At 24.6% G+C, this 144,179-nt stretch overlaps 2 protein-coding genes across 2 annotated transcripts; one reads left to right on the top strand and one right to left on the bottom strand.

The window, feature by feature from the left end:
* Nucleotides 1–30,016: 30,016 nt before the first annotated feature.
* On the bottom strand, nt 30,017–33,392 carry LOC145841679 (soma ferritin-like). Its single transcript, XM_082949031.1, has 7 exons — nt 33,312–33,392; nt 32,777–32,869; nt 32,110–32,201; nt 31,737–31,812; nt 31,145–31,251; nt 30,742–30,940; nt 30,017–30,172 (listed from the first exon to the last, which is right to left on the bottom strand). The coding sequence occupies exons 1-7, from the start codon at nt 33,381–33,383 to the stop codon at nt 30,017–30,019; spliced, it is 795 nt and encodes a 264-aa protein (XP_082805157.1). The 5' UTR covers nt 33,384–33,392.
* Nucleotides 33,393–44,996: 11,604 nt separating this feature from the next.
* On the top strand, nt 44,997–115,381 carry LOC145841759 (ectopic P granules protein 5 homolog). The gene is made up of 53 exons (XM_082949114.1): nt 44,997–45,251; nt 46,470–46,612; nt 48,035–48,130; nt 51,151–51,221; nt 51,500–51,587; nt 52,062–52,172; nt 52,665–52,767; nt 53,140–53,274; nt 54,537–54,682; nt 55,069–55,188; nt 56,835–57,017; nt 58,150–58,282; nt 58,827–58,950; nt 59,307–59,432; nt 61,653–61,894; nt 62,697–62,848; nt 63,243–63,369; nt 65,019–65,170; nt 66,485–66,634; nt 67,769–67,883; nt 68,165–68,309; nt 68,802–68,942; nt 69,462–69,607; nt 69,918–70,074; nt 70,771–70,977; nt 71,275–71,421; nt 73,349–73,465; nt 97,645–97,752; nt 98,254–98,415; nt 101,956–102,046; nt 102,605–102,757; nt 103,183–103,293; nt 103,931–104,067; nt 104,528–104,671; nt 104,915–105,062; nt 105,426–105,611; nt 106,135–106,238; nt 106,596–106,815; nt 107,230–107,327; nt 107,768–108,052; nt 108,314–108,406; nt 108,649–108,808; nt 109,322–109,448; nt 109,788–110,020; nt 110,641–110,830; nt 111,092–111,246; nt 112,288–112,408; nt 112,661–112,755; nt 113,059–113,201; nt 113,476–113,561; nt 113,935–114,042; nt 114,345–114,430; nt 114,773–115,381. The coding sequence occupies exons 1-53, from the start codon at nt 45,116–45,118 to the stop codon at nt 114,956–114,958; spliced, it is 7,443 nt and encodes a 2,480-aa protein (XP_082805240.1). The 5' UTR covers nt 44,997–45,115; the 3' UTR covers nt 114,959–115,381.
* The last annotated feature ends 28,798 nt before the right edge of the window (nt 115,382–144,179 follow it).

The raw sequence follows: 144,179 nt of genomic DNA, 5'->3' as shown, positions 1-144,179 counted from the left end.
CAACGTGGGCACAAGTTAGCTGTTGCTTATATTTTACAGGTTTTATGGTTTTCTATACAGCTTGTACTGTGCAACTGTCTATTTGAAAAATACTGACACTAGCATGTGCAGGTTGAAATAGCTCATTTTTACACAAACGTCTGCATTTTTTTATTAGTACCTAAAAAGTTATAGGACTATGTTGGCTTAACATTTTATTATTTATTTTCCTTGTTATTTATTTGTTTTCTAGTTGATATATCTTACTGGTTAGTTAACTTTTTTTTAGTAAACCGTACAACATTAAACTGTAAAATAAAGCTTAAAATCGTAGGTTTTTTTATTGGTTTGTATTTAACATAAAATTTAAAAGCAATAGTTCGGCTCAGACGATTTTAAAAAATGATATATTTAAATAATATTAACAATACAAACAGATCCGTTAGCTCCGGTAGTGATAGCTCTAGCATGTATTGTTATCATGCTGCTAGTTGCTTTGGGTACCGTCCTGTACTTGTTTATTCGCAATAAAAAAAGGTTAATTTATTGAACTTTAATGAAATTTTTTAGTTTTATTACCTTATGTTGTTTAATATTTGCCTTGTTAATAAAGCTGCTAAAATATGTAAATTAAACGTAAATAAAAAAAAATCTTTCAAGTAGCTCAGCAAAAGTTAAATTTTACATTTTTTTTTTAAATTAAGAGCCGATAATCCTGATATTTCCAACGTTAATTCGTCCACTGAGCAGGAAATCTTTGACGATCTTCAAACCAAAATTCCTGAAGTGAACTCGTCCACTGAGCAGGAAAATTTTGACGATCTTCAAACCAGAATTCATGAAGTGAACTCGTCCACTGAGCAGGAAAACTATAACAATCTTCAAACCAGAATTCATGAAGTGAACTCGTCCACTGAGCAGGAAAACTTTGACGATCTTCAAACCAAAATTCATGAAGTGAACTCGTCCACTGAGCAGGAAAACTTTGACGATCTTCAAACCAGAATTCATGAAGTGAACTCGTCCACTGAGCAGGAAAACTATAACAATCTTCAAACCAGAATTCATGAAGTGAACTCGTCCACTGAGCAGGAAAACTTTGACGATCTTCAAACCAAAATTCCTGAAGTGAACTCGTCCACTGAGCAGGAAAACTTTGACGATCTTCAAACCAAAATTCGTGAAGTGAACTCGTCCACTGAGCAGGAAAACTTTGACGATCTTCAAACCAGAATTCATGAAGTGAACTCGTCCACTGAGCAGGAAAACTTTGACGATCTTCAAACCAGAATTCATGAAGTGAACTCGTCCACTGAGCAGGAAAACTATAACAATCTTCAAACCAGAATTCATGAAGTGAACTCGTCTACCAAGCAAGAAAACTTTGACAATCTCCCACCAGAGTAATCTACTACTAAAAGTTTTGTTTAACAACTGATAGAATATAAACATAACGTTTTCATTTCAAAAGTTTATTTTTTACTTTTGATTTAAAAGTGTTTTGTTTATTTTTTATCTGTTGTTGTACAAAACTTTTACTAATTTATTGTTTTTTAACTTTGTTTAACCTTTCTCAATAAGTTTATCGTTTTTTTTTTGTGAAATAAAAGTATTATGTTTATATTCTTTGGTTATTGTACAAAACTTATACTTTTATTAACATTTATATATTTTAGTTCGAATATTTTATTATGTTCGAAAGTTGATTTGTTAAGTCACAGTAACATTGTTTAGTTGAGATTTTAGCATTTTCTATCTAGTTATTTTTAAGATTGTAGTTTAAGATTACTATTTAATAATTCCTTTAATATCCAAGTATTTTTTTAAATATTTGTTAAAAAGTAGAAATTTTTAGTTACGTTAACATTGTTTAGTTGAAAATTTAGCATTTTCTGTCTAGTTAATTTTAAGATTATTCTTTTTTGAATTAAGTTCAGAATACTTACAAACTTTTGTTTTTTTTTTTTCTGCTTACAAACTTTTTTTTATATACTTTATTGTTATAAATTATAGATTTTAATTCTAATAGTCAACATAGAAAGGGATTAATTGATTAAACTTTATACAAACGATTGGTTAGTATTTTAATAAAGTTAAAAGTTGAGAAAGCAAACTGTTAAGTGCTTAAATGTCAACAAAATATTGTTAATATTGAAAAACTTTTTATTCATCGGCTTTTATAATTAATAAAAACAAACGTTCTCGACTCTACAAAGAACAAGTAATCGTTTAAGATGTTTTTTGTTTAAATTAAGAATTGCGAACGTGATTGATTTTTCAAGTCTCTAGACTCAAAGTTCTAAAATCATGCTTTAAGGTATTTTTATCATTTTTGAGACTAAAAAGTCTGCAGTATTGTAAGTCAATTGTGAATAAAACCAAAGTTTCTACATTAACAGCTTTTTATCTATTTTTATGTTCTTAACTTATTACCAAATTTTTTTACTTCAAGTAGTAACATATTTTCTAATTCATATAAAAATATTAAGTGTCACAACTTTTGTCATTGGATTGTTGTGGAGAAAGACCAATTAGTCATTGAGCTTTACATTGGTGCTTTGTAAACATCCTTTTGAGCTATTTTATTATTATAAGTAGTAAAAGATGTTTGAGAGTAATTATAAGGCAATGTTTTAGTAAATAAAACGTCAAAAATAAATCTGATAAGTTTGTTAATGTACAAATACTTTTAGAAATATAACTAAGTTAAATCCAAAATATTTCTAAATTTTAACTGCCCACATAACCAAGAAATTAGAATATTTAAAAACAAGTACTTCACGGTTCAAAGTATTGATTGTTTGAAATTTTGTAATTTTAGCCATTATAAATACTACAGTTTCTAAACTTATATTATCAAGCGTATAGTCGTTACAAATTAAGAAGCAGTCAAACTTTAATTGACGACTTTAAATTGGTGACTTAAAAACTTATAGTTATATATTGTTGAATAACTGTGTTTATTACTTTTAATATCAGTTGTCTTTCTTATTTTGCTTGAAGTGTTTTAGCAAGTATGTTATGATAAGTAATCTTTTTTTTAATTTTTTTATAAAAGTTTTGGTATATTGTCTTTGTTAAATAAAAAACTAGTTTTTCCTTAACAACTATATCAAGCAATACAAAAGTGTTACAATTGATGAAAAAATTATCAAAAAACGTCTGAATAACTTAAAATGTGTAATAACAAAGTAGTTCAAATTAAGTGGTTTTAAACACAGTTTACTAAAACAAAATCATATCAATAAAAATATATTTTATAGTGATTTAAGTCATTGTCTTGTCGAAGAAATGTAGTTAAACAACAAGTTTTCTAGTACACTAAGTCAAATTAATAATATAATGATATTTTTAAAAACAACACAATAAAGTTTATTCTAAACTCAGTTTAGAATTTAGTTAACAATGTTTTAATCTAAATCTTGTAAAAAGCGTGCTTTTTATACGAAATCAATATGTTCAACAATTTTAACTTGTCAAGTCCTGGAAATGACGTTGAAAGGTATTTAAGTTGTGTGCGACTCAATAGCTGAAAGAACTTTTCGTCCTAGAATTAAATATTTTATGCGCTCTTTTTTTGTCGTTAAACAAACAATACTTGTAATTAGAGAAGGCATTAACAAACTTGCAAAAGACGAGTTAAATAAAAGTATATTGATTTTTTTTATAAATTTAATGTTTTACTGTTACAAAAAAGTAAAAAAGGAGTTTTACTAAGTGTAATAATTTTTTTGTTGACTTATTTTAAATTAAAAGCGTAAAAGTTTGTGCTAAAACGTTAAACTATTGATTAATTTATTTTTGGATGAAAAATTAGAAAATAATGTTTATAGAAATAAATTAGTTTAATTTACTAATTAACAAGTACTTACTTTCTTATAAACTTGCAAGCGTAAAAAAAATTAATAAAGAAAGGATAAAAGTAAAAAAAAAACAACTACAAATATTATTCACAAATAAAATGAATAACTTAAAATAATTTCTTCGACCTTTAAAAAATGATTCTAAAATAATTTTTAACTTGTTTAAAGATTAAAAATGTTTTAAATCAAAATACAGTTTAAACAAAATAATTGTAAACACAACACACATATAGATTTCACTTTAAAACCATTAAACAACCGTAGCTTATTGCTGATATTGACAGTTTTTTATAACTCTATATTTTGTATATACAAGTACTGCTTTAAACTAACACATGCATCGTCATTTACTTTTAAATACATTAAAAAAAGTTTTGATGTTTACAACTTTTTCATAATCGTTTGTTTTAGGAAAAAGATCTTTAACTTGAAATTATAGCTATAGAATTTTAACTTGTTAATGGTTTTTGATTATTGGTAGCATAGCAATTACATTTGTATAACTTAAAAAAGTACAAGTTTTTGTTTTTGCTAACCAGAAAGTTTTACTCTCATAAGAACTTTACAAAAACGCCAGTTTGTTCAGTTGATTAAAATTCCGTGCACCAATCAATTTTAAGTGGCAGCATTAAAGTTCAAAGGTTAATATTGTAGCATCTAACATTTAATTATCAATACAAACTTCTACACTTGCATAGATGTGTCACATGGAGCACTACCTTATGAATGATTGTGATTGTAAGTTTAAAAAGATTTATTCATTTAAAAATTAAACATTTTAACATCTCCATTATTCCAAAATTGGAAAATTAAAACAATGAAACAGTTAGCTCTAATTGATTTTTAAACTTGTTGTAGAATAGAAACTTGGGTATGTCATGTGTTAATGTATGAACCTTCCTTAAGTTTTCACAATTCTTAAAAAACATGATATTTTCATGTGTATGGCCTTTGTTCATAAAAAGGAAAAACCGTTGTTAATAAGTTAACATTAAAATAAATTGACTAAACTTTGTTAAATTATGACTATCATACACTTGAGTTTTGAAAATTATAGAGTTTTACCTCCTGTTTTAATTGTATGCAAAAGCAAATGATAAGCATCGCTAGTATAACACTTAAATATTGATTAATTTAAAATACTCATTCAATTTGTTGTTTTAATGAGACAACCCATTGTTTTTTCTTTAAAGTTTTCCCGTCTTTTAATTTAACTTTTTTTTGTATGACTAAGTTAAAGTGTAAGACATATTTGGTAGCTTTGTTATAGCTAGTAAAGTTGTTAAAACTCAATTCATCTTAATACATTCTGAATAAAAAACTGCAGCTTTTCTTCTTTATTTATCAAAAATAACTTATTGCACTAAATATATATTTCATTTGCTTAATTGCTTTTGAGAAACTTATCTAAAAAAATCAGACCATAGGTTCAAAGTTGTCTGAAATGTTTAACAAAAACAATACATAACTAAATTTTAAAATAAACAAAATGAAAGCTTAATATTGAAAAAATTTACTAAAAAGTTATGCATTTTAACACTAAACCTAGTGCTAGTAATTGACTGATAAAAAATCTCAACATCAGTCTCACGGTACTTGAATAAAAGAAAGAAAAATATTGTTTGAGTTCACTTGAGTCATAAGGTATATTTTTCTGTTATCACTTTTCAAGTTTGCAACAACACCTCTTGGTCATTCTTTTTCTCTTTTGTTAAAAATCATAAAAATCTATATTTTAGAAAGTCTCTAATGAACTGTTTGATTCTGTACTTGATTGGAAACATTTTTATGTTTTTTTAGTTATTGGTTTCTATTATAAATTTTAAAGTAAAAATCTTCATTTTGCAAAAAGACAGAACTAAACACTCTTACTGCTGCAGTATTTAAAGAAAATTTATTTTCAAATGATAGCTTTGCATAGCTTTATATTATCTGTGATAAAGACCACATTTTTCCTGTTAAAAATTAATGAATCTGATTTTTTGTACCATGATACTTAATTTTTAAGTATAATTGCATTTTACATTTATAAACTTCTTAAGGTTTTATATCTTCATGTAAAATCTATGTTGCAGATATATCTAGTGTTATGGAGTCTATACTACAAAACTTGTGGAGATTTTATTAGAATAAATAACTTTGTAACTTGAGACAAATAAATCATTACAACTATCTTCTGTTGTACAACTTCCACTGTTTAACAAATGTTCCACTTGTTTATAATTTCTTTTGCATGTTTCTCATCTAATAAGTTAATTTAATGTACTTGTTTCTCAGTACGTTGCTCAGCTGTAATTTAAATTTCTATCTCTGTGAACTCTTCTGATAAAATATTTTATTATTTAAATACATTATATTTTTTCCAACCTAATTTTTAAGACTATCTTGAAGCTTAAAATTCTGAAAGCACAGCTTTGCTGATCTACATGTTGATTTAGCAGAAGGTTATGCTTTATATATCATATTGTAAATTTAAAATTATTATAAAAATTTACTTTCCTGACTCAAGAATGTCAAATCCCTCTTTTATTTCTGATCTTGGCAACTAATATTTCTTTTCTTTTTAATTTTTTTCAAAACTTTTTTGTTATAATTTAATAAGTTTTAGCCTCTTCATTTATGTCACCACCATTATTACCCACATTTATTTTCTTCTACAAAGTCGCCTACAAAAAATTGATTAAGTAAAACCTTATCAATTTACATAAGATATTTCGAAAAAAAAATATCATACATATATAGGACTATTGAAAAAATATTGACTTAAATGTTAAAATACTAATAGAAAACTTTTTGAGCACAAGCAGTCAGTCATTCTGTTTTATTTTTCTTGATTAAAAATTTTTGTTGAAGTTGTCTAACTTGTTGGCCAGATTTTGAGTCTATATTATGAATTAAGTCTTTTTTGTGACAATATACTAGGTATTTTGTTTTCCAAAGTTAAGTGATCTGAAAACTTAAACAACTATTATAAATCAAAGTAGAATCTATAAAAGTATTATCATTATTTTTTTGTCTTTCTTTGAAAACTTGCATGTTAAAGACTTAAAAGTTTTAGTCCACAAGTGTGTTTTTAGAATCTTTCATTAATTTGTTAAAATTAAGTGACCATGTTGTAGCTTAATCATATAAACCTAGTAAGCTGATTTGTATTATTTTTTAAAATTTTACTTTTGCTAGTTTGTTTTAATGAAAATAGATTAATTTTTAATATATTATGTTATTCCACTTGCGTTTCAAATCCACATAAGTTTTTCAAATCAAAGTAATCACCATACAAACAATACCATCATTCTTATTTATTATCCATAAGTGTTGAGAGATGATTTATATATTTTCCTTGGCTTGCTTAACTCTTCTGATCATATTTAGAAAAAGTTTGCCTATTTATCAAAAAAAAAATCCAGGTTTTTATTGCTCAGATACCTTACTGCAATAAAAAAAATATATCTTTCTCTGTAAACATTTTTGATATACAATATTATCTATAGTTTATTTTCCAACTTTGTTTAATAGGCTATCAGAAAGAGAAAAGTTGTAGTAGCAGATCTTGACTGTTGGAAATATTGCCCTAGCAGAAAGATAAATTGCATCAAACATTCTTATAAATATAAAAAACTTATAAAAATCAAAAACTTTTTTAACACAATAGTTTCAAATGCCTTTTTTTTGTTTTCACAATCTTTTTAATCCATACTCCTTTCAATTTAATTTTTTTCCTAAAAAAATTTTTGATACAACTTTTTCACTTATGTCAGTTCTATTAATTATATTATATAATTTTTTTGCTAGCTGGTTTTAATTTTAGTGGGTATCATGTAACTATTGTGGTTTAACAAATTTGTGAATAAGTCAATCTGAGAACTTTTTGGCAATTAGTTTAATTTTAATAACATTTTTATTTTTAAAAGATATTTTCACATTTTATACATATCCCATAATTTAAATAACAAGCTTTTTTTTATATAATTTTGAGCTATTTAAACGTTTTCATTGATTCTTTAATACTTTGATTGGTTTTCTTTATATTTTTCAAATTCTATCTTGCTTGTCTATCTATCATTGTTTTATCTATTGTTGTTGATATTTATACAAATATATTGTATAAAAGTTCAAGTTTAAGAACTCAAATAAGTAGTTAAAAGTCATCTGTCTTTATGTAGCTGCCATAAACTGTTACTGCTTGGTTCTGGCACTCTTAAAAACAAATTAGTTAAAAGTTTGGTATTGTCATCAATAAGAGCTTTGGATTCATTTTGTTATATCACTTTGAATCACAATTGTGCATTCCTATTGATGTTCTTTTCATTTAAATACTTTTAAGCTAGCTTATCTGAAATTATTTCTAACAGACTGGTTCTTAACAAATATATGGTGTTCTATTTTAGTTAACATCATCTCTTGACTAATTATGGGAGAAGTTGTTTTCTTGCAATAGTTTTGTAGCAAAAGTTCATGTCAACTAAACATAATTTTGTAAACTTAATTAATTATCACTATCACATGTTCAAAAATCAAGCACAGCTAAGTCCTGATTCATAAATATAACAACTGATTTATTTTTATTAAATGCAATCTCACCTGTTAGTTTACAATAAATTTAACACTACAAGACATTAAAAGTTTTCTTCATCATTTGTTCATTTGTTATTTGATTCAGTGTGAACTTATAATCTGACTCATCAGGCTGTAAAAGCTCTGTCTTTGATATCCTGATCTTGTTTTGTTTTAAAAAAAGGCAGGTGAACACAAAGCGGTTCAATGTCATTGATGATTTTCTTATAACAGGTGTCTATTTTCTATGTTATTTAAGTGGTGTTCTTTTCTTTGCCCAAAACTAACAACATTTGCTTAAAACACAATTATAAAGTTTCATATTTTCAGGTATATTTGTTAAAATGGACCACCGTTGTTTTTTTTTGAATGAAAGTTTCTGCATTACTCAATGTTGTTATTTCCATTTATTGTTAATATACTTGTCTATTAACTTTAAATTGTTTTACTGTTATTACATTTCATAATTATTTATTCTTCATGCAATTATTTTACTTATTAAGAATTTTTTCATAGCTCTTATTAAGTAAACTCTAAAAAAGACAATTTTACATATAATTAGTTAAGGGCATGGGGGGGATAAACCACTTTTTTCACAATATGATTCTATTTCATGTGAGCTGATACAAATTTAGTTGTTGTGGTGGTGGGATGCTTGTAATAGAAACTCCAGAATTCATCATAGCTGATACTTCAGAGCAACCTAATATTTCCTTTGATTTACACAATTTATTGTGATAAGTTTGAGTTACTTTTTGCACTTATGCATGAAACTTTTCTTTGCAGAACATATTGTTCTTGCAAGACTCAAAAGTCATTCTCATGCTTTAAACAGCTTTTTAGCTTGATCAAGACATTTGTTAGAAGAAATTTTGCCATGTATGGCCGTTTATGCTTTTTTGATTAAACTAAGGCCTTATGTATCTAATCCTTAAAATGAGATATCCCTAGTTATTTCTTATTCTGTACAATACATTATTACCTATTACTATGTACAATCATTGTCTCTAACCCAGATAGAGATACACATAACAACATTGTCTTTCTCTTAATCGTTTTTGGGCAGATTACAAAATGCTGTGTTTTTTTAATGTTTTTTTAAGTTTGTTATACAAAACAAATATAGTGTTAAACAACCACGCACAAATGTTCAACTAAAGCTTGCTTATGGAAGTCAGCTTGTTTGTTGTCAGGTGTTGTCCCTTGTTCAGTGGTTGCTTTTAATTTCATTCAACACCCCAATTTACTCACTATTTTCCCTAATCATTTATTTTCCTCTTTATTTTGTGCTTTCCATTTTCCTGCTTGGTTACACGAGTTGAAACGTTATCCATTGCTAATTCATCTTTATTCTTCTGAAAAGATTTGTTACATGTGCTCACCACATGGTTGCTTCTTTCCTTTTTCTGCTGCAGAACTTGCATTTTTTGCCCCCGTCCCCGCTCCTGCATTCCTCTAATACAGTTGAAATGTCATCAAGTCTAATTCGGCTTGATTTTTTTCTTCTTCTTGTAAACAAAGAAACTGCCCTTGCGCTCCACGTGAGAATAAAAACTTCATTAAGCTGAAGAAAAATTGAGATTGTTTAAATTATGATTAAAAATTAGAACTAGTGAAATCTCCCTCAGTCCCTGCTCCTTCTGTTTCAACATCCTCAACTACAGTTGAAATGTCATCAAGTTTAATTCGGCTTGATTTTCTTCTTCTTTTGAACAAAGAAGCTGCCCTTGCCCTCCACGTGTTATCTTTACTGGGGCAGCTCTCGCGATTCTTTTTGGCTCTGCAAAAAACAAGATAAATTTTTATTATTATTTTTTGAATTTACTTACTTGGCATGCAAAATATATTATAACCTCATATTCAAAATCTTAATATACTAACTTTTTTTAAATTTTACATTCGAACGAACCTTTTCCTGTACTTTGTAATATAACCAAGACAACCATCGAAATTACAAGGAAGGAACATAATATAAGTAAGATTAGTGCTGTAATCAACATTTAAGCTGTTAATTTATTGTGGTTTAATTTTATTCCAAGTACTCACTATTTTCCTTGAGGAACTTTTTTCAAGTTGTATAAACTAGATCTATTATATTTAATATTAGGTTGTTCTTACTTCCTTAGGGTTCCTCAGTTGAAATAAAATATATTAAGTTTTAACAAAAGTGAACACCTATTCTAAATCAACTTAAGAAAAGTGTGCCAAATTTTTAGAAGGTCTTTCCTATTTTAGGTATTCTTTACTGTATTCTTAATTACATCTTTTATCTACTTACCAAAGCTTTTTCAAATTTTCAAACCTTCATGTTAGGGTTGTCAGTCATATGGGAGATTTATCTACAAAAATAGTTTCTTCAATTTTTATTACTTTTGTAAGTACAACTTAAGATAAAACAGTATTTATTTTTCATTTTCTTATAGAAACTCTGGTATGTCAGATAATTTATTTTTAAGCTTATAATGAGTTAATATTTTCTACTTAAATATGTTTTTTTTAACTTTCAATAAATCATAACGTGGTAGGTTCTCACCAACACAATTTATTAGATATGTATATATATTTTCTCATTAATTTGAACTGAATTTCAGGATGTATGTTAAATTTTGCTTTAGATTAGGGGTGGGTTTTTCTTAAATATAGTAAAATGGGAATCATAAAAAACATTTTTACGCAAAAAGTTTGTCCTTGAGGAGTTTTCTTATAAAATGGCATTTCTGAATACTTGTTTTAAGTACTCCTCAATAAAATTGCAAAGATCTTTGAACAGATAAGTAGGTCAACTTTGCCTTTTTATTTTATTCATATTTTACAAGGTATGAAAACTAAAAAATAACTTGAGAGCAACTAAGTATTTCCTTCGGTTTACACAATAAATTGTAAATAATTAAAGAGTCTTCTAAAAGTTTTGTTTTGCTCATAAGCAAGAAATTGTTCTTGCAAAACATAAAAGTCTTCTTTATGCCTTCAACTAGTTTTTTCATAAACAAAATAACTTGAAAACTTAATAAACAGTAACTGCACTCAAGTCTAAAGATATTAAAATGTAAAATAACTAAGTAACTTATACTAATTTCTTAATTTTTTGTTAATTCTTTCCATTAATATGACTGGATTTTTAAAATTTACTTATAGCAAACCAGTTCCATGTAAAATTATCATCAATCAACTATTGTTTTTTTATTTCTGTTTTGATATTAAATCGTTTTTCACAAGTGACTTAAAAATTAAATTGAAAAATATTACAGCTACTAACTACTAATGCTGATGTCAACCTAACAGAAAAGTATTTACAAACATTGTCTCTAACCCAGATAGAGATACACATTACATCATTGTCTTTCTCTTAATCGTTTTGGGCAGATTACAAAATGCTGTGTTTTTTTAATGTTTGTATAAGTTTGTTATACAAAACAAATATAGTCTTAAACAACCACGCACAAATGTTCAACTAAAGCTTGCTTATGGAAGTCAGCTTGTTTTTTGTCCCTTGTTCAGTGGTTGCCTTTAATTTCATTCAACACCCCAATTTACTCACTATTTTCCCTAATCATTTATTTTCCTCTTTATTTTGTGCTTTCCATTTTCCTGCTTGGTTACACGAGTTTAAACGTTATCCATTGCTAATTCATTATTCTTTTGAAAAGATTTGTTACATTTGCTTACCACATGGTTGCTTCTTTCCTTTTTCTGCTGCAGAACTTACATTTTTTCAATTCCCCCCGTCCCCGCTCCTGCATTCCTCGACCACAGTTAAAATTTCATCAAGTCTAATTCGGATTGATTTTCTTCTTCTTGTAAACAAAGAAACTGCCCTCGCGCTCCACGTGTTATCTTTACTGGGGCAGCTCTCGTGATTCTTTTTGGCTCTGCAAAAAACGAGATAGATTTTTATTATTATTTTTTGAAGTTACTTGCTTGGCATGCAGAATATATTATAACATCATATTCAAAATCTTAATATACTAACTTATTTTTAATTTTACATTCGAACGAACCTTTTCCTGTACTTGTAATAGTACCAAGACAACCATCAAAATTACAAGCAACATTATATAAGTAAGATGAGTGCTGTAATCGACATTAGAGCTGTAAACTTATTGTGGTTAATTTTTTTTCAACACCGCAAGTGCTTACTATTTTCCCTGAGGAACTTTTTTCCTGAGGAAATAATATATAAATTTTCAACAAAAGTGAACACCTTTTCTAAATCAACTTAAGAAAAGTATGACAAATTTTTAGAAGGTCTTTATTTCGGGTATTCTTTACTCTATGCCTATCAAGTTGATCTTGAATTAGGATCTATTTGAATTTTGGTTCCTATAAGAATTTTTAATCTTAACTTGTAAAATTTCCATGAATTGAGTGGGAAGCATTTTATGTTTTACATAATTAAAATATTTATAATTTATATAAGGTACTTATGCTTATTATTAGCAAAAGCTTGATTGTGTAATCTTATAAAATGCTTAGCAAACACACATATTGTGGTTGAGACATACTTTTTATATTATTAATATTTATAATCCTACTTTTTAATTTTCTACTGAACATTTCATGCTTTATATTCATGTTCAACAAGATCTCTTTTCTTATAAACATTTTCTCATTTTTATTAAACAACATAGTTAACTTTTTCTATCCAAATTTTCTACAAAAAAGTCTATGCACAAAAAGCTACTGATTTTATAAATTTTTTATTAAAATTTCACTGAATTGGGACAGAAAACTGCTTGATTGTTAGCCGAAATCTATCCACGTGAGGTCGTAAACGAGCACAGACACAAGTTGTCTCCCAGCGGCAATTACCAAGTTCCACCTCCAGTTAAATTATTAATATGGTCACTGATGATAGCAATGCGTTTCAGCAGATAAACAAGCACAAACACAAGTTATTGATAATTTTCAAGTTCCACCACCAATTAAGTACGATTACGTCGATTTTATTAAGGTAACCGGTTATTTCCAGTTGATTTTATTTATACATTTTGCATTCATTGAAAACTTTGTTATTTGCAGAAGTTTTCAGTCACACAGCTGGAATGTGGACATAATGGAAGAACATCAGGAAGTAAAACAATCGTTCGACTCAATACTACTTGCGCAAGTATCCACTGTTAGTACAAATTAAAATTTGAGTTTTTATTCAATCTAACAAACTATTTTCATCAGATCAGTGGAAGTATGACTAAGGTGAAGAAACCCTCAGCAAATTTCCCTGAAAGTATTAGGGTTTGAAAGCGGGATAAATACACAGTGATGAGTACAAAGTGAGTACACAAGTACATGAACACCATTCTCATTTTAGGAATATCAACCAGTTAGTTTTGTGTATATTTACATGATTTAACAAGTTGATGTGCTAAGAATTGTAAAAATGTCGTTTTTCCATTTTAAGTAAACAACGCAATAAATATCTTCTAAGCGTTTTCTTCAAGCTTTACTTTTAAAAACGTTATAATAATATATTATTAATACAAGTAACAATCATTAATATTTGAACATATAATATATATTTTTTTACTATACTTACTTTTATCAGTGATTTTACTACTCAAGTAAAGAAAATTTTATCAAAATAATATTACATTTAATAATAATGTTAACAATAATAACAGTAACAATTGTAATAATTTTAAAAACAATAACATTAATAATAATAATAATAACTATACAAGTAAAAAAAAAAATAATAATAATGAAATTAATAATAATAATGACAATAATAATAATATTAATAATGACAATAATATTAATAATAATAATTATTATTATTCTTATTATTATAATATATTAATATTATCTATATATAATAATTACTTACAATACTTTAAAAGCTTTACTTTTAAAAACGTTTAGTTAAGCAAACAATAGTGCGTTTATAAATATAACCTCTAATTTTTTATGAGTTCTTATCAAGTTTGTCGCTTATTTTAATTACTGTTTGATTGTTTAGTTATGTTTCTTAGGTATGCTTATCTTAGTTAAATTAGTAATTAATTTTTAAAGTAGTATGATGTAATTATAAATTGTGAATCAATTTCTAATCAGTTTTATTATTTTGTTAATTGTTTTTTCTGATTGTCTACTTAAATTTTTAACTTGCTCGAAATTTAATTTATAATGAGCTGCTAACAATAGTAATTGAAAAGCCAAAATATATCTTTCAGTGTTTGTGAATTGAAATAAATAGAATGAAAAAGCTGTTGAATATTTTGTTTCTCAATTTTCTTTATAAAATACTATGGTGCAATTTTCAGTACAAATTAAATATTTTTTGTAATTTATTACATGTTTGTTGTTTAATACATTAAATGTTTGTAAAACATTGTTTTAAATTGAATAGCCATAATTTTTAATTAATCTGCACAAAATTATTTTTTTTTTTATTTAAACAGTATTTTTCTTACACAACAATCTCTTGTTTAGTAATTTATTTACTACTAGTTTGCTACGAGTAACTATGACGATCAACCTGTGATTCAGAAGTTTTTCATCAAAGCCCTGGTTAAAGCAGTCTCATAGTAGGGAAAGTACCTGTTTTGCGGATTAAGTGCTCTTATTCCAACGTGAAGCCGCTTGGAAGTTACATCACCAATTTCATTGCCATGCTCAAATTTATGCAGGTAGTTGATTTAATTTAAAGAAATTGCTTATTTAATATAAACACTTTATTATAATTATCAAGTGTAATTTATAACACAAAACATAACGACCCGCTTTTTAATGTGGGGGAGTTTTTAAGAAATAAAGCGAAAAGGTATTCTATTTGAAATATAATGCTATTGAAATGCTCGATATTAACTGCTAACTTGAACAAAGTATTAAATTAAGTAGTAATTAAAACATAACATGTTATTCAAATTCTTTAAATCTTATTATGTGCTTTAATAACTTAAGAATTTTTATCATAATAAATATTAACAGTTCAGCCCAAACACACAAGTGTACAAGACTTAAGAACTCAAATGAAGTCTTTCAACGACGGGGCATTCGACCAATTACGTGCTAGCAATCAGACTGCCGACAGATATGGACCAGTCACATTGGGTCAAGCGAGGTTGTGCCCTGCTGTGCGCTCTTGACGACTGAACAAACCACTGTGAACGTTTTTACACTTAAAATGTATTTTTTTAATATCGAGTCAATAAAGCTTTGAGCTCACTTAGTTGTTGTTAGATATCAAAAATAAATATATTGAATATAGGGATTTGGAATCCAAAATAAATAAACACTTTGTCCAAAAAATTCTAAAAACTACGCAAGTGTATTTACTACAAATGTGTCAAATTAATCTTTCGTTTAGTTATTTCACATAAGGTCTGTGTTAGTTTAAAAAATTAGCATCAATCGCAATCCTGGCTTGATTTGGCTAATATTAGTTTTGTCAAACAAAAATGTTTTCATTTTTAACGACCTTGGTACTTAACCAAAAATTGAAAACCATACTATTTATAATACTAATAATAATGTCGTCAGCTGCTTTCGTATAGGTTTTTTGAGTAGTATTTATGAATTTGATGCTGATTTTCAGTAACATTTTGTGCACAAAATCCTAAGTCCCACACCCAATTGACGAATAAATTAATCGTGATGATGCTTAAATTGTCTTATCAACCATTTGAACATTTCAAACCAAGTGTCATGAATGAACTCAGTACTGTTAAGACGAAGTTAATAAACTAAACCAATTGCGGAATTGTCTTATAAAAAAAACTTATTTTTAAATTTTGCTTAAACTTTGAAAGATTGTGTTTTTAAAAAAGCCCTGCTAATAATAAACAGAGTTTTTAGTTAATGTTTATTGATGAATTCTAACATTTGTTATTTGACATTTAATTTATTTCAACAGGGTTGACCTAAATCTAGAAATAGACAAAGAAAACTTGAATTTCAGAAAAATTGATAAAAACCTGGAATTTTAAATGGAAATTACTAAAAAACATCAATTTTTAAAATTTTGATTTAAAGCGAAGAGTGTATCAAATAATTAAATACTTGTGTCATAAAAGAGTTCCTTTATGATAAAGTAGTTTTACAACATTTTCTTTACTACTTAATTTTTAGTTCATTTTTGCCAATAAAAAGTTTTTAAAAAACAACTTTTGCAATATTTATACTTTATTTTTTAGTAAAAGGAATACACCATGGTTGTGGGTTTAAAACTTAAATTTGACAAATTCTTAGCCAGTTTATCAGACAACAGTCTTATAAGGACCAAACACAACTATTTGTACAGGCTTAGTTGTTTCAAAATTATGGTTACTGCGTACTGAAATCAAACTAAAAGCATAATATTAAATATGTCTTCTAAACAAATCTTAAATAACTTTCAAAGCTGGGAATATGTCACGAAGTAAAAGTTTTTGTAGTTATACATTTCCCAGACCTACTAACAACGGGACACGTTTAAAATCACCCGCTCAAAATCCACCCAGTCAAATTCGAGAAACGCTTACCGATCGATGGTTAGGGGTAACAGTGATAGTGAAAAATAAATAAAAGATATATGAAACAAATTAAGAAATATAGAAAAAAATCGGGTGGATTTTGATAGTATACCACTTATAATATAATTACAAGTCCAAAATATTATTTATATACTTTTTTTCATTTCTAAAAGTTCTAAGCATTATTACATTTAGAATTAAAAAAAACTTATTGCTACTTTCTTGAATTAAGAAACCTAATTTTTAATACTAATCTAAGAAATATTTCAACTAAAATGACTTTTATTTTTTTAGTAATGGATGATAGGCTTACTGCATAAAAAAGCGAGTAATAAAATTTATAATAAGAATTAAGGTAAAAAGTATATTTGCATAAATATAATTTACTAAACGTAGGTTTATGAACTAAACCAATAAAGTTGTGACATTTTGTTTTGATAACAATAAAATTGACAATTTTAATTGTTTACAAAATTTGTAGTATAATTTAAAGCTTGTTTAATCATTTGTAAAGACTAATTGTTTACAGAACGTAGTTTTGAACTGTAGAAAGAACCTAATGTGTTTTGCCTATCAATATGTTTTCATAAAGTGGAAATTAAAATTTGTGAGTTCTATCTATTTAACCAGTTAAGTTTTAATAATACCTATATTTACTGTTAAGTTTAAGTAAATATAATCTAAAATTTAACTGGCGATTTTAGAATTTAAAGCACTTTTAATTTTGATTATATTGATGGTAAATTTTTTACTCAAAACTTGTGCTGAACATTTTATTGCTATAGAAAATCATTGAAAAATACTTAAATTTTTGGTTAACACATGTTCATTTGAGACTTGGTTAAAAAATTTAATTAAAGTTTAAAAAAACTAAGAATAGAGAACAAACAAAAACAATTTTGTCACAAAAATGCATAAAATTAAAAAATATTTGGTTTAACTACCGTTTTTGAATGCAGTTAAAAAAAGATAACCTAAATAAACTAAATTTTATTGACTGAAATTAGTAAAGTACTTTAATAAAAACTTCAAGTTAAACTTGTGTACAAGTAGCACTTAAAACTTAACAAATATAATTGTTAAAAAGTAATAGAAAATATAGTTTAATCAGAAAATTAAAATAGTTTACTATATTATCAATTAAGTTACTACGCATCAAAACGTAAATTATTTCATTTAGGATGATTAAGACTGTAAAATAATGTTTTATGTTTTATCAGATCTGTATTTGTATCAATTTCTTTTAAAGCTTATCAATAAAATTATGAATATTTAACTGAATGTAGACTAACTAAGGTAAAGGTTTAGTGACAAAAATAACAATGTAAACGGTAAGTAAAAACATAACAACTTTTATATTGATTTAGTATAGCAGCCTATTACGGGTAAGGTTTGCTGTAAAAAAACCTTAACAGGACTTAAAAGTTTTTTTTTTATAAAAAGCTAAAATTTATGTGATTTGTATGATTTTTTTCAAAATAAAAGTGAGTAAATAGCCCACCCTAACTTAAGATGCAGTTATAATACACCTAAAAATTTAACGTAATAAAAAGAGTTTGATATTTAGAACTAATTTAAAGCTATTTACACTTAAAAAGTATGTTATTTAAATCAACTGCCCAATGTTGAAAGTGATTATTTGAAATAGTTTCTTAAGTTATCTCAAAACAAATGATACATAAAATAACTTTTTTTTTGTAACTAGAAGTTTTAGATTACACTTAGATAATAAAAAGCTTGAAATAAATACGAACAAATTTATTTTTTATGATCACCATCCAAATTTTTTCTTAGTTTTTGTAACTTTAACTTCATATTTTTTGTTCAAACTTATCATAAAATCAGTATATATCAAACCTGTTGTTACAAAATCAACTTAAAACTTCAAATAAACCTACGAGCTAGAAGTATCAAAACATTAAACCATAAAAGTTTATAAAACAAAAAGTTAAGTAGTTGGTTTTAAAATTGTAAACAAAACCACTTGAAATCAATTAAGTAACAATAAATTTACATTATATTTTATTTTAGATTGTATATTATGATTCTGAATTTCATTACTCAATGTAATAAGAAAACTTAAAAAAAAATTGTTCTACAGAACCTTAATTGTTTAAGAATTTAACATTCTGATATTGTATGAGAAAGACATTTGGATTTTACTTTGTACTAAGTGTTTAAAATTAATTAAATTTTAAAAGCAGAAAATGTACATTTGTTTATAAAAATTTAGTTACTAACTAAAAAATTAAATTACTATTTTAAAAACAAAAAAATTTAATAGATTTATAATGGACAGCCAGGAACAAAAAAAGTATATTTATAGACTAACGACTAGCTAAAAATTAAAACTAATTAAATAATAATTTTCGTACCAAAGACTAAGTTTTTTAAGCTTTAAGAAATTGATATTTCATCTCTAGGTCAATGTGTAGTTCTTTAATTAAAAAGCATAAACTTTAAGGCACAACTTTTTATTCTAATAAATTAATAAAAAACATTGAAAAAGAATTAAGAACAGGTCTATGGTTGTCCTATGAAAACTTATATACATCACATATTTAATTCAAAACCATTAGAAAGCTAAAAAGGGAACCAAATATCAACAGACAAAATGTAAATAAAGTTGCTTTCTTCATAACTTTTCTTTTTTTGTTTCAGTATTCTTTGGAATTTGATTACCTAGTAAAGTGTACTTTTTAAAATACTTTGTTTAGATAAAACTGTTATTTTTTTTTCAACAACTTTTAAGTTTAATGATACACGATTATGATATTCGGTTTAAATTATTTACTGTTTATTCTATTAAAATTAAAGCTAAAAGAAAACTTTAACAACACATCTAAAATCAATTAACAAATAAATATTTTTAAGACTAACGATTTAAATAGAATGTCTAAATTTATTCAAAAACTTATTTAAGTAACAACTTACGTCTATATACTTTGATAACAATTATTTAAAAAATATAATTAAAAACTAATAGTTTCATTTAAAATCCTACGTTTTCATCGTCTGTCATGTTTACTTAATGAAGTATTTATTACATAGTAGTTTTAAAATTACATTTAAAAACCAAAAATCAAACATAGAATATCCCAATTATTATCAAATACAAACAAAATAAAAGTATAACAGATAAAATCAAGTAGAAAACAGCATAAGTACTACTAAATAAGTACGTCATAACACGTATCTATCCTAAAAATGCAATTCTAACTGCATTAAATTGACAATATAAATATGAGTTACCTTTGAAAGTAGGTGGTTCAGTTTACAGCTTAGGTTCGTAAACTTCTACCGGGCTGATGTCCGGGTTTTCAGGGGTTTTTGTACATGGTTTGAAGCAGGAGAAGAAGTTTGCAACAACGTCACTATTTCTCATCTCAGCCTGGTATTTGTAACTGTCTCTCTTGCAAAGTATCCCTTCACCACATCCATTACCGTTGTTTAGATGGTTGCACTCCGAATCTGTACAATTAGATTTAATTAACTAAATCAATTTTCACTGAGCCCGCTTGATAGGTGTTTAAAATAATTTATGTCATATTACAAAACTCAAAAAAAAAAAGAATGAGTTAATTGTAAAGTGTTTTTATTTAAATTTTTACATTTTGAAATAAATTATATATACATATATATTATTCAGTTTTATAACTTTAGAGACGTTTATAAAATCATGAGGTACAGTAGTAACTTTAAGTTTAAAACTTATTGTTAAGTTAGTTGCGATTACATAAACTAGCTCAAAGTTTTACACATAAAACATACTTAAACTAAAGTATACTTTCTAGAAACCATTAACTTAGAGTTAACTACTAAACTAGATATTATCTTTTAATTTTTTTTAGTCAAATATTTACAAGTTTATCTCTTTATTTCAAGATAAAAAGTAAAACTAAAAAGCGACATACGACTTACAAGACACAAATTTTTACATGCTAAGTCTTTTTAGATCGAAAAAACTTTGTGGAAGTGAATAACATTGGCTTTTTATTATTAATAAACACTTTAAAACGCACTCTATGTAAGACTAACCGAAAAAATTTCATTTATTAATTTGAAAGAGTTTAGATAGAAAAGTTTCAATTAAAAACCAGAACTAAAGGTCAACAACTGTTTATGTGCCAACAGTTTCATAGAACCTAATTGTTTACAGCACATTTAATTTCATAACAAACTTGTGCGGTTGATCACGGAAATAGTAGGTTTGAAATTGGTTTAAAGCAAGGTTTTTATTAAACTTTAAAAAATATTCATGGTTTTATATACGTTTTTTTTATTTTAGCGGTTGAAGATAGACTTTTAAACATATTAAAAGTTCAATAATTTCATTTGAATAATAGATTATTAATACTTTTTTCACTTTTATTGTTCATAAAGTAGTTGTTGTTAAAATAAATAAAAAAAATCTATAGGGCAACACAAAAGTTTTAAAAAATATGGTTTGTAAATAAATAGAACAAATCGAACTAACTAGTCAAAAAAAATCTTCTAATAACACACAACTTATATTTGTTTGATTAGGAAAAATAGTAAAAAAATGTATAGTTTATTTTTTAAACTAGTTTGTTCTAAAGACTTTTGTGATTTAACTGCCACAGTATGTTTGGAACATAACCACTTAAATATCAAAAAAAAAATAGGTCTAACAAACTTTAAATCGAATTTCATATGACATACACTAACCCCCAATAAAAAATACTATTGTTATTAACATAAAAAATGGGAGTTTTTTGCAAAATTTTGACCAAATTTTTATTTAGCTATTCTAAAGCTCTGCGCTATTCATACCTATTTAATATGATATTATATTAGTTCAATACAAACTGCAAAACAAGCGTTTTATAACAGTAGAAAAATATTTTAACCAAAGTTAAAAACTTTTCACGTTCAATATATAACAAGGTGTAAAACATTTTTGGTAAAATATTTATAAAATTCCAAATAAAATTTGTCAGCGAACCAACCTTCGACTTGTACACTGTATACAGGGCGTGCGGCGAAACACACCTCTTCAATACCCACGTGTTTTTGTTTCAGACATTCCTGTCCTTTTTCCATTCCAACACATTTACCTGAAATTTATAATACCGTATTTTGAGTGTTTCACATTTTGATTAAACTTTGGTTTTTGTTTCGGTCGAAAATTAAATAAAATTTTAAAACTTTTAAAGTGTACTCTCAGTTTAGGTTGTTGTTAGTGCTTACAGGATTTAAAAAACAAAATTATTTTTTGTTACCAAAAATGAAATTTACAGTTCGCGCATTTCTGGTGGTTTTTTCATATTTTATGTTAAGCTGAAAACAAATAAAAGAAGTTAAAAATAATATTATGTAAATGTTTTAAGTAATAGACTTAACACGTTTAGTAAAGTTACTGCAAATTATTAGCATATATTTTAATGAAAGTGTATGTAATATTCATATTATTATGTAGTGTATGTTGTAAAACCTTCAGCTTTTTTGCAAAATTATAATTAGCTGAAGATTGCAAAACACGGTAATTAGTTTATTGTTACTTTTTAATGTTGTTTCTTAAGTCAAGTTTATACAAGCCTCTTCAGTGTACAAAGCAGAATTTAGTTTAGTTGCCTAAACTCATTCTATATTATTATGTAAGTAAATAAACATTTTACTAAATTATTTTCATCAAGTTTCTGTTAAGATTTTCATTTAGATTTTTAGAAAGATTTTATCAAGTTGATTTTAAACTTTCAACAATTCTAACTAATTAATTCTTTAAACAACTAGTCTTTAAAAAAGTATTTATCAAAAAAAAAGAGTTTAAAGTACATCATCAATTTTTGCTAATAGATTACTAATAAAAGTACAGTTTTTTTTTGTATATATATTCAAACAATAAAAACATGTAGGGTTAAGCCCAAAAAGCGTATAAACTAAAGTATTTATTTAGTAAATGCATAAATACTTTTACAAAATTCTTTATTTGACTCTCTTCATTTTAGTAAACGACTCATTAGTTATGAAACAGTGATAAGATAAAAACTCACGTTAAATAATTATAAAATATTTCGTAGTTCGCTTACATAGCAAAACTAAAACAAACAAACTTCTAGGAGCTAATTCAATTTGCAAGCATGCGAGCCTTCTAGAACCTTCGTTGATCAGATACCCACAGTTCATGTTGACTTCAATGCAACTTAAATTGATTTCACAGGAGTCGATGTCAACTGAAAATATCGATTTCTTGATAACTCACTTGTAAAGTTTATACTGTAATACAGTGCTTTTCTTTTAAGGCTTTACAAAAGTTTATACTACTTTAGCAAAAAAAAAAACACTTTTGAATCAAGCTTCAGAGAACTAACGTTTGTAAATTTCGTTAAATTTTATTTTTTATTACAAATTATTTATTATATTTATTTTATTATTTTATCTATTTCACTAAAGCGCATCTTACTTAAGCGTGTTTAGCAGTTGCGTGTGTGTGATAATTGTTTTAAAGTTTAATGTTTTTTTTATAGCAGAATGCATTTAAATTAGACACTTATTTATATTATTTTTATTTTCTTTTTTGCAACAATCAATAATTTTGTTATTTAATTAAGATATCTCAATTCATTTTTAACTGAACTGGTCAATATTTCACGGTACTTTAAAAAAAAGTTAATTTCTTAATACTACACATATTTTTTCAGTATGCTAAAAACATGACTGTTTCTGTTTAAATTCAATTTTTTAAATTATTTTTATTTAATGTTTTTTTGAAGTTTACCTGGGTCTTCAATTATTATTATTGCGGAAATTCTATTCATCAATAGAATTAATATTAGCATAGCTAGGATACACTTCATTTTTAGATGATGTTTTCTAATATTTTTACAAAAATATCTAAAACAAGTATTGATGACTTTGTTGAGAACTTAATTTATTTAAAAGTTAGTTAATAAGTATTTGTGTTTCATAATGTATTTAACTAAATGTCTTGGCAAAAAAAACAGTTTACTAGTACAAAATAAGTTAAAAACTCTAGTTTAATGGACTACATTATTTGCTTATTTAAAGCTGTAAAATATTTATTACTTTGTTCTATTCTGTTTTGTAATACACTTTTAGAAACATGTACATGCTAGATAAAAAATTTAAAAAAACTTTATAGTGTGAGCAAAGTTTTTAATAAAACTTAATTAAATTTATCAACAAAAAAAACTCTAATTCTTGTATTATTCAAAATTTAATAAAACTTATAAACAAAAAACTAGCTAAACACAAAATCGTAATATAAACAAAAAAACTGTTTAATTTTAAGTTTATAAAGTTACATAGTTTAAAACAAAGCGTTTTAAGCTTTAGCTCCTAAAAGAACAGAGAAGAAAAAGTTTTTTTTTGTCATAAGACAATTAGGTTGTAAAAACTTTTACTTTTGTATAATTACAAATTATAAAAACTTGAACTGCATAAAACATTTATTTTTGTTTTTTTGGACAACTTAAATTTTGTTTTATTATATAAGAGAATGAACTTTGAACATAATTTTTTAAATACTTTAGAACAACTATATAATAGTCTTTTTTACCTTATCCAACAAAAAATAACCGTTAATTTTTATGTTTTGTCCTAACTCTTCAAGTTTATTTTCCATATATTGATTATATAAACCTAAATGTAAACTATTGTATATTAAAAGCAAGCTTATGTGTAAAGCATACTCTTTATAAATAGCTTATCACAACAAGATGTTTATAATATTTACTTCAATTGTCAAATATATTTTCGATTCTTTTTAAAATAATTAAGCTAATTATGTTTAACGACTTTCAAAAGTTTTACATTACCCTCGTACTCTGTGAGAACATTAAAAAAATTTTTTAATTTGAAACTAGATAAAAAATTCTCATGGTTTTTAAACCGTTAAAAAACCATTTTAGCTGCAATTAAATATACTTATTATTTTTGTAAATAAAACTAAAACTAAACAAAATGCTTCTTGTTTATCAGCATTATTAGGTATTATAAGGGATAACGCTTAAAAGTTGGTGTATGTTAAACACATGAAACAAAAAAATGCAAGTTGTTTTTATTAGTTTAATTTTAAACTGCTCTGTGAAGATATAATCTAATCATATGATAACAATTTTATTTAAACTTATCTTTATTTTCTTAAAAGCTAACAAACCGTTTAAACAAAACTTGAGTAAAAGTTAGAGTTTACTTTAATAGTTTAAAGTAGAATACCTGAAAGGTTATAAAATACATACTGAGAGTTTTTGATTGTTTCAATAGTCACTGCATTTAAAAAATCCAAATAAGTTGTTACAACATTTACATAATATTCATTTTCAAATTATAGATGTGTATATTTACAAAAAAATCCATGTTTGTCATAAAAAACCTCTACTATTTCGAGTTTGTACTAGTTTGTTTAAACGCTAACACAATATTAAGTAACCCTTATTAATTAAATATAAATAGTAGCTAAACTGATCTCATTATTAAATAAATGGTTTTCAATACATTAACAAGTAGTAAGTACAATGTTTGTTTGTCATAAAAACAAAAAACATCTAAAATCCGCATATATTAATTTACTTTTGTCGGTAAACTACAAATCAAAGAGTTTCGATATTTAGTAGATGCTTACTATGTTACACAAAAAATTAAGATAGAAAGTTTAATTTAATAAGAATAATTTATTACTTTGTTTCTTAACTGAGCCACAATTCGCTTTCACTTGTTGTACTTAAACTTTTATAACCTTTAAATTTTATCACGAGTTGTTTTAAACAGGTATACATTGAACTTATAAAACAAATATTTTTAATCACTGATTTGCTTTTTAACAAAATTAAAACTCTGTAGTTTTTGAATTTAAAATCGAAATTCCTTATGCTATAACCTTTGTCGTAAGCATTAGTAAAACTTTTGAAACATAAAACTAGTAAGTTTTTTCAAGTTGTCATAATAATACAAAAATTTTTCTTTTTCAATTTAAAAAAAAAAAAAAAATTAAATTTTTGAAGCTACAAAGATTTTAAACTTATAAAGCTTTTTTTTTTGAAAAAGAAGTTAAAAAAATTAAAAACAAGCTTAAAAATTTGTTAAAGTTGTATAAAGAACACAAAAAAAAACTACTGTTTTAATCTAAGAAAAAAAAAGTTTAAACGATCTTTTACTTTTTGTAACTGTGCATACCTAAAAACCGGTAAAACAATATCTTCATAAAATTAAAAAAAAACTATAGATTGTAATTTAGTGCTACTATTTTTGAATTTTTTTTTGTAGAATCTGATTTTCGCTTTATTTCTATTTAGTTTAAAGATTGGATAAATTATATTATTTTGCAGTTTTTATTTCTTAATTTTGTTTTTAAAATTAAAAGAAAAAATACTTTTTTAATAGTTTTCATACAAATAAAAAGTTTTTATTATACAAAGGACTGTTTTGTCCGTCAAATCTAGTTAGTTTGTTTATAATTTATGTCATTATAAGAAACTATAGTTTAAAACTAAGTAAAAAACGTTTTGATTATAGTTTTTTTTTTTGATAAAATTATTATTATACCTTCAACGAAATACAACTTAGGAGTGATTTTGCTTTCAGAAGTCGTTAATTGGTGAGGCAGCGAAAATTTAAATGGGTAATCAACTCTTAAAGGGGCGATAGCTTATAGATGAGAGCGATATTTTGTTTTCATAATTTTTGCTAAGGTGGGGTTTATAAAAATAAAAACGATCTTAATAAACACAAACTTCAAACTATGTTGGTGTTAAAATGTTTTGGTTACTTCGGTAAAAAATTCTTCAATATGTTTAAAGTTGTAGTTTTATTATAATCTTTAATATATTTTCCAAAATTACTGATTCCAATAGTTCTGAGCAGTATTATTATTTTTTTTGTTACACTACTTAAATAGATTACAGTATCTTTTAGTACAACTCTATTAAGACAACTTTTTCCAAATTTTATTGTTTAAACTTATAAAGTAATTGTGAATGTTTAAAAAAAAATCATCTCAAAAAGTAGACAAAAATTACTTGTTTACTATTCTTATAATTATTCAACGCTTGAAAACTTTATATTTAACATATGAATTTATAGAAAATATATAATGTTTTTTTAGATTAAAGTTCAAACAGTTCTTCAAGGACCTTATCACATGCTTGTTAATTTAAAAATCTATTTATTTGAAAGCCATTTATATGTTTGAATAACATTCAAGTAAAGTTTAAAGTTTATTGAAGTGCATTTAAACTTATAGTTGGATATTTGAAAGCATGGAAATAATTACCTTATGTTTTGATTGCTTAAATAAACTGCATTTTTTTGAATAAATGAAGTATTATGAATTTGAACAAAAATTAATTTTATTTATCAAAGACAAGTAATACAAGTTATTGAAAATATTTTTTTGTCATAAAAAACTAATTTTATATCTTCTATACATATTTTTTTAATTCATATAATGATGAGTACTTCGTTTAAAGATAAATAGTAGATTATTTAAAAAAATGTCACCATGTTATATAAGTTCAATATAATATCAACTATTAGCTGTATTGTTTATTATAATTACCGAAATTATTTAAAACATATATGTATCACTTATTTATATTATAAAAAGTATTTTATATTATGTATAAATACACTGCTGGTTTGAATTTTTCCTTTAGATTTAGCGACAAACAGTATCCTTGTACGACATAATGAAAACATTTTAAGGATTGCACTAAAGCAAATATACTTTAGTTCATGCTTAGATTTTCAAATTTTGATTATTTATAATCATACTAGGTGGTAGTTTGAAGCCTGAAGTTAAAAAAAAAACATTACTAGAAAAATTATTGAATTAGCTTGATCTTTTTCAAAAAGTACTTTTTTTTCAAATTTTGAGTTCTTTTCTGTTTTGCTGTATAATCGATAAAACAGTAAATTTTTAAATCTTTTTTTTTATTCTTAGTATACTTATTTAAATTTAGTTTAAATTCAAAGTTTATGTTAGTTCCTTTTAGAAGACTACATCCATTAGTTGTTTAGAATAAAAAAACCGTGTTATGAGATTTTATTTAACTAAACTGCATATAATAAATAAAACTTCAGAACGTTAATACAATAAACTTTTTTTTCTTTTAAAAAGTCAAAACAGTCAATATACTTTAAAATAATATTTTGTAAACAATTAAGTTTCACAGATCATTAGACTAGTTTTCTCATTATAGGCTAACATCAAATACTTTTATATTGTGTGCTTATGTTTTTTGTGTTACTTTTTTTTTGTTTTTTGTGTTAATGAAACACTGTGAATTTAATTTATCATACTGTTGTATTGCTTTGTTTGGCTTGTAACATAATTAAAAAAATATTTTACTTTTTTTATTCACATGGTTGGTTTGCATTGTCGAAATTACGAAAATACTTTTGATATTTCTAAACAATTAATTTTTGTATCTTTTAGGCAGGCACAACCGATAATGATTTATTTCAGTTATTTAAAACAAACACAGATGACAATAAAGAGTCAACAGTTTTCATAATAGTACAATGATCATGGTAAGGTAATACTTGGAATGACACGACATATAACTGGTTGCAGTTTACTTAATAAGTATACTTCCGGCGTTTGTTTTCATAAGTTACAATTTTAATTTTTTTTATTGACTTATATATACATATTTGTAAATATAAAGTAAAAAGAACTGAATATTTAAGAATTTTTTTTCAGAGTCTATTGTAGAAGTATTTTGAAAATACTAATAACTTAATTTCTCTAAATATTTAACTTACTTGAAGTAAATTTTAGTTTCCTTTTTTATTAAACTTTTTAGAGCTTTTTTTAAAACTTTTTATTTATTTAATAAAATTACACTGTTTTTTAAAAAGCATAATAAATTTAAATAGTACTATAAACAAAATTGATAGAGCTAACGTTTTTATTAGAGCTTATTAAAGATTTATAATTAAAAAAGACTTATTTAAAGCTCAAGCTAAGGTTTTTTATTATTATTTAAATAGATTCAATAAATTTAATTTTTTTGAGAACTTGAATGCTTTTGTTTTGTTAGATTCAAAAAGACTGTTTTATTTTAAAGAGGTATCAAAAGTCATCGATTCCTACTAGTTTACGATAAATTGTCATAAAAATAGCTTGTCGAAACATTTTGAAAGCTGTGTAAAAATTAGTAAGTTTAGGTTCAAATAATTTACGTGATATTACTTATCTAATTTATTATATTTGTTTATATTACGATCCTAAACATCACTTCGATGTTATCGAAACAGGCTTTCACGATTATTCAGTTATATTAATTCTCCATTATTTATTAAAGCTTTATATTGTAGCTTAGTTTATAATGGTACCTAATAAGTCTGTGGTAATTAATGTAAATACAGCATAAACACAAAAAAGATAAGTGTGTATACTAAACTTAAGTATTTAATACAGCGGAAAACTTACTCCGATCTAAAACATATATTTTTTCAAACTGTTAGAATAAATAATCAGTCAAACGCTTTTTTAGATACTTAGAAAATGTTATTTAAAATTTGATAAACTTAAGTATACAAATAAATTATTAAGAACGTTTAGCAGAATTTTTATTATTGCACAACATATTCGCTGTATTTAAGCAGTGGTTAAGGCGATCTAAGTATGTGATAAATTTCGAAGAGTAAATGATACATAAATATATTTACATCATAGTAAGAAAAGCCAGAATAAATTTTACTGTATGAAATAGGGTTCTTAAAAAAATATACCAAGTTATTAAGCTCAGTTTTTTGATGAACTTACATAAACGATAACTTACTTTATTAAAACAAACTTACTTTATTAAAATAAAGTAATTAATCATATTAAAATAAAGATATAAATTTTGATAACTTTAAACGTTATGCAAGCAGATTTAAAACAAAAACAATACGAAACTGGCGATAACTTTTATAAAATGATAACAAGAAAGCGTAAAAATTTGAAATAAAATTATTAAGTCTCTCTGAACACAAGCAATTGAGAAATGATCCTACAGTTCAAATTATTAATCAAATGGGAATAAATGGATATAAACTTTATATATATATGTAATTAAGTAGAAGGTTCAGAAATCAAATCATTTATGCCATCAAAAAGTTGTTAATGATAACAAATAATTTCCATAGATAAGTATGTTAAGTAATGATTAAATGATTTAAAAATTAAGTAATTAATATTTTTTAAAACTCCAGTTTCTTGTCGAACAAATAGTTTCCGAGGTTTTCCACGGCCTGGTCTTCGCCCTGGAACTTGGTGAGGGTCTGCAGGTAGTTGGCCAGTTCCTTGGTGTCCTCCATCTGGTGTCCCAGGAACTCGTGGGTGATCATCTCTGCCAGCTGTGACGATAAATAAAATTTGGATACTTGCACTACAATATGGTAAACTACTTCAATACAAATAAAAAAAATATATACATACAAATATCACTTAGTTTTAGTTATCATCTCAATGAACTTCTTTTGAGAAATAATTAAACAATCATATTAGTGGTAAATAAATAGTAAAAACCCGAAAAAATAAAACCAAATTACCATTAAACTTTTACACTCGGTCGCAGTTTTCTGACCCCAGTTTTGAGAAACAGACTTTCAACAAACTGATCAAGTTTATCAGAACCGACTTTAAGGTTGTACAAGATAACAATATAAAGTATTTCTAAGCATCAGAACATATCCTGCTTAATCCACTGCCTAACTTACAAAAATTTTATACAACTTTATATGTTTTAACGTTAACACCTTGTTGCGAAGCGTCTCTGAACCGAAAATATTTCAAAGAAAAAAGGGCATCATGAAATTGCATTACCACTAAATTTAAACAAAACTTTATTCAAAACAAACTTATCATATTTAACACAAACAACACCATAGCGAAAAATTATAGCTGATCTTAAGAAAGTAAAAACCTGAACGTATTCAACGGTAACAACTCTGAAGCCGCGCTGGAAAGATCTGTTGTTCAGGGCGACCATGGTCTGGGCCAGGCTCTTTTTGGCCTTGGTGTCGGACTTCGAGTATTCCACCACGATCGCCTGTGACGTCAGCAGGTCGTTGACGTCATCAGCTGCGAGAGTGTTGTCCATCGGCTTGACGTCAGATGCTTCTCTAAAATAATATTTTAAATTTTTTGTTTTTATTAACAGTTATCTTACCTATTTAGTTTAGTTAAAATATTACTTAAAGAGTTTCAACGTTATTACAAATGCACAAATAACGCTCAAAATTAACAGAAATTTTAAGATTAATTATAAAAAATCTTAATAATAAACCAACCAAACTAATTAAACTACGACAAACAATTTATGCTACCTGGCGAGTTCAGTAAGCGAATCGGTGACAAATGCTTCCAAAGCAACGGCACATGCGAAAGCTTCTTTCAATTTTTGAACGTTCTTGCATTCCTTCAGATTCTTACTCTATTTTGACATTTCAAATTTAAATATTAGTTTTGTGAAATATTTTTTAAGGACTTAATTGGTTGCTTGTTAACACAAAATAACTTTTGTGTTATTCATACGGTTTTTATATACTAAATAAAAATACGTACTAGTTTACAAACAATTGAATATTAGTTAGGTTTTTAAAGCTCGTTAAGTCATTATATATGCACAAAGTGCCATAAAAAACAACCACAAGAAATACCATAAGAAATGTATTAACATTTACCGAAAATTTGAGCTATAAAAACTCAATATCAAATTTTAACTTTTATAAAATATAAATGAAAAATTTTACAATGTAGTTTTACCAAAATGTAATCCTAATTTTTCACTGTTTTATTTCATTATCTGGTGTTTGCGAAACCTTTTCAAACAGTTATAAGTCAGTAAATGGCACTTAAATAATGACGCTTATATCATTGTTAAGTAATTTAAATAAAATAATATTTAATAAAACAAACATCTCCGAACTGCCCCTGAATGTTGACTTTTGACATTTCGATCCTGGCTCCCCTCTGGTTCTGATATTCCATGAATCTGTATCAATAATAAAATTTACAATATACACCGTAAATCAATAGTTTTTATATAAAACATAAATAAGTACTATAAAATGTATACACTACATAACTCGACAGTATATATGAAAAATTGCATAAGTATTTAAAACAAATAAAAATCTATGAACCTTGATAAACTTTTAATTTTTATATAAGTATAAAAAAAGATTAAGTGAAAAGTTTTATAAAAAATAAAGCAATAAACTGCACGTATAAAACTCCGATATGTAAAACACTGTGTCCAAGTATTAAAAAATAAATATTTTCCGTAAACCTCTCTGCATGGCTCATTTCCTCATCTGATTTCGCTTTGAAGTATTTGGCCACTTGAGGGTAGTAGCGAGACTTATCGTTGAAAAGGTGAGACTGTTTAAATATTTTTAAATAAAAAGTGTATTATATAAAATGGGACTGTTTAAAGTTTTTAGTTAAGTACCTAATAAATGTGTTTATAATACTTATTATCTCAAATGATAAAAGAAATAATATAAAAACTGGATAAGAAAATAAATCTAAAGATTAAAAAAAACTATTAAATTGTTTCTGTATTTCAATTTGTTTTCATTTAACAAGAATATTAAAATCCTTTTTTTTTTTCAAAATTATTTTGCTCAGTTTAAACACGTACCATAGGATAGCGTGTATGAATAATATAGATCTTACAAGGCATAATCTATATTGAATAATTTTTTACACGACTATTTTATCTCCATTAAAAACTAATAAACTGTTTTTTCACGAAAGTTTATGCATTTAAAAGTCAGAGTAGCATTTGTAATTATCTTACATATTTAAATGTTTTTATAAAAACAAATTATACCGAAAACAAGATAAAATGCAACAGATTTTGAAAATACAAGCTATAAACCATTTTTTAAATACTAATTATATTAATTTATTTTAACAAATAAGCTTTTTATGTTATATATGAATAAACAAACCAAATGGAGGTAAGTGTAATGTCCAACTAGTTCAGTGTTGATTTGTTGATTTATCATCTTGTTAATCTTAGATTCATATCCACCGAAATAATCCTGAATTTATTTGTTATAAATGAAACATTTGGTAAGTTATCATGTAGTACTATACTCATTGAAGTCATAATAAATTATATGAAATTTAATTTTATTAGAGTAAAGTTTTGTATTGTAGCTTAGAATAATTTTAATCTTTAAATCATGCCCACCGAAACTACTCTAAAAGAAAAAAAAAACTATAAAATACTTTACAAATTATTATTAAGTTTCGGTTAAACTCTAATTTAAATTAATTCAAAAACTAATATCCTCAATTTTGAAGACTGTTGACAAACAAAATAAAGTACATACTAATAAGTCTAAAAGTTCTAAAGTTGAATTTAGAAAATAAAATACATCTTTTATTAGATCAATAAAGAAACAATACTGTGAAGTTATTTATTAAAGGTTTTCATTAGAACAATTTAAACAAAAAACAAAAAAAAAAAACAATACTTACTATAAAGTTAGCGGATGCATTTGCTGACAGAGCAATGCTTCCCAATATGAAGCAAATAAGAGATATTTTCATATTTTTTATAAGGTTGTATTCTAAAAACATAATAAAATGACAAAGACAGTAATATGCTTACAAACAGTACAAAAATACAAAATCATTTTTTTTAGCTCGCATATGCGATCAAACAAGTTTTAAACAAAAACTCATTAAAATGCAACAGTGATTTTAATTATTTTAAATATCTACTTGTTGAGTGTTTTTAGTTTTATAAACTCATTTGTTGAAAATAAACTCAAATCAACTTTATTAAGTAAAGTATACAAGTTTTTTTACTTTAAAACACAAAAACATAAAAATATGAATAAAAACTCGTACAGTTCTTTAAAAAAATGTATAAATTTATATACTCCTTACAAACTTCAAAGTAATCTATGTTGTGTTTTTTACTATTCAATTATATATACTTTTAACTTTCGAAGCAGTCATAAGGCTATTAAATTAAGTCATGTTTTTCTTTCTTGTTTTACGCAATAAAAAAGAGCATTTGAAAGTCAACATTGAACGTAAATTGTACATCAAAACAAAACTAGTTGTAATAATTAAAGTATAAATTATCATAAAAAATGTTACGTTTTCAAAATTAAGACTATGTATACGTAATTTTCTTTAAAACATTTTTTAAGTTGTGTATGTTTTGTATTGTTTTATATACTTTGAAGTTTTTTTTTTGATTTAGTGGCAAATATTTAAACTTAAATTAAGATATTTAAAACACTTAACAGTTGGATCATTTGTTTTTATTGTCATGCTGTTAATACTTGAAGCTTTGATTTAAATAAAAAATCTTAAATTCAAGATAACTATGAACAATGGTTTAAAAAATACAATTTATAATTACGAACTTTTTATTTTATTACAGTTTAAAATACTTCAAACTTAGTACTTTTATATTGCAAGCTATTATTGTTACTAAAAATAAGTTTTATGTACTATCTATCATAAACTTTTAATTTTACTTTCTGTTAGTAATTTTTAAATGATACTAAGCTTTGTAAAGTTAATGACTTACTTGATAAAAGCTTACTATTGAGTACTAGTTTTTACAAACATGTTTACAGACTTCATAAAGAAATGCAAAAAACAATATTAATTTTAGTAAATACTTTTTTTTAGAAAAACTTCAGTTATATAATATACTTTTAAAGTTTTAAAAAGCTCTTCATTAACTTAATAACACTTGTGACCTGATGTAAGCTTTCTCAAATTACACTATTTAATATTAGGTTGTACTATTTGTAGTAATCAAAATTCTTTTAATAAATGCTGTGAAACTGTACGAATGTAACAAAAACTATTTAAATTTCTATAAGCACAGTTATAGGTGAAATATTGTTAGCTTAGTAACAATTTATTGAATAAACATATGATACAAAAATACTGAAAACTATCATTTGTTTGTTTTTCTAAATTTTTTAAGTATAAATTCCAAATATAATTTATAACAATAAAAACTAATTTACAAACTTTCCATTCTAAAGTTCTTGAAAAATGAATTAAAAGTTTTGCAATTGAAACATTTCAACACATAATGACAATTAAACTTTGAGTTGTTTACACAACCTGAACTTTGTATTTTACTATTTGCACAATTGAACGTTTCAAATTGCATGTATTTTATTTGTTTTTACACAAATCATGTGTTTTTTAGTCACATCTAAAACCACTAAATTATAAAAAACTTGAAAAAATTATCATAAAAAACTCAAATAACTGTGTTAAAAGCTAAAAGAAAAAACTTATAATGATAAAAACTATAGTACAAATAAAGTTTAACTCATTTTATTCAAATGAAAAAGACTTAATTATAAACTCAAAGAACATTTTAACTTTAGCTATTAGATTTGTATTGAGTTTTTAAGGAAACTATTGGTACAACAGATAATATAAATTATATAATAAACAAATAAAGTTAAAAATATTAACAAATTATAATCAATAAGTTTCATTTAAAAGAAGCTAACATAGAATTCTTTCGCTGTTTTTTCAATCCAAGTGAAAATAGAATGTAATTACTTCCTTAGTAAGAATTTTAACTTTCTCCCTTGTATTGAGTGTTTAAACTAAAAAAAAGGTTTAAAAATCATAAAACAACAATAAATTGTAAAAAAGGTAAACTAAAATACACATATATCGTAAAAATGCTGACTTTCATAAAGTACTCAAAAAATACTTTCTTAAAACAAAAAATAATTTTAATGTACAGAAAATGAAAGGTTACGGTATTTAAATATATTTAATTGATGGTTTACAGTATTAAAGTAGTTTTGAAAACTGTATTTATAGTCTTTTACGAATGGCTTCGTTTTAGATAAAATTGTTAAGCTTTAGAAATTAAGTAGTTTAACAATATTTAAGAACTTTGATGTTTTTTGTTTACAGTTTCACATTGAGGAAATAAACTTGTATATGTATATATTTAAACAAAGTTTTTTTTCTGTTGTGTAGAACTCTAGTTTAAAGTTTATCCAAGTTTCAATATTTTTAAACAATTATTATTAAGGTATTAAACAAACTTCAATTTAGCTAACTTATTGGCTATGCACCAAATTAAGTAAGTAAACAATTAAATTTGTTTTCCAATTATGTTTGATAGCATAGGTCAGTTTTGCTTGCACAACTACAAATATTTACTTTTTGTTGGTTTATGTTGTTTTTAGAATTATGTTGAAATATTTCTAAACAGTTTTTAGAAAAAAAAGGTCATTAAAAATAGAATTTCAGATGTTTAAACTACTTTTGTAATTACAATACAAAATCATCTAGTTTTTTAATTGATTATTTTCAAAACTTCAGCAAACTGAAAATAACATATTGAAAATGATTTTATAGCTTTCAATTAAATTGTACTAATTTTAAACAATGTGTAATGAACTATGCTATAAGAAAGTAAAAATATTTGATAACTTTAAAATTAAGAACTTAACTTTAATTTTTTACAATTTATTTTTGTTTATAAATAAAAGCACATTGTGAGAGCTGCAGATTTTGCATTGTCGGCTACGTTTTACCGTTCCTTTTAAGTTTTTTAAGTAGTTTAAGACTACAACTTAAAATCTTTATTGTTTTTAAAGACTATATTTTTTTAACAATATTTACTTATATTTTAGGATTTAGTTTAAAAAACACAACTAATTTTAAACAGTTATTTCGTAATTAACAACAGAAAACATCATGACTCCGTATTAGTACAAAATAAAAACATATCATTCCATTTCAAACTAAAATGTTTACGAAAGTTTGAAAAAGTAAATAAGAATTAATTACATTTTAAGACTTCTCGGTTTAAAAGACTTTTTAAAATTTAAACAATTTGGATAAACTTAAAAGTCACTTTTTGGTTCTAATATAGTATTAATTTAAAATAATAATATGACTATAATAATATCACAAAATAGTATTATATCTTAAGAAGTTTCTATAAGTAGCAAAATAAAAAAGAATCTTATAAAATATAAATTCCATTTAACAACCTAATGAAAAATTTCAATATTTTTTTACAGTTTTCTTTAAGTTTTTGTTAACTTCAGCTTTTATTTAAGTACTTCAAGATAAGTTGTTCTAGTTTCAGTTTTTTAAGTTGTTCTAGTTTTAGTTGTTTGCCATCAAGTATTCTCTAGTCCTAGTGCTTAAAAATGAACAAATTAAAGTTGAATTTATTAACAAATAAATGTAGCTCATATACTTTTTGTTAAAATTCAATCATTACAGTATACTATATTTTAAGCATTTTAACATTTAAAATATTAAATAAAAAAATATTTTAAGACAGTTAGTACAATTTATTTATAATGTATTCATTTTAACGTTAGTCATTTATAGTTTTCAAAGTTTGAAAAATGTTGACAATCTTAGATAAATTCAAATCTATGTAGTATTAATGATATACAATAGTACAAATAAATAATAAGTCTACTAAACATTTTTGTCATTGTATTATACTAAAAGATTTATATAACGTGCTAAAAAGCCTATAGAATAACAAAGCAGTTACTATTTTTATTAAATTTATATGGTTTATTACTTATAAAATCTCCAAATAACTTGTTAAATATTAAAAATTAACAACATTAAAAACATAAAACTTTTTTACAATGTATCTTAACTGTTTGAAAAGCTTAAATTCTCATAGAAAATCTTTATAAATTATAACTTTTTTATAAAGCATTGAATAATGCAAGCTTACTCAGATTTTCTTTTAGATGTGATTTGGCAAAGTTTAGTTTTTTCTTCAACAACAAAACAATTATTAATTACCTCTTTAGTTTCGTAAACTTTTCATTTTCCGCTAGTTTCAAAAAACAAATCTTTTTGAACTTCGCTTTTACGTAAAGCCTTTTTAAATTAAAATATATTAAAGTATAATAAGTAACTGATTCATGTTAAACTATTTTAAGTGTTAAGGATTTTTAAAAATGTATCACTAAAGCTTCAAAATTTAAAAATATGTTTTATAACCAAGCTGTTTAAGTAAATTTAATAAAAGACGAAAATTATAGAAGTAAAGATATTAAATAATTATATAGTTAAGGTAAAAAATAATTAGTTTAAAGAAAGGTGTTAACATATTATTTATTGTACATGGTAAAAGGTTTATGTAGATTGTTACTACATTAAGCTTAGTTTTATACAATAGCTTAAGTTAAAATGATTTAGTTCTAAATCTTGGTTTAACTAAAAATCACAATTTAACTAGGCTGAATAAAAAAAGCCTTTATAAACTAGCTTTTTATGTTAAGTAGTACTATGGGTTGTAGTAGGTATTCTGTTTATGCTTTTAAGTTAGTAGTGACCACTGACCATACAAAATAAAAATACAGTTTTCAAAACTATTTACGTAGAATAGGTTTGTTAATGATATAAAGAGTCAGTAGTTGACCTATTAATACTTTAGAAAAAATAAAACTAAGAAAATAATAATTATTAAAATAAAGTTTTATACATTTTTGGTAAATTACCAAATTTACTCGATAACAACTGTATAATTTTATTTATAACCGTAAAATAAATAGATTATTTTAACTTAATCTATCAGCTTTAAATATTTTAAATGTTATTTGAGCTTCTAAATTTTTTACAATACTATGAGTTTAAAAAAAACAGTTGTTATAGTTTAAATTATTATAAGTATATGATGAAGAAAATACTTATAATTAATAATGAGTATAAGGATTATAAGTATAAACACTTTAAGTCTAAATTTTAATATTTTCAAATTACACAGCCCGCTTTAACTTTTAGAATTTCAGCCGAAAAATATTTTTTGTTTTTAATCTTGCACACCAACTAAAATCGTTTAACTTTTAATACAGCCACAGTTTAAGTGCTGTGAAAATTGAAGACACTCAATCTGAATTGAAAATATTTGTTTTTTGAATATGTTTTCAATTTGAATTTTATTAAAACTACAATGTCGCCTAAAGGTAAAAACAAAATACTTCTGAAAATCAGCAACAAAGGGGCAATGCTAAAACATTAAGTCTGACACTGACAGTGTTTATATTACAGAATACTATCTTATAATTGAGTACTACAATGAAAATATTTTTTTTAAATAAAAATTCTGTGTTAATAGATAAAGTTGTGCTCTTAGATATTTAAAATGTGAGAATTGAAAATTATCTATCAACAGAAGATTTAAAAGTTTTTTATTTTTAAAACTAAAATACTCAAAAATAAAATTTAAAAATTCAGAGCCTATACTGAAAAACTATTTAACAGTGATCTACCCGTAAAATTGAAAAATTGTTATCTGAAATTTAAGCAAAAATATGAAATTTACGATAAAAAAGCGAAAGTGATATTTTTCTTCCATTGTAAATAGAAGAAAATAGCGTTTTGAGTTTTAAACAAATTTTTAAAAAACTTACAAATCTTTCAAATATGATATTTAAAGACTAAAAAAGTCGTCAATCGTTTATAAGTGGTAGTTACAATTAAAAATTATTGTGTATTAATTTGATCCTTTTTTGTAAACTTTAAATATTTTAAAATTTTAGTTAAGTTACTGATTATGATTGTAATGCAATAAGTTCTTCATGATTCTATAAGTTTTCTTAGTATGACAGAAAAAGTTTTAATTTATTTCTGAACTTGAGTTGAAGTAAGCTATAATAACTCTTACCGAAAACAGATATCTAAGTCAGTCTAAATAGTTAATGTAAAATAATAAAAAACATAAAAAAGAACATTACTTACTTTTTAACAAGTAGTACGTATGAATATCCTTTCTATGAAAGCAAAAACTTGATTTTAGCTTAGAGAACTTAAGATTAAGGTCTTAAATGTAGCTTTAAAAACTTATAGCTCACTTTTTAGTTGGTGTTTCTTAATTTTTTGAACAAATAAAACTGGAAGTTTGAGAAAACTTACAAAAGTAATAAAAGATTACATAAATTTAGAACAGCCTCCACAGAAATTCCTTACATCGTTTTTAATTGTGCACAATGTGTATATGTGACAGTTACCACATGTGAAAAATTTACAGATAAAGCCTCGATAGTAGCTTTTTTTGGGTCCCATACAGTTTGCATTTGGGTTATGTTTAGAAAATTAAATTCTTCCAAGGTGAAAGTTTTTTTTAATCATTTAAAATTTTGCACAGTGTGTATTTGCGGTACTTACCAAACAAAAAAAAAAACTGAAAATTAAAAGGTTGCCGTATATATAAGCATCCTTTTGTACATAATAAAATACATTTTAATTTTCTTACTGTCAATTTCATTTAAATGTTAAGTATTAAAGTTATATGTTTTTAAAGTTATTATGTAATTAAACACATTAATTTATAGTTCTTAAAAAAAAATTTAATATTATTTACTCGCAAAACTAGTTTTACTGTTTATAAATGTAAGTTTTTGTACATAAACAAAAATTCACTTAAAGAAAAAACGTTCAATTAAACCCTGTTAAGCTACTGTAATGAAATCACAAAAGACATTTTTTATCAAAACAAGCTAAGTTTTTGTGAATCATGTGAATAAAATAAAAACAAAAACTGTAGTAATAGTAAATTAAAGATGTAATTTAAACTTAATTACACTTTTCAGGATTAAAGCAGTTTTAAGAAAACTAAATCATAAAATTTTCTAGTATTACGTTAAAGTAAAGTTGTTTTACCTTCTTAAAGGGATTAAATAAAAAGCTTGTCTAGAAAAGCAGTTTTTTACTAAGTACTGTTTAATACAAATACAGGCTTAAAAAACATTATTAACTTGTATTTAATTTGAAATTATCATAACCTATATTTTCAGATTTAATCTACCACATTATTGGGCTGTTAAAATTTGTTTTATAACTAATTTTAGTATCTAAACTATTCTTTTTAAAAGTAGAAACTATTTAATATATTGAGTTCACAGGGTTCATTTGCGTTTAAGTTTACAAAATTTCAAGAGCAGCTAATTTACATATAATTAAATTGAAGTAAATTAAATTCCTAAATAATTAGTTGGTGTGTAGACTTTGTCATTTACTTGATCAAATTTAAAAAGATTTTTGTTTTTATTTTTTATCTTTATCATGTTGACATATTTAAAGAAGATAGAAAGATTAAAGTAATTTAAACATATTTCTTCCTTTTCTTAAAAGTTAATAAAAAACTTTATTTACAAATTCAATAATAACAATAATTTTAATTAAGTTCTAAAATTTTGAAAAAATGATTTTAATATTGTATAAAAAGTTATTTTAAGGCCATGCAGGGGGGTCACTCTAGCTTTTTGCAAAATAAATTTTTTGAAGAAATTAATCTTAGCTTTATTTTGTTATATCTAGTTCACTTTTTCTTAAAATGTACTGTAATATGTACTAGCTTACTTTTTATTTTATGAGCAAGTTACTCCACGATAAAAAAGTTCATTCATAATTATATAAAGTAAATATTGTTAAATATAGATACAAGCTCTTGATAAAATTTTTATTGTTTTTTTAATAAACATCAGTACTAACTCTCTTCCTTTAACAAATCAATAAACATTTTTTTCTTGTCATTTATGGTAAAAAAACATCAGTCTTAAACTCTACTCCTTCAACAATAAATGTTATTTAAAAAAATTGTAGTTTTAAGTATTTAAAGTTTATAACAAAAAAAATGTTATATTTTCAAGTTTTTCTTACAGTAAAGTTTTTCATTAGCTTTGAATATAAAATACAGCTAAAGGGGGTCAAATTTGTTTATTATACTTTGATTAAATTAATAGAGTTATTTATTATATCAGAATATTCTTATCACTTAACAGAACTTCAAGTAGTTTTTTAAAAGAAAGTTATTAAGTTTTATAGATTCCTTGCAAAAGACCATAAATCTGAATAAAATAAAATACTTTTTCATTTAAATATATCTTTTTATTCAATTTTTAACAAATAAATCTGTGTTTTACAGCTCAAACTGATAAATTTTATATAAGTGTCAATGTAAGTTTTTGTAAAAAATGTCCTAAAAACCCCTTTGGCCTTGATATAAAAGTTAAACATAGTTAATAACTGAAGTTTAAAAATGATTTTATGTAAATTAAACAGTTAGTTATTGTTTATAAAATACTAACATTAGCTATTTAAAATTCTACTTAGTTTTAGCACTTTATACTAATATTTATTTTTAATACAACTTCATTGTAAATAAAAGCTAAACTTTGTTTTATTAGTGTAATAAAGATAAATATATGAAATTTTAAAGGTAAAATTATTTTGCCATATCCTTATTTTAAACTTATTATTACTGGTTCATACAAAGTTTTATTTACCCAATAAACTTTATTCAATAAACACTAAACAGCATAGGAAAATAAATGTGACAAAAAGTTTTGATAGTATTTGGAAACCAACCAGTTTTTATTTTTTAATGTTTTTTACAGTAGCTTTAATTTTATATTCAGTATAGTAAGAGTGCTGCTTGGTTTACAAATTACAATGATTAAGTGGTAAATTAAAACTTGAACTTTTCAATGTACTTCAAACATATATTTATTTAAGGTTTTATTCTATATTATGAAAAGTTAAATTATTTCATCTGTATTAAGGGCATAGGAGGGTCCACTTTTTTATTTTATTTTGCTAAAAATAACAATGGCTCTTATATGAAAGTTTCAAGTACAAAGTACAAACTAGTTTTTTAAAATTGAAAGAAATTATTTAACTTTTGAGATATTGTAATTTTTGTTAAAAGTTACCTATACAAACGTATGGACCGCAAATTTGTAGTCAATTTTATTAAACATTTAGAAAATTACTAAAAATCTATCTTTTCCTTCATGTTTTGAGCTAGATACCTCAAACTTTCAGGAAACGTTCATTTTATAGTTTAAAGACTTTACGTGTTGCAATTTTAAAAATTATTAAAAATTAAAAAAAAAAAAGTGGTTTTTTCTAACAAAATTTCTATTTTTAAACTTTAAATAATTTCTGCATTCAATCTTTATAAAATTTTATAATAGAATTCTGTAAAAATGTGAAGAAGATTACTTTTATATGTATGAAGAAGATAATGATAGATTTTAAATGAAATATTCTTTTTTTGCGCCTTCCATAAGGAACCTATTGAGGTCACCAACACTTAGATTGCTTATATCTCAAAAATTTATTTGAATTTTTTCCAATGGTTAAAAAAGTCTGATAATTCAGATAAAACTCTATAATATAAAATCAACTTTTTAAACTCAAGGTGGACCCCTACCCTACATAAAATTTTCAAGTTAATTGTTTTCTTTGTCATACTATGTGTTTTGAGAAATACACAAACCATGTCAAAAAAAGTTCAGCTACTAAATTTAAAGCTTTGTAACATATACACTTACGTATTGTAATTTAACAAAAGTTTACAGATTTTTTATGTAATTTATTTTTTTATAAGTTAAGCAAAATGGAGGTTATTGTCAAGCAGAAGAAACAAAGAAAAAAGTCTGTGCAAACCAATTTGTATGAAAGAAAGCTAGCTGAAGTTAGTTGAAAAAAAAAGAGTTATTTAATCAAAACAAAAATTGTTAATTTGTATAAATGTCAACAACATGAGACAAGTTCATAGAATAGTTCATGAAATTATTTGTCAACAGTAGATTTTTCAAAAAAAAAGGATATGCTTTTTAAGATAATTTTTTAAAGTAAAGTTGAAACCAAAAGTTCTTATTTATTTTATAATATTTTATAATATTAAGTTTTGGTTACTTGTCAATGGTAGAGTTCAAACGAAACTTCTAAGTTTTTTAAAATTTACTATTAAGTTTTTATTAAATTAAAAACTTCATGTTAAATCGCAATAAGTGTGAGACGTAGGAAGTTTTTAGAAGTGATTAGGAAATTTATATTTAACATGTACTATTGAAAAATTTATTAAAATTTTAAACTTGTATAGCTTAAAGAAAGCAGGCAAAAATCAATAGTGTCCACTGGCCCGTCAATCGGTAAGAAAAAGCAGTTTGAGTTTGCATGGTTTTTGAGAATTTGTTTTCAGTTAATTTGTTGAGTTAAATTATATGAGTTATGTTAAATTTAATTCAAGTTTTGTTATTTTGCTGTTGTTATTTAATTTTTTGATAAAGAATTATTTAAATTTTACAACTTAGTTTTTACAGTTATTTAATTCTACGTTTTGAATAAATTTTTTTTTTATAATCAAAATTTTAATTTAATACTTGTTTTATGCAGAATGTAAACTTTAATAAGTTCTTTTGAATTATTTTGAATTATTTTATTAACTAATGAGTTTGTGTTGAGTTTTATTATAACCACAAAAAATTACTCTTTTAATCCTAATTATTTTTTAAGCAATTTGAACTAAAGAAAAACTTTACCAAGTTTTGAGTGTTTAATTTTTTTTTAATGATTGCTACTTTTTATTAAATTTGGCAAATGAAAACATAAGTATAACAACTAAATTATGTAATATTGTCAAAAATACTAAAATTACAATATAAACTCCTTGAACCTTCTTATAATTCTTAAAGCTGTTTTATAATAAGTTATACTTTCTAATAATAAAATAAAATATTTGAGAAAATTTTATTTAAGTCTAAAAAATTATAACAAAGTATAACAAAAAACTTGATATACTAAAAAGCTAAAAATAAAAACTAAAAGTTTCTCTTAACTAGTTGATTTTGTTAATGGGTTATTTTAAGAATAAAATAAATGTCAAAAGTTTTTGTATTGATTTACTTAAGTACTTCATTTTATTTAAAATCAAAATAAAATTATTTTCTAAATTTTTTTTTAAAAAGAAAAATTTTATTTTTTATTAAAATAAGTTATGATTACAATTATTTTAACTTATTTACAACAAAAAATTAGAAAATGACTTTTAAACAATAGATCAAAACTTCTGAATTTATTTATTTTTTTACACCTGTGTAAATTACATTTCTGTTAAAAAAACTGTTTTTTCAAACAATACTTATTAAGCTTTTTTTTGTTTTTATTATTTTCAAAACTTAAAGGGTTTTAAATAATGCATTAGATCTTTTTTTCATTATAAAGTAATAACTTAAATTTAAAAAAGAAACTAATTTGTTGAGAACGACAACAGAGGGTGTTTAAATAAAACATTCAAATGTTATATAAACTTACATATATAAACTTTAATACTTGTAATAAAATTTTTCTAAAATCATAACAAATAATATTTAGGACAAAAATTTAGTACAATTAAAAGATTTTAAATAGGAAAATACTCCCGGTTTGGCAAAGAAAGAGTTGAAGAATCAGAAATCAAAAAACAGTACCCAAGGATAACAGTGAGAACAAAACCCAGTAGGATGAAACCTCAACAACAACAAGTTGCTCACAACCAGCCAAATAATGTACAGATGCCTGTCAATCAAGTTGCAGATCATCATAACTTTCCTAATGAGGATTTCAATCCTGAACCGCTACACTACCCCTCAGCCCCAGGTACATTGTTATCAGTTTTGTTTTTATTATGTAAAAATTTCCACTGCATTTATTTTGTTTTGTAATTTTTTTGCCATCTCAAATGATTATTAGAACTATTATAATGGAAACTTTATTTTGTAATAAAAAAGATTAATAAACTTTTGTACAAGGTTCATGATAAGATAAAAAAAATTGAGTCATCAAAGAGTTTTTTCTTAAAAATTTTAATCATTGGTAATGATTGGTAATTGTTGCAACTGATGATAGTTAAATTCTCTATTTATTTTTATTCACAACAATTGTGTAATGTGTTTATCTGCAAAATGACTTTCAGAGCTCCTTTAATACAAACTGTATCTCATTATGCAATCATTTCGAATTTATAAGCTCATTGAATTTTTATATAAGGTTGAAAATAAGGTAACTTAAAAGCCTAATATATCAAATCTTTTCCTCTTACAGTTTTTGACTTTAAATTTAAAAGTAATTATATTTTATTTTATTTTGTCTTTCCACTAACAAAATGACAAAAAAGTTTATTTTAATATGTTATGATTGAAAAACCGCTTTTGTAATGTTTTATTTCCAACAAAATTGTACAGTACAGTTAAATTTGAGTACTTTTGTTATTATTGAGTTATGATATTTATACTTTATAATAAGTATCAAGTAATCATTTTGAAAATGTAAACAACACTTTGATGTCAAAAACATATAAATATAGGTTAAGCACAAAAATACTTAAAAGATTTAGTCTTTAGCATTACTATAAGTAACTAATCTGATTTCTTCACCCCACATTTATTACAAACTAGACTTCACTATTTTTAATTTTACAAATACTAACTTTTTAACATCAGAAGTAGAAAACATTGATTGTTCATATGACCAACTCATAAATACAAACATTAGTATAGAATATTGTCACAAACTTCTTGTCATTATTCAAAAAATGTTATAAATATGTTTTATTTATATCAGATGTAGAACACATTGACTGTTCATATGATCAACTCATAAATACAAACTTTAGTATACAATTCTTACAAACTACTTGTTGTTATTCAAAAAGAGTTTAATTGCTTAAAATTGTTTAAATTCTATTTTCCATGACTGTCACATATCTTTTTCTAGATTTATTTAAGCACTGACAAGGTCTTTGACCGAAACTTAGTTTGTAAAATAAATTTTTGAAAGAATAAAGCTATTCAAAAGGTGTTTTTTTTTTTTTATCAGATGTAGAATCCCTGGAAGATTCGGACGAGATCCGGGCTTCAGCTCCGTTCTTCGAGGAGGATGAGGCGTTTGATTCTTTTCAGTTCGAAAACACCGATTTTCTGAAACATCTTGTGTTGAACGATAACACCTACAATGACAACGTGCGTTTAAATTTGATTTAAAATTCAACACATTTTGTATGATGTATGATAGATGACTGTTTGTTATAATCTTTAAAACTTATAGTGATTGAGTGGGTTTATTTTGGTATAAATGTTTGTAATTGAATATTCTTTTAGATTTGGTTAAATATATCATTAGCAAAAGTTTTTAAACAGTGAACATATCTCAATGACAAAACGTAGAATGACAATGTGGGTTTAGGTTTGATATAAATGCGTTGTTAACACAAATAACGACTGTTTATCATAATGATCATCAACACTTACAGTTATAATGTTGAAGTAAATTTAGTTAGAACATATCTAAAGTTTTTAATTTTTTGAAGGCACCACTTAAATTTTGAAATAAGTTTTTATAAAGATTTCTTGCCAAATGTCAAAACCTACAAGAATAATGTTTTTATTGAACCAGGGTATTTCCCCAAAATGGGCCAAAAGCTGAAACTTAGGGGACCACAAGCTGCAAAGGAGTCAATGGGGAGCAGTGAGTGGTAAAATGGGCTCAAGGTCAAAATATTTAATAAGATAAAAAAAAATGATTCATCAAATATTTTTTTCATACAATTTTTAATCACTGGTAATGATTGGTAATTGTTGCAACTGATGATAGTTAAATTTCTCTATTTATTTTTATTCACAATAATTGTGTAATGTGTTTATCTGCAAAATGACTTTCAGAGCTCCTTTAATTTTATTGGTTATTTACCCTAGATAGTTAATGATGGTGGATAAAAATGTCTTAGGCGTAATTTAAATAATTTTTTAAAAATCATATCGGAGGGGGCCATAACTTTTTAAGAATCTTCAAATAGAGCCTTATGAAAAAAATTTTGGGAAACCCTGGTACAAACTACAACATTTAAAATAGATTTTGATTTGTTTTGTAAAGAAATTTAGAAAATTTTGGATTTTTTTGAAAATCGTTTTATTATGTATTAAGTTTTAAATGTTATTTTAAGAAAATCTATTAGAGTTTTGTTAAGACTTTTTTATGCACTAATTAAAATTAAATATTTGATTATAATAGAGCTAAACGACACTACCAATAATGACAATACTAATTTGAATTTTATTATGAATATTGTTCAGTAGAAATTTCAAGTTATTGTAATAGCTTAATAACTAATATAGATGTCTATATCAATTATTTAGCTATTACAACAACTTGAAAATTTTACTAAAAATATTTATTATAAAATTCAAATTAGTATTGTCATTATTGGTATTGCCATTTAGCTCTATTAAAAAGAGCATGTTGTTTAAAGTTTTTTTTAAGCTTCAAATTATTTTCTAAATATTTATCCGAGGATCAAGTAAAAAATATTTTATTTAAAAAAAGTTAAAATTTTTATTAAAGTAAAGTAAAAACAAACATGAGTAAAATTTATTCTTGTTTTTTAGGTTGAATTCGTGTTGGACCCAGTAGACGAGGATTGGGTTCTTCAAAATGAGGAGTCAAGTATCTACCCCGAGTTGAACTTCCAACATGAGAATAATGTAAGTTTTGTAATTAAGTTCTCTATAAACATATAATAATGTTGTTATTATAAGAAGGTTTCAAACGTATTTATATACCATTTGCAACTTTATATCTATAGATTATTCATTTTGTTTTTTACATTTTTTATCACACAAAGCTTTTCAAAACCATACGAGTTTCTTTGTCAAGTGATAAATTTTAAATGAAATACTTTGTACTTAGATTCTACATAAACACGTTATAATGTTATTATTGATTTTATATAAATAAAAATTAATAAAAAAGTGGTAAATTCCACCTAAATGTTTAACATACATCTTTGAAGTTTTGGTTAAGTAAACCGTTAACACTTTATGCTAACATTTATGTTGACATCTTATGTTAAACTTTATGTTTTTTTTGATAATATGCATAGGGAAATTTTTTTTTTGATAGTTTTGAGTTTTTGTTAAAGCCTCAACATAAGCCTATAGAAGCTCTTAACTTACGCATTTACCTAATTTGTAAAAAATTAACAAGAAGCCTGTAAGTTTATGAAAATTAAATTTTTACTTGTCAAAGGTACCTTTTTTAAAACTTAAGCCTTTATATTTTATGTATTACCAGTTTAGTTTTATAAATACATATCTAAGTGCTTAATAATAGGTTAAATTATAAATAGAAATAATTTTATCCTGAATTTTAGCTAAAAACCTTAGTTATGAAGATCCTCTTATGTTAATTAAGCTAAGGTTTTTTTTTCTCAAATAAATAACTTTTAATTAAGAAATCTATGTTTTTCCATTTAAAAGTAGTTCTCTCAAAGTAAAAAAAAACTACTGTTGCATTAAAATACTGTTTAAATTATTAATATGAAAATACACTTTTAAATTTGATTGCATATTTAATTTTTGACTAACAGTTTGTTTCTTAGTTAGGAATGCAATACTTTTCACTTTTATTTTAAGTAACTAAATCAATAAATTAACTTTGTTTAAAATACTTTATACTTTCAATTATCAATAAACTGGAAGTTTTAATTTATTAAAAGTGTTTAATATAAATACAGGTTATCTAAAGTAACTAAATCAATAAATTAAGGCCATAGGGGGGGTCCACTTTGTTTTTTACAACTTGATCTTATTTTGTAGAATTTAATCTGAGCTATCAGACACTTTTAACCGCTTAAAAAAACTCAAAGTAACTTTTGAGATACAAGCGATCAAAGAAAGAGCGTTCAATAAGTTCCTTATGGAAGGCGAAAACTAAAAATGCGAAAAAAGACTATTTCACTAAAAATCTATCTCCTCCTTCATTTTTTGAGTAATCTTTCTCAAATTTTTACAGAATGTATATAATTAAACTTTAAAGAGATCGATTGTAGGAATTTTTTTAATTTTGAGTAAAAAAAAAAATATTGTCAAAAAACTACCCTTTTTTTTAGTTTTTTGTGGATAAAATTTTTATTTTTAAAAATTTCAATAATTCCAACATTCAGATTCTTCAAAATATTAAAAGGAACATTTCCTGAAAATTTGAAGTCTCTAGGTCAAAAAATGAAGGAGGAGATAGGTTTTTAGTGAATTTTTAAATTTCCGAGAAAATTGACCCTGAAAAATTTGCAGTCCATACGTTTGTATCGGAAACTTTTTACAAAAAATAAAATATCTCAAAAGTTAAATTATATTTTTGAATTCTATAAAAACAGGCTTGTAGTTTGTATTTAAAGCTTTCATATAAAAGCCAAAATTATTTTTTGTAAAAATAAAAGTCGGACCCCCCCTATGGCCTTAATTTAGTTTGAAATCTTTTTTACTTTGAATTATAAATAGCTTGGAAGTTTTAATTTTTAGGTGTGTTTAATATAGATATAGATTGTCTTAAAATCTTTTTCGAATTATAAAAAAAAAGTGTGATAAATTAGGAATACAGTATGCTTTGAAACTCAGATAGTGACTTCTGTAAAAAAGACGAGCTTCATAATAATGTTTCGATCAATAAAAATATATTGAAATTTTTATGTATAAATCTAATTTTAACTGGAAATATTTCTTATTGATTTTGTCTGAGCTGTTTGACAAAAAGCTAATTGTGCCAAATTTATAAAAAATATTCTGCTTCCAATCTTATAATTGTATTGAACTGCAATAGACAGATTTAGCTAAATTGAGTTGCCTCATTTTATTCGTTTATTTAAAAACTTTGTAGTTTTATCCGATTAAGGTTTAAAAATATTCTGCAGCATTAAGTAGTTTTTTAAACTGTGCCAAAAATGAACTAGTACTTAAGTTAAATTGTTTTAAAAAGTGCATTGATGTGAGGTCAATGTTTAGATAATCCGAATTTAACTCCAAAAACTTTTTAAATGTTTCTGTTCCTTAAAAAAACAATTGAATTAAATTTACAAGGCTTATCTTAACCCTTTGTTTTTAAATGATATCTTTATAATTTCAAATATGTTATCAAAATTGTTTTACCAAAAGTTGTAACTGCTAAGGTCAATTTGAAGTTTTCCTAATGTTTTAACAACCGAAATTCAACAGTTAAATAACAATTTAAATTAAGAGCTAAAAGTTTATTGATTTGTAATGGGGAAGTAGTTCTGTTACTTCAATGTTAATTTATATACAGAATGAACTTACACATTTATTGAATTTCTGTGTTAATGTCAATTTGTACGTCTGTATATGTTTGAATAATTAATGAGTACTAAATGCAGATTATGTTTTATTTTGTTCCTTTTAAAGTTTTAAATCATTTTTACTTGATATTGAAGCAACTTAACTTAAAGTACCAGGTGCTTTTAGCTATTAAACTAAAAAAATATTATAAGTTGTTTAAGTAATTTACTGCTATGATTATTTTTTTATTACCACTAGTATCATGATGAAGGTAGTAACTTGTAAATAATTTATGAATTTAAATTACATTCAAATTGTATATAAAGGTTTAGTATTTTAGTATCAAATGAAATAAGATATGTTTTAATAAAGCAGACTGTAAATAATTTTTCCAACAACTTTAACTAATTTTAAAAGTATAATTACTAAATTGACAGAACGAAATATTAGATGAACCGTTCTCAGCTCAAGAACTCGGCAGGTTTTATCACAACTCTTTATTATACAGGTAAACTAAGTGTTTATTATTTCTTAGATGTTACCGGTGAAAGTTTCAAGTAAATTTTGTTAACTTTTTTTAGTTCAAAATTGATTTTTATTTAACCACTTGAAATTTAATAAGTTATTTGTTCTATTGAGACATAATTTGTTATTGATTTAATAAATTTAATAAGTGAATACCAATAAAGGTATTTTTAAAATATTTTGTTACACTTGAATTGTAAACTTTAAAATTATTTTAGCAATAAATATTCAATAATGTGATTTATAATGCTTTTTATACAGAAATCATGACTCAAACTTAGAAGACTTCTTAGTACAAGCAGTACATTATGACAGTCAACTGAAAACACTCATTCAAAATTATTATCAAGTAAATTGCTTTAATTTTATATTGCTAAAATATAGAATAGTTCATGCATAGCTTTAAAGTTTTTGTAACTACTTTTATGTTGTGTTAGTATACCAAAAACTATATTAATTTATAATCAAACTAAAGCTGAAAACGCTCATTCAAAATTATTATCAGGTAAATTGTTATTATTTACTTATAGGTCTAAAATAAGAAAGTTCATACATAGTTTTAAAATGTTTAATACTTTGTAACAACTTTAATGTTTTAGTACTTTGCAAAAATCATACTAGTATTTTTAAAATATAATCAAAGCAACAAGTATTAAGTGCAAAAAGATACCCAAAAGTTTATTTTCTTTCATTATAGTTGAAGATAGTTTTATATCTTAAACTGTAAACATATCATAGTTTACAATCATCAATAAAATACAAAATGCACATTTCAAATACTTATCTTAAACTTAAACAAAAAAAAGTATTTTTCAATATTTAGGCCTCAATAAGATCTAACAAGATCGACAAAACGTATGAGCTCCACAAAGACTCAGTTGAGAAGTCAATAGAAGGAGTTTTCACTACTTACGAAGATTCACTGACTGTTGAGGTTATTTAATTGTATTATTTGTATTTTATATAAAGAAATCATATAAATTGATAGTGTTTCATTATGATAGATCAACTATTTTTAAACATTATGTTTTATTACGAAATAAGAAGTTTATTAACTTTTTTCAACTATGAAACAAGTTGTTTTTATATGTCAATAACTTTGTTAAAAATGAAGATGAAATAAGATAATTTAGAGATGTTAAATTCGACTATCAAAGTTTACACCTAAATTCAACAATTTTTGATTTAATAGTTGCAATAAAAACAGTTGTTGTTTAACACTTTCTGTATTGATTTATTAGTTAAGAAGGCTGTAAAGACTTTACCTTTTATACAAGCTAGTTGTATTTTTGGAGTTTTGTAAAAAAAATAAAAAAATTTTCACTACTTTGTGGGTTATATTAAACTATTTTATGAGAAGATGTTTTTAGATTTAATTTTGCAATCATTCTGTATATGGAAAATTATACTTACTAACTCCTCACAGGCCTTCTGCGCTTGCAGGAGAAAAGTGACAAAGCAACACACGTTTGACTGCTGCAAGTTCAATGTGGAAAAACAAAACGAAATCACCGATGTGCTTTCTGAAGGTAAGTGTATATATAAAAAGATGTTTTATCTGAAGGTTGGATATTTTAAAAATAGTTTATATTGTGTTGTTGTAACACTGTGTTGTTTTTTGATAAAAATATTTATTAGATAGCAATAGTTTACTTTATTTGGTAAACTGATTAAGATAACGTTATTACATATACATTTCTATATATGTTAGTTACTGTAAATTTTGATTTTACGTTGGGAAATTCTTAAATGTTAATTGTTTAACTTATTTATATTTAATCCTGACTTTTTTGAAAAAGTATTTAAGTTTTTTTACTACAAAGTGAAGGTACAAAATTTTCTAACACTTGTTAAGTTGTTTACAATTTATCATTTGATTTAAAACTAGTTTATTCTTGCAGGCAGGAGATTGTGTGGCCAGGAGATGCACACTCAATGTTATATCTGCAAGTTGTCAAAACTGCGTTGCGATATGTATCTTTGCAATGCGTTCGCACAATTTGAAAGTTCCCTGAAGTATTACAACGAAAACGGGGGTGAGTTGTTGAAAAAATATTTTGCCGATTCAGTACGTATAAGAAAATTTTAAAGTTGGAAAAAAACTGAAAGTTTATTAAGACTCTTTATTGAGTATGGGGGTAATTTAGATAATTGCTATAAAACATGTTAGATAGTGCTGCATTAAGTTATTGTTAAAACTTTTGTAGATACAACATGATTTTAAGTTTTATATAATCAGTATAATGTAAATTAATAAAATAAATATGAGTACTATAAATAATAGAAAGGTTTTAACAAGATAAAATAAATGTATACATTTTATTTAAAATACTTTCAGTATGTATTAAATACAGGCTAATAATTGTTTATATTTAGAAAAGGGCTTTAAAATGTACTCTTATATTTTACTTGTTGGATATTTTTTCTATTAAAATTAAAAAAAAAGTGCCTTGTTTAATTTAAAAAATCTTAAAAAACTTGGTAAATTACTTTTTATATAAAACAAAAAATGAATTATCATTGTAGGAAACTTTTTTTTAGGTACAAACTGTTCTCAAACAAAAAGTTTGTTAAACAAATGGGTTTTTATTTTAAAACTTATGTTTGTTTTATGTTTTGTTGAGAACAATTATAAGAAACATTGCCTGTGTAAATTTGTTTTAATTTTTCTTACTTCTGTATATTATTCACAACCAAAAGAAATTATACACATAAATAAAAGGGTTTTATCTTATTTTTTTTATGTTGGTTAAGTGTTATTTTTGAAACAAAATTTTTTTAAGAATCTTAATAATTTTTTAATGTAATGTGTTTTGCTTGTTTTGTTTTTATGATTTTTTTTACAAATGGTTACATAATTTCTAATTAGTATCAAGTCTTTCCAACAGCTTTTATAAAATGCAAAATAATTAAAAGGATTCAAATTTTCTAACTTTTTGTCAAACTAGCATTGAAAACTATATTTGTTGATTTTAAAAATAAGTTTTAACACATAATTTTTTTTAAATTATTTGCATCATGTTTTGTATTAGTCATTTTTCTTGTTATCATTTGATAAGTTTGTAAAAATTTCAGTTTATAGCTTTGTAATTTTAAGAATTTATTTCTACTAAAACTAATCTTTACTTCGGAATTATAATTACTATTTTACAGAAATAATTTTCAATTAAACTTTATGTGTTACAAATATTATTATACTTTATGTTGGTATTGATTACATTAATTAATCACCATTATTTAATCTAATAAATATGCGTTTTGAAGACAATTAACCATTAACCAAACTAATATTTTTTAGGTAATATTGCACTTGAGCTACACAGAGAAAATGAAACCAAACTGAAAAACGTCATCAATTATTTGTTTTTCATGGTCCGGAAAAACCGGTCACTCGAAGAAGTTAGCAAGGAGTTTTGGAAAAACATCGAAAACTGGACTTGCGTAGTGAGTTGTGGTTTATGAAATAAATTGATATTTAAAAAAGAAGTTTAAATACACTTTGTAGTTGTATATTCTTTTGACTTTTTTAGCTTATTTGTACATTTATCGTGTAAATACTTTTTTTTTGATAATTAATTATCTTCTTTTTTTTAATGATAATAATAACCAAGTGATAAATAGCACAATGCTAAATAATAGAATCAGAAATAATCAGCTAAACTAACTATTTTAATAAAATATTTCTATTGTAGCCTTTTAAAGTAAAAAATTTTAGTATATATTGTAGCTAATTTTCTCAAACTCTCTTAATTGACTATAAACATAAATTTTTTTATGGGGTAGAGAAACCAGTATGGTGAACTTTTACTTTATAAATATTCATTCAACAGGCGATAAGCAACTTGAAAGGGGTGGACGAAAGAGATCAGCTGGTAAAAGAAAGATTTGTTCTGAACCATCTGTTGAGATGCCCGCCTGGTTTCTATGAGTGGTCCAAAGGTGTTATACAGGTTGTTAAAATTTTATTATACTTTTTAGCTGAGAATTACTTGATTTTTTAAGTTTTATATGTGTTGTTTTTATGATGATGCAAACAAATATTTTTATTTTTTGTTTAATTTCCACATACCTTTCATTCATAAGTGACAAAGTTTTGAAATTTGTAGAAAACTTTTTAATATTTATTAAAGTTCTAAGTTCATAAAATACTGGTGTTTGTTTTTTTCTTTAAAAAAAGCTTTTGATAACATACAGTTTATGATTATTTTATAAACTTGTACATAAAGTTGAATGTTGTTTTATAGTTCATAAGCAAACTTGAATTATGTTACATAAAATATTTTAAGTAGTAATAAATCTGAAAATTACAAATAATTTATGTAATGGTTTATTTGTACTTTATTTTCAATGTACGTGTTTTATTTGTCAATTGTTAATCTTAAAGTTTTATTGACGTCTTTTTATGTTTTTGTTTGTTTGCCAAGAAAGTTTATAAAAACTTTTATTTACTTTAACAAAATGTTTTAATTGTAATAAAAACTTTAATTGAAATGTTGAAACTTGTTCATTATAAAAATGACAAATAAAACAAGAAGTATTAATTTGACTTGCTTTAAAAACGTTTCTGAATGATTTTTTCTAAAATAATTGACACAATATTTTTCAAAATTATTCGCACTTATATTCTATTACTAAAAAGTATTTTTGCAAAAACTGTGCATCACAACAAGACTATTCTTAATCATAATAATGTTAAAATATTTTAAAATGTGTAATAATTGTATAACAAGTTATGTGTATAACCACAGCTTTTGGCCACATTATACTTATGTGTAAAAATGTGGTTTTTATAAGTATATGAATTTATTTAATCTTAAACTGTCTTATTTTGAAACGATTTTATGTTAAATAATTTATTTATTTAAGTATTAAAAACAGTGTTTATATTTTTATGATTTTTTATTCTTATATCTACTGTTTAATGGAGTAATTTTATTGAGACTTTTACAGTTAATATAAAAATATTTAATATTTTGAATTTGTAATTTAACATTTGCATATTTAACATGTTCAACATTGCAACTCTAAATAGTGTCTTTTAACAAAACTTCAGCCTTGTTTTAGAGAATTCCACTTCAATATAAATAATTTTCTAGTTATTGCAATGATCATCCTTTTACTGAAAAACTTCAACTACAATAAGTTATAAAACTCTTGATCTCTAATTTTATCTCATTTAAACTTTAAGCTAAAAACTTTAATTGCTTGATTTCAAACAATAGTTATAGCCATATTTTTAGTAAGTGATTATTAAAACGTCAAGCTATATCAAGTTAGTTTTTTATTAAATACAAATGTCTACAAAATGATGCAGAGTAAATGACATTCAATTGAAAAGTTTTATCATTCTATCTTTGTATTTTGTTCTTATATTCTATAAGTTTACTATAATCTTTTTCCTTTAATAAACAACACTGTACTAATTTAGATATCAACACCCCGAAATGCAGCTTGTAAAAACAAAAACTAGTTGTTGTCAGTCGATTTAATTGAAATAATACATTTTGTCCAGGTATCAACACCCCAAAGCGCAGCTACAAGTCATAAGAAATTGGTAGTAGATAATTGTATTTATAAAATAATATATTTTGTTCAGATATCCACACCCCAAAACGCAGCTACAAATCACAAGAAACTGGTAGTAGATAATTGCATGTATCTGCTGCATCTAATACTCCAGCCTGCTCTCAAGAGAGATGATTTTCTCGAAGATTTCAAAGATAACCTGAAACTCGACAACCAGAAGATAATAAAAACAATCAACTCTGACTGGGCTATGGTAAGATTATATTTCTATAAAACTTATGAACTAGTGTGTTACAGTAAATAAATTGAGACATTTGACTAGATAAAATTTTTTGATAACTAAAAAAGGTGTTTGTGCTACATTTTGAAATCGAGATCAACCGTTTAATGTAATTTATCTAAATCTCACAAGATTGTTTACTTGACTAAACTGTTTTCGATTGTACACACCGAACGATTGGTGCAAAAATGGTTTTAATACGTTTGAAAGTTCCGAAGTAAATCATTATTGTAGTGCTGTTCTAAACATTCCTGTGTTAAGTACTTTATAATTTCAACTAAAGTTTTTGATAAACGCTAGTGAGGAAATGAGTTTTTGTTTGTACAATTGCTGCAAAAATGCTGCAATCGTTTTGCAGACTAACACATTTTCAGCATAGTGAACTTGGTTTGATTGAATGTGTGCAAGTGTAATAATTTGTTTTGTTTTGTGACGTATTTGTTTGCCCATTAGTGATGACTGTGTTTATTTCTAACAAAATTAATTAATTAAAAAGTTTGTGTATTGGTGTTTTGTTTGTCAAGTAAAAAGTTTTTCATTTTTATGCCAATTCACCATTTATTTTCTTAAAAAAAGATTAATCAACAAAGTCTTTAGATGATAAAACAACTTTGTAAAAATGAATTGTTCTTTATAATATTTCATTAGTGTGTGGAACAATAAAAACTTTTAAATCTGGTATCAAAACTTGCTGCATAAAAGGTTGAGTTTTTTACATAAAAGATCAAATAGCTAGGTGAATTCGATAAAATTTTGAAGACTATCAAAAAAGACAATATAAAAAGTTTAAATTTCTATAATAAAGTAATTACTTATTACAGTTAGACGAATTTGGTGAGAATTTGAAGACCACTCAGAACATGTTTAATATAAATAATATGATGTATTTAAGATATAATAATGTATTGATTGTTATAATTAAAAATAGTCTATCTAGTTTTATATGAAAATAAAATACTACAGTTAGATGAATTCGGTGAGAATTTGAAGACCACTCAGAACGTGTTTAATATAAACAATATGATGTATTTAAAATATAATAATGTATTGATTGTTATAACTAAAAATAGTTTATCTAGTTTTATATGAAAATAAAATACTACAGTTGGATGAATTTGGTGAAAATTTGAAGACAACACAGAACGTGCTAGCTGAGGAGAGTGATTTTATTTCTCTCTTCCAGCAAATTCCAATCGAACAAATTATCTGCCACGTATTCGGATTCACTCTTGGTCAAGGTAAAATATTAGTTTTTTACAATCATAAAATTTGTTAAGTGCTACAAATAAAAACTTGTAAAACTTGAAAAATGTGACATTGTAGTATTTGAATATACTTCAATAAAAAGTACCTACACTTTGAGCTACTAATTCTTTTAAAAGTCTCTAACTTGTTTTTTTAAAACATTAGTTTTTATAAATGTATTTTTTTATTGTGGATTATGCAACAAATAAAAACTTGTAAGTTTTGAAAGGTGTTAAAATTTTATTTTCAAATATACTTCTATTAAGCTACTAATGTTTTTAAAAGTCTAAATTTTTTTTCTGATTTTTCTGTTGTTCATAATTTTATTCTACAAGTCGTGGTTTCATAAAAGTTTGACCCAAGTACAAAGTATAAATTGTTTTGTCAAAATGAATGTAATTTACAAAAAAATATGGACTATAAATGTAATTAAACTATTTACTATCAAACAAAAGTGAAAACAATTTTTTTTAATCATTACACACTTGTATTTATGTACAATTCATTAGTGGTGTATTTAAGAAGTTTTACTTATAGGTGGGTTGTACGATTTTGATGACAATGCTGACAATACTGACGACAACTTTCTAACAACAATTGCTACTTGCGACGTATTGTGTCAAATATTAGGCGATGGACTTGAGTTCCTGTGCAGACCCAAGTTAATTGTATTATTTACTGTTGTTTTTAAAGTCTAATCAATTCAAAACATTCTGCTGTTTGATTCATTTTTCAAACAGAAACTAGTTACTTCGGCTTCTTTCTTAACTAAGTATTTAGACATATATTTAGAGTAATTTTTGAATGAAAGAAATTTTTAAGTAGTAAGAATTCTGCCATTTAACTTATCTAAGTTTTTGTAGATATTATCTTAAGTAATTTATTAGTTTTAGTAAAAAATTACTCAAATAACTTTTGTTTATTATAAACAAATAATTCACACGCAATTATTTGATAGAATAAATAGTATGACGTATAAGAAATATATACCTTCTATAATTGAAATACATATTTCAGATACAAACATTTAATAAGGAGAATAGCGCAGTGCATAAGGAACATTTATCTGATAGTTACTGAATTTTGGAGACATTATCAATTTCAAGCATCATCTGAAACTCATAATATCCATATGCACAAACAGTAAGTATGAATATAAATTATTGATAAAAAATTTATATGCACAAACAGTGAGTATAAATAAGAGTTATAAATAAAAAATTCATTGAATAAACAGTAAGTTAAATGAAATATAAATAAAACTTACAATATTCATATGCACAAACAGTATATTTTAAATAAAATATTGATGAAATTTAAAGTATTAACATTCATAAAGCGTACGTGTAATTGAATTTATTGACAAAATTAAATAAAGTTTGTATGCATAAACATCAAGTTAGAAAATATGAATACAACAAATTTAAAAACATTCATATGCATAAACTAGTTGTAAAAATATTTATTTTAAATGACCAATAACTGTTTGTTTCATGAAAAAACTAGTTTTTTTTATTAGTTTAAAGTTTTTTTTCTTTTTATTAAAAAGTTCTTTTGTGTTTTAAATAATTAATTAGTTATTTTTTGAAAAGTGTTTTTTGTCTATAAAGTTAAGCTTCCGTGCATATTTAGTTTTCGCAGTTTATATATTTTTAAAGTGAACTTTTTTAATGCCATTCAAACTACAATAAATTGATTTATAGCTTATTTTTACACTAACATTGATTATTTTGCTGTAGACGTCACTTATATTTCACGTAACTTCATTGTTACGTCACTTATTTTCTACGTAATCACATTATTGCGTCACAAATGCTTGTTAATAGCTACTTGTTTTTGGCATAAATAGTGAGTTTGCTTATACATGAATTATTAATGATTTATGTTTATGAATATACATGTTGCATAAAGTACCTATCAAATTCAGGTAAAATATAAAACATGCCGTTTACTTCTAGTTTCAACATTTTCTAATACTTTTAATCAAAATAATTTGCTGTAACAAAAGTTTCAATGCGACAGTTTGTTTTCCAAGTGTTACTCAATTTCTTTAAATTTGCATTGTTGATGAATCATGTTTAAGTTACAAAATTTTAAACTTTCTTCATAAAAATTGTCAAAAAAAAACTTGCGTAAAGCTTCTACTAACATATTTTTATTTGATACCTCTTATTTGTTAGTTACTTCTTCTTTTAAACACAGGATAAAGTTTAAATATTCTTAATACAAATTTTTGGTTTTTTTTATACTCAAAATAAATTAGTTTCAACTTTTGTTGTTAAGGCACTATCAAAGATTAAATATTAATATAAACTTAGTAAGTTACATCGGATATATTGATAAATAAAAAATAATTTCATTACACTAAAAAAATAGTTAACTATTGTTAATTAATGTTTATAAAATACATTTTTTTGATAAAGAACTTTTAAACTACTAGATAGAAACATCACTTTAATTATAGAAACACACTATAAGTTATTAATGCATTCACTAAATATAAAAGTAAAACACAAAAAATCAAACTTCAATACTAAATTGATTATGTTATTATTATTTATAAATCCATAAAAAAGTTTTCATAAATACTTTATATATTTAAAAATACCAGTAAAACGCATGTAGTTCAGTTCGTTTTTAATTTGATATTAAATTCTTTTTATTGTATATTTCATTCCTACTAAAAAGTTCAAAAGATTTTGTCACGGACAGAATTTATTAAGAAGAGATTTATTGCTAGTTTGTTTTTATTTTAACTTAAAAAATAACTATATTAGTTAAAATTTGATGAGCTTTGCAAACGCCTTAAAAAGATATAAATTTTGACTGTAATTTTGATAAATAGGATTTCATAAATTTGCAAAAAAAAACTTTTCAGAAAAATGCAGAGATATCAATTACAATATGACGATTTCTGAAAGCGGTTAAAAAAATTTATATACCATATGCAACTAAGTATAATGAGATTACTTATTTCATTGTATTTTATTTCACAAACGTTTTCAAAATTGTACTAGTTTCATTCCTAAGTGGTAAATTATAATAAATTAAAAAAAAGTTAATAAAACAGTTTAAAAATAAATTTAAATTATGGCGTATGAATGAATTCAAATAAATAAAAACTATTAAAAGTTAGCAAGTAAAACTTATGAAAAGATAAGTTAATTAGCAAGTGGTTAATATTTTTGCATTTCCATATAAAAAAATGAGTAATCTCTATATGCTTAGTTGCCAATAGTATATAAATATCTTTAAAAACCAACCTGTTATAGTACACAGGCTTAGTAAATGCTTAAAAAATATATTATAATGAAAAAAAATTAACAATAAGAGTTGCAAATAAAAACATTGTTATTTTGGCAGAAAAATGCAACGGTACCAGCTTGAATACGATGAGTTCTGCAAGCGTTGCGTTTCCCGCCTTCTGCAAGTTGCAAAGTTGGGGATTTACCAGTTCATAGCAGATCTCTCGTACAACCTGATGTCTCAGAAGGCTGCTGAAACCTGCTACCTGCTGATGAACGTTCCCGCCAGTAGCAGGGCCGAAGTTGACATGCTGAAGAGGACTAATTACCAGGTTGATGAGTGGATTGAATTTATACAAGGTGATTCTAGTAAAAATTAAGTATATACATTTGTATTTTTATCTTATATTGAAGAAAACTGGTTATCATTTTGATAAGTGGATTGAATTTATCCAAGGTTATTATATATATTTTTATTCAGTTGTATATATTTGTTTAAGTTTATTTGTGCTTAAGAAGACTAATTACCAATTTGATGAGTGGATACAAGGTTTAAAATTGTTTTAAATATATGTATGTTAGTTATTATAGTTATGATGATGAACGCATTGAGTTCATACAAGGTTATAATTAGTTAATATTATTCTAATTGCATTTGTATTTTAATGATTTTGAAGAAAACAAAAAGTAAGTATTTAAAAAATAAATACTATAAGTAAAGAACATAAATGCACCACATTAATTAAGCAACACTTAATGTTTTTGGCATGAATTAGATAAAAGAGTTAGAATTAGGGTAACACATATAACACAAACCAAAAAATGTAGAAATTACGTTATTAGTTCTGTGTACAAAAGCATAAGATGCCATGTTTATTCTACCACTTCTTTTAATGATTTAGTTAAACTTTATCAAAGTTTAGAAGTTTTTTTGATTCAGAATCACTACAGACCCTGATGTGAACTTTCTATTTTAAGAACAACTTTTAATGTTGAGAAATATAAATTGAACAAATTGTATTTTTTAAAAACAGACCCTAAAATTAATTAGGTTATGAACAGCAATTATTAATGAGATAATAAAAACACAATAGTATTTTAAAAAATAAACTTAAAATAAACAGATTCATTGAAGTATATTTAAATATCAACCTTTTTTCAGATCCAGACATGAATTTAGTATTCGAAGAACAACTATCAATGATGCCAGCCAACGAAGTAGTGTATTTGCTGACTGCCTTCGCTAATCTTGCCCAGTCCAGAACACAGAAAGATGCTCATATAGTTTCCACTGTTGCTATTGATATATTTAAGGTGAATGTAAAAATATTTGTTGAAATAGAATACTCTATTAACTGTGGCTATTTTATATTTTTAAGGTTTCATTTAAATATTTTTTTTTGTTTTTTTCTGCCATATTTGAAAAAAAAAATAAACAGAAAAAATCCCTTGTTGTTATTTATAAAATAAGGGTTTTTAAAATTAATTCATTTCAAACCTTAATTTAATAAAAAGTTGGTATTTATTAAGTTTTATAATACTATCAATGTAATCAAAGTTAAATTTTTATTATAATAGTGGTTAAATTCAGTTTCTAACTGGTATAGAAAGTTGATTGAACTAAGATATGGTCATAACAAATATTAGTCAAAAACTTCTAATTAAAAAAAAAATATATACTTTTAATAAAAAATGTATTTTTCAACAGATATCGTTTTGTTATGCATCTACAAGAGACATTTGTATGAAAACTGGAAAAGAATTATTATGCACATTAAGCTGTGTTCATCCGTACATAATATCGAGATTGCTTGAATATATCACTCAAAAATATGGTCAGTTTAAAACATGTCATTTAAAGTTTTAACTTAATTAAGTAGTGTACATCTGTATTTCATATCAAAATTGTTTGAATAAATCACCCAAAAATGTATCAAAAATATTTTAAATTTGATATCAAGACTACTTTGATACATCACAGAAAGTATGATAAGTAATTTAAATAAGCTATCAAGATTACTTAGAAATACCAACCAAAATATGTTTTTAAAATTTAGGTAAAAACTTTCTGTCAATATGTTAGAAAGTTATATTAGTTTTCAAAAATTGAACTGTGTACGTCCGTATTACGTATAAAAATTTGTTTAGTACATTGCTAAAAAATAATATCAGTTTGAACAAAAAACTATAAGATTTTTGTATATTACTGGAAATTATGCTTATTGTAATAATTAGAAATAAGTATGTCAGGAATGTGTGGTGAATTGAAACAAATATTTAATTCAGTTTAGTTAGTTTTGTATTGTAATAATTTAAATAAGTATGAAAAAAATTGTTTGTTTATAGGATATAATCTAGTTTATTCAAAAATATAATAGAAACCCCTTGTAAGAAGTAATGTATTAATCATGGTTTTTACGATAGATTACTTATATAAGTATAGTGATTTAAAAACATGTTATATAACATGATGTATTACAAAAAGTGCGGTTTGTTTAAACAAAAGTAGTAAGATTTTAACCAACAAATTAAAACTTTTTCACTTTAAATAATTCAAATATACAAAATACTATATTTTAAGCTATGAGTTTTTGATCGATACTTTAAGAAGTTGGTGTTTCAAATTTTTGTTTTTGTGTTATTAAAAAGACTTATAACTCAAAAATGAAACAGCTAAAAGAGTTTCCAAGATTTATGAGTAAACTTTCAATAATTAAAAAATAGAATTTAAAGTTTTAAAAGTACACAGGAAGTTTATATGACGCAATACTGTTTATATATAGATATTGATAAGAGTTGGTAAAGTTGGTTTTAAGTTTTTTTAAAACTAACATAAAACAAACAAAATCAAAAACTTTGATGATTTTAAATCTTAATAAGTGTACATATTTTAAACTGGTTGTGTGTACTTTTTACCTATTTTCTCAATTTTTATTCTTTATTTTTATTTTAAATAAACAGTTTTAAAATAGTTTTTTTTTTGTTGTTGCAAATGTTTTAAAAATACCATTTGTTGTTTTACACTGAAAGTTTTACAAAACTATGGTTTAAAATTCACATAATAATCATATATATGTTACAAATGTTGTGTATATTACTGTATAATTAAAACTAATTTTGTTTAAAAGCTATAAAGCAAACTAAAAGTAAAACCATATTAAGTTTAGATTAAACAAAAAGATTTAAATATTTATAGAACTAAAATATAAACATAGTGGAAAAAATATTAAAAGTATGACTGTTGTTTTTAATTTCAAATGTAACAACTGAGTTTTATATAAATTAAAATCAATAAAAGAAAATATAATATATATATTGAAAAAGATAAAATCTTTATGAAAAAAAACTGATTTATTTCTATACAAATATTGAAAATTACTGAGAAGTAGTTAAAATCACAATTGTTTACTAACTTAAAACAACAGGAATATTATATGAATCAATATGATACCCGATAAAGTTATAAATTAAGTTAAATTTGTAGGAATAATAGACGAGGTGATATTATACGCAATAAATGAACTTCCATTTGAGAGATGGAAACCCAATATGATGGATTTGCAATGTTTGAGAAAAATACTCTTAGAAAAATCATTAGATTCGTGTGATATTAAACTTGCTAAAATATTTCTACAAGTTTGTTTAATTAAATGTTTTTTATACTTGTTTACAATTTTAAGAAAAGTATTATTAGAAAAATTATTACATTTTTGTGATATTAAGCTGGTAAAAATATTTCTTTCACCTTGTTTAATTAGTTTTAATGTTTTACTTTATAAGGTAACAATTTTAAAAATGTAACTTTTTTGTTAAAGTTAAAAACTGTTTAGATACAGAAATCAATGTTAAAAAATAACAATATATTCTAAATTTATTATAAGAATAGAGGTCATATAAGTAAATATTAAAAACATGAAGATATGATAATTTGTTTTTAAATTTGGTAATAAAGTAGTATACTATAATATTAGGTCACTATTACTAATGTTAGAATATACTTATCAAAATAACTTTAAAATTTAAAACATTATTATTTTTTATTTAAAATTCATCAAGTCACTAAAATTCTCATCACCAAATATGACTTTAACATATAAATTGTAAAGTTCAAACTTTACTCAGACATTTATTAACTCATCGATTCTGTAAAAACTAATAGCACACACAGACATAAAAGTCAACTTCAACAGTTTGACGTGCAAGTTAATAAAATTCTTCGAATCAATACTAAAAAAGCATTGGAAATTTATTAACATGCCAATAGAAAAAAAGATCAATTTATTCGATAAGCTTTAAAGTCAATTTTTTTCATTCGATTTTTATTTAACTTTAGAACCGGTTCAAAACCTTTCTCAAAAGTGAATAAAATAAATAATTTTGTTTATTTATTTTTAAGTTTTTTTTGGTTATATCCTGTTAGCCACAATAAAAGCTATCTGTCAATCGATTTTTAAACAAAAGCTTAAAAACAAAAATAAAGTTAAAGTAATGATTTTTTTGTAGTACAAGCTTTTTATAGTTATATAAAACTTGTTTTTGAGTAATGCATAACTTTTTTTTAAACTAAAGTTTACAACTTTAAATATTTAAAACTGCTATAAGACAACTTACACTATGTTTATAAATTAATGAACTTAATTCAGACTTTACTTTCTAGTATTTATAACTTTATACATTATATTTTATAAATATATTATCAAATTTTTTCTTCTGTTTTAAACTATAACACCGTAGCTTTTTAAGGATAAAAAATAATACTTTGATGACATATAGGTATTTTGTACTGTGATTATAAAAAAAATTAACAAATTACCACAGTTTTTTCTAAAAATTTGTAGAAGTTTAAGGTCTTCTTTACTGTTTTGTACAATCAATTATAATTTTCTATAATAGTTCTTTAATAAAATAAGTTCTAACTGAAAATATTCACTAAATTCAACAAACAAACAGGAATTGAACTATGAGCACGATTATAACACGAAACAACTAGTCTTGCCTTTCGACACTCATAAAGAAATAGCATTGATATTAGTTGAAAAAAGCATACAGATACACAATTTGATGGGACAGAACAACATCGTCGGTAAAAGCTTTCATCAGGTTTGTTGTTTTTTAGTATATTCTAAAATTGATGGTAAATTAAGGGATATTCAACTCAATTATAAAGAAATTGTAACAGTCTCATTGGAATTAATGCAATAATTAAAAACTTTTTATTGATTAATGAAAATTGCCAAGAGACATACTATAATTGAATACTCTTTAAAAACTGAAAAAAAGGCAATGGGTTATATTGTCTTTTCTTTAATATAACTGTTTAGTTGTATATTTTTGAGAAGTTTATTTAAAATTTTACTTGAACCTTCTTTTAATTTAAAAAACATTTTTTGGAATTAGTCTTACTTTATCGACTACATAATAAAGTGTCAACATTTTTTATTTTGCTAACTGAAGTTACAAAAAAAAAAACTTAATCAACTACGAATTACTGTTTAAATCTGTTTGTTTTATGTAATGGTACATTTATTTCACCCTTAATTATATATATATATATATATATTTTTTATTTAAGAGAAACTAAAAAAAACAAGTTCAACTTAAATAAAAATAAAATATTTTGTACTTTGTTCTACATCAAAGGTAAAAAAAGTTCAGAGTATATTTTGAAATAAAGTTCATAAATATTAAGTAAGAAACACTTTTTTAGTGTTTTTTCGATTAGATTTAATAATAACTAAATAAAAATAAATAAGTAACAACACTATTTTGATATTTGTTTTTGTATGTAGTTCAATTAACAGGTAAACATAATGACTTTGGCAGTCAATTTTACCAAGAAATAAAAAATAGCATAATAAAAATATTACGCTGTTATTAATATTTGTTTTTGTATGTAGTTAACAACACAGGTAAATATAATGATTTCGGCAGTAAATTTTACTAAAAAATAAGAACAATAACAATAGTCATTAATGAATTTTTTTTAATTAATATTTGTTTTTGTATGTATCTTAAAAATAGGTAAATAGAATGACTTCGGCGGTCAATTTGACTAAGAAATAAAAAAATGTAATAAAATTTGGAATTAAAACTGTTATTAATATTTGTTTTTTGTATTTAGTTCACGACACAGGTAAACAGAATAACTTTAGCAGTTAATTTAACTAAGAAATTAAAAAATTAAAAAATAAAACTGTTATTAATATTTGTTTTTGTATGTAGTTAAAATCACAGGTGAATAGAATGACTTCGGCGGTCAATTTGACCAAGAAGCCCTCGGAAGCCAGGTTCGAGCAGTGGTGTTGGAAAATAATTACTAAACTGAAACTTCACAAAAGATTAATTTATTGTTAGTTTGATTAAAATTGTAATTTCAAAATTTTAGTTTATTTTATATGTAACGAAATTGAAGTTACATACAGTGTTAGATTGCTTGTTTTTGTATAGAATAAAGGAGTAAATAACTTTTTTTTTATACCCAGGTAAAAGCTCAGAGTTTAATGAGAGTTTGACTTATTTAATATTTTATTTTATATTCAGATAAAGCACATAATTAAGCATTTAAGCAACTTGAGTACCCAACCAACATAATGAAAAAATATTTATACAAGTCAAAATAAACATTTTCAGATAAAAGTACCGAACTTAGCATGCTAGCAACTTCAGTTCCCAACTTACATACAGATCCAACCTTGAACAAATTGCTGCAAGGAACTAATGACAATCACAATATGAGCTTGTACTTATCATTAGTACTTACTGATGTTGGTCATAGGTTTGTAGTTGTTTTCCTGTATATTTATTATTTTATAAATTTGTTAATGATAAACATTTTTTCGAGTTTGTGTTTATTTATTATTTTGTGTTAACTGATGTTGGGAATAGCTATGTACTGTTAGGACTATATATTTTGATTAATACCCATATAATCTCAAATTTAGCTCTTAGTTCAAGCATTTAATGTAATATTTAATCTAGTAGTTTTTAACAGGAAACAATAATGTTGTTCTAGCATTAACTCTTTGTTGTTTTAAACTCTTATTTTACACTCGATTATTACAAAATCTGATATTTTATAAATTTTTAAGTGTTTTTATATCAATATGCTTTTAATAAATTTAATTTTAAATATTAAATACTTTTAACTCAGTTTATTCTTACTAAGATACTGTTTTGTTTAGCCTTGGTTGAAAAATTTTAAAAATTAAATGATAATAATGAAACATGTTTTGGTAAATGTTTTAATGAATGAAAATTAAATTTGCAGTTTAGAAGCCTTCTTAAACAACGGTACCAAATATTTATTACAACTATCTACTAGTGGATACGTAGAAGCTACATTGATTTGTTTGTACTGTATTGTACCTCTATTCACCCAAGCAGATATCAATCTGTCACAACAAAATAAGTTGGTTTATTAATTAAAATATATTTAAATAATATTATTGTACCTCTATTAACCCAAGCAGATATCAATCTGTCTCAACAAAACAAGTTTGTTTAATGTGAAATAGTAACTAAATAACATTATTATTCTCTGTTATCAATATAACCTTAAAAATAATTTTGTATAGTTCTAAATGGTTTTAAATTATAACTAAGCAAAATAGTTTTTATCAGCATTTAATAATTTAATTTGAAGTCTATTATCTACCAAGTTTTAACATTTTGTTGTATGGCTACTCTTTTTCTTTAAGCTTTGATTATTTTTAAACAGTCTATCGACTGACAGGTTTTGATTTTTATGGCTTTTTTTATACAAAAGCAATGCAACTTTCATAACGTTTATTTAAGTTGTTAATCTGTAAAGTTTTATGTTATTTCCATTAAAACTTATGCTAATATATATTTATAATTGAAGAGGTTTTTTTAATCAAACAACAAATCATCAACATTATTTATTTGTATCCACATTATGACGTCACAGGTTTGTTGATTGTATCAAGTCGTTGCTGCACGTCACGGACAAGGGAATAATGAGCCACGTGACCTGGTTGTTATCCAATCACAATCAAGCAAAAATATCGAGCACCAAAATGATGACAAGCTTGATTGAGAATCTTGTTGAAGACGGTATGTATTCTTAATTAAAAGTTATAAAAGTCAAGATAAAAATATAAGTATTTAATTAAGAGTTTTGCATTTAATTATTTTGATATAATAAAATACTATCAAAGTTGATATTTGAATTTTCCACATCTGTCCTCATGAAAAGGTAAGGGAAATCATTTTGTATGATTAAAACCAAATCGTCATATTGATAGTCGTTGTTAGAGCTTAAAAAGGTGCTTAAGAGCAAAGTAAAGTTTATTTATTTAATAGTAAAACATATACAACTATATTTTAATAATTTGAACAAAAACAAGTTGTCGATATAATACAGAAACTGACACTCATGGTAAAGAAAAAGTTGTTTCTTACTGGTGTAACATGATGCTATCAATAGAAGATTGGTATAAAGATGAACACATTCCAACAATAATTAATCATTTGATTATGAGTGCTTCATGCATATCTACCAAATCTGCTATAGATATTAAGTTTGTTTTAACGTTTAGATTTATTAATTTTTATTATTATTAAACATTTAACAATGAGTGTGCATCAATTAAATCTGTTTTTTTAATAGAAAACTTTGGGCTTCCTGTTTTATAGAAACTTAAATTAGTTGCGACAAGTTAATTAGTTTTAAACTATATCCTAACTTTTTGAAAGTCATACTCTGTTAGAGTTATATCTTTTTATAAAAGTTGTGTAATTAAGATAAGTACAAATTTATAGTAATTACCAAACCACACCTAGATTTAAAACAAACACAAATCAATGAACTTTTAGTTTTGAAAGTTTTGCTGCTACTCGGTTTTGTGAATAGGTTAAAAAACAAAAAAAAATTGTTTGAGGCTTTATTTTTTTTAAACAATAACATCATTTAACTTACATTACAACTTTAAAATGTTAAATTTTAAAACCTAATACTTCGTGTTTAAGATCATTTATAGAAACTTAGAAAAAGCTAAATTACTAAACTTAAAATATATAAACAATTAAATTAATTAAGTTGAAAATTAAAAAAAAAATTAAAACCTAATACTTAGTGTTTAAGATCTGTTATAGAAACTTAGAAAAAGCTAAATAACTAAACTTAAAGTATATCAACACAATTAAATTTCATATTTATTTTAAGTTTGACAATTATTTAAGTTAACTTATTAATTAATCAAATCAATTTCCATCAGAACGCAGGTATACGACAAATACGTGACTATGATGCTCAGCAAAAAATCCCCCAACTCGCAACATGGCAACCACAGTAACCACGGAAACCTTCAGTCCCTGGTCAACATGATAAGCTGGAATTCCCCGCAAGTGAAAATAACTTTCCTCCCGCAAATAAGCAGCAAGAATGTTTATTTTCAGTACTCGGTGATTGAAGCTGAAGCAAGGTTTAAATTTATCTTTTTTATTTATAACATTTAATATTTAAGTAGAAACAACGTTAGTTGAAATATTATTTTTATCTTGTTTTATATTTAGTGCTATTTTATTCAACCAAGCTATTGTAAAATAATTAAACCACCGATAAAAAATCTTTTTAATAAATATCACAAACTTCAGTAACTATATAATAGAAGTTTGTAATTCATAATAACTTATTTAATAACTTAATTACTTAAGTATGACAAAAATTGTCTGTGAATTTGTTCAAATATTTTTTTGTATATTGAATTTATTTTTTATAGATACGAAGATGACACGAAGTTGTGGGAGAATGTGGTTCAAATATTACACAAACACCACAAAACCACTGTGGACCAGGCGATTAAACAGGCCTTCAACAGGCTCAAGTGGAACCACACTCCGTGTAAAAACCTGCTTTCCATTTACAGGTTAATATTTGATAAGTAGTTTTATGATTAAACACGAATTAATACTCCTTGTAAAAACCTACTATCAATTTACAGCTTATTATTTAATAAGTAGTGTTAAGATTAAATATGAATTCAATACTCCGTGTAAAAATCTGCTATCTATTTACAGGTTATTATTTAATAAGTGTGTTAAGATTAAATATGAATTCAATACTCCGTGTAAAAATCTGCTATCTATTTACAGGTTATTATTTAAGAAGTAGTGTTAAGATTAAATATGAGTTCAATACTCCGTGTAAAAATCTGCTATCTATTTACAGGTTAATATTTGATAATTAGTATTAAGAATAAACAGGAATTCATTATTCCATGTAAAACCTCTTTTCTACTTACAGGTTAATATTTGATAATTAGTGTTATGATTAAACAAAATTTCAATATTTCCATGTAAAAACTTGCTTTCTATTTACAGGTTAATATTTAATAAGTAGTATTAAGATTATACAGGAATTCGATATTCTTTGTAAAAACCTCCTTTCTATTTACAGGTTTGAATATTTAATAAGTAGTATTAAGATTAAACAGGTAATTAATACTCCTTGTAAAAACATACTTTCAATTTACAGGTTAATATTTGATAAAAAGAATTAGAAATAAACAGGAATTCAATATTCCTTGTAAAAACTTGCTTTCCATTTACGGTTAATATTTATAAAGTAGTATTAAGATTAAACAGGAATTCAATATTTTCTTGTAAAAATCGGTTTACTATATACAGGTTAATATCTAATAAGTAGTATTAAGATTAAACAGGAATTCAATATTTCTTGTAAAACCTCTTTAGTATTTACAGGTAAATATTTAATAAGTAGTATTAATATTAAACAGGTATTTCAATATTCCTTGTAATAACTTGTTATCCATATAAAACCGAATATTTGATAAATGATATTAAATTGAGTTTTAAACAGGCTTACTTTCTACATACAGATTATAGTTTTATTAAACTTTTTAAGTTTCTAAAAACCATGTTAAAAATATATATTTAAATTTTGAATAAAAACTTAACAAAAAAAAGATTATAGTTGATTTATCTTTAGTGCAACTATTTTTCTTAAAAGATCTGGTTTATGTATATAGCTCAGTTTTTATGTTTGTTTTGTAGTTTAGTGCTATTTGTTTTTGTTTTTTTCGAAAGATATACTTCTACACAGTTTAGCAAAAAATTAAAAATTAGTAGATATTTTATTACTCACCTATCTATTTAAACAAAATCTAAGCAAACTTAAATTGTATCAACTACTATTTTTTTATTTTTTATTTTGTTTCTAAACTGAAAGGCAGTTTTTCAAAATATTTTGATTATAATTTCGAAATCTGAAATTTAAATTTGACTTGAAAATTTCATCACACTATTAAACCGAACTTTACTTTACAACACACAAACTTGTTTTTAACTATTCTGATGGGGATAATTAGTCACTAAAAAATAAGTTCGTAATAAAGTATTAAGTTTATATAAAACTGTAATATTTTAAATATTATAATGATAGATGGGCCGAACTAGGCACGAACATACCGACAGATAAAAATTAATATAATTTTGAAGTAATTGAACTTCACAAAATTCACTAAATATTACGTATTTCTATTTATTTTACTTACAGATGGGCCGAACTGGGCACAAGCATACCGACGGATAAAAAATGAATGTAATTTTGAAGTACTTGAACTTCACAAATTTTATTAAATTTTTCTTCTAATTATTCTACTCACAGATGGGCCGAACTGGGCACAAGCATACCGACAGATAAAAATGAAAATAGCTTAATATTCACAAAATTTTATTGAATTTTACTTGTAGATGGGCCGAACTAGGCACGAACATACCAACAGATTTTTAAATTAGTTTATTTTCACAAATTTTATTAAGTTATACTCACAGATGGGCCGAACTGGGCACTAGCATACCAACAGATCACCCCCTGCACATGATGATTTGGACCAACTTCTTTCTGAGGTACACCCACATGCTACCGGGGCACCCAAGTATTGGTTTCAGGTCAGAAATTTTATAATTGATTTAAATTTTACCTCAAATATGCTTGTATGCTGGTTTTACCGTTGGATACATGTTAACTTAAACATTCAAGAATTTGTTTTTCAATTTCATTTTGCTGGATATTTTAGTATCTCTGAAAAGTACATAATATTTCTCGAAAGGTTACATATATTAATATTTTTTAATTATACATGCATGTTACATTGATATAACTGTACTGTGTACATGTCAGATTGAAAGTTTGTTAAATTAGAAATTTCGTTCGTATGTTAGTGGTACTCTTGGATTGGTATACAATTTTATATATAATTTCACTTGTAATTACTAATTTTATGTTCTATTGATTTCTTTGAATTATTTACGTACGGTTAAAAGATGAAATAATTTTTGTGTAATTTTTAATATATGTTACACTTCAATTTTTATTTATTATTTTTTTCGAAGTTAAAAATAGTTTGTTAAAATCAAACTATGTACTAACTATAATAATAATAAAAAATAAGTAAGTATTATAATAATCTTTTATCTATAGTTGATTAATAGTTCAGCTAAAATTATTAGTTAGTTTGTCTGAGAAAAAAAAAATATATTTTTCAACAACAATTTTTAACATTAAAACAAAAGTTTAACAGTCAACAAAAACAACTGATTTTTAAACTTTATCAAATTTAATTTTTAATTTTTAGATTTCAACAGCTTTAAAGAAACGTTTAAAACACTTGTTTTTAATTGCACCAAACAGTCTATTGTAGTAACAAAGTTTTTTATTTTAAGTAACAAAGAATTTTATTTCAAATAATCAAAAGCAACAGATTAAGACATTATATAAAAAAAGACATACGTAACACTATAATTTTACTCTGAAAAACAAACTTTTAATGCTATTTTTGAGTTACAAACTGAATTTGTATAATAAAAATCATTTTTGATAATAAGGTATAAACAATATATAATAAGGTATAAACTTATTATGGATTTACATTAAAAAATTAAAGCTTTTTTTGATTACAAACTAAATTTATTTAGTGAAAACAAACATCGCGCGTTTGAAACACTAAGTGAAGTAACAACGAGAACAAACTCGCTGAAAATTTTTCGATGGTTTTGTTATTCAATTTGTCTGTTTGCAAAAACTACGTAGATTATGGAATTCTTTTTGATTATTTAATGAGGAAATTTTGCCGCCGTTTGAAAACGGTTTAACGATTGGTGACATTTTACAAGTATTTTACTGTCACTAGTATGTCATATATAATTTAAATAAAAAATTTTAAAACTTTATAACTGAAATAAAAAAGTTGATTGTCAAAAATTTTGAAGTTAAAAAGTACTTATCGTGTTAAGAATAAGTTTAAACACTTTATTTTAATTATATCTTTATCTACTGTTTATAGTAGTTAATATATTGGCAAAATACCTTAGTGTTACTTAAAAACTGATATTTTTTCAATGTTTACTTAAACTCAAAAAAGAATTCAACTAGTTTAACAGTGTATTTTTTGTTTACAAAGCAGTCTAATTATTTGTAGAAAATTAACAAGCATTATTGTTTTTTTATGTTGCTACATTAGCTGATTAGTTTTTTATGTTACAATTGAATTAATTAGAATATTTATAAACAAAAATTTCAAAGTTGAAGCATTATAACTGTAATTAATGAAAAACTTAAGATATTTAGGACTAATTATTTTTCCGTTTTCTTTTTTAAGGATTAATTATTTTTTGCTTGATAAACATAGTATAATCTACTTTACTTTCTATTATTTATTTTTCTTGCTTAAAACATTTTGTTAGTGTTACTAATAATAAATTTGTCAGAAGTGTATAACCTTGATTAAAATAAAGTTTAACAACAAATAATTTAATTTCTGTACGAGATTTTTTTGATACTTTTTATATAAAGTTTACACTTCCATTGAAATACAATATATTAAACAGTGTAGTAAACTATTAGGAGAATTTTAAGTTTAAGTTTACTGAAACACTAAAACTTATTTTTTAGTCATTGAATGATAACATATCACTTGGCAATGAGTATAAACAAAATTGAATTTGAGCTTGATTTTATATTGAAAAACAAACTTTTGAAACAGTTTGTCTTTAAAAGTATCTGCAAACTAATTTCATGTTTAAATAAAAAAAAGCTGCGCTTTATTGTTTTTAGTTGTACTTTTTTTTTCAAATACACACTTAAATTTGCTCGTTTGTAAAAGTTTAAAATAGGAAAATAGTACTACGATTTCCAATTTAATGCCGTTGTCAGTACAGTTTGAATTCTAATTTATTTTTCATATTCTATTGTTATTTGAAGTGATTATACTGTAACTATTGAAAAATTTATTTTGGTACTAACTTTTTGCTAAGTCAATTTAACACAAAAGAGACTTTAAATTTGTTTTGAAGTTTATTAATAGTTTTTTCGTTTAACACTTATCAGCTGAAAATTGTTAGCAGCTAAAATGTAAAAAATGAAACCTTAATACTAAATAAGTTTCAGTTGAGATCTAGTATATTTTGAAACTTAACAAAAAATAAGAATAGTCAACTTAGTTATTGTTAATATACACTCTTTTTATTAAACACTGTAGTAAGTATTAAATTTTTAAGGAGTTATTGTATGATTATCTAGTTATTAATAAAGTAGCAAAATAAATGGTTTCTTTAGTGCAATAAACAAGTTTATTCGTCTAAGTGAATCTTGTACAAAAAGCTTTGATAATGTTTTAACGTCTTAAGTATTTTAAAAACCTTAGAATATAGTAAAAGGTTTCGATTTTTTAAAATTTCAACGTTTATATTGCTTAATAGCCCAGCTAAATTTTTATAGCATTTAACACTATACAGTTTACTTTCTGAAATAACGACTATTATGTTAATGCAAGTTAATAATTTGTTGCAGTTTTATTTTATTTATTGTAAAATATTCGAGCTCAAGTTTCTGTTTGAGAAACGATCAAAGCAAAACAAACACTTAAAAAGTAACATTTAAAATTATTTTAATTAACAAACCTTAAAATACTAATGTGAAACAAAAATATGTTAATATTGAAATAGTAAATATTCAGTTTGCTCCAAAATAGCGTAAGTCAGCGTAAAATATTAATTTTTTCATCGAAGCAAAACAAACACTCCAACCGTTTACTGACGTAACTGGTGTTTGTGTCACTAAAAATCGTTTCACAAACACAAATTTGAGCTCGCTTGCTTGTTTTTGACGAATAGTTTCAGAAATAAAATTTTTTCGTATCAAATGAAACTTTGGGCCGCATTAAACGCGGTATAAATTCTTGTGATTAATACAAATTGAAAATAAAAGTTTGTTCAAATATTTATTATATACATATTGTTATTGTTCTGAGGAAAGCTGTTAAACGTTAAAACTTAGTAAACAATACAAAAATTGGTTGCTTTTTTGTATTATAATTGTATGAATATATATAAATATATAATTTTTTTTTGGAATTTTGTTTTGCTAAGAAGTATAAAGGCGATCGGACTTTTAAAATATTTTCGAAGTTTATTGATATTATTTTCATTAATTATTTATCAGCTAAAAATTCTTTAAAACCAAAATGATTTAAAAGAATGATGTTTCTAAAATTTTGTAAAAACTGTATTTTCAAAGTTGTAAGCTTATAATTACTTTATATATATAATAAATATTATAATTAAATAATTATTGTATATAAATATATAATCTAAACTATTTATAGCAGTGTATGTTGAAAAGTAATTCAAACCAGTATTATTTGACGATTTTTTTTGTTTTGTATGTAAAAAAAGGTATCTGTTATACTCAATTACGTAGAAAAACTTTAAACTGTTGAAAATAGTGTATTGTGCTCACTGATAAAAAAGTGTGGTGTTTGCAAGTTGTTGTTCTACAAAGTATTATGTTTAATGAGAGTGTCTACAGTTTTAAAGTAACACGGAAAATTAAATTTTTTTTTTGTTATTTATTAAATGATAAACAGATAAAATATTTTTTGTTCAATAACATCGAAGCAAAACAAACATTTCAAGCGTTTAGTGACGTAACCGGTATTTGTTTCACTAAAAATCTTTTCACAAACAGAAACTTGAGCTCGCTTGTTTTTGACAAACTGTTACAGAAATAAAATATTTTCTTATCAAATGAAATTTTGGGCCGCATTAAACGCGGTATAAATTCTTGTGTATTTTACAAATTGAAAATAAAAGTTTGTTCAAATATTTACTATATTTATGCATGTTATTGTTCTGATGAAACCTGTTAAACGTTGAAACTTAGTAAACAATACGAAAATTAGTTGCTTTTTTGTATTATTAATTTATGTACATATAAATATACATATAAAAATCCGAAAAACAATAAAACATGCAATTTATGTTGCTTGGAAAAGTACGAGATTGAAAAAATTAAAAAAGATTTATCATTAAATAAAAGAAAAGAAAGGCAGCAACCATGCCTCCATATTCAAAACATGTACTTTAAAAGAACCAAAACCACTAAATAATAACAAAAAAATAACAACAAAATAAATCCAAAAACAAGAACAAACAAAGCAAAAATAAGTTAACTTGTACATATGTTGTTTTTAAAATAGGCTAACTAAAACTATTCAATTTTAGTTGAAACGTCACAATGTGTTTTTTTGTGTGATTCTTTAAAAATCTTACTTTGTTCTTTATTTTGCTCTGAGGAGATGCACAAAGCATCGAAACTAAGTAAACGAACTGAACACTAGTTGTTTTTTTATATTATAAAAATGTATATATATATATATATATATATATATATATATATATATTAAAGGTTTTATACAAAGTTCTGATCGATAGTGCTCGACAAATCAAATTGGAGCTTAATATTTATTTATTTAATTATATAAAAACTATAATTCAAACAGCTGTTTCACACATTGAAATGTAAAATTTCATGTGATCGTCAGTAAGTTACAGTTTATTATAATAGTGAACAGAAATTTCGATTTTAGAATTTTTTATAATAATTATGACGTAGTAATGGTACAGTTTATTGTACGATTAGTTGAATTTGAAATACGCTGTGAATGTTATTCTATGCTTTTTAGGAAAGTTTAAAAAGGTTATTTTGGAAAATGTTTTAAGCTATTAGAAAATTTTTTTAGGCTGTTGGGAAAAATGTTATAAAATGCTATAAAATACTCGTGTTTGCCGCTTCGATTTTATTTTGTTTTAATATTTAGTTGGTTTTAATTTTGTTAAAAAAGTATTTTTGATAATGGATGCATATGTTTTGTCTTTCGCTTTTCTTGTTTAGTGTTACGTTCTTATCTGATTTTTCGATTTCTATTTTTTCTAAGTTACAAAGTTTGCAGCCGAATTTAGTATTGAATTTTAATTTTGTCCTGTTTAATATTTCCCATTTAATTTTTAAACTTTTTAAACTTTCCTAAAAAGCATAGTATAACATTCACAGCGTATTTCAAATTCAACTAATCGTACAATAAACTGTACCATTACTACGTCATAATTATTATAAAAAATTCTAAAATCGAAATTTCTGTTCACTATTATAATAAACTGTAACTTACTGACGATCACATGAAATTTTACATTTCAATGTGTGAAACAGCTGTTTGAATTATAGTTTTTATATAATTAAATAAATAAATAAATAAATAAATAAATATATATATATATATACATATTATTTTTTTCGGATTTATTGCTAAAAAGTATAAACGCGATTAGCCTTAAAAAAAGTTTAAAGTTTATTGATATTATTTTCGTTTAGTATTCAACTTGTTTAAACCAAAATGATTAAAAAGAATGATGTTTCTGAAATTTTGTAAAAATTGTATTTGTAAAGTTGTATATTTATAATTACTTTAAAAATATATAATCTAAACTGTTTATAACAGTGTATGTTGAAAAGTAATTCAAACCAGTATTATTTGACGATTTTTTTTGGTTTTCTAAGTAAAAAAAAGTATCTGATTTACTCCAATTACGTAGAAAAACTTTGAACTGTAAAAAATAGTGTATTGTGCTTATTAATAAAAAGTGTGGTGCTTACAGGTTAGTGTTGTACAAAGTATCATGTTTAATGAGATTTTCTACGGTTTAAAAGTAATACAGAAAAAAAAAAATATTATTATTAAATAAGTGATAAACAAATAAAATATTTTTTTCCAATAACGTCGAAGCGAAATCAACACTTGAACCGTTTAATGACGTAACTGGTATTCAGTTCACTAAAAATCGTTTCTCAAATAGAAACTTGAGCTCGCTTGTTTTCGACTAATTTGCTTTCATAACCTAAGTCGCTATTTGATTATAATTTTAGGCCGTATTAAGTGCGGTAAAAAGTCTTATGTTTTGTACAAGTTGAAAAAGTACTGTTTGTTATAATACTTCATATATTTTTTGGACCTTTTTTGCTTAGAAGTATAAACGCGGTCAAACTTTAAAAAATATTTTTGAAGGTATTGATATTATTTTCGTTAATTAATCATCAGCTAAAAGTTGTTTAAAACCAAAATGGTTAAAAAGAATCTTGTTTCTGAAACTTTGTAAAAACTTTCAACTGTTAAAATAGTGTATTGCACTCATTAATAGAAAAATGTGGTGTTTGCAAGTTATTGTTCTACAAATTATTATGTTTAGTGAGATTTTCTTCAGCTTCAAAGCAACACAGAAAATTAAAGAAACCTTTTTAATAACTATTAATAGATAAACAGTGTGCTTATTTACTAACTCAATATCACTTATACATAATCTAATAAGATAATAAGAAATATTATGCCTTTTAATTTTCAATACAATATTTTAAGTTATTTTAAAGTAGCTAAATCATTAACGCAGTATTAAAAATTAAAGTTTAATTTTTAATCAGTTATAGCTGTTTCTGTGTGGTGAAAATTACAGTGTCCGTTTTTACTAAATCCATGACTAATTTATTGTATGTGTCTTTATTATTTCTTTAAAGACATTTTTTCATCTAAATATTTATATTCAATCATTATTGAAAAGTAATAACAATTGTCAATTTTTTTAAAGAGTTTTGTTTGTTAGTATACTTTTGTATAAAAATAATTATCAGTTATCTGTTTAAATTGTCAGAATATAACTAATGCAATATACATATTTGAATAAAATATTGGCATGTTTTTTAATCTACCTATTTAAAATATAATATTTAAACTTATATTTTTTAAATCTATCCTCGAAGAGATGAAAATACAGATCATTATTTCTTTAACTAGTATCTTAAATTGCGAGAAAAGTGTTAATAACCTTAGTACATATTAGCAAAATATTATGTTTGTTTATTCCATTTAGATCAATAAAAGTATTATACTTTTAAAAGCAATGTATTTCAAACAAGTAGTAATGAAAAGACTGAAGACATAAAATATATTTTTTTATTTTAAACTAAATTTAATACTGAAACTTATATTTAAATACTTATGTTGCTTAAAACATCTATTTTATTTTTATACATCACAGTATGTATGAAATATGAAATGATATATAAGTTTGTAGTTTAAAATAACTAGTCATTGTTTTAATAAAAGTTAACTTAGATTTGTGGTTTTTGTTTAGTTGTTTTTGAGTTAATTTAGGTAATTCTTAATCAGTGAAAAAATATTTTTGTTAGTTTTAAGACTTAAAAAAAAACACTTTTTATAATTATAAACAGGTTTTTTTTTTAGTAAAAAAGTTACATTAGTTAAAATGGTTGCATTGTGAATTAAAAAAAAAAATACATTGTGAGTTTTGCTATTCATTTCCATTATAAAAAGCGAAAAAAAACTCACGCTTAAAATTTATTGTGACGTAATAGTTGTTAAACACGCTAAAAACTCTGATAATTTCTTTAGGTTACTTGTTTTAAAAATTATATCATTAAACGCAGTAGTAATTGATTTTTGCGCATTTTATAACCGATATTATTTCGGTTTGAAATTTATTAATTATGTTACTTATTCATAAATTATATTGTTTATGTTATATTGTGATTGTGTTTTATAGCTGATTTAAAACTTTAGTTTAATAATTTGTAAATAGTTAACAGAAGAACGCTTCAATATTTTAAATTTTAAGCTGTTTTATTTACGTTTTAAAGTGTGATTTTTTTTTGTACATCTTAACCTAATAGATGTAGAATTTAATTTTGTTATGGTACTTGCTTTTTATAAGGTATTTAAGCAAAAAAAAAAGTAACTTTAAAACTTGATATATTTTGAAAGCTACTTTGGTAAACATTTATCAGTATGATTTGATAAAAATTAAACTAAAATTAATGAATAATAATTATAATAGATTTTACAAACTCTATACTGTAGTATTATATACTACAATCTTCATTTAATACTAAAACATAACCTTAATCTTTTATTTATTATCCTTTTAACAATATACATTATTAATTACAATTAAATATAATAACAACGATAAAAGTTTTAATTATTATCGTTTTAAGAATATACATTATTAATTGCGTTTAAATATTTGAACAATAACAAAACTTTTATAGTATTAAAACTGAGTATTTAGCAATTTGGATTGAAATGAACTTTTAATGATTCTTTTAAAAAAACATAATTAAAATTCTTAAAAACGTACCAGCAATTTGATTCACTAAAATTATTTTTATAACTCTATCACATAAGTGTATTTTTTAGTTTAAATTGTTTTACTAAAAATATATTTACTTTTTTGAAACTAATAAGCTTTAGTACGCTTTAGAAGTCTAATTGTTTTTTTTATACATTTGAATTAATAACTGAATTTTTTTCTAAAATAGATTTCTTTCAAATAAACTTTGTAATAATAATAAAATTTTACTTTTAATTAAATTCACGTTCTTTTAATTCTAAATATTGCTAATTGCTCAAAATAAAAACAAAAAGTTTAGCATTTTTAAAAGCAAGCTGTTCTTGCTATTTGCGTAAAATTTAAGTTATTGTATTAGAAACCGAATTAGTTTATTTTTGCAAAGAAAAAATTCAGTTTTACAAATTAATATTTTAACAATTTGTCATTTTTAAGCTAAATTTTAACTTCTTTTAAGTAACATTGAAAATCAACATTATAATCATCAAGCACTAAACACATAAATAATTTATTTTAAATTTTACATTATAACTAAAACTGTTTTGATCTTAAAAGTAAAATATAGCAATTATCAAGATTGCGTATAAATAAAATATAAACAACTTTGTGACTTTATGCCGAAAAAACGATTTTCAAAGTTTATTTTTGTCAATTGGAAGCTAGATACTTTTCCAAGAAAATATGTTGCGCTCTAAACTATGTGACGTAACATTCACTATATTCGCTAAAATATTTTTTCTAACAAATACTTAAATGAGCTTTTCGAAAAGCGTAACTGCTCTGTAACATAGCGTTCCTCTTTTTCCAAATTTTTGAGACCGTTTTAAGTGCGGTTTGATTTATGTGAAAGTATTGTGGTATAATTAGTATCAGTGGCGTAGCGTGGTATTTTGGTCAGGGGGTGCGTAAATTTTTTTCTCAAAAATTCCTCTAAATTAAAACTTTTGTAATTGGCTATAAAAAAACTTTTTATAAGTAATAAAATTGAAATAAATTTATTAAGTAAAATAAGTTTGTTAACTGATTTAAAAAATATTTATATATTACAAAATTAAACAGTTGAATAAAAGTATAAATTTCATTAGAATTACTTATACTCGCAAAAATGTAAACTTACTAAATAAAAATTGTTTTTATAACTTATAGTAAACTTTATATCTTTAAAAATTAATATATTCAATAAAACGAAAGTATCTGTTTTGTTTACGAAAAAATATCAATCTCTTTAATATACAATACAACAGTGATAACAACACCTCATTGCACATAATTTTAATAAAGTTACACAGAAGTTAAAATAGACCAACTTTATAACTGTTATTACAGTTTATTATAACTTTGTAAAATAGTTAAAAGTATACTTTTTTAATTTAATTCATTTGATTGTACTTGTTTAAAATAAAAATCACAAACAAAGTTTATATCTCATAGGCCGACACGCTTATCTTGTATGTTTACAAAAATAAAGTTCAGATAACTAGCAGTAGTCTTAACAATGTAGCATAAAAAAAATTGTGAAATTGTTTAATTTTCTTTAAGCGTGACGTATTTTTGTAAACTTAAATAATCTGCCATAAGGTTATACTACAGCGGTGCGCTATATTAATTGCGTGCTTTTTGAGTCTAAATTCTTATGAAGTTAATGAACTTATAAAATTTTTCCTTATGAAGTTTTTCATCAACATCGGTGCGCATTTGCAATTACGCACCGAATCAGTATATTGAGTAATAACATGTACTTTCCTAACTTGTCACTAATTGGTATTCAAAATTTCGTTTAACTTTTTGAATACTAGATAAACATAGTTGAAAAAAGGCAAATTAAGCAGAAAAAATAAACTATAAAGGATAAAGATATTACATTCTTTTTTTTACATTTTTCTTTTTTTGGGTGGCACGCATTCGCCAGTGTCCCTCCCGACGCTACGCCCCTGATTAGTATCCTATCAAAAGTGTTTTTTTTATAATTTTTGTAAAAAAGTTAAGAAAAAAACAGTCGCTTAAAAAACTTATGCAGTTTTTGATATTCTAAGCCATTTTTAAGTTACACAAAACTCGTTAATGTTCTGATTAATATAGATAAATTCCTAAAAGTTTGTACGCCTTCAAAAATTAAATTTTATATACATGTTTTTTTTTATCAAACAATACTTGAGTTTTCCACCATGAATTCTTTTTATGCGCAAAACATATTCAAATAACATAATTAGTTTTAAACATTTTTTTGTGTACACTTGAAACTCTCAATGACGTAACAACTAATAAAGCCACTAAAATCTGTTTTCGAAGTTTTTAAATTTACTTTTGCTTAACAAGTCACGTGTTTGCACAGTTTTCTGGTACAGTGCTTCCTCGCTAATCCGGCCAAGTTGGGCAAGATTTTTTTGAAAATACGGCCGGATTTGCCTTTGGCCGGATAAGAACAAAATATCGCTTTATTACAAATTATCTACCTTAGTTATATTATGAATTTATATAACAAAACGTACTATAAAATTTTGTAACGTAAATAACGTAAATTAAACGATGGAACTCGGAGGCTTTTTCTAATAGTATTGGGCCAGTTATTGGACAACCCTTTTCACGTTCCTGACGAAACCAAATGTAAAGGGCGCTGTCTAGCTTGTCAATGACGTCTCCCTCTACTTTTTTTGCCGTTTTAGCAGCTCCAATTAGTCCCAGCTCCTCCTTTTCGGCTTTAAACTTTTTCAAATTTTCTTCGCCTCTCAAAATTTCATTTAAAATTGACTTACCAATGTTAAACTGGCTCATTATAACAGCTTTAAGCACATTATTGTTTGCCATTTCGCAAACTTTTAACTTGTTTTCAATTGTTATTTGAACGCGTTTTCGTTTCTTTGCTGTCTTATCCATTTTTTAACCAGATATGTTGATTGTAGTATATTAAAGTGTAACTTGCTTAGCAAAGACAGAAAAATTGCAAATGAATAATAAACAAGTTTGTTACAACTGAGCGGGAAAAGTATGAAAAAAAAACTTAAGATTATACAAATGATACTTTATTATGACGTAACATTATATTGCTTGTATACTTATAAAACGTAAATTGAATACTTTTTTGAAGTAAAATGAAATTAAACGCTAAAAACGCTAAAGTAAATAAGTCGACTTCTCGACTAAAACCGGCCGGATTAGCGAGGAACCGGATTAGCGATGACCGGATTAGCGAGGAAGCACTGTATCCGATTTGTAGCCGCCGTAAAAGCGGTGTAAGTTCTGTTCTGAAATTATTTACTTGTCAGTAGACTTGCAAAATTTGTTTTGTTGATAGTTTTTCATTAGAAAAAAATTCGACAGTTGTTCGTAAAATGTTTTGCTCTTATCAGTTAAAGTTTGCTGTAAACTAAACTGCGTGTTCTGGATGATAGTTTGAAATAGGTTTGTTTTCAGCTCCTTAAATTAATATTTTTGTTAAATATTAAAAAAAAGCTTTTAAGCAACACTGAAACATGAAATTAAAGTTTTTTTATTTTAAATTAAAATATATCACCACACAACAAACAGTGTGGTAAACTAATCAAAATTTCTACGAACGACGAAATAACGTTTTTGCCCATTTTAATAAACTTTTTTTTTCAATCATATACAAGCTAATTTAATGTTGAAGTTGACAAGTTTACATTTGAAGCTTTTAGTGACTTAGGTGCTATTAGAATAACTAAAATCAATAAAATAATTTATTTTTGTATTTTTATTATAACTTTCAGTGTGGTATTTATTTAGACACATATCTTGTTAATAAGATTGAAAACTATTAAGATGATTATTTAAGAACTGTCAATTGTTGAAACTTATACTTTAACTTGTTGTTTGCGTCAACATTGTTCAAAAAAGTTTTAAAATTTCTACCTCGTTAAAATATTTTTTTATTTTACGTCACTAAAAATTGTTTGCAATATTAAAAGTTGAAACAGCATTTACTAGCACTGCGTATAAGTAGAGTATTAAAGTTTAAACATTTTACACAGAGAAAAATCTTTCAAAGTTTGTTGTTAGTTTTTTAAAAGCTGTTTTTTCAAGAAAATAAATTGGTGTGTAAACTTTGTGACGTAACAATCATGAATTCCAATAATATTTTTTAAACAAATTCTAAAACGAGTTTCTTCAGCACAAAAAGTTCCAGTTCTTAACAATTTAAGACCGTTCTAAATTTTAATTGCGGTTCGATTTAAACTCTAAAATATTTGAACATATTAAGGCATAGTTTATTGCTTTTCAGTGTACATGAAATTATTTTTTGTTTTTTATTTGTTATTTTGTTATTTATAACTTTTGTTAAGAACCCTGAAAATTGAACAACCACCTAAAAACTTTGAAACTTATTTCTCTGAATTGAAACCGATTTTGAAAAAGGTACAAAATAAACTAGCGTGAACTTGGCTTGAATGGCTTTTTATGTAATTTTTTTTACCCAAACTTTAAAACCAATTATTTTTAATTTCCTTAATGCTAACTTGGATTTTTTTTTATTCTAAAGAACGTTCTTTTGCTTAGCTTTTCACAATAGTTTCCCTCAAATTGGGGTTTTACTTTTGTAGTGGCCCCTTTGAAATTTAATTTTTTTTTTGCAATTTTTCACTTTGCAACGTTTTTCTTTAAAAATAACTATTTTTTCAATTTTTTTTTATTATTAACATATCTATTTAATTTTTTAAAACGTTATTATTTTTTTTTTTTCAAAATTTTTTTTTTATAACATATGCTTAAATGAACTTTTCAGAAAAGTACTAAATTTGCACGGTTTTGTTTTTTTTTACATGGTTTTATAGCAAAAGTAAATTATTTTTTTTCTAAATTTTGTTTTTAACACACTTACATAATTAATATTCATAATTAAATATTTTCCCAACTTATTAAATAGATGACCCATACAAGTTTTACCTTAACTTTTTGTTTACGTAATTTGAGGGATTTCTTGATCAAATGCTAAGAATTTAGGTAGAACTAAAATAGGCCATTTATTTGAAAAATAATAATAGGTTAGGAAAAGTATTTTAATGTTATAAAACTTAATTATATGAGTCTGTTAAAAACAAAACTTATTAAAAAAAAAACTTACTTTAGTAGTTTAAAATGTTTTATAAAGTATTATATTATATTTACACCTTTATTAGTTTACCACACTGTTTGCTGTGTGCTAAAATATGATAACTTTTTTTTGACATAAAAGTTTTATTATTATGTTTTGATGTTGCTTAAAAGTTTTAAAAATCTTACAAAAAATATTTTTTTGAGCCATAGCTTATAGACAGCTATAGTAATTTTTTTATTGCGTATCATATTATAAAAAATTATTTATAAGCTACTAAGTTAATAAATAAAAGAATATTAAATTTTTCTTATAAAGATTCAAAACTTTTGGCAGTTATAAACGTTTAAAATTTGTCAAGCTAACTATAAACGTACAAAAAGTATTTAAATTCAACACAATATATGTAATAGCTATGTACATATAAATTCTTAATTTACTTGCTAACTTAGGAGAAGCAAATATAACATTTAATATGAAAATACATTTCAAATAGTCATTGTATAATAAGTTATAAATATTTCAAAATGTCAAAATATCTAATAAATTTGTTAAAAAATATTAGTTTTTAAGTAGTAGTTCTTATAATTCGTTTGTAAACTTTAATAATTGATAAGCTGAAAACGTTTATTTTTTGAAACAAAAAATAATGCATTAGAAATTCATAGTGACGTAACAATTGTTTTACTCTGCTGATTAATTTCCTGCTTCAAACAATTTGCTGGTTTATTTTAGCTAATTTCGTGTAGTTTTCTGAAGTGTTTGCTATTTTGAAATCTCAGAAATTTAAAACCGTTTTAAAAACGGTATAAAATAATTAAACATTTTAACTAGTTTTAATAAATAGATGCTTCCATAACTTATTTGTCATGTAAAAATTAACGTAAACTATTTTTTATTAGCACATTTGTACGTATATAAAATATTTAGTATTACAAAACTCAATGTGTACAAATTGCGCTTAAAGCAAATTGTTACGTAATAGTTAAACTCTTTATTCGTTGGTTTCTACTTGATATTAGTTCCTGCTTTTTTAAAACTTTTTTGTACCTTATTAATTAAGTTTATAGGTCTTCAATTTAAAGTCTTTTTTAAACAGTTTAAACAACATTTACTTTTATTTCATATTAATTTTTTTTTTGTAACTAGTTTAGAAAATTAAGTAAAAAAGTTTTTTTCACAAAAGAACTTTTTTTTTTTAAATTTTAGAGTTGGTTAGAATTTCAAAATAGTATGTATGATATAATATAAAAATTAAATATCTAAAATAACAGGTCATTTGTTAACATTATTTACTGTATTTTATTGTTAAAGTGTTAAAAAATACTGAAAAACTGTATTTAATTTATTAGCTTTATATTACAAATTCAGTACAATATTAAAATTATTTAACAGTGTAACTTTAGAACTGTTTTAAACTAAATGTAAGTACAATCTTAAATTATGCATTTTAATTTACAATACTGTTTCAAATACAATTTAAAAAAAGTTGTATTAAAATGACGGAAAGCTTTAACTTTATGTTTCAAAGAATGTCCCATAAAAGCTTTATTTGCAAATATTTTTTTTTCTTAAAGCTATAAATTTATTTTTCGATACTAAGTATTCAGCTAATCAAATAAAAACAATTATTTTAAATTTTTTACTTTCCAAGTTTTTTTTTTATAGTTTGTTTTAAAAATACCAATAACTTTCTGAAAAGTTAACTTACGCATTTTTGTTTATAGTTCCAAAAACAAAAAATTGTATAAGAGGTTTGTTGTGACGTAACAATTAATTTTCACTGTTATTTCATTTCCTACTCCAAACTATTTGTTATTTCAATTATTCTAAGATTTTGTAGTGTCAAAACTTGAACTGAAAATTTAAACCGTTTTTGAAACGGTACTTTTTAACATTTTAAATTATATTTAAATAAAGTTGTACCGTATTCTTCAAACTAATATATTTCGTAAAAGTATACTTAAGTATATTTAAGCTTTATTAATTTGGCGTTATTTACATTTTAAATTAGTTTTAACTTTTATCAAGTAATAAACTTCATCTTCGTTGTAATGTAACAAATAATACTTATAATCTAATATTTCTTGTCGGTAAAATTTATAATAAATTATTATGGTTCTACTAAATTTTTCTAAAAATTATATTTTTTATGAAACTATACTTTAATTTAGATTAAACCTTATTAGTTGCCAGCCTGTATGTGTAAGATTAACTATTTATGTATAATAACTTAAATTCAAAAGTAAATGAGTATTTGTTTGTTTCGCATAACATCTGTGTTGATGAATAAATTAAAATTTCAATTGGTGTTCTATTGTTGATTTTAAATAATTAACACAAAATTTAACAATTTTGAATGTAAAAAAAACATTTGATGAAGTATTAAAAGTTTTCTTTACAATCTGAATACTTTAAAAAGTTTCTAAAAAATAACTTGCTTGTTATTTAGAAATAATTTTAATTCAGCTTCTGTTTAACTTAGACTCAATGTGTACAAGATATATGTATATACAATAATTCATTAATTTTTTTTTTTTGAAGCTTTAATAGTTATTATTACAGTTGTCAGCTAATTTATTCAAAACAGTTTTATTCTTAAAAATATTTTTTTACTGTTTTCAATGTACGCTTTTAGTAGTATTTTATGACTATTGATGAATTATCTTGTAATTTTTTTACTAGCTTTTCGAGGTTGTTTTGACACGTACTATGTACAATATTATTAATGTAACTATTTTCTTATAACCAAGCTATCTAATCTTTTACTAAGAGTTTGATATTTATAGTATAAAAATTTGCATCCAAATGTCTTTGTTTTATATCAGTTGATTAGACTATTTAAAATGTAACATACATTTAAAGTTTACTTAAATAACACTAAATTTGATAATTAAACCCTTATAATTTGGTGTAAAATTAAAAAATGACAGCTCAATTAACTTGAATTTAAAAAATTACCTTCAAAGCCTACAGTGACGTCTTAAATATTTGTCGTACAGTTTTTCTTAGTCGCACAAAATTAAAAGCTTTTAAGTATATAAAGAGTTTTTTATTTGTAAAATTAAGTTTCATTATTTAAACCGTTACAATACCGGTGTGACTTTTATCAAATCATTCTTTGTTTATTTCGTATTATGAATTATAAGAAACTTATATATAGTTATGATCTTACGAGTAGAATTATGAATATTTTTTTATTTACATTAAGTTGTTTTTGACTTTTTTGTTTTTTAAATTTAGATTTAATATCAATATATACATAGAGTGTTTTTGCGATGTTTAACTAATCGTTTTGAATATTCTATACATATTTTTTTAAGTTTTTCAAATCAAGTTTAATTATTATTTTTTGTTTTAAAAGTTAATTAATCAAAACATACTATACAAAAAAATTTAAATAAGTTATATGTAAAATAATAATAATTCCCGTAAAGTTTTTAAATATGATGTTAGTAGTGTTTGAAAGAATTTTATTTAACTCTTAAATAACTCTTTTACAGCTAAGTTTAAATATTATAATAAAAGTAAAAATATGAGTTGTGCAAAAGTTAACTGAAATCAGTTACATTACTTTTGATTTTCTTTAAAAAATATTTTGTTTAAAGTTATTTTTTAATGATAAATTATATTAATATTCCACAATGAAGTTTTATTGCTTGTAACAGCTAATTTAAATAATTAAAATCCAAAATTTCTTAAAGTGTATATTTTAACATAAAAATTAAAAAAATATAAACAAACAAAGCCGTTAAATTTTTTATACTAAATTAGATAATTAAAACAAATACAGCTTAATAAGTTTCATTTTGTAAATTACATTTAAAACAAGTAGTGACGTAACAGACAAAGTTTAAAAAAAAACTTTCAACTACTTTCAATTTAGTATTTTTAATGATTCACAACTAAATGTAACCGAAAACGTACCAACTTTAAAGAAGATTTGAACCGCATTATAACGGTTTTAATTTGTCACCATTTGCAGTTTGTTTATTAAAAACATTATAATAATTATACTGCAATTTTTTTTTTGACACAACATTTTGTTTGTGTTTAGTGTTTGTACTTTTGAGTAAAAGTGTTAATTGTTTTAACTTATTAATTTTTATTTAAAAAAAATAAATTTAAGACCTTATTTAACTATTAAAAAATATAAAAAAAACTAAAAAAAATATTCCATAAAATTTATTATTAAGAAAAAATACTTTAGACAATTCTTTTTATTTTGGTCAATATTTATTTCGGCCATCATCAACAAAGTTGAGATGTTCTCGCCATCAACAATAAACAATGAACTTCACAACACGACCAACAACAGCATCCGAAACAACCTTCGACCGATTTCGATTGGTTACGACGGTCGTAGGTTGTTTCGGATGCTGTTGTTGTTGGTCGGGTTGTTAAGTTCATTGTTTATTGTTGATGGCGAGAACATCTCAACTTTGTTGATGATGGCCGAAATAAATATTGTTAAACTTAGAAAATATTTGTATTCAAAAAAACAAAACTCTTACACTTAAAAGCATAACTATGTAAAAAAAAGAAACTTGAAACTTTATTATCTAAGTGAAGAAGTAAATATGCTTTAACTAAGATTATACTTAGGTTTTAAGCTTTTAATAGTAAGTTGTTCTAAACATATAGTTTAGAGTTTTAGTTAATAAATATTGCAAACCATAACAGTAGAAACCATAATGCTTACAAAACTACTCATTAGTAAATTTTCTCCAAAATAAATAAATTTTATCTGACTGTAGATTTACATTTAAAGATTGTAGTGGCGTATTTACTATATTACCAGAAAAAAAATTAAGCTAGATAAAGTTCTGTATTTTATAAAAGTTGGCGTATTCAGAAAATGTTTTAAAATTGTTAATTAATTTAATCCGCCATAACGGTGGCTAAAGTTCTTACTAAAATTAAAAACAACAATAAATCATATTTAACTTGTAGTTAGCTACCTTATTTAGTTTGTTTTAATTTTATTATCATAAAAAACCTGATGGTTATAACTTGGTTTGAAGTTATGTTTTATTATAAAAATAGTAATTAATGTGTTTAGCATCAATACATTAATTGTTTTTATAAAATTATGTAATATTGTTTTTGTAAAAGTATTTTTTATTGAACGATAAAAAAGCGCTCAAAAAGTTTAGTCTAAGGACCTGGTGTACAAAGAAACCTTTTGGTTATCGAGTCGTAAAACCTGTTAAAAAGTTCTTCTATACCAGGGTCTCCCAAAGTGGGCCAAATAGTGGCCCCCTTAGGGGCCATTACAGAAATTCAGGGGGACATAAGCAGAAAAGGGGCCACAGGGGCGCGATGAGGTCATAGTTTGAAACTTAAATTAAATGTTCTGGAGTTGAGTATATAGATAAAAAAAAGGTATTAGGAAATGATGTCATAGATTTTTTAATTTCTTTAATGGGTGCCTTTTAAAAAAAATTTGGGAAACCCTGTTCTATATCTATACATACTTTTGAAAATGATTTAATATTTTTTTATTCAGTTGTTTATGAAACAATTTTAAATATTTTAAGTTTGCTTTGTTTATATGTTATTTTAATTAAAATGCCTATCAATCGTTTCAAGTTAAATTGTACTTAACATTTAACTGTTGTACTTTTTGTTCAAAATCTTAGTTCAATGTTCAATTTTTTCTTAGTTCTGTTTTTTATAAGTCTTTACTTCAGTATTTCTAAACTTTTTAGTACACAATTTTGTTTTTGTTCCCTAATAATTTGTTTTACTTGTGTTTTAATGTTGAAATTTCAAATCAATTTTCTCCCGTTCATTTTTATGAAGTTATCTAACAAACTGAACTAAATTCCTATTAAAACACAACATTTTAATTTAGTTGTGAAAGTAGTAAAATTTGTTTGGTATATAAAAAGGTGGTACATCTACTGTAGTAGTTGATAAATGAACTGAATTACACCGAGTTGGTGTATTTTTTCAAAATTTTGCACTTAAAGTCTTTTGTGACGTAACGAGCAGTTAATTACGAGACAAACGTTTTTGTCATGTGCATTTAAAATGTATTTTGTTTTGGAAACACCTTTTTTACTGATAGGCAAAATTGGTTATATTTAAACCGTTATTAGTGCGGTAAAAATGCAATTTTATTTTTGTTTCTTCATACTGACTGTATCGTTGTTTAAAAAAAAAGTTTTTGTTTGAGATTTATTAATGATTCATTTTTAGGTTATTGTATAAATAATATGCACCGAAATTTACTTGCTTGTACTTTTACCCTTATAAACCCTTTCAAAATTGATTTGATCCTAATTTTTCTCATATCTGTTTGTTTTAGTTCTTCAGAAATTATTCATAACTGAAGAGCTCTAAAGGGCAAACATTGTTTTGATAAAAAATCGTTGAAATATAAATGTGTTAAAGCACTAAAACTTCTAAAGTAGTTTTAGTTCTCGGTTTCTAGTTATTGAGTATTTATTTTTTTACAAATTGTTAAAGTAAATAATTTAACTTGTAACTCATTTTATTTTTTTTTGCTAGATAGTTTGAAACTTAATGAATAGTTTTAAAATGTACCTTTAAGTATTAAAAAAATCTTTGAATTTATAAACACAAAAGTTGATTTTAAAGACTACTTTTTGCTATATAATTGAATTTTTAAAAACATTAGTTTTGTATTTTTATACGTTATAAAAATACTTCGGAATTTATATATATTAAGCCTTAATAGTTGTTTTTAGGTGTTTTGTTTAGCAAAACATGTTACTTAAAAATTCATATTTAAAACATGTTTTTGGTTGTTCTGTATCAAAATAAGAAAATATTGTTTTTCACTAATTAAGCTTATATAAATGTGTTGTAAATTTTAACAAGTGTTATGCATATTTCATTTATATTTTAGGCGAAAAGCATATTTACGTAACGTAACGGCATACTTACGCAATTAAATTTTTTTTGCAAATTGCTTGAAAAATTGAACTATGACAGTGATAGCAATTGGATTTTAAAAATGGTTTTTATTCTGTAATGATATTAGCATCTCATTTTAGTATTTTAAAGCTTGTGAATAAATATGGAATTTTTTGTAACAATAAAAGCTTTTCCAAAACATTTTTCATTATTTTCAAAACAAGCTTTTCCAAAACAATTTTTATAACTCTTAAAACAATTTTCTAAAACAATAAACAATATTGTTTACTTAAAGGAGTTACATTTGTTTTAGTGCTTATAAAACGTAATTTGACTTGCAATTACTTGCAGTAGCAGTAGCAGTTTCGGCAGAGCATTCGGCAAGTGTGCTTTAAGTTAAGATGCATTTTAAACACGTTAGGTTTAAGAACTAATATTTTCTTGTGTGTTTAACTTTAGTTCTCGTATAGAGTGATGTAATTGTATCTTTGTGTTGTTTAGTTTATGTAAATAAAATATAAGTGTTGTTTTGATTGTTGTACTAATATACTTTAATAATCCCTATTACCCCCTTAAAATATTTGTAACGAGACATTGGAAACCATGTGTGGCCTGTATTTTAGGAATCTTCTGATATTTAGGAATTAGGTGCCTTATCAATTAAAAAACGCAGCGAAAAAAAAACTTTAGTTTATTACTAAACAACTTTTTAACGAGTTTAAAATTTTGACAGTATAATTTGCGATAATACTTCACTTTGCGACATTTCACTATGATAATAGTAAGAAAAATTATGTGAATAACTTTCTACTTTGAAACAGCAAGTCTACAATTATAATACAAGTGTGTGGTAGTGGTTTGTTTAGTTTTGTTAAAAGAGAAGCTTGATGTCAAGGATTTTTTGCTGGAAGTACTATATAATTTTTGCGGTTATTTTTATGTATAGTTTTATATATGCTTTTTTAGTGCTTAGATGCACATTTTATTTGCCAACGAGCATAATGTTTCTTCTTCTTAGTGCACAATATATGTTGCAACTAACATAAGTCGCATGGGTGCGCAGTATTTCGATCCTAAAAAGCTTAATTTTTTTAGCTGAGGGTATAATATAAGTTGCAACTAACATAAGTCGCATGGGGGCGCAGTATTTCGATTATAAAAAGCACAGTCTTTTTACTCTAGTGCACAATGTTCTTTTGAAGATGTTGCAATTCACATAAGTCGTCAGGGGACGCAGTATTTTAGTGCAAAATTGCATTTTATAAGTTGCCAAGAGAGCGCAGTTATTATATTTTTCTAAGCATAGAAATGTAAAGTAAGAACCGCATTAAAATTTAGAATTACAACAGCAGAATTGTTCTTCTTAATAACGTCTGAGTTTTAGCTGATAAAACAAATTTGTCTATTTGTTTACTACTACTAATTTATTGTTTTGATCTGCTGATTGATTGTATTAAAGTATAGATTGTATTTGTTTTAAATTAGAATGTTTCTGAAGTTTAAAAATATGTTTGAATGAGTTTTCATCTTTCTTAGTCGTTAAATGGCTTATCGTTTGCCACATTTTATTATTCGTTTCAAGTTCAAGTATAAAGTTGTGTTAAAATTTTCCGTTTGAAAGAAATCAAAAATAAACTCCCCTTAAATTTAGCAGTCGTCGCTTGTTAAATAAATTGTTGCGTTTGTATCTTTTTAACGTTGTTTGAAGCAAATTGTCGTTTGATAACCACAGCTTTAAGCACACCTAACACCTTGCTGCTGCATGAAACTTTAAAAGTTTTTTTGTTTATAAGTACGACAATAAACAAAAGATTGAATGAAGATTTTGTGTTTGTTCTATGACGTCACAATCAAAGTTCCTGCTGTCAATTGTTTCCGAAGCCAATCGATGTGATGTTTTGCTGATTCAACAAACCAGCTAGAAGACAGAAAGTAAATGTTTCCTAAAAGAACCAAGACGTTGTCAATGATCCAATTGATGTTTCACAAGCCCAAGGACACAACCCCGAGGACTACAAGCCCAAGGACGACAAGCCCGAGGACAACAAGCCCAAGGACAAGAACTTCGAGGACAACAAGCCAGAAGCCAACTAAATGACTATCATTGTTGCCTTGTTGTGTTTTATCTAAGTTTTTGTAAATTATGTAATTTTTAAGATAATAAGAAATACAATTTCTTTTTCTTACTTTTTTTAAACCGGACTTTTGATAATGTCTAAAAAGTTTAAAGTTAATTAGGATTTTAAGGATTTTAATTATTTAAAACCAGGCTTTAAACGTTAAAATTGAAAATTTAAAAAGAAACAATGTAATGATATTAGCATCTCATTTTAGTATTTTAAAGCTTGTGAATAAATATGGAATTTTTTGTAACAATAAAAGCTTTTCCAAAACATTTTTCATTATTTTCAAAACAAGCTTTTCCAAAACTATTTTTATAACTCTTAAAACAATTTTCTAAAACAATAAACAATATTGTTTACTTAAAGGAGTTACATTTGTTTTAGTGCTTATAAAACGTAATTTGACTTGCAATTACTTGCAGTAGCAGTAGCAGTTTCGGCAGAGCATTCGGCAAGTATGCTTTAAGTTAAGATGCATTTTAAGCACGTTAAATTTAAGAACTAATATTTTCTTGTGTGTTTAACTTTAGTTCTCGTATAGAGTGATGTAATTGTATCTTTGTGTTGTTTAGTTTATGTAAATAAAATATAAGTGTTGTTTTGATTGTTGTACTAATATACTTTAATAATCCCTATTACCCCTTAATAACAACTCTGTATCGAGACAATTCTTTGAACCGGTACGATTGCGGTAAATGTGCAAATTTATTTCAAATATTAATTTTATCGAGTACTATTTTATTACTGATAAATACTTTTATAAATTCTCCTGTAAACATTTTATTGCACCACTTAATGAACCTATTTTTTATATTCATGAAAGATAAAAACAACATAAGTATATATTGTTAACTTGAAACATTAGAAAGTAGTTTTGTGACGAATTTTTATGTATGTCATTAAGTTGTTGTGACAGTTGTATATAAGTATTGAGCCTATGTGATTTCCTATACACTTTTTTACACACTACATTAAGATACTTTAACGAAAAAGCTACACTTGAAGCTGGTAATGACGTAACAACGCCATACATCAAGTTGAAATTTTCTGCAGACTTGTATAATATGGAACGTATACGCCGAAGGTATATTCATAGAGCATATTCTGGTTTAACTTTATACCGTTGTTCAGCGGTTTCGATTTAAAGATACCGTATATAGTTTGAGACGATTTGTTGTTGCGTAGCTTGATGTTTTTTCAATAAAAATGTGAAAGCTTAAAAACATAATATAGAAATGTTATTAAGTTTACATTGATTTTTATCATTAATTTTTCATCAAGTTTTCTTTTATAAGTTACTTACGGTTTTTCTTTAGTTCTTAAGTATTAGAATTACTTTCTTTTACGCTTATCTAATAAGTCTTATTCTTTACTTTTCTATTTCTTATTAACTTCACTTAAATTTATGTGATCAACACTAACACTGATCTTTTACCTGTTCTACTATCTTAGTTTAAAAAAACCTTTAACTATATTACTCATATTGTTTAATGTTTTTATTTTATTTTAAAGTTTAAACAATAATATTTTACTTACAGATTTTTCGAGCCCGTAGAGATGGTATCACTTGAAACGAATATAAAAAAATGCATGCAGAGTTTGGTGGAACTAAACGTACAGGAAAAAGACAACGAAAAGAAAAAAGAGTAATTTTATTTTTAAACGTTTTCTTTAATAAGTTCTAAAATCAAATTTTAAAAGTTAATTGAAAAACAAAGTCTATAAAAATATGAGAAAGTCATAGTCTTTAAAATAAAATAAATAAACTGCCTTATCAAATCAATTTTTAAAAAAAAGTAGTTTTATGAAAAAGTTTTCGTTTAATAAATGTTGACTTTAATTTATTCATTAATATGTTTCAATTTTTTCAACTTTATTTAAATTCAAACTTATCATGCTGACAAACTGTTATGAATTTATTTAGTAAACATTCTCGAGTAAAAGCTGCTTTAACTTTTGTAAACTTTTTTTTTTGCAATTTTTTCTTCTTAATAACCCAAAATAGTATTAATTTAGAAAAAAAAAAGGTTTTTTGAATTTTTTACTGCACAAGTAATTATGGCTTGTACAAGTCTAAATCTAAAATTTATTAAAAGCATTTTTATTGAAATAACCACTTTTTTAAACTTTAAGAAATCTTCCAACAGTTCAGCACGGGCATTCGCAGCGTTCAAAGTTTGGATGAAAGAAATGATAATACACGAGAAGGATTTGTACTTGCCCTCATTACCACACCACTACAATCCGCAGTTGTTGTCTCACTTCAGAACCAACAACATCCCACAATTTCACTCCTTCAACTCCCCACAGTGAGTTGTTACGTCATAATCCACTCGTTAAATAACACACGAGAAAGATTTGTACTTGCCCTCATTACCACTACAATCCGCAGTTGTTGTCTCACTTCAGAACCGACAACATCCCACAATTTCACTCCTTCAAATCCCCACAGTGAGCTGTGACGTCATAATTCGCTCGTTAAATAACACATGAGAAAGATTTGTACTTGCCCTCATTACCCAACAATCTGCAGTTGTTGTCTCACTTCAGAACCGACAACATCCCACAATTTCACTACTTGAACTCCCCACAGTGAGTTGTTACGTCATAATTCACTCGTTAAATAACACACGAGAAAGATTTGTACTTGCCCTCATTACCACTACAATCCGCAGTTGTTGTCTCACTTCAGAACCAACAACATCCCACAATTTCACTACTTGAACTCCCCACAGTGAGTTGTTACGTCATAATTCACTCGTTAAATAGAACACGAGAAAGATTTGTACTTGCCCTCATTACCACTACAATCCGCAGTTGTTGTCTCACTTCAGAACCGACAACATCCCACAATTTCACTCCTTCAAATCCCCACAGTGAGCTGTGACGTCATAATTCGCTCGTTAAATAACACATGAGAAAGATTTGTACTTGCCCTCATTACCCAACAATCTGCAGTTGTTGTCTCACTTCAGAACCGACAACATCCAACAATTTCACTCCTTCAACTCCCCACAGTGAGTTGTTACGTCATAATCCACTCGTTAAAAACACACGAGAAAGATTTGTACTTGCCCTCATTACCACTACAATCCGCAGTTGTTGTCTCACTTCAGAACCGACAACATCCCACAATTTCACTCCTTCAACTCCCCGCAGTGAGTTGTTACGTCATAATTCACTCGTTAAATAACACACGAAAAGATTTGTACTTGCCCTCATTACCACTACAATCCGCAGTTGTTGTCTCACTTCAGAACCGACAACATCCCACAATTTCACTCCTTCAACTCCCCACAGTGAGTTGTTACGTCATAATTCACTCGTTAAATAACACACGAAAAGATTTGTACTTGCCCTCATTACCACTACAATCCGCAGTTGTTGTCTTACTTCAGAACCGACAACATCCCACAATTTCACTCCTTCAACTCCCCACAGTGAGTTGTTACGTCATAATTCACTCGTTGAATAACACACGAGAAAGATTTGTACTTGCCCTCATTACCACTACAATCCGCAGTTGTTGTCTCACTTCAGAACCGACAACATCCCACAATTTCACTCCTTCAACTCCCCACAGTGAGTTGTTACGTCATAGTTCACTCGTTAAATAACACACGAGAAAGATTTGTACTTGCCCTCATTACCACTACAATCCGCAGTTGTTGTCTCACTTCAGAACCGACAACATCCCACAATTTCACTCCTTCAACTCCCCGCAGTGAGTTGTTACGTCATAATTCACTCGTTAAATAACACACGAGAAAGATTTGTACTTGCCCTCATTACCACTACAATCCGCAGTTGTCGTCTCACTTCAGAACCAACAACATCCCACAATTTCACTCCTTCAACTCCCCGCAGTGAGTTGTTACGTCATAATTCACTCGTTGAATAACACACGAGAAAGATTTGTACTTGCCCTCATTACCACTACAATCCGCAGTTGTTGTCTCACTTCAGAACCGACAACATCCCACAATTTCACTCCTTCAATTCCCCACAGTGAGTTGTTACGTCATATTTCACTCGTTAAATAACACACGAGAAACATTTGTACTTGCCCTCATTACCACTACAATCCGCAGTTGTTGTCTCACTTCAGAACCGACAACATCCCACAATTTCACTCCTTCAACTCCCCACAGTGAGTTGTTACGTCATAATTCACTCGTTAAATAACACACGAGAAACATTTGTACTTGCCCTCATTACCACTACAATCCGCAGTTGTTGTCTCACTTCAGAACCAACAACATCCCACAATTTCACTCCTTCAACTCCCCACAGTGAGTTATTACGTCATAATTCACTCGTTAAATAACACACGAGAAAGATTTGTACTTGCCCTCATTACCACTACAAACTGCAGTTGTTGTCTCACTTCAGAACCAACAACATCCCACAATTTCACTTCTTCAATTCCCCACAGTGAGTTGTTACGTCATAATTCACTCGTTAAACAACACACGAGAAAGATTTGTACTTGCCCTCATTACCACTACAACCCGCAGTTGTTGTCTCACTTCAGAACCAACAACATCCCACAATTTCACTTCTTCAATTCCCCACAGTGAGTTGTTACGTCATAATTCACTCGTTAAACAACACACGAGAAAGATTTGTACTTGCCCTCATTACCACTACAACCCGCAGTTGTTGTCTCACTTCAGAACCAACAACATCCCACAATTTCACTTCTTCAATTCCCCACAGTGAGTTGTTACGTCATAATTCACTCGTTAAATAACACACGAGAAAGATTTGTACTTGCCCTCATTACCGCTAAGTCCGCAGTTGTTGTCTCACTTCAGAACCAACAACATCCCACAATTTCACTCATACAATTCCCCACAGTGAGTTTTGTGATGTCATAACTAATCTATTCAACTCTCCTCATTAGTTTTTATGTCATAAGTAGTTTGTTCAACTTCCCTCAGTGAGTTTTAGTGGGACGTCAAAATTAATTTGTTCAATTCCCCTCAGTTAGATTGTTCTGACGTCATAACTGATTCGTTCAATTCTCCTTAGTAAGTTTCATTGTGATGCCATAAATAATGAGTTCAAGCCCCCTCAGTAATTTTAGTTGTGTAATCATAGTCAATATTATTTGTGAAAACTATTGTATTTCCAAACTTATGTTTGAAAATTGGTTAACCTCAAAATTTTAACAATTCCTTCCCCCTCATTTTATTATTATTGTCATACCATGCAAAAATACATTTGTTTAATTCTTCTTATAATTGTTAATTTAAATTAGTCATGTCAGTTCTTATAACTCATTTCGGTAATTTTTTTTATCAAAACGACAAAAATTTAAGAAAAATTATTTAGAGATTGTGTCAGGATTTTTGAGAGATCGTTATTATTTTACAGCTTATTTTTTTTTACAATGTCAAACTTGTAATACCCTGTAATTTGTAGTGTTATAATGACCGGTATGAATCACCCAACATTGTTTTAAGTTTCCTTTTATTGTTATTACAAAGAAACCATCTTATTTGTTATTAAACCAAATGTTTTGGTACAATTATAAATAATTAAGCACTTAAGTAATGTATTTATAGTTCTTTTTTGGTTTTTAAAGTTTTTAGAGATGCTTACGTTGAAAATTTTAACTAAAAATAGGTGTATTTAATTAAGGTATTTATCCAGGCATGTAATTTTGAAAGTTTTACTAGTTAAAAAAATGAATCCTTATTTTTACTTATTTATTAATACCTAACAAAAACTACATTGTAATACTTGTTAATATCAAACTAAAAAAGTAATAATTTTTACAAGTGTTTAAGTAAAATTTAATATAAACATTTTCTTTTTTTATTAATAATAAAAAATACATACAGACTAACAGAAAGATTGAAGAAGTTGTTAAAATTTTGGAAAATATTCGGAAGGAAAAAATTGAAAAGGAAACAGACTGTTTACAGACAAAAAGTAAATTATTTAATTAATTATTTATAACAAACTTATGCTAAATAAAACATTTTGAGTGACTTGTTTCGGTTTAGAGCTGTTATTGTGGCTACTTATATTGTTTAAATTTTTGAAATAAAAGAGTTATTATAAAGTTTGTAGTGATTATATCACTAACAGTAAATTTTTTTTTAAATTAAAAAATGGACTAGTGTAAAAAATCCGGTTTGCAGGTGTTCTTAACCTACAAAAACTATAAAAACATAATTTATGAATATTTGTTTTAGTTTTTGTTCTATAGTTTTTTTAAATTAACAGTTCTTTGACAGTATATAATTAATAAATAGTTAATGATGAAATTATATGCGCATTATTATATATTACAAATAAAACTCTTTTTTAGATTAAAATTATTTTTATACACACCAAACAAAAAATGGTTTTCACTAAAAGGTAAAAACTAACAAAAAAAAGCTACACAAGTTTAAAAATTAAATATTATTGAATTAATTATTAACAGAATATAATCTACTAAAAAAACTTACATAAACATTAAAGCAAAATATTTTATATTAACAGAATATAAACTATCAAGAAAAAGTAACGTTCTTGTTGAGACAATTTGAGGATCCAGTGAAAATGGACCAATCAAATCTGTTTATTTCACCAGTTAAAATCGGTCACCATAGCAACTATAAAGACTATCAACAAGTTTACAATGCTACTTACGAGGTATGTTCTTAATACAATAAAAATATATAAACTTTTGTTTATAAACCTTATTTTAATTATTTAGTATGTTTTTTTTATAAAGACTTGTATAAAAATTTTGAAGAGTTATTAATTGGGTTGTTTAACTAATTAAAATGCAGATGTTTTATAAATATGTGTATATGTACTTAGGGTTAAAATGACATTTTTAAAAAGTTTACAATGATATTATAAAGAAATATTACTTTAAATTAAAGTTTTTAAGAAGTCTTTATAAAATTAGAAATTTTTAAAGTAATTCATTTTACAAAATGTTCCTTATTTTTTTTTGTTTGTTTTTAACTAGTTATACGGTACACTTTTATTTTAACAAGTTACTTTTTTGTTTATAAAACTTTAATTTGTTTTTATTTATTTTAAATAATATTACGCGTAATATCGTTTAGGATGTAGGAGTGTTACAAAACTTTGCAGCAAATAGCAAAGAAAAACAGAATATTTGTAGAAGAAGCGACATTGAATTAGTACAACTACTACCACAACTTTTCTTTAATAAGGTTATTTTACTGAGTTAATTAAGTACATTAAGTTATTAAAGTTATTACATCAGTTGTTTTTATGAAGGTAAGTATTATTAAAAGTTAAATAAAAATGTTTAATTAATTAAAGCATTACCTCAGTTACTTTTTATTAAGGTATTTTAAAAAAGTATATAGGTATTTAGTATTTTTATAATAATCAACTAGTTATTTGAATTCTGTGAAAGTTGATTAAAAAAATTTATAAATTTTGTACAAAATTGACTTAGTACATTGAATTTAATAACTTAATAACAAAAATTTAAATGTATTGAGATGTGTCTTTTTAATATATAAGAGAATCTATCGAAATCAAGTGCACATCTAATTATCTCAATAAAAAGAGTATTAGTAAATTTAAATATTCTACTTTAATGTTAACTTTATCTCTTTTTAGAACATTGATAATGTTTACAATATTGTATTTAGAATATATAGAATATTAAACAACAGACATTAAATGTACAACAAGTTATTTTAATAAAATAATATAATTCGATCACTAAATTATGCTTATTACTAGGAACAGACAGCAGAGATCAAATGCACATCCAGTTATCTAAATATAACAGTATAAATATATTACAAGTTTTTTACATTTAATTTTGTTATTCAGGATGTAGAACAAACAGTAGAAATCAAGTGTACTTCCAGCTACCCAGGCCACAAATGCGAGGGACCTGCCATTGTAAAAGTTCAGCACAAGTTGAAAACAAAAGATGAATACATCCATAATAAACTGGAAGCTAACAGGTTAGTAAACTTGTTATTTGGTCAATTTATTTTGTTTGAAAATGTTTTATGTTACTTATAGCACTAAAAACTCAGTTTTAAGTTAAATGTCTATGGTATCCATATGCTTTTGTATGTTGTTTAAATTTGTAACAACATATGATTCAGTATTACTTAGGTTGATAAACTTGTTAAGCAATTAATTTAACTTGAGAAAATTTTTAATTAGTTAAAGCACTAAATTAACTTAAAATAGGTTTACTGTTAATAGTTTTCAACAACCATACTTTAGTATGTGGATTGAAATTTCAAGAATATATATATTAATAGCGAATCTTTTTACTTTTCTTGTTCAGACCTATATTTCATGTCCAAATCATTCTATACTTGCTTTTGATCGGTTCTAAGTTAAGTCAGCGAAATTGTAAAACTTTCAACCTACAAAATATACCAGCATCAATTAAATTATAACAATCAACAGGCAATCGCACTATAAGGAAGTATCAAAGAACTTCAGTGACGACTCATGCGTGAAGTTGTGTTACGCATCATTGCACATGGAACACGTTTTTCGCGCCATGGAGGAAAACTTGAATAACCCTACCACTACTGAACACGATAAAAAGTTTGTTTGTTTATTATGTTATTTGTATTAATAAGAAATAGTTTAAAAAAATTTATTATTACATAAAGTAATAGAAAGCTTTTTTTATTTTTTTTTGATGGAGAAAAATTTGAATGGTACTCGTTTTCATTATTTGTTAAATAAATTTCAATTCATAATACAGTTTTAAATTAATACATAGTTTTTTATTTAGTTAGTTTAATTTTATTACAAAATGTTTTGTAACTCTTTTGTTTCTCACAGTCGCATAATAGAGGAAGGAATCAAGTTGTTTTTCTCCATATCCGAGCTTTACCGAGGCGTAATGACGTCATCACACCCCGTACGACACGTTATTACGTCACAAATAGAATTGTTGGGTCAGGCCTTCGTCAGCAAGTCGTCTGATCAGGTTTTTGTGAATTTTGATTAAGAGAACAATTAAAAAGAATTAATCTTGCTGTTCTAATAAAAGCTTGTTAATAATTTTTTTAGCTCGTAAAGTAAATTTAAGTTGAATGTTTAAAATAAAATATTAATAAAATGTTAACACCAATGTATTTCTTAAAACTGATAACGTTAGTAAAAGCTGTTTTTTTGTACTCGCTTTTGAATACCCAGAAACTTAGATCTAACTTAAAAAAAAATTATTGTAAACAAATTTTAAAAGTTTCTGATTAAGCTTTTAAACAATTATAAAAATAAAAATATCCACTTTTTAAAGTTTTGTTTTTACAACAACTTTCAGTTACTTTTATTTATTCCACAAACACAGGCGGGCAAGATCTTGGAAGAGATGGTTAGCAACGAGGAGACAATTCCGTTGCTAAGCGCCCATTTCACCCCCATAAAAGTCGACGCCCCAATAAAATTTGTGAATATGTACCAGAAAGTTGTCCATATGGTATCAAATGGTGAGAGAAAAAGTGACCCGGATGTACTATTTGTACTACTAACTAAGGTTTTTTAATATTTTAAATATTTTTTATGAGTTTTAATATCTCACAAAAAAGTTTTTATTATAAGAATTTATAATCTATTAGTTAAATATATGATGAATGTATTTTATTGTTGATCTTAGTTATAACATGATGTACTGTTTGTGTTACTTGCTGATATATAAACAGTTAATTTAAGATAACTTGTTACTATGTACCTTTTTTTTTGTATTTTCAAAGTCTATTTATTGAGTAGTTTTAATACATTAAAGTTAGAAAAAGCTACTTTACTGTTTGTATAAAATTTACCAAGGTTTGTATTAAGATTAAACACAAATATAAATGTTGCCTTTGTTAAATAGTTAAACTTATAATTCAGTTTTTTATAAAAAGGACCTTATAATACATCTAAATTTACTTTTAGTTTGATTTTTTTTTTCTAATTAGTTTCATAAAAACAGATCGTTCAAATCTGACGCCTACCATATTAATTTACCTATACAAAAGTTTGTAACAATATTATTTAATTTATTATAATTTACACAGTTTGATATGGAGAGATGGATAACTTACTTGCAACCAATTGAAAACGAAATACTTCAGTTGATTAATTCTGTTTTATTTGGTGTCAAATCCTGTATTGATACAGAGTTAGTTTGTACTTCTTACTAGTAGTCTTCTGAGTTTTTATAAATAAAATAGAAGTTGGCTAGATAGAGAATGTCTCAGAAACATTAATCAATCTTTTAAAAACCTTCTAAGAGCACAAAATAAAGGTTTTTACTTTATTTTCAATCTTAATATAACGTTTAAACTTTAAAAATGTTATAAAAACAATTGAGCGATAAAAAGTCAAATAAAGCATAGTGTGTTATTTTATACCATATATATTTAAATAAGATGAGTGAAAAAAAGATTACAGTGATTTAATTCATTTGTAAATAACCAAAATTTTAGAAAACATTTAAGTTTTACTGACCACGCGTGATTACAACTATTATTTACAGTAACGACAATTCTACAAACAAGGAAAGCGGTAAAGTTGAAATGTCACTCAATGAAGTTGAAGTGTCGCAAGGTTACTCGACCGTGCACGAAATTTATGTCAACCACCTCACCACATTGTTACGTCACAATGCAAATTTGACGTCATCAGTTTTAAACAGCATGCTGGATATTTCAATGCACAAACAATTGACGTTGAAAACATGGAACACTTTTAATAAAGTTTGTATTTATTCTCTTGTGTTATTTAGCTGCTATGCTTTTTCTATCGATTTTAAATATTTTACCACTACTTTCTGTAAGTTTTAATTAATTATTTTTATTATATGATTCGTGAAAATGATTAACTTTACACTGATTTTTTTGTTTTAATGATTCTTGTATAAATTACTTTGTTACATATTTTGGTCCCTGTTTGATTTTTTTCCTTACTTTTGTTAGTTATATCAAATAATGATTACTTTTTTGGTATGATTCTTATGATATAACTACCAAATATAGTTTTAGATCGATATGGTTTTTCGAATCTTACAATAGTTAAGAACTTCTTACAAAAAACCTTACAATATTTCTACTTTATAAAATAAAAATCAGATTGACAACTATTTTAATTGTTTATAAATATCTTTTTTTTAGGTATTAGAAGAACACAGTAATGTTTTAGATTGGACAAATCTTGTATACTGTTTCAAGTTGATGGAAAATTTCTTCAAGAATATCAGAGATCGAACTAAGTTAGTTTACATTTTTTTGATAATTTAATCTTATTTATGTCCAGTCTTACTATTTAAAGTACTAGTCGTTTTGTCAAAAATCTAAACTTAATCATAACTGAGCCTACAAGACAAACTGTTTTTTTTTTTTCAAAAAACCATATACTTCAAGTACTTTACTAAAGTTTGCATCTATAATTTTAAAAAATAATTAGTTTTACATACAGAGGAAACAGATATATACTAAACGTATTTCTAGTTTACAATGCATTAATTTAAAAATAATTTGAAATAATTAATTTTATTATCTAATAATTTTCTTATAAACAAATAGAATGAATATATAATTTAAATTTTAACAAATTTTATAAGACTAAATTAAATTTTTTTAAATAACTACTTACTTTCTTTCTTTCGTAATTGTATTTAATCTAATTTCGTAATATTTTTTCTACAAACAGAGCAGACGAAATATACACTGAATGGTCTTCTTACGTGGAACCAATTTCAGTTTTGTTGGCAAAATTGTGCCAGATTCTTCCGTATCACTTCAAACTGCAAACACGTGACAACGTTTCACACATAAATGATTACGAGTCACGTGATGAGATTACACACATGAGTAATCATGACTCACGTGGGAGTTTGTATCCGAGCTTGAGCCAATCAAACGTCGACAAAATGATGGAAATGATTTTCGATATTTTCACACCTTGGCTGTTGCCTAAGATTTGCACGAAAACCAAGTTAGTATTTAATTTTCTAAAATAAAATTATTTCCATTTATTTTAATTTATAAAATTGATTGTAGTTTTTATTTTGATTGAAAACTGTAGAAATCTTTTTTGTCTATTAATTGAGTCTACTATATGTAATATAGTTTGTTATGTTTTTACAAAAGTCTAACAAACTACCTCTTACGAATTTACTAACAGTGTATTCAAAATTTACAGCAAAATTAATTAGTATACTTTTTTTTTATTATCTAATATTTGATTTTATTACAGAACCGCAGACTGGCCATTACAAGAAACCACAGACAGAATCAGCTTTTTTATGAAATCGAAATTCAAAACTGTCATTATTGAATTGTGCGATGGGTCAGTTTTTATTTGTCATAATAAATTTGTGTTGTTTTATTCGATTTTTATAAGTTATATTTTTTATAGCAATGAAATGATATTTCTGCTTTTGTAAGGAAGTTTATCTAAGGAAAGTTCATTACTCAAATATGTTTTAACACTTTTCTAATACAAGTACTAATACTTTATATTCTGTTTGTTCCATTAGTACAAACTAAGTTTTTAATACTTATAAATTAATTGTTTAAAAAAAAATACAGAAACATGACCTCACCCGTCCTTAATTACGTCATAGAAAGATATTTCAAACTGACGTATGAAATAGAAACTGAAATTAGTGATAAATTTCACGAAATTATTTCAGATTTTCAGTGGAAATATATTAAGCCCAGCTTTAAGCTCATAGCTAATATTAAAACGGTTAGAATTATTCTGAAACTTTATTAAATCACTATTTTCATGTTTGAGAAGTTAAATTTTTTTTGAGGATACATAATAAGCGATCTCATTCATATTTTTAAACAACTATTGCATTATGTACAACATTAAAAATTTTATTTAAATGAAAACTTTCCTTAAAAGTTTATTTTAAGTCTATGATGTATTGAAACTAACTTAAGCAGATATTACAGTTTAACTTTGAATTTTTAAAGCTAGTTTTGTGATGCTTTTACCGATTTCAATATAGCTAATAAATATATTATATTGTCTATCTAAAATTATATTTAAAAGTTTAACTCTTAAGCTCTATTTTTATACAAAACAAATAATTTTTTTTACAAACAAAAACAATACTCAGGTGTCTTGAAATGATCTTTTAATTAAATAAGTACTTCTATATTCTTAAATACTAAAAAGAAATGAAAGCTAACTTTTCAAGGTTTGTACATATCATGTACTTTTTTCATATTTATTTATTTCACATGTTTACAGGTTTGTGACAGACTAAATAACAACGAAATGAAATTTATAACCGGAATATTAACAAATATTAACTGGAATAATTGTGATAATTCTAAAGAATTCATCAGTAAAATGCTCAACATTATCATTTACTTGGGTATGGAGTTTCATTTAATTTTTTATGTATATTAAAATAAATTGGAAAGTTTAAAATTAAATGTATAAATAGTTTTTTTATAGTTTTTTAGTTCGTTTTATTTAACTAAAAAAAGCTACTAATTTATTACAAAAAAAGTACAACTTCAAATAAAAACTATATTAAAATTGATTAGGTTGTCAACATTATTAAAATATATTAAAAAATGAAACAAAAACGTAAAACTTATTCAATAAAAAGCTATAAGTAATCAATAAAGTGTTTCACATGTATAAATTATTACAAACTAAAAGTAAAATAAAATTATAGTAATTTTTATCAAATTATTTTTTCAATCAGGTTGCGACGGGGAACGATACGAAATGATGACGTCATTTATCGGCAACATACGTCATCGGTTGTCATGGCAATTTTGTAGTCACGATGACGTCATGCATTGTTGCAACGTCATCAACGATCGATACGCGTGGGTGAACACGAATCATCCAATCACGATCGAGAATTTTGTTTTAAATTTTTTCAAGAAAGTTTGCCTGATGCCTATGACTGAAGATGAAAATAACTTGTTAAAAGTTAGTTGTGTTTTTCATTTTAATTTATCAAGAAAAAATAATACTAATCTTTAAATGAAATATTGTTGTTGTTTTGTTGAGTTTTTAATTTATCTTGAAAATATATGTTAAAAACAAGAACAATTTTGTACCTGAAATTAAGTATTTTGGTGGTATTTAATCTTCTAAATACAAAGTAAAAATTTTTTGAAAAAATACTATTAGTTCAAAAGTTTTTTTTTACTAATTTGGTTTCTTTTTATAGAGAGTTAAAGTATTTCGGTAGTATTTGATATGCTTCTAACGCAAAGTAAAGTGTTGTATATTTCAGCTTAAATTATTTGTTTTAAGTTTTATAACACTATACCTTTTTTTGCTAGACTAAATATTTTTAAAGGCTTGATTTGAGCTGAATAAATTGCTTTTTAAAATGTTTCTATAGAATCATTCTAGACATTGTACATCTTATTTTAAGTAAATATTAAAAGAAATAATTATAACTATGTTAATTTTTGTTTTTCTCTTATACACAGAACACTAAAGAAACCAGTATATAAAAATAAAAACATATAGATCATTTACAAAACAGTAAAGAAATAGCTTAGCATGTGTTATAAGGTAAAATTAAATTTGCTTAACAGAATACAAAAGAAACCAGTATAGAAAAATCACCATCAATAGAATTGTTAAAAGAAACGGATAATTATTATGACTGGTTAAAAAGAACTACTTATATCAAATGTATAGTAAGAATGATTTGTAAAAACGAAGTTAATTTGCAAATAAATATCAGTAACTTGTTTCAAACTGTCAAAATACTTGTCGAAAATTGTTAGTGAAGCCTTAAAATGTATAAATAATAAGTTTTTTCGTATATAAAATAAGCTATTTTATTGAATTTAATTGTAAATAATAATTTTTATAACTTTTTACCTTTCATTAAATACTTTTGAAGATTTTTTATAAAAATCTTTTCAATGTACATGATTAAAAGAACCTTACAATATGCCTTTTAAAAATAATTTTAAAGTGTTTAGGTTGTTTAATTTTTTAGTTTCTTCAACTCTTTTTGATTTTATAATCTAATTTTAGACGAATTAGATTTAGACTCGGAATCTTTACAATTTGAAGAAAATGTAGAAAAATTAATGTTGGAAATTTTTATGTTAATTGAAAAACTACCTAATAAGTCCGACGAAGTTATCAAAACTATTTGTGAAATAATTAATATTGAAGATGATGAAAAAGTGAGTAAAGTTTTTTTTTTTTACTATTTACAGGGTTGACAATACTCAGGGAACTCAAGGAAACTCAGGGAATTTTGAATTTATTTTTTTACTCAGGGAAACTCAGGGCAGTTTTGATTTTTTCTAAAAATTTCAGGAAAGCCTTAAGATTTTTTAAAAATCTTAGGAGATTATTAGTTTTTATTATTTTATATACCACTATTTTATAGATCTAGAATAAGATTTAGTTGGTCCAGTTCAATATTTTGTTCAAAAAAGTTGATTTTAAGTTTTTTTTCAAGTGTTTATTTAGAATTTTTTTAACGTTGCGGCTAGTTCTTTAATGCTTTTAGAATAACATTGTAATTTTTTAATATATAATGACATTTTTAAGGGTTTGAAAAAAAAACTCAGGGAAACTCAGGGAAGTTTCAGGTTACTCAGGGAAGATTTTTTGACTCAAAGAGTGGCAACCCTGTATTTATTTATAATTATTTCAACTTGTATAAGTGTGTTATTAATAGATTTATAGATATAAAAATTATAGTATATTTTGTTATTTCAAACACTAGGTAGCTACTACTTTATGTTTTTAAGAATCTTTAGTTTATTTAACATAAAAAAATTTAACCTAAAATATGTATGTTCCCTTAACCTAAAGACGGCATATGTTATATACATAAGTTTAAACAATATTACACACTAAACTTATTGTAAAATTAACTCAAAAACTTTTTCTATATGTTAGTTTGCACCAAAAGTTTTATGTTGTAGTTTTGGTTTACTGTTTAAATTGTGTTTAAATAGTTTTTTGTTAGAACTTCATTGTGTTTTAGTTTAAACTTACCTAAAAGGAAGTAAATGTATTTTGTAAAAAATAATTTTTGTAATTAATATATAATTTTTTTTGTAGTAGTTATTGTACGTTTATACTAATATTAGAAAATTATTTATGAAATATAACATATAGCTTTTAAACCTAACAATTTTTTGTGCATTTGTATTTGACTGTATAGTGTACATAAAAAGCAACAAGTTTTATTAATCACTCTCAATTCACAGAAACTACCCACGTCAGTTCTTATTTGTTCGATTTCTTCGTGTTGCCAAGTAAACATGACGTCATCAAACTATTGCGTCATAATAGAGTGCTTGATGCAAAACTACCTCCAACAGAAATGCAGTGAGTTTTGTAAAATTTATTTAATCAAACTATATTACTGCACTGAGGTTTTGTTCCATGGGTTTGATATTTGGACCTAAATAGTAAAGAAGGTCATTTAGATTATTTTGGATTTTTTTCGCTAATTTTGGTACCTGTATACTTTTTTTAATTTTTTGTTAACTTACACTTTTTGAAAGCTACAACAGTTTTAAACACTTTTTAATAGTAGCAAGTTTAAAGCTTTGTGTGATAAACATTTAATTTATTAAGGTAACAATCCGTTAGAAGAAAACAGTACAAATTGGTGGAGTAATATTTTGAAAATTACAAATAAACCGTACAATCAACTACAGCATAATGAAGATGTTTGTTTAATTTATTTATTAATGTTTTATATAAAAATATAGTTGTTTTTTATGTTTATAAACTCAAAATAGTTAGTTTTAATGTTTGTTAATAGTTTATTTATACCTTTGATTGTTCCTCATATAAAAAACTCAAACGAACTTGTAAAACTAATTACTCAAGAACATTATATTCTACTACTATTTAAGTGTTATTACAACAGTAAAATAAAGTTTTAAATACTTTTTTATATAAAAAACTGTAAAAGCTCAAAAAATAAATATTTTATAGCAAATAAACCTACAAAATAATTTTTCAAACAGGAGTTGATAAAAAGTGCTGTTGAAAACAACAGTTTATTGTTAATACATTTACTTCATCTTCAAAATATAAAAACTCCCGGAGAAATTGATAATTTAATTGTAATTGAAGAAATAACAAACAATATTACGTCTTTTGTTTTAAAGTTAGTTTGTATTTTAAAGAATTAGTTTTTGTTCAAGTTAATTACAGTTAACTATTTGTATTCAAATTTAGAAAACCAGCTAATATTAAATAATGTATTTGAATTGCTTTTAAAATTAAGACAGACTTAAACATAATATTTTTTAACTGAATATACTATTAATACTTTAGTTTAGTAATCAGAACTTTTTGAAACTTTCAATATAAAGTAAAGACACTTTGTACTTAAAATGCTTCTTTTATAAAACAAATAATTATTAATTTTATTTATACAGGCAAATAGAAGAAGTCAAACTACTTTTATTAATAGACGATTTATTCACAATGTTAATGAATATTCCTATTGAACAAATTTCCGAAAGTTTGTATTTCAACTTGTTTACTTTATTATTTAAAAAATATATTGAAATATGTTTTTTTTGATTAAAGTGACATTATTTTAAATACCTCACAATCTTTTTCACCAAGTATATTAACGTAAAAAATGTTTTTTTTTAACTAAGTAAGTAAATAAAGTTTTAAATAATAACTTCAATTCAGTAATATTGAAACATACTATCCTAACGCAGTCTTAATAAATCAAAGTTTAAAAAACAACTTTGTATGTTATTTTTGATACAAACACTTATTTTTTATTTTTACAGATCTTTATGTTATCTTAAACATGAAATATTTACAGATCTAAAACAGTTTTTTATGTTATTTACGTAATAAAAACTTATTAATTCTCACAGATCTTTCAAACAAAATAGTTTCCATGCTGCAGCAATTATCTCAAGATAAAATAAAATCAGGATTACTTGGAACAATTGGAATCTCTCAAAAATCTTTCAGAACACCTGGTATGTATTTGTTATTTATTTACATATAAGAAATAATTTAGCAAAACTTTATCTAGAATAAATTTGTTTTATAACTATAAGTTACTGTAGTTTTTGAAATATATATTCTCTTGGTGACATTGGAAAACACTTTTGTGTTTCATTTTAAAATAGTTAGAACACCATTAGGTTATACAACTAACACATAAATAACTTTTTTTTTGACTTATTTTTTTGTTAACTTTTTTAAGCATGAATCTTTTAAAACATTTGGTTGTTTATTTTAATTGTTTCAAGTGTTTTAAACAATTTCTCTTCTTCAGAATTTCGCCTTGTAGTAAAAACTTACTTAGTGGTTTTCAAAAAACAAATTTCTTCTTCAAATAACGACAACTCAGTGTTTAGTCAGGTATGTTAAATTAATATAATCTATGAAGTTGTATTAAAATTAAGTTTATATATTTTTAAGAAATGTTAGTACTAGTAGATAAACTTGACAGTACAAAAATTACTTAAAAAAATTAAACCTGTATAACAGTTTAGCAAATTTAAATATAAAACTCGACTTACTGATTTTTAGTGATAAAGCATATATCAGCTATGCAATACTAAACTTAGTATAAAAGTTTTTGTAGTAATTTACATAAATTAGAAGTAATTTTAATTTAGTTGTAGTTGTTTTTTAACATTAACTATAAAGGAATACAGGCAAAACAGTTTAACATAAAAGTTAATTCCACTTTATTTTTAGGCATTAGAAGAATTCAAACAGCTAGAATCAGTCAAATGTTATTCGGCCCTGCTTGAGAAGTTGCACTTCATATACGAACGTTTACAGAGCAACAACGCCACCTATCGACAGTTTTGCAGATATTTTGTTGAAGAGTTCTATTCACAATCTAGCTACCTGCATCATATAAAACTGAATGATAGTTAAATTGTTGTAGTTGTTTTTAATTTTCAATCCAAACACCTTGTTTTTAAAGACTGTTGATATACAAATTAAAAACTACCTTTATCACAAAAATAGGTTATATTTTTAACAAAACTTTTTTTAAAATTAAGAAACTTATATTCCCACAAATTTTATGGATTTTAAATACCTTTTGTAAAACACACAGTTGAAAAATATTTGTCTTAGTGATCTTTTAGGTGCTAAAGAAGGGATAAAAAATTTTGAGTATATTTTTTATGCTGTTCTTTAATTTTTAAATGTTAATTGTTAAAAAAATGTTTTCTATTAACTTGTGAACTGCCAAAACACAAAAAAAATGTTCATAATTTTTTAAAGTTCAATTACTCCAGTTTTAAAACCCAATTTTAAAAGTTTTAAAGTAAGTATACATTACAATATATAAGTTTTTTATTACTTTATTCATTTCAGTACTTTTTATTGTTTTTCCAAATTTGCACTTTTTCATTTGAGATTCTAATTTGCCATTAAGTATCTTAACTTTTTCGTTTGATACATGACAATAAAACGAACGAATTAATATGGTTTAAAATTATTTTTTAATCTGTTAGTATAATTTATCAATTTCTAGTTTTTTTCTTTTATCTGGTTTTTTTATAAAAAACATCAAGAATAATAATTAATTAGTATAGAGATATACATTTTTTTCAGTCGGCTGAGGCCAGATTTGTAGAAAAAAAATTAAGGGCTGCCTTTAAAAAAAAATTATGTTGGCTTCTGAAGTTTAACAATTTATAATATAAAAAATTACGATGAATAGTATACAGGTAAATTGAAACTGAAAATACAGAACAGAAAATGTTTTAACAAATAAAAAATATCTTGCTAAGTGTTTGCATTAAAAAAAAAAGAGACAGTCTTTTAATGTCTTTTAAACCAGTTTTTATATTTTAGCAAAAAATTTAAGCGTAAAACTTTAATGAAAAATTGTTTAAAAAAACTACTATGTACTGAACCTAGAATTAAGAGTACGATTCAAAGTAGTACTTATATAAAAAACTCAGTTTTATTTATTTTGCACAAGTTGCTTTAAAACACTTTACAGATTATTTACTTTAGCTTTAAACTTCCATTTACATTATTGCTTTTTAAAACAAAAAAAAAAAAAGAATCAGTTTTTGTTCTCCACAGTAAAACAGCTAACTGTTTAGTCTGTTAGTGACGTTTTAGAAAGTAAAACACAAACCATGAGTTTTAAATGTTTATAAGATTAAGAACAATATAAAATTAAATTATGAGAATGCCTCTGTTTTTAATTTGCAGCTATTGTTTGTAAAGTAAATAATATCTTTTGTTTGATAACTATAAAAAACTCCCTTAATTTTTATTTTAAATACTCAAATCTGCGTACAAGCATTTTGTTGTTTTATTTACAAAAAGTTAAATTACTAGTGATTGTTGCAAAAAACAACTCCTTTTAAAAAATAACTGTAAACAATTAAAAACTATGAACTTCACAAAATTTAAATAATTATATAAAGTTTTTTAATAATAAGAGTTAAAGTAAGCCTAAAAAAAAGTTTAAAAAGAATGAATTATATACTGACTTTAATATTGAAAAAAAATTTCTGTTTGAAATACTTTGAAGTTTGTTTCTTGTTGTTTACCTATAAAATATACCAGCGTCTTTTAAGCTAAAAAATGGTGATACTTTAAGTAGTTTAGTTATATTTTCAAATATTGCAAATAAAAACATTTACTTTACTTTCAAGTACTAGTGAAAGGTAGCTCTATTTTCGTTTTAATAAACTTAATTATTAGACCTTAGTGTTTATTTAGTAAGTATTTATGTTACCTAAAACTTGATACCAACTAAATTTTTACCTTAAAACCTTACTATCGCTTATTGAACGAGATAAAGATCAACGTTCTAAAATTTCGTTAACGGACCTGGTGTATAAGAAGACTTTTCGGTTATCAAGCTACACTTTTTATACATATTTTATCTAGTTTACTGAACTTGTGCTTAAATATCAGTTTAAGTATACATATACTTTAATAAACGATAAAAAAGCGCCCAAAAGCTTGGTCTGAAGACCTGGTGTACAAAAAACGTTTCGGTTATCGAGTCGTACACCACATAATTTTAGAATCTTTTACGAGCTAAAAAAAAGCTTATTTAATCTAAACGTTTCATTATTTAAATAACAAATGAAATAAAAATAAAACAATGAATAAAATGAAAGAATAGTAAGATAAATAAAACGAAAATTAATTAAGTTATGTGTTTACTTAAGAACTTGTCTGATAAGTAAAAATGAAAATACAGTCCAAGTCTAAAACTTGTAAGATGTGATGATTATATAATGTAAACAAAAATATTAGTCTTCTCAGTGCTTATAGTATAATTAGTTTTTAATGAAATAGTTAGTTTAACATTATATAACTTAATTATTATTATTTTTTTTTAATTTTTAGAAAGTTATCTTTTACATATTTTTTACTTTTAAACAAATTTTAAAGTTAATTTATATTGCAATACATCTTGTATCCATTCATTCGTTGAACAAGTTTTATTAGTTTATACTAGTATTTAAAAAAGGTCGAAAAAAATCTTCGAACAAATTTCAAATTTTATACAAAACAAGTTTAAAATATTGATTAAAACAAAAAACAAAAAAACATTTTGATTTTGACCACGAACAATGACTTACTAACGCAGCTATATATACTTGCTAGATTTCGGTAAAATTTGAGAATTTTTGAAATGTTCCAATATTTTGGTGTTATTTAGTTATTTTAGCGTATTTGTAAAGCATCTAGTTGCAAGTTATATTCATGTGAAATTAGAGTAATAATGCAAACTAAGTTTACTTTAAAATTGTTATACTAAACTAATTAATATACAAATTTTCTTAATATTAAATATAGTTTATAGAAAATATTTTATTATAATTTTTATCTTAATTAAAAAGTCAAATATATTTTAAAACTAATAAAAATACTCTATAACATATTTAAGTGCTTAATTTTTATATACAAGTTTTTCATTAACTTATACATTTAGCTTCCTTTTTTAATAAAACGAAACACACTAAATTACAAAAAAAAACTCATTTATTTTATTTATGCACATCCTTTACTGACGTAACAAACAAATGTTAGCTTGTGTTGAATGTATATTAACTCAAGAAAACAACATCTGCTCAAGCAAACTGTTCTTGCAAGTTCCTTTACAGAACTTGCTCGAGTACTAAAAAAGTTTTTTTTTGGATATGAGGAGCGTTATATGCATTGACTTTATTATGATATAAAGACTCTATATTTATTTCTATAAGATTGTATGGTTTGATATATTGACAAAGGTCTGGTTATTAGTCACTTTCATGTAAGATGTTTTCGTTTTGATGCCTTCGGCACCTTTGATCCTGACAGTCTGATTGATCTATCCCACCCACACCTCCCAGGCTTATTCATTTAATTTATTTGTATTATGTAAGCTAGTGTTTGTGGTTGCGTCAATTTTTTGTTTTCCTGCTTGACGACTTCTCTTGCTGAAAACTAAACCAAATGTCATTACAACGGTGTATATGATGATAAATAGTTTGTGCAATATTGCTTTTACAAAACTGTAAAAACAAGGCAGCGTTATACTAGGAAGCTTCATATTTTTATAAAGTTTACTTGGTTGCTAACGTTTGTGGGAGATGTCAGAAAAAAATATATATATGTTACTGATAGCTTTTCTCCATTAAATTTTACGGCAAAACTTATTGCATTTATAACTTTGCTTATTTATAATTATAGGTTTAATATTAGACACACAAGTGATTCAAAACTATTACAGTAAACCAGTAAGAAATTAATTTTGGCACAGTAAGTAAATAAGAATTACTTTTTATATATAAACAAGTGTTAATAAACCTTTTGCTGTACTTGCTATCAATCTTCTTATTTATTTAAAATAGAAAAGAAAAATGTTTACAAAAGAAAAGTTTTATCTTTTAAATCTTTATGCTAGTATGCACATTTATGTAATTTATGTCCTTGCTACTTTAAAATGTTGAAATATGTCAGAGTTGTAGGTTGTTTAATTGTTTAAAATCATTTTAAATTCATTCAATAGAAATTAAAAACAAAAACATTCAAAAAGACTTTATGAATTAAAACCTTGGTTTTTAGTTTTATTGTCGAAAAGTTGTTGTTTAGTTTACTATCTAAACTTCAAAAACAAATTTAAATTAGTATTTATTATTTTTATTAAAAGCAAGCATTTGTCTAAAACGTCACTAAACTAGTTTTTTATAGAAATAAGTTCAATAGTTTTACTTTTGATGAAATAAAATCCTGTAATATATTTTTTTATAGTTTTTAAAAAATCTTAATAACTATCTAAATTATAAGTTTGATACACGTAAGAGAAAACACCTAAACTAATTAGTATAACAAAAGTTTCTTTAAAACTTTAAAAATAAGTAGTTTTAATTTTAATGTACAATTTGTGGAAGGAAACGCTTACCAGGTTTCAATTACTGAACTACTTGAATTATCAAGGTGTAAAATTGAAAACTACGAGATGTGTTAACTTAAAACTATATAATTAGTCTTGTTTTATTGATGTTGTTGTGAGTTTCAGAATTCACAGTATCATACGCTTAGATTTAAACGTTTATTTAAAGTAGTTTAATAAGTTTTGAAAGTGTCGAAACTTCCTCTATTAAATTCAAGCATAATGTGTGTGTTGTATAATTTATATTTGTAAATTTTTAATTAAGTTTAAAAGCAACAATAAAAAAAAGAATTACTTTTTATCTTTTTGTCTTGTTGTCAATATGCTTTCAGTAGATAAATGTAGAAATCAAATATTTATTTAATGAGTATTGTTCATTTGGTGATAGCAAACTAACTTTACTTATAAAGTAGAATCTTAGCTAGTTTGTTGGTTTTTTTTTAATAGTAAATAATCCACTTAATATTAAATAATTACTATTTTACTACCGACACCGAGTAAAAGTATAAGTAAAAAACTTGATAATAATTACACTTTTAGTTTGAAAATTATTGTAAAAGTTGTTTATTTACTAAGCAGTATCTAAATTAAGTAAGTAGTTTTATCTTAAAATTTTATTATTTTGTTTTTAATGTTATCTGTGACAAGTGTAAACTTTTTACGCTCTAAAAATTTCTCCAGTGTTTTCATAATGACATAGTTTCATTTACAAAAGTATTAAGTTGGTTGTTTAAGTGTTGGAAGTAACTTGTAAAACTCATGTTTATTGCTTTTTAGATGTGTTTGAGTTTATTAATTAACTGTTTTTAAAAAAACTAATTTATTGGCAGTGCATCCTTGATGTTTTGAAGTATAAAAAAAAATATTTTTATTTCTAATTAATATTTTACAAATACTTACCAGTATACTACATTTTTGCTTCTTGTTTGAAAAACTTACCATTTAACTTTAAGTTTAACTAATGATGTTAATAACTTAAAATTAAATAGTTTCGCATATTATATGATAAAACGGGTGTGTTTTCTCAGTTTGGTTTTAGTTTTACAGAATAAACTTAATAAGCATAAAACAAATTACATTTAGTAGTCTTAGATCGTCATTGGTTAAACTTTTAGATTTATGGAACTTAAAAAGTTTGCTACTTACCTTTGAAATCTTTAGGACTCTTTTTAGTCTTATGTTCTAAAATTTATTTATATAAAGACGCAGTTACAAAAAGTATTAGTATATTTTTTTCTTAACACGAGTTTGATTCAAAAAATGTTAGTACATTTATTTAGTATATTCAAAAAGGCTATTTGATGATAAAAAACTTACTTATAAAATGACAAAAAATTGCGTGGAAGAGTAGTAATTTTGATACTTAAAAAAAAGTTATAACAAGCTTGAAAAATAAAATAAAAAAATATATATATTTACCTATTAAAGCTTTATAATACTATATAGTATTTACCTATATAATAATTAGTATACAATACAGTAAACAATAATACAGTATTGCAAACTTTATTTAAATATTAAACGTCCATTAAAGAAAAATTTTTATAGGTTTTCAAAAACTTTAGTCTTCTATAACACAAAATAGTTTCTAATATTGATTAAAATAGTATTTGTAATTTTTTTTTATACAACGTGTTACAGACTGCGAATCTTTAGAAATAAATTATTATTAGTATAATAACAGGTTAATTTAATACTATTTAATAATTGTTTGAAATAAAATAGATTTAGAGACACTCATTTATGTGATAAAAATAAGTTAATATAATAAATTTAAATGAGTAAAAAACAAAAATAGTGTTAATATAAATATGTAGTTCTATTATTGTCAGTTTCTTAAACTACTGATAAACGTTTTTTAAAATCTTAATCTAAACTTTTTATATATATAGAATAAGCTAAAAAAACAAAAAATGCTCTAGACCAGCAGTTTTTAATATTTTTTTTGTAAAATTATTACCAAACCTACCCCCAATAAACAAAAAGTGTTTAAATTTGATAGAAAAAAAAAGATTTTGTGAAGTTTAAGCTTAACAAACATAAAAAATCGTAAAACTTAACGAGTTTATTTAATTAAAAAAATATTACAGTTAAATACTAACTTTTAAATTACAATGACAATTAATTATTAATGATTAATGATTGACATTAATTTACATAACCTGCAATAAAGAAAATCTACCCAGAGGTTAAGAATCACATCTCTAGACAAACATGCTTTTTCTTTTTAAAGTACCTAACTGCTAATATCAAGTATTTTAAAATTATTCAAATTAAACAGATTGCAGTCATTTTCTCAAGAAACGGAACTACAGTTGTCTCGATTTACATCTTTTGTTTGTTTAATCAACTTCTACTTGAATAATTTTATAGTCTACTATAACTATGCATTTAACAGTTTACTGAAAGTTTAAAACAACAATTACTAACTTCTACTAAGACTTTCTTGTTTTATGCAATAAGACAATTACTTTGTGGTACTTCTTTGAAAAATGTAGTATTTTAAAGTTTATACCTGTTTGAAACTAGTTTACTTGACTAAACTCATATATACGATCAAAGTGAAAAAACCTGTATAATTTTTACAGATATATTTACAAAAGCTTAAACTTTGACAACTATGTGCTTTACAACTTATTAATTTGACATAGAACTTTAACAAGCTTCTAAAATTTTATGCGTATAACAGCCAATGTGATTAAAGCTCCTTTGATAATAAAAGTATAAAACTAAAAAATCTTGATAGTTTTGATAGAGAGCTAATTAACAATAATTTTTTTACAGTGTTTTTTAGATATTAAATAATCTATACCAGATAGTCATCTAATACGTAATAAAAGAAAATGAATTGTAACACAATATTAAGAGTTAAAGTAGCTTTGGCCAATTTTGAACTTTTTTAAAACTTTTTTATATCGAAAATACATTTTATATCTGATTATCAACAAAAACATTTTTTTAAAACTGTGATTGATTTTTTTAAGTTACTGTAGCTTTGTCTATAAAATGTTTTCTTTTTATCAGCATGAAACTGTTTTTTTTTCTTACTTGGTTTTACATAAACACTTTGAAGTCATTTGAGACTACAAAATTCTTTAAATTTGAAATTACCGAATTCGATTATTCTTTCAAGTTTAATATTATATCTGCCTTTAAAACTCTTTTATGAAACTTTAAACTTTGAGGTTTTATCTGTAACGTGTTTACAACTATTTACTATGATAAAATTATAAGTGAAAAAAAAACATTTCCTTTTAAATTGTAGATTACTTAATCAAAAAATTAAGCGTATTAAAAAACTAAATAAAACTGTTTAGTATACCATTTTTACACTAAATTTTCAAAAATTAATACAAATAAAAATTGAATCGAGGTTACTTGACATCAAATTGATTTTTTTTACTTATAGATAAAATTGTTTTTTTAAAGCTTGTAAAAAATAGTTTAATGACTAAGACTATTTTTAAAGAAACATTTCGTGTGTTTGTTTACCTTTTTTTAGAGATAAATTATACACCTAGATTGTATATTTTATTGAAATGTTAAAACTTTTAAAATATTATTATCAATTTTTAAATAAAACCCATTTATAAGAAGAAACTTTTTAATTTTATTAGATGAATTAAACATTGTTTGTTGACAATTTTAAATAATCATTTACTAAGTTGCATTTACTTTATTTATCAACAGTTATTGTGTCTTAAACATGCAGTAAAAAGTAGTTAACTAATATTACAAAAATATAAGTATTTTGGAAATATATACAACAATTAAAAAACTTTAATTGTAACATTTAATATTTAATGAAAAATAAGAAAAATAAAGCTAGAAAGAACTATTAGAAAAAATATGTAATACATTAACCATTTAAGGGTTTAATATTTAAATATGTTATATAAAAGTTAAGTTTAAAGAATATGTAAATTTTAAACTGTTCTCCTAATTTAATATTCAACAAAGTATTTGTTATTACATGAATTTTTCAGTGCAGCTCTGTTTTCAAGCAGTATTAAATTTTTTAAAACAACTCAGCCAGCTAAAAAACTTTTTTATCTAGCCCGTGAAAAACAAAAGTTTTCCACCCCGATTTTATGAATAAGTTAATAAAATTACTTCTTTATTTAAACTCATTTATTATATATTTAAACAACTCGCTTTTTTTCTGGTAGTAAATTAACTAATTCCAGTTTTGAAAGTCTTATACAGAGTTTTAAGCTAAACAGACAAAAACTATAAATGATTTTAACATTGTTTATATACAGTATGTACATAAAACCTACTATAACACATAATTATTTGAAATACAATTTTATGTTTTTTGCTAATTGGTAAGATTTACTGAACAAAGTCTTTCGTTTACTTCCGTTCAACAAAGAAAAAGTTTTTTATAAATAAAATACCAGTTTTTTTCTAATCAATTTTCAAATTTAGTACAAATTGAAGCTATCAACTATTATTAAAATCTTTAAATAAACAATAACATTTTTTTATTTTTTTTTAAATTTTAGGTTACTTTGCACATCAAACATTTGATTTTAGCAATTTCCAGTTTATAAGGTAAGGTTAAAGTTAATTAAGTCTTACTTGAAGAAACGTTTTTAAATTTCAAGTCAAAACTAGTGAATTTTTCTAAAAGTTTGAATTAGTTTTTTGTTAATATTCGACTCATACGTCATACTGAGTACTGAAACTATTGTCTTCGAAATCCAAGCTTTTTTGCTTCAAATAAGCAGCAATCATGTTCTATTAAACGCTGAGTGCATGTATGTAGTTTACAAAATAATCAAAAAACTCAAATCTTTATGATTGAGAAGTAAAGCAATTAACTGTTCATAGTTTTAAATATTTGTTGGATACAGTCGTTTCAACTGCTTTAAAATTATGACAAACGAAACAAATAGCGTTCGCTAACTTCAAATAAAATTCTTTCGGAATTTATATCTAGTTAAAACTCTTGTTCACGATAATTTCAGTTGTTACGTTACCAGACGCTTCAAATGCTCAGTTTCAAATTCGCAGTTGCCTGTACGCTTTGTCAAGCGCTTCATTCGAAATTTTTTTTAACTTGAAAACCAAAAGTGCTTGCACGATTTTTTGAGTATATTCTGTTGTATTTCTTGTCTTTGAAGAATTTATTTAGTTTAGTAAATAAAATACTGATGTAATTTTTTTATAAAACTGCAAAAGTGACGGTCAGATGTTAATATTTGCAAACTGATGAGATTATTACAAAATTTAAATTCTGTTTTACTATTGCCATAAGAATATTTATGATAAGTATTTTTATCTATTTACTGTGCTTTAAAATTTTTTTAAATGTTGCTGTCTGTAAGCTTCCAAATTTATTTCAATCTACTTTATTATCTGAGTTGTATTTTTCTTTAAACTTTATTCTAACAGTTTTTTTAATTACTTGGTACCTAAAAAACTGTCATAAATTAAGTATTTTCTTTATGTTTTAACTTTAAGCTTTATTGTTATTTTTTATTACGACGATCATATAGAACAAATTTTAATATTTAAAGTTGTAGCACTAATTAAAGGTCCTATTTTATTTCCAATTAGTTTGAAGAAATTTTTAAGTAAAAGTTTTAAAATGAAATGTATTGACATGAATCAATCTATTTTTTAATATATTCGCTATACTTTAATAAAAGCTTCTAAACAATGTTTTACCATGAAATTTTTCAATTATATCTCATATTACAAAAATTTTAAACACAGTTCTGGATAAGAACTTAAAAGGTATTTAAGCGGTATACTCTCGATAACTGAAAGGTTCTTCGTACTAGGACCAAATTTTTGACCATTTTTATTTTTGTCGTTTAATAAACAATATATTAGTACATCGAGTATATTTCATTTGAGTTGGTTATAATAAACTCTATTTTTTTGCGCTTTGTGTTATTGTAATTTTAAGCATTATAACAAGTTCATTCCTAAGTATTACAACTTTAATGATTATAGAAAAAAATTTTTTTTTTGGGAAGTTTTTAAATTCGGATTACTTTGACAACTAACTTATTAAACTTAGTTACAGTTTGCCGTTTTTTATTAACCAAAAGTTTTTTATTTAAAAAATAAAAACTACTAGCTAGAAATACTATAGCATTGGCAAACAATAAAACTGTCATGTAAAAATTTAGTTCATTTGTTCCGTTTTTAAAAACAAAAGGCTAACTTGCTCCAATACTAAGAAAGTAAAAACAGCTGTAAAATTAGTTTTATAAAACCAAAGTACCTTCGTTTTAATGGCATTAAACTAGAAAAAAAAGTTATTAAATGTAAATAAGCGTCCTTTGACTTAAAAACTATTAATTAGATTTTTATTTTAAAAATAAAGTAAGAATAACTAAAAAAATTTGATGTTTTTGTTGTATTTTAGTAGCTCAAGTTCAATTACGTTATTATTAAGAAAGTAAAAGCAGCCGTAAAATTAATTTAATAAAAATAAATTACCTTCGTTATAACGGCATTAAACTATAAAAAAAAGTTATTAATATAATTCAGCTTCTATTGACTTAAAAACTATTAAAAAGTTTCATTTTAAAAAATAAAAAGGACTTATTGAAAATCTGATGTTTTTGTTGTATTTTAGTAGCTCAAGTTAAATTACGTTATTATTAAAGTTTATAAAACCAGTATATTTGTTGTTTAAATTCAATAAAAACTACTTAAAACGAAATTATTTGATTCATAGAGCACTATATATTTTTTAATGCTTGTTTGTAACACATTTTATTTATAGTATAGAATAATTTTTTTTATAGATTTTTTTTTCAAAATAACTCTGTTTGACTAAAATTTAGTTATAACAAAATAAATCATTCTACAAAAGCAAAGTTGTATATAATACCCGTTTAAGATTAAGAGTATATAAATAGTGCAAAATATTTTACTTAAAAGTATAACAAGTAGTAGCTTCTACTTGTTTCAAAAGCTAGAACGAGAAAATAACTTTAAATATTTTAGCACTCAGAAGATAAAAACAAATCAATTAAGTAAGGTAGGAAGGGTAGTATAACAAGTAGTAGTTTACTACTTGTTTCGAGAAGTACAATGAAGGAGTCAAAGATAAGTTAAGTGGAAATTACATCAAATGAGTCAATAAGTTTTAAGTGGAAAATTACAGAAAGACTTTTGTGCGTGACGTAGTAAGTAGAGAAGAGAGTAAAAAAATAAATAAGTTTTTCTTAGTGTGTTAAAAGGATGTTTGGGTTGTTGTGCGGGTGTTGTTGACGGATCGGGCAAAGGGAATAGAAGCACTGCAAAGGATAGTAGAATTGCTTGAGTTTTGTAAATCGTAACCAGCGTACAGCCACTAAGCTTAAGAAAACCTCGAGTCAGTTGTGGTAGAACTTCATCACGTTACTTTATCACATTGTCGTGTTTTGTTTTTAAATGTATATAAAATCACCATTCACTTAAAGTTGTTCTCTAGACACTAGATTATAATTAAGCTCAATACATTAAAGTTATCGATCGTTCCATTAGAACGTTTTTATAATATTATATATATATATAATTTAACTAAGATTTCATGTCGTCCAAACGCTTATCGATGGACGACATAAAACGCATGACGCGGTCACAAACTAAGGCGAAAAGCCAAAATAAGCAACTACCTAACCTAACTACGACCGAGCCATCGGTCAGTGGTTATAAAAGAAATAAAAGAGATGTTAATTTATGTACTATGTATGTAACTTTTAACAAAAACAACTTACACGAGCTTTAGCTTTTTAAAAATTTTTAATTCAATTAGAGCAAAATAGCTTTTTTTTAAAAAAATTATAGTAAAGAGTGCTTGATAAATTATAGAAAAAAGTTAATTAAGTGAAACTTATACTCTTATTTACATATAAAGTAACAAAACTATTAAGTTAAAGAATTTTCATTTAGAATTTGAAAAATAAACGCACTAATTGTAGATTGTAGCTGTTATTTAGTTATAACAAGAAATCCTTTTAGTATTTTCGTATAGTATATACAAGTACTTAAAATATTTCCTGAAGAATTATTAATTAAACAGCATTTTTGAATATTTAAAATTTTAGAACTTTTAAAATCAGCAAATTTTTAAAGTAACAAAAATCGGTTTTATATGCACAACAATATTTATTAGTAAAACAAATTTAAAGTATTTCTATGATTAATATAAATTCAAAGTTAAACATAACGTAAAATAAAGTACAAATCTGTTTACAAAGGCAATTTCTTTATAAGTATAACACGTGATCTGTTTAGTTAGCTAAGTATAACACCAAGTTAGTTTAATACTCAACATCAGATATTTGTAAACACTTTTTTACAACTTTACCCTACATTAGTTTAATATTTTTAACTCTTGTTTAAATTAAACACAAAATAAAGCACGATTTGTTTTATTTTGTAGATATAACTTTTTTATTAGATTGATTATAAAAAGAAACAAAGTTTCTATTTGACCTAAAATTCAATCAAATTTTCACGTTTTTTAGAAAGTAAAAAGTGTTGTTTGATGGTAACTTTAAACGTGCTTAAATTTATTCAAATTAATGTAGAATACTAGCTAATAATATTTTAAAACAGCTTTTCAACTTAATGATATGCCCATGAAAATTATTATTGAACAGGTAAAGAGCTTTAAACTAAATGAAAAAAATGAAGTATAAAAAATAACTTGCACCATTTATTTATAAATAATAGTAGAATCGAAGTTTTTTTATAACTTTGGTATTCCTGAACGAAACTCTAATTAAAATTTTTGCCCAAAATAGTAGAGTAGAATTTGAAAAAATTACAACTAAAAATTTAAAGAAAAATATAAACTTAAAAGCTGAACTTCAAAAGTTTCATAAAAAAAAAACATTTTACTTTGTAAATTCTGTATTGTGTAATAGAACTAACAACTTATCTAGCATAAATGTAATTGTTTGAATATAATACTTGTTTTAGATAACATACAAACAAACTTTTTTTGAGCTTATTTATTTACAAATTGAGACCTATTAATTAAAAAATTAGTCAAGTCAAAAAAATGTTCAGTTTATAAAGAGTTTAAGCAGTGGATCTCCTTTTTTAAACTTAATTTATCAAGCTAAACTTTTTTCTTGTAATTAAAATATCGGTAATAATTGTTTAAAAAATCAATCTTTGTGCACATACAGAATTTATGTGAAATAAAAAACAAAAAGTATCTTAGCAGCTAAAAAACGCAATCTCTAATTAAGCTATGTAGATTTTTTGTATGTCAGTAATCACATTTAAAGTTCTTTTTGATTTTTTTTTGCCTATCAAAGATTTAATATTTATCATACAATTAAAATTAGAACTAAAATTTTTAAAGTTTTTACTGAAAAAATTTAAGTTTTTTAGTCAATCATAAAAAGTTATTTTAACAGCGAATTAAAGCTTATGTCAGTCAAAAATTTTAAATATGTATTTTTTTTTAGTTGAGTGTAAACTTTTTGCTCTACAGTTAAAAACCAAATTGTTTTATTTTGAACTCGAAAACTTGATTACAAACAAAAAATTAACAACATAGGTCGTATTGACAGCTAGCATTTAATAATTATTTAGTTAAAATAAATGTTATTAAGTTAGTAAATAAAATAAACGAAGTATGTTATTTAATACTAAGCTATTTAAACTTGTTTTTACGGCCTTACCACTGTATAAAATCGTTATGTCTCAAAAGTAAAAACTTATGTCTTAGAATGGTTAAATTTAGATTAAACAGGTGTTATTTATAAACCGAACATTTAACACTTTAACTTTATGATTTACTTACATAATTATGCTGATACATAAAAAAAGTTAAGATGTGATTATTATAAGTCACATTGTAACTACTGATTTTCAAACAGTTCTCATGGCGCTAAAGATTTTTTTTACTTATCAGACATATAATTCAAAAAAAACTTGAGATGTTTGACTTGATAACCTTTGAAAACTTTACAACAAATGATTTTTTTAGTCTAAAAAGCTTCGAATGTTGCGGTTTTAAGAACTTTATAAAGTTCCAACTGTAATATTTTTTGACTAATTATAAACTCACAAACTATGTTCAATATTTGTTTATGTTATGGTGACGTTTAAATTATCTAAATTTGAATTTATAAAGCAAAAGTAAACTTCTAAAACTGTGTTATTTGCGCTATTTTTGTTAATGTTTGATATAAGTTATAATCAAAAAATTAAACGTAAGGTGAATGTTTGTATATATCCAGTAAAATGCTTTAAAATTTATTAGACTATGCAAACAATTCTTGAGTTTTTGATTTTTTTTTTGAATTACAGCTTATGTCAACATTAAATTAATTTATCTTTCCAACAAAATAGAGTACAAACTTGACTCAAAAATATGATTTCCATTTAGTAAAATTAAATTTGTTGTTAATAAAAATTATACCTTGTTATGTGTACTCAATATTTCTTAAAAAACAAAGTACTTTGTTTACTAATTTAAAATTTACTTGAATCAAATATTTTACTGTGTAAAATTCAGATTTTAAACTTAAAGAGTTAGAATTGCTAAATTCAGCTGATAAGAATTGTTGTTATCACTATCTAACATGTATTATTTTATGATTTGTTGAAACTTAAATGCGATAATTAACCATAAAAAAGTAGTTTTCTTTGTTTGGTACAATTAGATGTTGAACCTATAGTTATTTGATGATAATAATACTAAATGTACAAATATTATCTATTAACATAGTGCCGCTTGAACCACGTAAATGCAAAATATTTACTTTGTTACAAAATCGTTGTGTTTTCCTTATGACGACTACTAAAAGCAAAACGCGACTAAAACTAAAAACGTTACTCAAGTTAAAACTTCTTACGTAAACAAAGAAATAAACAAAAAACTAAAAGCTTTATCCCGTAACACCTACTTTTTATTGTTCAAATCCTAAAAATAAACACAAATTGAAAATAAAACTTACTGAATATGTTGTGTGTATTTACAAAGCTAAACTTTAAAATGTATCTTTGATTCTTTTTATTAGACGATTTAAAAAATGCCAAGCAAAAGAAGAAATTGTAAAATGTAGGTTATTTCTTAAAGTTATTTACTTTTTTTGTCAATTATGTCAAAAACTTAAAATTGATAACAAATTTATTCCTAAAGAGTTTAAAAAAGTATTTTTTATAAGATGGATTTAAAGCGATACACGTATAGAAGAAACAAGCAAAAACTTAAAGCAAAAAGTTTATCAGGTTAGAACACTTTGAAACTATACTTAAAATCAATAACAAAAGTCAATAAATTATTTTTAGACTAAGTTTATATTATTAAAATAGTTATGTATAAACTTAAAAATCAATTTTAGACAGTTTATATCTATTTTATGTTTGTTTTTTTTTTAATGTATTGTCAACTTTTAGTTAAGGTTTTTTATTTGTCTTTTTACTTCTAAAGCAGGTTTTTAAAAACTAAAAAAATGTTAGTTTACTTTAAACTTAACATGATCTAAAAAAAAAAAACGAAAGACGGTAAATTTAAACTTAGTTTGTTTTCAAGTCTATTGTTTATTTAATGCTCTTCAGCACAACCTTGCGGTAATTTTTTGATTCGGAACTTATATTATGGTCTTTTGTCTACTGCTAAAATTCTATCTTAGGGTATTCACCTTAATTATTCTGTTTCAGGGTTACTTTAAATATAAATACACTAAAACAGTAAAGTTTTATATATTTTTTACATAAAGACAATCTAGATTAATAATTAGTAATTTTACTCTTAAACGTTTAAATTTTGTTTTTCCGTGTAGGAATATTTACTTTTTCACAGAAAGTAATTAAAAAACGTTTAAGTTTTTAATATATGTACAATATAATTTTTTTTTAATAAACTTTTTATATTTAAAAGTAAAATGAGGTTTGAAAAATAATTACAAAACTAAATTTTATTAAGCAACTTTTTTTTTAAGTTGAAAGTATGCATTTTTCTTTTGAATAAAAATTTTTAACTCTGTATGCATAATTTAGAGGCCTAAAATGTACTTTAGCTGTTTGAGCACATTTTGAAGCAATCAACAAATTTGAACAACAAATCAAACCCAACCTCATAATACAAAAGTTATTAATTTTTTGTTGACAAAAATTGTTATTGTTAGTTTTACTAATAACCATTATAAGATTTTATTCTAATAACTTTTAAAATTTTTTAAGTTTACATATAAAAATGTTATAGATTATAGAAAAAGAAAGCTGTTTATTATGTTTAAGAGCTAAATAGTAAAAAAAAATATTTAGAGTTCTTAATAAATAAGTAAAAAAAACTACTTATTTATAACAACTAACTAAATGCGTGTAAAAATGTAGTTAAACTGTTAGTTGAATTTCAAAATAAGAAAAATAACTATTTTTTGTTAATTATATGAATTTAAATTGCTGGTTATGTATTTTTAAATAAGAAATATCTGTATTTATAAAGTAACTGAACAACATTAAGAGCTCTTAAAAATATTGCAAACTTGTATATTTGTGTTGTTAAATATAATTGATCAAAAAAAAAAAACTTTTTTTTATATTTGTTGATTTTATATTATACAACACAAATATAGAATAAAGCATATGTTTAGTTAACAATATTTATAGCTATAACTATCTATACCAATAACCTATTTTTGAACTATTCCTGTAAAAAAAAGTTAATTTAATTCATAAATGTTTGCATATTTATATTTGAATAATACTTACATATACAGCTTAAGCCTAGACTCTAGGCCCTAGAGTTTAGTATATAAAACTAGGTAAATTAAAGTAAAACCTCTTTAAGTAGTTTTTTAATTTAAATATAATATATATATGTATGTATAGTTTTATAATTGGGCTTGGTCAGTTTTAAGAGATTATTTAAGCTAGAACTTAAAAAAAAAAAAAAACTCAAAGTTCAAGCAAACTTTCAGATAGACTTCAAAAAATACAGCTTACTACAATTTTGTTGTTAATAATTTTAAATAACATCTATTGTATATAAATCAAGAAGAAATTCATAGTTTTTTAATGGTATGTTAAGATTTCAATAATTTTATAGATTTTTTGTTGAACTTAAGCCAGTTTGTTATTTCAATTGTAGTGAAGCAAATCTAAAGAGTTTATTTCTAGTATTGATAACACTCTAAGTTTATGATCTTATCTAATCAAGAATACACAATTTAAAAAAATTGTCTGCAGTAGGGTTTAAACAAGGCTGTTGCAATATATATTTTTCATTAAGATTTTAAAACTTAAAAAAATTAAACTTCAAACTTAAAACATCTAAAAGATAGTTTGTGTACTTATTAATGATACAAAGTTTAATATACTTTTACACTCATTTAAGTAAGTTTTTTTTTTCCTTAATTGAAATCTAAAGTACTGTTTTTATACATATTTTAAACTATAATGGTCTTTTAAAACTTTATTCTTTATGTTGATATCCTTAAAACAAATGTTTAAAATTTTACTATATTTATGGTTTAGAGGTTATCTTTGAAACTATTAAGAATAAAGTTGGTAGTGCACACTTCTTTTTATAATCATAGTTTTTTTTTAGTTTTTTGAGAAAACATTTTAAAAATCATTTTCTAGTAATGTAGTTAAGTAGTGTGTTTCATGGTTCTGATAACAAATTGACACTAAAACAAAATAATTTACTATGATAGAATTATACCATTTTATAAATTTGTTTACCCTAAAAAACTACTGCAAGTCTTACAAACAAATGATGAATATGAACTTGAGTTATACAACTAAACTTAGTTTAATTTGTTTATTTTTTTTAATTATCATTGAAAGCTACTCAACATTACCTGTGCAAAATGCATAAGTTAAAAAAATTCACCTACTTTGTTGAAAACTCTAAAGCTGATAGCAATAAATTTTCTGCTATTTAAGTTAAAATAACCTATACAAGATTTTGGTTTAGAGGTCCTTCTGTTTTAATATAGAGGGCTAATTAGAGGTTGGGTATATAATAACAAAAACACTATTTTTTATGAAAAAAGTATTGTTAAAGTTGTTTGAAATTTTAATAAACTTGTCATATAAAAGTTAAATTATATAAAACTATTTTTTTTAATTTCAATCCCTTGTTGATTATATTAGTCAGTAAAATATTTATTAAAAGTAGGAATGTACTTCAGATGAAGGTAATTAATAGCTAAATATAAACAATAATTACAACAGATGTTGACTCTTAGTCGTTTTTTAAAGTCTGTTTTAGATCTAGGTTTTGGTTTATTTTAGTTTTGAATTTGATAACACTTACAGTATAAGTATGCATCTTGTATCAAACACTTTATTTAGTATTGGTAAACTTTGTAGCGAAACTATTAATGTACAAACTTTCCACTGATAAATATTAAGTATACAATGGCAACTCCTTTTAATTACGATTTTCAAGACCAAATCCACAGGTAAGTATCAAAATAAATTAATATAAGTTTGTTGATGCAGTTTGCTTTAATTTTTTTTATTTGCTTTATAGCGTTAACTATTTGTCTTGATATTCATAACTTTGAAAAAGACATAGTAACATCTATGAAACTTTAAAACTTTACCAAATTAAAACTTTCAATAAAATTAATCCGTACCAGAACACAAACTATAGTATTATACATAGATCTAGCTTTTTAGCCTAAATCTTTGAGCTACAGTTTGAAAGTTTGTAAAGATAAAAGGTAGAACAAATTAACTGTTCAACAAAAAATATACCAATTAAAAAGCACCTACTTATTTTTATTATTACAAGAGCTTTCATACTTAGTTAAGTCTGTAAAACTTTTCAAATTTTTTGTTGTATTTAACTATTATAGAACCAATGAAGCAATCATCTTTTACTGTTACAACAGATTGACAGAAAACGGACAACCGATCTCTTCACCTGTTTCTGATATTCTTGGAGACTTTGAATCAGTGACCGTAGTTGAACAAGGATCAGTCACCGTGGTGGGAAATGAGAGATGACCTCTTCATCTTTGAGACTTTCCGGTTAGTAGAAGAGTATTACTATAAGATAAAAACTTTTATAACTTTAAAACATTTTTAGTGTATTCTTTTAATATTGACACTATTGTTTTGCAAAAGTTTTATCTCGCCAAAAGAAAACGTTCTATCAATTAAATCTTCGCAACAAGACTTCATAAAAAAAAACACTTACAAAAATTTTCCAAAGTTTATTTTTACCTTAGAAAATATTAATGAAAGAGATACTTTGATTTTATAAAAACTAATTGAAACTTTCCTTAGGAACAAAAAAGATTAAGTATAGTAAGTACAATTAAAATGAATCTATGTAATGGTAAAAAAATAACATTTTGTTGTATTACTCAACAACTTTTTTTAATAACTCTGTCAGAATAATTTTGTTAGTAATTTGTTTAGTGTAAGATTTTAATTATTCTGATATTTTTTTAGTAAAAAATATATTGTTTTTTATAACCGACTATATAAAAAATCAGTTAATTAGTTTTTTATTAAGTTAAATTTAATAAAATGAATAAAAATAAAATTTGAAAATTATTTTATGGTTATTCTATGAATACTTTATTAGGATTAACAACAGTGGCGTAGCGTGGTATTTTGGTCAGGGAGTGTGCATTTTTTTTCTCAAAAAATTCCCTGACTTAAGAATTTCGTAATTAGTAATAAAAAGATCTTTTTATAAGTACCACAATTGAAACAACTTCATTAAACAAAATGTATTAGAAGTTACTGTTCTAAAAAGTACTTATACATTTCAAAATTTAATTACAATTACTTATACTTGCACAATAGAAACTTACTAAAAAAGTGTTTTTTACTGGTTGCAGTAAACTTTATATCTATAAAAATGAATATATTCAGTAAAACGAAAATATCTGTTTTATTTACAAAAAAATATCAATCTCTTTAATATACAATACAACAGTGATGTTAGCACTTAATTGCACTTATAACATTACACTAAATTATTGTTAAATAAAAGAAAGTGAAATTTTATAAATAGAATAGATTGCTTGTTTATTTACTGTAAGTTAGGTAATGATATTAAAAAAATAAATTTGAAGTAAAACAAATTTAAAGCAATATGAACTCAGCTCAATGCTTACTTTTAAATTTTGATTAAACACAAATCAAAAGTTGCCAAAAAATAAACATACTAAATGACAAATGTCAAACACAATACACAATAAAAAAAATTTCATAGCAAGTTTGAAACGTAAGACTTTACGACAGTAAAACTAAATATCTAAAGAACAAGAAAAAAGCATAAAAATATCTTTTTTTAACAAATTAGTTAACATTTTTTCAATTTTTTAAATATTCTATAGCAAATAAAGTAAAATAGCCAAATACTTTTAAAGATAATAAGAGTAAAAACATTAATTTTTGTCAGACAAAGCACAGAACTTGTAAAATAAACTACAGGTGGTAATATCTAACAATAAAAAAATTATATCTGAAAAATGTCATACTTATCAAAATATTAAGTAGTTACAAGAAAAAAATTTAGTTTGTCCTAAACAAAAACTTAGATGCTTATTTTTCACCTTTGTAATAAAATGCATCCTTCTCTCTTTTTTGTTTATAAATAAATTCATAACTTCTTCCTCATTAGAATTACTACAGCTTTTAATTAAGTCTCTACTGATATAAATAACACTTGAAGAGTTTAATCTAGACTGGCCCATGGTATTTTGTAAATACGTTTTTATTCTCTTTAAAGATTACTTTCACTAAAACAATTAGAAAGATTGCTATTCATTTGTACAGCAGAGTTTTTACTAATCCCCTTTTGTGCATTTGTTGTCGATTGTAAATAACCATTAATTCGCTTTGTAACTTTCACAATCTACAACAGAGTAAAAATCGTTCACTGCTTCGATAAGTTCACAAAGAAAACATTTTTAAAAAATGCACTTTCTAAAAACAACTGGGGTATTCTTAAGTGTCCTGAAAAGTTTTTTTTTTTGCAAAATTCACCCTTACACTTTCACTTCTTGTTGCACTCCTTACACATCTTCTTTTACGAAACTTATGATACTTTTGCATGATATGTAATAATAAAATTACGGACTCTATTAAGAGCATCTTGAAAAATTTTCACTTGTTGTTCAAACTTTTGCACAGTCTGATTAGTGCTTTGCAACACATTACATAGAACATCTACTTCAGGCATAAGCTTAGAAAAAAAAATTAACCAATAGTTAAACTTTTTATCATTTAAGAGTCCTGTGCAGTTTTCTGCAGCAGCTATAGCGGAAAATCCGTAACAATCAGTGTTACTAACAAAATATTTAAAGCCTGTAAGTAACTCTTTTTTTCTTTCTGCAACTTTGCAAACAGTTTTTGAGTTGTATTTCCATCTAGTTTTGCATCCAGAAGAAACTTTCACTTTAACTACATGTCTTATTTCTGGTGACTTAGAAAAAAAAAAGTAGAAATCTTATCTAATTTAGCAAAAAAAAAGATTTTTCCCCTCGGAGAAAGTTAGCAGCCACCTAAAAGCATTAAATTTAGCTGATGAGCAGCACAATGTACGTAATACGCGTTTTTATGCACTTCCTTTAATTTCACATAAACCCCTCCCCCCATAGCTAAAGCACCGTCATAAGTCTGAGCAACTATTTTTTTTTGTCACCCTGTAGAATTTTTTCCAGCTCATTTAAGATAACATCTGAAATACTTTCTGCATTTACTCTTTTTAGCTGAAAAATCCCCTCTCAATGACACTGTCATTGTTAATATATCTTATTACTATAGACAATTGGTTTTGCACGCTCACATCTGTTGTTTCGTCCGCCATTGCTGCTATAAAAAGTGCCTGCCGTACTTGAGATATAGCTTCCTTCCTGTAAACTTCCAAGGCACATAAAAAAATTTAGTCTTGTATTGTGGGAGACACTGCTAAAAATGCTTTACTCGTTTCAAAGTGTGCTTCAAGATTATTGTCAAGTCTGCGAGCAAACTTAAGAAATGGTCTAAAACCACAAGGATTTCATGAATATTCCATCTCATTATGCCCTCCTAAAGCTATTTCTTGGAATCCGCAGAAAAGCACACTATCAATTATAGTCAACAATAATTTTCTCTTTTTCATTAGTTTTTGATTGTGCTTATCAATGCTATCCTGGTAGCTTCTGCTCAAATAAACTTGTATGCAATTTTTGCCTTGCAAGTTAAATGATATCATGTTGTCGATGTACTTTGGCGATTTGGCATGGTTTTTATTTCTACTAGAAATTTTTCATAAATTTTAAAAACCTGATTTTGTCAAAGCATCCTCACCAACAAACAATATGCAAGGAAAACAAAAAAAGAGCTAAAGTTTCTTCGCATGCACACTGTAACTTGTGCTTTGTGTAATACTCCTTGTTGAGTTTTATCTTGAGTTTTCTACCTTTTTTTCAACACTTTAACACTAAATAGATACTAAAGTAACATAAAGCTGTAGGGCTGCTATATTTGAAACAAAAAAAAAACTTACCTGAAAGACCAAAAACAGTCATTCCTACTTCTTTATTTAATCTTAAAAACATTTTATTAAAGTCAAAAAAACTATAGAAATAAAGAAAAAAAACTGCTTGAGTTTAAAAAAAGTTTTAAAATAATTTAAGTTTTATATAGTATAACCAAACTGGTCTGAGTCATTCTGAGTTAAGTTAAAAGTTTCAAGCTAGCCTGAATCCTGAGATTTTCAAAAAATTCAAATTGTCCTGAATTATCCTGAGTGTGTGACAACCCTGACATACTGTTGAAAATCACTTGTCACTTCAATTTCTGATTTTTTTTTCTAATAACTTTTAAGTGGATATATTTCTAAATAATCATTATATTTTAAAACGTACAAAATACTCATGTAAGTCTAAAAATCATTAACATAATATTCTTTGTATTATGAAAATTACCATTAACTGATAACTTGCATTGTCTTGATAATTGCTGAGCAATTATTTTTTTATCATCCTGTAGAATTTTCTGCAGCTCATTCAAGATAACATCTGAAATTACTTTCCGCATTTACTCTTTTTCGCTGAAAAAAAAAAAACCCAAAAACCTCTCAATGACACTGTCATTGTTGATATATCTTATCACTATAGACAATTGGTTTTGTACAGTCACATCTGTTGTTTCGTCTCCAAACTGCTATAAAAAGTGCCTGCGGTACTTGAGATCTAGCTATCTTTCTGTAAACTTCCTAGGCACCTAAAAAAATTTAGTCTTATATTGTGGGAGACACTCCTAAAAATGCCTTACTGGTTTCAAAGTGTGTTTCAAGATCATTGTCAAGTTTGCTAAAAAACTTAACCAATGATTTAAAGCCACCAGGATTTCAAGAATTTTCCAAATCATTATGCTCTTTCAAAGCTATTTCTTGGAATCCGCAGAAAAGCACACTATCAATTATAGTCTACAATAATTTTCTGTTTTTCATTAGTTTTTGATTGTGACTATCAATGCTATCCTGGTAGCTTCTGCTCAAATAAACTTGTATGCAATTTTTGCCTTGCAAGTTAAATAATATCATGTTGTCGATGTGCTTTGGCGATTTGGCATGGTTTTTATTTCTACTAGAAATTTTTCATAAATTTTAAAAACCTGATTTTGTCAAAGCATCCTCACCAACAAACAATATGCAAGGAAAACAAAAAAAGAGCTAAAGTTTCTTCGCATGCACACTGTAACTTGTGCTTTGTGTAATACTCCCTGGTGAATTTTATCTTGAATTTTCTACCTTTTTTTTAACACTTTAACGTTAAATAAATACTAAAGTAACATAAAGCTGTAGGGTTGCAATCTTTGAAAGAAAAAAAAAACTTCCCTAAGTGATTAAAAACAGCTTTGTCATTCCTACATCTTTATTGAACCTTAAAAACATTTTATTAAAGTCAAAAAAACTATAAAAACAAAGAAAAAAATTTATAAAACATTAAAATTTTGAAACTAGAACAACTAAATGTCATTCAATATCAAGAAAAAAAAACTGCTTGAGTTTTAAAAAAGTCTTTAAATAATTTAAGTTTTATATAGTATTACCAAACTGGCCTGAGTCATTCTGAGTTAAGTTAAAAGTTTAAGTTAAAATCCTGTGATTTTCAAAAAATACAAGTTGTCCTGAGTTATTCTGAGTAGATGACAACCCTGATATACTGTTGAAAATTACTTGTAACTTCAATTTCTGAAATTATTGTTTTTTTTTATAACTTAAAAGGGGTTATATTTCTAAATAATTATTAAGTTTTTAAACGTACAAAATACTCATGTAAGTCTAAAAATTATTAACATAATATTTTTTTTTATTATGAAAATTACCATTTTATGATAACTTGCATTAGTTGCTTTATATGAAAAAAACTGATGTTTAGTAAACTTTTTAAAATTTTTCGAAAACTAACAGTTATATTTTTTTAATAAAGTTATTTAACAGTACACCCTGTAAATAAATAAGTCAATATCAGATTTTTATAATAATAAAAAGTAAATAAAACCCTTTATGACTCAACCAAAAATATAGTTATATTTATAAATTTTATTTAGTACAACTAACTCACAAAATAGAAATTGTGTAAATTAAATTACAAATAAATAGATACCTAAGTATAATAGTTAAAATCTCTAAACATTTTTCTCAATTCCATTTCTAGATAATCTTCTATATCTACTTTATTTCAATAAGACAGAATTGTCTTTAACTCAAAATAACTCATACTTTTAGTATGTCACAACTTTTACTAATATAATTAAAACAAAAATGTAAAATATTCAGTATTAGAATAGAAGGTTTTAACTTTTCTTTAGAAGAAATATAAAAGCTAGTTTTTTTTTTGCTTAGTTAATAACTTTTTAGCTATATTACAATATAAAACTGTAAAAATAAGTCATAACAAATGAAGAAAATCTGAAATAATAACAATATTAAAAATAAAATTTCATACCACTTGAACTACAGTCTTGAGTAATAGCAAATATCTGGTTTAGGTCTGCTATTATCAATTAGAACTTTTCAACTTCAGATACTATTTTTAAAAAAATTATAAAACACATTTTACAAGAAAAAAATCAATTAACCTTGAAGATACCAGGATTTCCTTGTCACTCTTTAAGTCAAAAAACTGTCCTGAGTTAGTTTATAATGTCCTGAGTCATCATGAGCATTTTAATTTTCATTAAAGAATTTTTTTCTTAACTGATAAAAGCTGAGCTCTTTTACAAAACTTGTTAGAAAACAACTTAAAATGCAACTAAACTAACTAGATCTCATAAAGCTTTTAAACATTTCCTAAAAGCTTTTAAACACTTTAAAACTGTTCTAAATTTTTTATAAAAAAGAAGCTATCCTAAGTCAGCCTGAGTTTAAAGAAACTTAGAATAACATGAGTTATCCTGAGCTTTACTGAGTCATACTAAAGTTTTAAAAAACTTTATAAATCCTAAATTATCCTGAGTGTAAAATGTTTACTAAAAATTTCTAATACATTAATTAAATTTTTAAAAGATTATCTTTTAAAGGTTAGTTTATTCTAAGTTTTTAAAAACTTACGAAAAATATAACTTTTCCTTAATCCCAAAATCAGTTTATCTAAGATCTTCATAACATTTTTTAAATTTTAGAAACAATTTGTAAAAAGCAGATTTTAAAAAGTACCATTTTTAAATGTAATTTAAAATCAATCAATTTTGTCTTTTAGATTAAAAATTATTTGAAAAATGTATGTTTCTCTAAGTTGCTTTAAATTTATTCATGATCTGACTGAACAATAGAACAAAAATATCTGATTTGTTCATTATCTAAGTAAAATAGAAACTAAACTTACTCAAAATTTTAATTTTACTGAAACTCAAATTAAGCTTATTGTATAGTGATATAAACACTGTAATCACAGTATGAGCCGTTTATTTATTGTTTGTTTTATTTTATTTTCTTTTATATAAATATTCTTTACTTTTTAGTAACAATTTTAAAGTTTTGTTCCTAATGTTATTTGTTTTTGTTAATAACTTGGTTATACTTTATTAGTAGTTATTTATTGTTATTTTTATTGCATTTGTTTATTCTTGAATCATTATCACTATAACGGTTTACTATCATTTCTAACTCGCTGTCATTTCTAACCCGATCACTTCTAACCCGATCACTTCTAACCCGATCATTTCTAACCCGATCACTTCTAACCCGATCACTACTAACCCGATCATTTCTAACCCGATCACTTCTAACCCGATCACTTGTAACCCGATTAATTCTAACACGATCACTTGTAACCTGATCACTTGTAACCCGATCATTTCTAACCCGATCACTTGTAATCCGATCATTTCTAACCCGATCATTTCTAACCCGATCACTTCTAACCCGATCACTTCTAACCCGATCAATTCTAACCCGATCACTTCTAACCCGATCATTTCTAACCCGATCACTTCTAACCCGATCATTTCTAACAAGATCATTTCTAACCCAATCACTTCTAACCCAATTAAACCCGATCATTTCTAACCCGATCCTTTCTAACCCGATCACTTCTAACCCGATCATTTCTAACCCGATCGTTTCTAACCTGATCATATCTAACCCGAAATTTATTTAGCCGATATGTATTAATTTATTAATTTATTATTTTTTAAAGATAAGGATAAGTTAAAAAAATATAATCTCAAGAAAATTGTTTTTTTTTTGAAGAATAGTTTATTTTGTTTATAGTAAAAACAAATGTTCAGATAGCTTTTGCTAAAAATTAATTGTTGATATTAATTGGTTCATTTATTGTTTTACATTAAGGTTTAAAATTGGATTATTAATTAAGTGTAGTTAATTAGTTTTAAAAAGCATAAGGAAAAGTATAAGTCTTTTGTATTCTAAAGATTGAATATTAAGTTTTGATAGTCGTCAATGTAAGAAATATAATGAGTATCGCAGCGGTTAAAGTCTATTCTGTACTTTCTTTTAAAATGATTCTATATGGTTAATATATTTTTTTAAGTGTAGAAACCAGATTACCAATCTGCCTCCAAATTCAGGGAGAATTTATATGAAATACAACTTTTTAAAAATATTAATATCAGCGTTTATGAAACTTTAAATAATACAATTAATAAAATTTAGTAATTGTATTTATAATGGTGGTTTCAGTTAAAACTAATATCATTAAATTTTAATTCTTAAACGAAAGTGTAAACTGTTTAATACAAAGCCAAAAGTAGAGGTAGAAGGTTTTTTAAATATTCAGAACTTGTCATTTACTCGAACTTTAATTTAACTTTAATTGTTAAATCAACTGGTAAATTGTATATAAAGATTAACTGTATTTAAGTTATATTTAGTTATAATAAACTTAACTACGAAAGTTTAGTGTCGAAAACTTACTATTACGCATTTTAACTTTTTCTTTTAAAATAAAATTTATGTAGGGCAAAATAAATTTACATTTTTTATTAAAATTTAAAAGTTTTCAAAATTTAAACTTGCAAATACACGATTATTCTCACGACTAATAATAGATATTTCTAATATAATTTTCTTGATATCTTTTGAAAGTTATTGTTATACATGTTTTGAAAAACACAAAAACATTAGATTATTTAGCGATCATTATATTTGAAATGTAAGTATAAATTACTAGATTAAACTATATAACTTAAAAACTTATAACAAAATAATAAAACCAGTTTGTATTGCGAAATCTATTATGTAGGTTTAAATTTTTAATAAAGAAAAAACTCATCATATTTAGAGGTGCAAAAAACCACCGAGAATAAAGTCAATAGACTGCAAGCTGGCTTTACTGTAATGAATAAAAATAAATATGTTTTGTGTAATAATCGTTAGGAAAAATATTTGATTAAAACAAACAAAGAACTTAATGGAGTTTTTATAAAATTCTGCTCATAATTATACTTAATTCAACTGTAATTAAGTTATTATTCTATTTCAAAATGTTTTATTTTTAATACTTATTTTGTTTTTACTTACGTTATTTCAACTGCTCATAATAAAGTAATTTTAAAGAAGTGTTTGTCAACTAAAGTACTAATTTAAGTCGCAATTAAAACATAGGCGAGATTTAATTACCCTCGAACTTGTTATACAAATAAACTTGTCTGTTTAACTGTTAGTGTTAAACAATTTTTTTTGCTCTAAAACTAAGTAGGAACTTTTAATGATGTGAAATCCAGACGGTCAATCGACATAACAACTTTTGCGGTTTAGTTATATGACATAACTGTTTTAATAGCTAGTTTCTATTAAAAACCATGTTTTTCCACTTAATATAATAAAAGTTTTTAGCTTCTCCTAATGTTTGTTTGAATTCCATTATCTTAATAGGCCTATGCAAGTTGCATAACAATTTGTATAAGTTATTAAGATGAAACTTAAAACTACCCTACTATAAAAGGTTAATACAATAGTAAGCAATAACAAAACATTTACGTAAGACTTTCAATGCAGTTTTTAAACCGTAATATAAAAGTTTTTGTATCTGAATATTACAATTGTAACTTGTAAGAGTTGACTTTTTAAAATTTGCTTATGTTAAAATTATTTTAGTCACGTTAATTACAATAAGATCCAAATAAGATATAATTATCACTGCTTATGTTAAAATCCTACAAAGAAGAGTTCAAAATACTTTAAGGTAAACAATTTAGTAAATTGTATAAGATTAACGAAAAACGTCTCTTAAAGTTTATTGAAAAAACAAAAAAAAAATAGAAAAAAATTAGAAATATGTGTAGGATAATGAGGTAATAAAAATATATTAAGATTATGTTAAGTTAATA

The sequence above is a fragment of the Thalia democratica genome, chromosome 7, assembly GCF_965202585.1.
Source record: "Thalia democratica chromosome 7, ktThaDemo2.hap1.1, whole genome shotgun sequence".
Lineage (NCBI taxonomy): Eukaryota > Metazoa > Chordata > Thaliacea > Salpida > Salpidae > Thalia > Thalia democratica.
This window is presented reverse-complemented; position numbering and strand designations above follow the sequence as displayed.

Excerpts from the sequence above, each read along its gene's own strand:
- LOC145841759 (XM_082949114.1), top strand. The coding sequence starts at position 45,116 with ATGAAACCTCAACAACAACAAGTTGCTCACAACCAGCCAAATAATGTA. Across the intron at positions 54,683-55,068 it reads TCGAAAACTGGACTTGCGTA|GCGATAAGCAACTTGAAAGG; the intron begins GTGAGTTGTGGT and ends TTCATTCAACAG. Across the intron at positions 114,043-114,344 it reads AAAATCTTTCAGAACACCTG|AATTTCGCCTTGTAGTAAAA; the intron begins GTATGTATTTGT and ends TCTCTTCTTCAG.
- LOC145841679 (XM_082949031.1), bottom strand. The coding sequence starts at position 33,383 with ATGAAAATATCTCTTATTTGCTTCATATTGGGAAGCATTGCTCTGTCA. Across the intron at positions 31,252-31,736 it reads TTCAGGGGCAGTTCGGAGAT|AGTAAGAATCTGAAGGAATG; the intron begins GTTTGTTTTATT and ends ATGTCAAAATAG. Across the intron at positions 30,173-30,741 it reads TTACCGTTGAATACGTTCAG|CTGGCAGAGATGATCACCCA; the intron begins GTTTTTACTTTC and ends TTATCGTCACAG.